General features: G+C 39.1%; 17 protein-coding genes and 3 pseudogenes across 20 annotated transcripts; 10 read left to right on the top strand and 10 right to left on the bottom strand.

Moving 5' to 3' along the window:
• The first annotated feature begins 2,873 nt into the window (after positions 1–2,873).
• On the top strand, positions 2,874–14,662 carry LOC137937113 (isocitrate dehydrogenase [NAD] regulatory subunit 1, mitochondrial). Its single transcript, XM_068782179.1, has 4 exons — positions 2,874–3,586; positions 9,478–9,717; positions 13,204–13,282; positions 14,092–14,662. The coding sequence occupies exons 1-4, from the start codon at positions 3,050–3,052 to the stop codon at positions 14,364–14,366; spliced, it is 1,131 nt and encodes a 376-aa protein (XP_068638280.1). The 5' UTR covers positions 2,874–3,049; the 3' UTR covers positions 14,367–14,662.
• An 81-nt stretch (positions 14,663–14,743) lies between these two features.
• LOC137937122 (peroxisomal nicotinamide adenine dinucleotide carrier-like) lies at positions 14,744–16,193 on the top strand. Its single transcript, XM_068782188.1, has 4 exons — positions 14,744–15,370; positions 15,463–15,558; positions 15,657–15,721; positions 15,872–16,193. Exons 1-4 carry the CDS (start codon positions 15,290–15,292, stop codon positions 15,879–15,881), a joined length of 252 nt encoding a protein of 83 aa, XP_068638289.1. The 5' UTR covers positions 14,744–15,289; the 3' UTR covers positions 15,882–16,193.
• Positions 16,059–19,311, top strand: LOC137943131 (peroxisomal nicotinamide adenine dinucleotide carrier-like; annotated as a pseudogene).
• A 342-nt stretch (positions 19,312–19,653) lies between these two features.
• LOC137942530 (large ribosomal subunit protein uL4c) lies at positions 19,654–21,288 on the top strand. Its single transcript, XM_068788221.1, has 2 exons — positions 19,654–20,576; positions 20,991–21,288. Exons 1-2 carry the CDS (start codon positions 19,748–19,750, stop codon positions 21,032–21,034), a joined length of 873 nt encoding a protein of 290 aa, XP_068644322.1. The 5' UTR covers positions 19,654–19,747; the 3' UTR covers positions 21,035–21,288.
• Positions 21,289–21,374: 86 nt separating this feature from the next.
• LOC137943130 (pentatricopeptide repeat-containing protein At2g41080) lies at positions 21,375–23,446 on the bottom strand. Its single transcript, XM_068788824.1, has one exon. It carries the CDS (start codon positions 23,444–23,446, stop codon positions 21,473–21,475), a length of 1,974 nt encoding a protein of 657 aa, XP_068644925.1. The 3' UTR covers positions 21,375–21,472.
• A 400-nt stretch (positions 23,447–23,846) lies between these two features.
• LOC137943129 (transcription factor DUO1-like) lies at positions 23,847–25,285 on the bottom strand. Its single transcript, XM_068788823.1, has 3 exons — positions 25,089–25,285; positions 24,582–24,672; positions 23,847–24,374 (listed from the first exon to the last, which is right to left on the bottom strand). The coding sequence occupies exons 1-3, from the start codon at positions 25,283–25,285 to the stop codon at positions 23,847–23,849; spliced, it is 816 nt and encodes a 271-aa protein (XP_068644924.1).
• A 620-nt stretch (positions 25,286–25,905) lies between these two features.
• LOC137937097 (serrate RNA effector molecule-like) lies at positions 25,906–33,982 on the bottom strand. 2 transcript variants are annotated; one of them, XM_068782169.1, is made up of 13 exons: positions 33,850–33,982; positions 33,353–33,759; positions 31,782–31,885; positions 30,928–30,988; positions 30,479–30,553; positions 30,292–30,366; positions 30,162–30,209; positions 29,983–30,051; positions 29,099–29,905; positions 28,963–29,011; positions 27,932–28,233; positions 27,640–27,834; positions 25,906–26,301 (listed from the first exon to the last, which is right to left on the bottom strand). In XM_068782169.1, exons 2-13 carry the CDS (start codon positions 33,745–33,747, stop codon positions 26,241–26,243), a joined length of 2,241 nt encoding a protein of 746 aa, XP_068638270.1. In that variant the 5' UTR covers positions 33,748–33,759; positions 33,850–33,982; the 3' UTR covers positions 25,906–26,240. The 2 variants fall into 2 exon arrangements, with proteins under 2 accessions (XP_068638270.1, XP_068638262.1); XM_068782161.1 differs by having other exon boundaries at positions 33,353–33,982.
• Positions 33,983–35,123: 1,141 nt separating this feature from the next.
• On the bottom strand, positions 35,124–38,195 carry LOC137937092 (uncharacterized). The gene is made up of 7 exons (XM_068782149.1): positions 38,091–38,195; positions 37,514–37,883; positions 36,808–37,035; positions 36,368–36,722; positions 36,146–36,273; positions 35,909–36,044; positions 35,124–35,542 (listed from the first exon to the last, which is right to left on the bottom strand). The coding sequence occupies exons 2-7, from the start codon at positions 37,855–37,857 to the stop codon at positions 35,303–35,305; spliced, it is 1,431 nt and encodes a 476-aa protein (XP_068638250.1). The 5' UTR covers positions 37,858–37,883; positions 38,091–38,195; the 3' UTR covers positions 35,124–35,302.
• Positions 38,196–38,664: 469 nt separating this feature from the next.
• Positions 38,665–42,676, top strand: LOC137942529 (signal peptidase complex subunit 2-like). Its single transcript, XM_068788220.1, has 5 exons — positions 38,665–38,873; positions 38,994–39,145; positions 39,266–39,347; positions 42,146–42,288; positions 42,410–42,676. Exons 1-5 carry the CDS (start codon positions 38,772–38,774, stop codon positions 42,504–42,506), a joined length of 576 nt encoding a protein of 191 aa, XP_068644321.1. The 5' UTR covers positions 38,665–38,771; the 3' UTR covers positions 42,507–42,676.
• A 1,151-nt stretch (positions 42,677–43,827) lies between these two features.
• On the bottom strand, positions 43,828–48,284 carry LOC137937076 (phosphomethylpyrimidine synthase, chloroplastic-like; annotated as a pseudogene).
• A 512-nt stretch (positions 48,285–48,796) lies between these two features.
• On the bottom strand, positions 48,797–56,159 carry LOC137937054 (ATP-dependent zinc metalloprotease FTSH 7, chloroplastic-like). The gene is made up of 13 exons (XM_068782092.1): positions 55,283–56,159; positions 54,342–54,407; positions 53,951–54,085; positions 53,785–53,850; positions 53,503–53,688; positions 52,847–52,933; positions 52,643–52,756; positions 52,425–52,549; positions 52,228–52,336; positions 51,989–52,114; positions 51,570–51,893; positions 51,358–51,481; positions 48,797–49,420 (listed from the first exon to the last, which is right to left on the bottom strand). Exons 1-13 carry the CDS (start codon positions 56,144–56,146, stop codon positions 49,296–49,298), a joined length of 2,451 nt encoding a protein of 816 aa, XP_068638193.1. The 5' UTR covers positions 56,147–56,159; the 3' UTR covers positions 48,797–49,295.
• Positions 56,160–57,511: 1,352 nt separating this feature from the next.
• On the top strand, positions 57,512–65,600 carry LOC137937064 (uncharacterized). Of its 2 annotated transcripts, none has more exons than XM_068782114.1 (6): positions 57,512–57,613; positions 57,799–58,186; positions 58,978–59,093; positions 63,177–63,420; positions 63,939–65,069; positions 65,181–65,600. In XM_068782114.1, the coding sequence occupies exons 2-6, from the start codon at positions 57,806–57,808 to the stop codon at positions 65,421–65,423; spliced, it is 2,115 nt and encodes a 704-aa protein (XP_068638215.1). In that variant the 5' UTR covers positions 57,512–57,613; positions 57,799–57,805; the 3' UTR covers positions 65,424–65,600. The 2 variants fall into 2 exon arrangements, with proteins under 2 accessions (XP_068638215.1, XP_068638206.1); XM_068782105.1 differs by having other exon boundaries at positions 57,729–58,186.
• A 2,919-nt stretch (positions 65,601–68,519) lies between these two features.
• On the top strand, positions 68,520–70,668 carry LOC137937083 (sugar transport protein 8-like). Its single transcript, XM_068782136.1, has 4 exons — positions 68,520–68,740; positions 68,930–69,249; positions 69,362–69,985; positions 70,071–70,668. The coding sequence occupies exons 1-4, from the start codon at positions 68,605–68,607 to the stop codon at positions 70,545–70,547; spliced, it is 1,557 nt and encodes a 518-aa protein (XP_068638237.1). The 5' UTR covers positions 68,520–68,604; the 3' UTR covers positions 70,548–70,668.
• An 830-nt stretch (positions 70,669–71,498) lies between these two features.
• Positions 71,499–75,496, top strand: LOC137937033 (pentatricopeptide repeat-containing protein At3g09060). Of its 2 annotated transcripts, none has more exons than XM_068782068.1 (3): positions 71,499–74,008; positions 74,450–74,597; positions 74,810–75,496. In XM_068782068.1, the coding sequence occupies exon 1, from the start codon at positions 71,657–71,659 to the stop codon at positions 73,781–73,783; it is 2,127 nt and encodes a 708-aa protein (XP_068638169.1). In that variant the 5' UTR covers positions 71,499–71,656; the 3' UTR covers positions 73,784–74,008; positions 74,450–74,597; positions 74,810–75,496. The 2 variants fall into 2 exon arrangements, with proteins under 2 accessions (XP_068638169.1, XP_068638161.1); XM_068782060.1 differs by having other exon boundaries at positions 71,499–74,053.
• Positions 74,132–75,318, bottom strand: LOC137937046 (uncharacterized). The gene is made up of 2 exons (XM_068782081.1): positions 74,989–75,318; positions 74,132–74,852 (listed from the first exon to the last, which is right to left on the bottom strand). Exons 1-2 carry the CDS (start codon positions 75,316–75,318, stop codon positions 74,406–74,408), a joined length of 777 nt encoding a protein of 258 aa, XP_068638182.1. The 3' UTR covers positions 74,132–74,405.
• Positions 75,497–78,157: 2,661 nt separating the features above from the next.
• LOC137937017 (protein NRT1/ PTR FAMILY 8.1-like) lies at positions 78,158–82,074 on the bottom strand (annotated as a pseudogene).
• Positions 82,075–84,050: 1,976 nt separating this feature from the next.
• LOC137937027 (laccase-4-like) lies at positions 84,051–86,849 on the top strand. The gene is made up of 6 exons (XM_068782047.1): positions 84,051–84,201; positions 84,335–84,486; positions 84,850–85,103; positions 85,198–85,326; positions 85,417–86,343; positions 86,449–86,849. The coding sequence occupies exons 1-6, from the start codon at positions 84,112–84,114 to the stop codon at positions 86,577–86,579; spliced, it is 1,683 nt and encodes a 560-aa protein (XP_068638148.1). The 5' UTR covers positions 84,051–84,111; the 3' UTR covers positions 86,580–86,849.
• Positions 86,850–93,058: 6,209 nt separating this feature from the next.
• LOC137937008 (transcription factor DIVARICATA-like) lies at positions 93,059–95,859 on the top strand. Its single transcript, XM_068782024.1, has 2 exons — positions 93,059–94,281; positions 94,816–95,859. Exons 1-2 carry the CDS (start codon positions 93,611–93,613, stop codon positions 95,324–95,326), a joined length of 1,182 nt encoding a protein of 393 aa, XP_068638125.1. The 5' UTR covers positions 93,059–93,610; the 3' UTR covers positions 95,327–95,859.
• Positions 95,860–99,478: 3,619 nt separating this feature from the next.
• On the bottom strand, positions 99,479–104,120 carry LOC137937001 (coronatine-insensitive protein 1-like). Its single transcript, XM_068782012.1, has 3 exons — positions 102,699–104,120; positions 100,561–101,041; positions 99,479–100,441 (listed from the first exon to the last, which is right to left on the bottom strand). The coding sequence occupies exons 1-3, from the start codon at positions 103,184–103,186 to the stop codon at positions 99,644–99,646; spliced, it is 1,767 nt and encodes a 588-aa protein (XP_068638113.1). The 5' UTR covers positions 103,187–104,120; the 3' UTR covers positions 99,479–99,643.
• Positions 104,121–118,540: 14,420 nt separating this feature from the next.
• LOC137943128 (sugar transport protein 8-like) lies at positions 118,541–120,381 on the bottom strand. Its single transcript, XM_068788822.1, has 4 exons — positions 120,246–120,381; positions 119,819–120,138; positions 119,088–119,711; positions 118,541–119,008 (listed from the first exon to the last, which is right to left on the bottom strand). The coding sequence occupies exons 1-4, from the start codon at positions 120,379–120,381 to the stop codon at positions 118,541–118,543; spliced, it is 1,548 nt and encodes a 515-aa protein (XP_068644923.1).
• Between the last annotated feature and the right edge of the window lie 305 nt (positions 120,382–120,686).

The following is a 120,686-nucleotide window of genomic DNA, read 5'->3' as shown; positions in this document are numbered from 1 at the left end:
AATAATTTGATAAAATATTTTATTAATTGAAAGTACAAATATACATGATAAAATACCATATTTTATATTAATATTTTAGCATAGAATAATCTATAAAATACTAAAGCATAATATATTAAAATAAAGATAATAAGGAATATTAGTACAAAAACTTAAAGCAAAATCATTAAGATGGTTGGAAAAAATTATTAAAAATAGCACATTAGAGATTCAGGTTGAAAATTTATAAAAAATATAGGGAAAGTGGTTTCGGTGAACTCAATTATCAAAACCCGAAAAGATCTAAATACTTGTATTTTAGGAGTAACTCAATTTTCTAATTCTTAGATCTACATTTTTGCTAGTGGAATTTTAGTGAGATCTTTTAGTATGTTGTACATGTGGACCTCAACTGTTCAAATTTGTAGAGAAAAATCGGTTTTGGAATCTGATTTATGTTTGGTCCAATGATAAACGGAATAGAGAGAGGTGAATAAGTTTGTTAACTTTTATAACTAATTTTTATTCATTTTAAAGATTTTCTCTCAATCTTAGGTGCGTTCACAATATTAATAGCAATTCGATATACAAAATTAGTTTTACAATCAAACGAGTATACACAAGTATTCTGTTGAATTTAAGATCCCATGATTACAACCTCGAGCAAAGTAAGAGAGGGAGAGGAGAAGAAATGAAAAAGAGAAGAGATAAAGGGAGAGAAAACGTCTTTAGGCTAAGAGAAAGTTTGGACGAATTAAGAGAAGGGGAGAGAGCTTCAATGTTCTATCCCAAGCCAAGAGTTTTTATTTATAGTTTTTTAGAAGATGTTACAATATCCATAATGCCCTTAGGCCTATAAGTTTTACATAAGTAGACATGTTCCTCATTGACTAATTACATCTGTGTGTAGTCTTTATGAGAAGTCTTCTTATTTACCATAATGCCACATCTCTCGAACGTGTGAACCTTATTTGGTCTTGTGGGCTTGAGCCCATCTTTATGAAAATGTTATGCCCATGTACAAAGTGTAGAAATAAGTTCTATTGTGTTGTTGAAACCATTGAGTTTCATTATTGTTAGAAAGAGATTTATTCAAAGATAAGCTACCTGGGTATTAGGATGGAGATCCTCGTAAGAGACGGTTAACCGTCGACTATATCAATGTTTTTACTAGTGTACATTGTATTTATTATTTGTTATCAAATAAATTATTAATTCTAATTGTATTTCTATATTTTCATTTAAATATTATAATTTTATTATATTTTAGGGACAATTTGTTGGAATATTTGTTTGCATCGTATAAGATCCGTGCAGTTGCTTTCCTAATAGGTTCGAGCCTTTTTGCGCAATGGTTTTAACACAATTGTCATATATAATTATTTTATAATTTCATATTATATTAATAATTTAATTAAAATTTAAAATAATAATATTAATGAAGTTTAAAATAATTATTAAATGAGTAAAATTACATTATTCCTTAGATAAGAATTTTCATGTTTATTCCATTCTCATCTCTAAAACCAGCTTAAGCACCATAAAATTAGTTTTGAGTTAAAAACTTTTTGACTTGCACTTACTAAGTTCAAGTATAGCCCTATTTTTTTTCAATCAAACATTATACCGTTACAATCCTGATGAAGATCAATACATTGGAAACAGGCCTGCAAGTGCTGCTATGGCTATTGCCATTGCCATGTTTTATGATTCCAAGTTATTCTATCTGGTAGGGATGACACGGTAAATGGTATTTTCGAAAGAAAATTTATACCCACTAGGTTCTAAAAGGAATCCCATAAACCAGACGGAGGCAAGGGCATAGCTCTTGTAGCTCAGCAAAGAAAATTCTGTACAGTGTTCCTGATGGCTTTTCTGTGCTTGGAAGTATCCCTTTCAATTCAATTAGAACTTGAGTAAAAGAAAGAAAACAAGAAATCAAAAGAAAGAAAACAAGAAATCAAAAGAAAGAAAAAAAGAAATCTCTCTCTTGCTTGCGTCTCTGAATGCAGTCTTTACTATTACTGTCGAAAATAAAACAATAAAATAAGAAAAAAAAATCATCATGGCCACAGAACGAATTTCTAGGGTAACAGAACGAAATTTGGCCATGCAAGCCTTCTTTGCAAGTTCAGCGACAAGAAAAGCTCCCCCCCGTGGCCGCCCAAGGTCTTGATAAGAGGCACACCCAGCCCCCGGACAGGCATAAGAGGAACGATGGCCCGTCCCACCACCGTCTGGCCGTTGGAGCTTCCCGGGTCTTGAAACGCACCCACTCTCACCAACTCCAGGTGCAAGAACGACTCCGACGGTGGACCGCCCACCTCCACCGTGAAGGCCTCGTTCCAATAAACGGTCGCCCATCCGCTCCAGTTGCGCTTCATTGTTGTTAGCACGCGATCGTCAACCCGCGCGCAGACGTAGTAGGAAGGAGGTGTCTTCAAGTCTTTGTGAACCGGCAATGGCAGATCGATGTGGACCGCCGCGTGCAGCATTACGTCCAGTTCCCACCACTCCCTTCTGCCCACGCTTTCAGGGAAAATCTCCCATTCCTCTTCCATGGATTTCGTGCTTCTTTCCCACGAATCCCTTCTGCCCACGCTTCCAGCGAAAATCTCCCTTTCGTCTTCCATGGCTTTCCTGCTTCTTTCCTCGATCATCGCCGTCAAGGTTTCTACGCCTGTTTTATAACGGAGCGACGTGCAACTGTGGAGAAGCATTACGATTCTAAAAGCATCCTTACTAATACCAATAACCAAACAAAATATATATAAAAAAATAGAAAATACAGGTGGGACCCGGTTTGACATAACACGTGCGCGAGACATACTCCCGACTCCCGATAGCATCACGACTGCTCTCGGCAGCTTTTTGATGCTCTGACGGAACGGGACGTACTTTCTGGCGCCGAACACTTCTTGGCTGTTCTTGGCCTAGCAAGCGTTTGTTCGTGAAATTCGTGGAGTCGATTTCAATTTCACAGCAGACTTTTTCCTTTCTTCTTCTTGTTGATTTGATTCTGTGGCGTAGGGTATGCGTCAGAGTCAGTAGAGAGAGAGAGAGAAGCTTCATGGCGAGAAGAAGCTTGCCTTTGCTCAGGCACCTTCTACGGAACCCGGTTTGTTACCAGCAGGATGTGCCGCTGGGGCTAGGGTTTCGGACGACCAGATCCGTGACGTATATGCCACGACCGGGCGATGGGACTCCGAGGGCTGTCACCCTGATACCCGGGGATGGGATAGGTCCTCTTGTCACCGGTGCCGTGCAACAGGTCATGGAAGCGATGCACGCGCCGGTCTATTTTGAGACGTATGAGGTTCATGGCTATATGACTAAAGTGCCACAAGAGGTTCTTGTTTCTATTCGGAAAAATAAAGTCTGTTTGAAGGGTGGTCTGGCTACTCCGGTCGGTGGCGGTGTCAGCTCTCTCAACGTGCAATTGAGGAAAGAACTCGATCTCTTTGCCTCTCTCGTTCATTGTTTTAATTTGGAGGGGTTGCCCACGAGGCACGAGAATGTGGATATTGTTGTGATTAGAGAGAACACCGAAGGAGAGTATTCCGGCCTTGAGCACGAGGTTGTCCCCGGCGTCGTTGAGAGTCTGAAGGTATCTTCTGCTTTATCTTTCTTACAAATTTTTTATTTCGATTCATTTTGAAAATAAAATCGCGGGCTTCTGTCAAATTGGATGAACTGACGACGGAAGTATGCCCTATTTCTATTGAGAGCACCAGCTTTTGTGGGAAGGACTATTTTCATTACTTTTGGTAAAGTTGTTTGTGTTGTTTCTCTGTTTTTGGATCGACTGTGTTTAAAGTCTTCTTTATGTTTGGTTCACTGTCTTTCTGAACGGTTACAGATATACTGGCGCGGTTGCCATTGAATTGATGCCCAGGTTCAGGATAAATTCTCTAAATTTTTTAGGTTTTTCTTTGGGATGAATAGCCTGGAAGTTGAACGATTGTGGTATCTTTAGTCGTTTTCCTGGTTTGCGTGGAGAATCTTGAAGAAGTTGATATCTTTTATTTGGGGATTGTGATAATTGTTCGTATGAAGGGGGGGGTTTATTGCATTTTCAAAGTTAAATCGGAAGTGAAAGTGAAAGTTAATTATTTTTTTGTGTAAGTGTGCAAAGTGAATTTTTGTGTTTGTGTGCATAATGGAAAATATAATGGAAAGTGGAGGAGTTTATTAATTAAATAGTATGATAGATTTAACTTTATTAAGATAATTATATTTAATTTTCAATCAATAAAATAAAATAAAATTTTAAAATTTTAAAATTAATTTATTAATTTAATTAAATATAAAAAATAATATCCTAAACAAATATGTGTATTTTTATAATGTCTAGATACTTAATCAAATTCTTATTTTTATAATATCTAAATTATCACTCTTAAATTAGTAATTTAATATAGTATTAAAAGTCATGAATATATATAAATAAATAAATAGGGTATTTTATTATATAAAAATACTTTGATTAAATTTTATAAGATGGTTTTATTTAATTTTTTGTTAATAAAATAAGATAGATTTTAGTTTAGTTTAAATTAATAAAATAATTACAAAGTACTTATTACTCTTAAATTTAATATATTATTAAAATTCATGAATTTATATAAAAAATAAATAAATTATTTTATTATATAAAAATGCTTTGATAGATTAAACTTTTATAAGACGATTTTATTTAGCTTTTTATTAATAAAATAAGATAGATTTTAGTTTAGTCTAAATTAATACACTAAATAATTTTCGGTTCATAACTCAATGAGATGGGGCGAAGGAAGGCAAAGATGCCTCAGCATATTACTCCTCAATACCCCATTCATACTGATCGCTTGCACTAGCTAGCTGTTGGGACTCTGTCTATCGAAGCGTGGGCTGAGATGGTTTCTGAATTTCTGCATTTGGGGTCGCCGTGAGAGGAGAATTGAGAGCATAGAGGGAATAAGAGGAGGCCGAAAATGACGGATCGCCGGGTGTCCCAAGATCTATTGAACTTCTTTTCTCGTTGGTCTCTTTTTTCCACACCACGAGAGTTTTCCAAGGGAAATGGCAATTCATCTAGAGTTAGCTCGTGCAGCTCCTATTCTAGCCTCACTGCCACCCAAGATTGACTTTTCTGGTAAGTCTTCCCTTTGCCCCTTGATTTCCGCTACAATTTCCATGATGGTGAAGTGTCATGACATGGCTCGCCGTTGAGTCGAATTTATGTTCAGCTGGAAACTTCTTAAGCAAAATGATCTTGATGTGGTTGCCTCAAAAAAGAGAGAAAAAAGGTAGTTGAGAAAGAAAGAAAGAAGTTTACACAGAGTTACATTTATGTGTTCTACTTTATTTTCTAATAAATGTATTTTAGGAATGGACCAGTAGGTCAAACTATTTGCTTCTTGTAAAGAGGTTCAAGAAATTTATTTATAGTATTTAGGTGAAAAAAAGTATCAATCGGTAAATATGGCTTTTGGATTATGAAAGTTTTAGATGTAAAATTTTTATTTTGACAAAGTTATATAACGTACTTTTAGTAATCTTGTAAATGGTAGAATCCCACGTTTGACTTACTTTTATTAATGTAGTAAACTGTATATGGGATTCCAATATGGATAAAAGAAAAAACATTTGTACTTTTGAAATTTAAATTTGGTCAATGGTTATTTTTCCTATGAATGGTTTGTTGAAGCTATTTTTGGTATTTTCCCAAATCACTTAACAATAATTACGTTTTGAAACTATGTATAATTTATGTGCTATTTAGCTCTTCACTTTATGTTAACAAATGCAGTAATTTGTGGATTGGGCCTTTGTCTCAATAGCCACATGGGGTGTTTCTAGTGTAAGGTCTCAGGTTCGAGTCTCATTGAGGGACAGGTGTAGCATGCATTCATACTCTACATTCAAAAAATTGCAGTAATTTGTGATTTTAAAGAAAGTTCATTTGTGGGTTTAATTTATGATTGTATTTATCTGGAGCACATCACTTTGCTCATTCCTTGTATGTAATGGTGTTCATCTTCAACACCTTGTTTTTATGACTCTTCTGCTCAACAGATGGAGAGGTTAGACAGTAGTTGCATTTCTTGAGTAATCTAGTTTATTCTTATTAATGCCAATGCTTGCGGGTATTTCAAAGGTTCAAGAGGTTTGAGACAAGGTGACTCACCTCTTCTCTTCAACATAATTGGTGAGGGGTTTCATAAGTCTCTTTAGGTCAGCCAGGGAGATGGGATAAGGCCGATATTTCCAATTGACTGATTGGATAATATGGTGGTGCAATTTGTTGATGATGTTGTCATTGTAGGAGGAGGAAACATTTAGCAAGTGCTTTGTACTGTTCACTGTTTTGAATATATCTGAATTGGCTTTTTGGCAGAAGATACATTGGGCAAAGACAACACTTTATGGCTTCAACATTCAATAACCTGAGTTGGAGGATATTGCTTCTTGACTAGGGTGCAGCTCGGGCACTCTTTGTGGCACTTATCTGGGTCTACTGCTGTTCACCAGAAGACTTGAAAAAAACCCTCTGGAATCCAGTGCTCGAGAAGATCTGAACTCACCTCTCATCACGGAAGGGGCTGAGTGATCTCCAAGGCGAGCAGGTGGACTTTCATTCAATCCTGTGTTGTTGACATTTGGCATTCCAGGGTAGTGTCTCTTGCTTTATCCGTAGTCCAGGGAATTTTCTTTGTAGAGCTTCATCTTAGGACTTTAAGCATACATTATCAAATGGGTTGATGTTTGTAGGCCTAACAAGAGTGGCGGGCTGGTCTGGTCATTCAAATAAATAGGGGGGCAAATATACCCTATTAGCTAAATGGTGTTGGAGGATTATTGTTCATACAGATTTTCTATGGGGTAGGCTAGTAATTAAAAAGCCAAGTACCTTGCATAGAATTTGGTGGTTTGAAGAAGGCTCTATCAGGTTCATATCCACTCTTTTGAAGTACATTCATCATTCACTCCAGCAATTTATCTCCATCATGGAGAGAAGATCAATTTTTGGACTTATCTCAAAGTCCTTAATGAATCTCTGTGGCAACGGTTTCCTTGCCTATTGGGTTTTGCTAGGAATCAAAATGCTTTGCTCTTGGCTATTCATGAAAATGGGAGCATTCAGAACATTAATTGGAATAATCATTTCAGGACAGTGCTAAATGATGGAGGGCCGATTGATATTACTAATTTGATGAAGGACTTGGAGCAGTTGTATATCAAAACCACTCAAACCTAATAAGTCAATCTGGTGCCCTTCACCAGAGGAGAAGTTTACTATAGCCTCATGTTATGAGAAACACAATCTTGCTGGAGATGACTCACATCATGTTGCATTAATTGCTTGGAAACTTATTGGTCCCTGAAATTTCAGACTCTATGGCAGCTGAATTCGGGCTCTAAAGCATGGATTGAGGATTTATCATAAAAAATGTCAAGGAAGCTTTCATGTCGAAAGCGATTCCACCAATGCCATTGGGTGGTGTTTGGGCAAGAAAGATCCTCTCTGGCATCACTTGCATTATTTTTGTGAAATTTAGGATGCAGCTTAGCAGTGTCTTTGGTAATTGGTATGATGTTTCTTGAATAATTAATGGCCTGCCTGATTCCCTTGCTAAAAAGGGGTGCCTCTCCAATTCTTCATTATAAGGGGCCTCTCTTCTTGATTGTTTTTTTGCTTTTTGTCTTCAGGTTTAATAGAAAAAGTGCTTTTGTTTTTTAAAGACTCTTTTGCTCAATCATGCTTAGCATGCCATAATTTTTAATTTTTTGCTGGATTTGAGTTATTTGTTGTTTGTCTTTATGATTCTCTTAGTTCTTTATTATACTTGCCCTTTGACATCTATTGTTTTTCTTTATTCTGTTTTTGATGTATCCTTTCTTGTTGTTATTAGAAGAAAGAATTTTTTTTTTTTTTTTTTTTTTTTTTTATGAAGATGTATTTTTATTAAAAGAAAAAGAAAAAGAAAAAATTACAAAGGCGGAGGGAGCAAATCCCTTACAACGAGAGATTGCAGGAAAGCTCTCTCCTTGGCAAGCACATCTGCTTCCAAATTTGCAGATCTCGGAATGTGAGACCAAAAACATGAAAAAGAAGATACAATATCCAAAATCTCCTGGAATTCGTCCCAGTGCCTCCATGGAGGCAAAGTATTGCGTTGGCACCAATCAATTACCACCTTGGAATCCCCTTCAATGTGAATAGGCCCACTACATTTGTCTTTGAACATCCGCAGCCCATTAAGAAGGTCATGTAACTCAGCCGACGTTGAGTCGGATATGCCTAAAGGACCAGCTTAAGAAAAACATTGATTCCCAAATGAGTCTGAAATGACGCCCCCAAATCCCGCGATCCCGGGGATTGCCAAGAGAAGATCCATCAAAGTTCAGTTTTAGGTAGCCAGTTTGTGGGGGGGTTTTGGCTCCAATGTGCATCCTCGCCAAATTGGTCCAGTTGTCTCGAATGCTTGTGCCATTGAAAGAGAAGAGGGTTTTTTTTGTCAATAGCCAGGTTGATATTTGCCCTGTCACTCTGTCAACAACTCTAGCCTGAGATTCGTTTTTAGCATCAAACCGCCTTCTATTCCGTTCGTTGCAAAGCCCCCATGGGACGAAACTAGCACAAGCTGAGATAATCAATTTGCCGAGGCCAGGAAGGGGATATCCCAAGATCGACTTGCAAAAGCTTATCAGGTCGACAACAATACAAAATTGAATCTCCAGTTTGCTTAAATTAGAGGTCTACACATTCCATGAGAACTGATACTGAATAAGAGTATGACTGGTGGATTCATCTTCATTGTGGCAGAAAGGGCATAGTGGATCTATAGATGGGTGACTTCTTCTTCTGAGCACATCAGCCACACATGACAACCAAATTCTTTCTTCTATTAGAAGAAAGAATTTGGTTGTCACTCAACGCTATTGTTAATTTTCTTCAAAAAAATCATTGAAACTACTCAATTCTGAATACCAAATTTGGATTATCCTGTAAAGTTATGCATGCAGAGTATGTGTGTCATATCAATCAATGATTATGTCTTCATTGACATCTTCGCGTGCAATCAAGGTAAGACTGATCAAAGGTGACCAAAAATGTTGTCGACGTTTTGCTATATAGAGAATGCATGAAGAAACCATTTTGACTGTATGAGCATCAATTCATGCACGCATGCAGGCAATGTGAATAACTTTTTTGTTTTTTGAAGGAAAGTGAAGAATTAATTCAGGCCTGTAAATCCCCCTTTGATGCTTAAATGTGCTTCTAACTGGAAAACATTATTTGGATGTGTGTGAACGCTTTGATACTGGTGGTCTTTGTTTATTGTTAATATTATTTATATATATTGATGAAATTGGTTCTTGAACAATTGTTTTATTTACACTGATTGCAATAGATATCTATCTCCCAATCTATTTTTTTTGTTGATGGTGTCACACACTTAAAATTTTGAAATACTTGGAACTTTATTGGTTCTCATTTGGTGGTTTTGTTAGGTGATAACAAAGTTTTGTTCAGAGAGGATAGCCAAGTATGCATTTGAATATGCTTATCTCAACAACAGGAAAAAAGTGACAGCTGTACACAAAGCCAACATTATGAAGCTAGCTGATGGTCTCTTCTTAGAATCATGTCGAGAGGTTGCTAGAAAGTATCAAGGGATCAAGTATAATGAGATTATTGTTGACAACTGTTGCATGCAACTTGTTTCAAAGCCTGAACAGTTTGATGTCATGGTACGGTGCTGACTCATCCACTTGTTCTTTTGATTTACATTATTTAATTTGTTTTCTGCACATTCTGGTTTCCTCCCCATTGCTTTCAAAAATAAAATAAAAATAAATAAATACCTTAAGGGTCATCTCCCTTTTCAGTCATAGACTTTGTGTTTGTACTTTTGCAAATAGAAATTCAAAATCTTTCATTATGCATTTTACACTTATTAATTATGACTTAATTTAAATAGTTAATTGGTGCCGGTGGCGAAAGCTGCTGCGTAGATTCCATTAAGTTTTGCGGAGATGACGACCGGAAGGAGGAGTGGGGCGACAACGATGGTGGTTGTTGGGGTCAGAGGCGACTGCGGGAACATCAGATGGCATTGAAATGGATGTGGGAAGATGAACCGGCGTCGATTTCGTAATGGGACAATGGTCGGCGGTTGATTACATTGGGTGTTGGCAGCGTTGGTGAAGGCTGAGTCGACGTGGGCATGGAGGCGGACCAGCTGTCGAAGATGGCAAACTCGGCTACTTGCTTCTCATGAACATGCACTGCTTCAGGCTGGAATCCATTCATCACCATCTTAGAGATGCCTTCTTTTGGCTCTCGGCCTATTATACGAACCCCGTTCATGAGTGGCACTTTATTCGTCGATGTTTGTCCTCCTCCCTTAGTCGGGAATTTCTCCCCAAACACCTGCTCGTAGATGGCCTGAAAGGAGTGCCCCGAATTTGGGTTGACGTACTCTGAACTGTATGGCATCTTTATGCGCCTCCAAAGATAAAATTCTTCATGTGGAGTGCTTGCCAAAGTAAGATTCTCACCAGTGATGTGCTCAGTAGAAGAGGTCACCCAGCTATCGACCCCCTCTGTCCTCTCTGCAGCACTGAAGCAGAAACCGCTAGTCATATTCTTTTACATTGCTTCTTTTCATGGTTTGTGTGGACCTTTGTTCTAGGCAAGATGGGGTTGCAATTCTGTATATCAGTTGATCCGATCTCCTTCAGCAAGTTGATCGTTGGCCTCCCTCTTCCTAGTCTCGGAAAAGTGATGATATCTTCCTGTGCCAGTTTCATACCGTAGGGGCTCTGGAATGAATGCAACCGAAGGCGGTTCGATGCTAAAAGTGAATTTGAAGTAAGAGTAACGGACAAGGTATCGGGGCAAATGTCCTCTTGGCTTCTAACTAAGAAGCATTTTTCCTCCTTCAAAGAAACCTCTATCCGTGAAAACTGGAGTATTTTGGCAAGAATGCACTTTTGGATCAAGGCTCTAGCAATGTAGGAGTGGACCCCCCCGGAAGCTGGATACCTCAAGTTGAATTTTGATGGCTCTTATCTAGGCAATCTAGGGATTGCTGGTTTTGGGGAAGTTATTTCGGATCCCGTTAGGCATTTTTGATTCTACGTCGGCTGAGCTCTATGGTCTACTCAATGGGTTTCGCATTTTCAGAGACAACTGCAGTGGTCCCATTCACATTGATGGAGACTCGAAGATGGTCATTGGATGGTGTGAGCGTGCTTCTCCTCCACCGTGGCGCCATTGGGACATCTGTCGGGAGATTTTAGATATTACCTCACTCCACTCTTGTATTTGGTCTCACATTTCGAAATCTGCAAATTCGGCTGCAGATGTGCTAGCCAAACAGAAGCGTCCCTGTAATCTCTTGTTGTGAGGGGTTTGCTCCCTCTTCCTTTGTAATTTTTCTTGTTAATATATATAAATACATCTTTATAAAAAATAAAAATAAAAACTGTTCCTGAAGATCACCCATCCAGAGTTTGAGTCAAAGGTCAAAACCGGGTGCCATTGGGCCACCAGTGGGGATGACATCAATTTTGTGATGGTGAGCTGACGACGGCATGGAGCTCAAACAACAGCGATTCTATCTAGAACATTTGGCAATGCTGCTCCAAAACAGAGCCAAAAGAGGAGGAAGAAGAAGATAGAATGAGGAGCTGGAAAGGACAAGAGTTTTGGCTCTATTGAAGGTTGACAATGACGGAATCGTTCGCTCTAATACCAAATTGATGCGGGATGAATACATGATGTGGCGTGAATTTTAATTATCGTATGGGATATCGGTTAATTGCTGGAATTAGAAAGAGAAATGAATGAAATGAGTAAAAGAATAAGAATTGGGAACTAGAACTAGGAAAATTGAGAAGAATAATTTAGAAGGAGATTATAGAAAAGGAGTAAGGGGAGGGAGAGACCCGAAACAGGGAGATTTCAAAATTTCATTATCAAAGCTGACTTCAACATCCTGTTATAACCTTTAAATAACTAAAACTAAAATTTAAAATTCAAAATCGATAAGATCACTATGTGATGAAATCCAAAAAAATAGACAAGATCTTCTAAAAAAAAAAAAATCAGAAAAGACAAATTAAAATTAGGATTGAAATTTCAAATTCAAAATAGATAATATTACTATTTGATCAAATCCAGTAAAATCAGGAAAGATCAAATAAAAATAATTTAAACCATAATTGGAGGGTCCACTGGGGCCCAATGGGCATACTGGCATCCCCACCAGTTAAGTGTTGTTGAATTTGGGTCTATAGGTCATTGGCATCAACCTCTTCCTCCTGTCATGTAGAGCTGAACTATTCTCCTTATTTTTTTAATTTTTTCATTTGCTGTTGGTTGGTATTTTGGTTAAAAAGGCATTTCACGGGACCCCCATCTTAGGTCGTCTAGCACGTTGCACCTTTGCCACTTAGCTGGCTGGGTTTATCAAACAGAACTGGAGATTGGCTATCCACTTGCCTGGCTTGGTAAGGGCATTCCTCACCTTTGTTAAGTGATTCCTGCCTTAAAGCATTGAGTTTTAGTTTAACTTTGAACGATAGTTGCAGAGGTAATCCGAGCCAAGTGGGAGTGGTATCATCTTGGCCTCTGATAGTTTGGTGGTGCTTTACCCAGCCCCTTGAGGAATGCCCTTATCTACCTCCATAGAAGTAAAATGACCAAGAGGTAACTTTTTAGAATATTTGAGATTGAGGATATTTGCCTCTCTTTGAGCATTGGAGTGGCACCCTGAGAAATGTCACTGGCTTGGCTGATTCTCCTGTGGGAAGTGTGCTTCACATCTTATGGGAAGCACATTACCATTGGAATAATTTCAGCATTTCTAGGCTTGAATGGATTTGGAGGCTGTTATCAGGTAGTGACACCCAACTGAACACGACAACTTTTTTGTCTTGTTCCCTGTAAAATCATAGACCATGTATAGTCTTTATCTTCGTTTATGTTTTGGTATAACCACATTCTGTCTTGTTTCTGTATTCATGCATGTAGTATTCAATTGGGAAGCATACTTGTGCTTTGAATTGTGCCTGCTCGAAACAATTGCTGATGAGTATTTTTTATTGTTTTAAAAAAATATTGGTTCAGGGTACTGCAAAAAGACATTTGGGTACTCTCAGTTTTAAACAACTCAGGTTCTTTGGAGCAATAACAACCGAGAGATAATGTAAACGTTTTAAATTTTGCAGGTGACACCAAATCTCTATGGCAATCTTGTGGCAAACACTGCCGCAGGTATTGCTGGAGGCACCGGCGTCATGCCAGGAGGTACTATCTCTATACTCCAAAACAGTAGTTGCATTTTCTTACTATTTCTCTTACCTTATTATAAGTACCTTGACCCAAAAAACTTAACCCCAGAGTCCCCTAGGTCTTTTACTAACTAAAAATGTTTTTAGATAATAAGTGCCAACTTTTCAGAGAGCTTCCAACTTATACCTTCTGCATAAATGATTGTCAGTTAATCTTTGAAATAGACTGAAATGTGTATTAGCCAGTTGGTTAATGGTTCTCATCAACCTGCCTAAACTCAGGTTTGATGTACTTTACACAAAACTGCGGCAAATTTTGTCTGTCACTGTTCAGAGTAGTATTCCTACGTGTAGAAAATGTTAAATTCTTCTTAAATTTCACGGATTGATTGTGGAAATGTAGTACCGGGAGTAGAAGCCCAATATCAGCTTGGGTAGTTGGGTTTTATCTATTACTTGCCGAAGGTTGAAGTACATGCTACCCAATTGAACTAATGGAGATGAGAATAGACTTTCTTGAATATCATGTCTAGATGTAGTAGAAAATTTTGGTCATTAGTATTGTGCATCTCGTTTCGAACAATCCATTGTTACGTGGTAAAGGTCTGGAGACGTTTTAGAAGTTTGCTTTATTGTGAATTATTTGATTTCTTATTTTTTGAAGGACTTTTTTGGTTTTTTTGGGGAAAGGATTTGTTGTTCATTGAAAATGTATGTATTTTGTCTTTGTGAAGGATGTTATCGTCTTTCCCTTCATACCTTGATTATTGCATCACAACGGTCTCTCTGTGCATCACAACGGTCTCTCTGTGCTTCCTTCTGCAGGCAATGTCGGTGCAGATCATGCCGTCTTTGAGCAAGGAGCTTCAGCAGGTAATGTAGGAAATCAGAAGATAGTGGAGGAGAAGAAAGCAAACCCTGTGGCCTTGCTTCTATCATCAGCGATGATGTTGAGACATTTACAATTTCCTTCGTTTGCTGACCGGTTGGAAACAGCCGTGAAAAGAGTTATAGCAGAAGGTAAATACCGCACCAAGGATCTTGGAGGAAACAGCACAACCCAAGAAGTTGTTGATGCTATTATATCAGTGCTGGAGTGATCTCCGATCTTTTCTGCGCCAAAAACTAAATTTGTTTAGCCCAGATATGATAGTATTAAACAGCTCTTCTCCGAGGCAGCTGGAAGGTATTTCGTCACCATTTGAATCTACTTGGCCATGCCGCATGAAGAGATGATCTTTTTTTTTTTTTTTTTGGGTCTTTCAGAATAATCTCATTGTTTTTTGAAGCAAGAGTTTTTTCGTGTCTAAATAAGCTTAAAAACATACAGTCTATTTTTTTCTTCACACCAAGAGCAAGTTAAGATTAGCAACCTGCATTCAGCTGCTGCTTATCATTTGTGATTGTTTGTTTCTTCTACCTGAACTTTGTTCTGTAAGATTCTGGGTCGGTGGCACGACCTCATTTTTGGGATTGAACAGTTAAGATCGTCGTTGATGATAATCATAATGATAGCTGTTTTACGATTGAAAAAATTATTAGAGTTGATCATTGGCTGAGATAGTGGAAAGTTGAGATTGCCATTGCCATTGCCATTGCCATTGGTGATGATTGGACAGGTGTTTTACGAAATGGTAGAACGACGTACACCGAAATTATTCGGTCGGGTTTTTAACAGATACCTTTTAAGTCTCTGTCGAAGGGGTAGTTTTCCATGGAACGGGTATCGGTCCTCTCGGACATGAAAGCGAGCGCAATTAGTGAGACCGGCGTACCGCCAAAAATTCAGATGTTCGTCCCCTTTTCGTGTTTTCTCTCTCCCTTCCTCGTTTTCTTATTCTGTTACTCTTGAATTTTTTTTTATTACTGAATTCGTAATCTTCTTCTGCTTCTTCTTCTTCTTCTTCGTTTCTTGTTGTATTTGGTTGTACATGGTCCTCTTCCATGAGAGAATAAGAACGACTTATTGCTCGTCCATTTTGTTCGTTTCTTTCCTCTTCTGGGGAAATAAAAGAGGAAGGATATGTCAGACGCTCTGATCAATGGATTGGCTGGGGCAGGAGGAGGGATCATCGCTCAGCTGATCACCTACCCACAACAAACCGTAATTTTATTCGTGGTTTCCCGTTTTTTTTTTTCTTTTCACGCTTTTGTTGAAGTTGGAGACATTAATCATTTTTTATTGGGAGAATTCAGGTGAATACACGGCAACAGACGGAGAGAGACCTAAAGAAGGAAAGGAGTGAGCAGAGCACAGTTGAACAGCTGTGTCGGGTTTTTTGTCATTTTAATGTAACCTTAAGATTTTTTCAAATTCATGTTTGATTTTCTTTATTCTCGAGTTCACTATGAATTTTGGATTCTTAATTTGAATATCTTGTATGGTGCAGGTCGTCAAGCAAGAGGGATGGGGTATAATACTGTACGGCGGCTTGATGCCATCGCTTGTGGGCAGGTCAGTGCATTTAGCTGATAATGTTAGGATGACTTGCATAGAGAGCGGGTAACATCAACTCAAAGTTTGCTAAATAATATTTTGAATAACTTGTTCTTTTATTTCTTTTTCAATTGTGCCTGCACAACATACACACTCATGACACTTCAGACAACCGTGATACTTAAACCGTTGGATCTGTATTTTGATCGTTTAACAGTTTAGCCGCCTAGTCCTTCCTAACTTCACTTCTGGATTCCATCCTGAGCTCTGGGCTTTTATAGCCATGTGGTATAGTTCGAACTCTTATTCAGCTTTCTTTTCAGTTTATTTATTGTGTCTCTTTATCAGGTGTACAATGACGACCTACCTTGAAGTTCCTGGTCTATACGGAAAGAAGATTAGATTGGAAGATCATCTTTTTGATTTTGTAACATGAATTTTCCACTAGGTCAACAGAATTGAGCTGAGGAAGTAACTCAACTTTTGACAAGTTAATGCACAAACAAATAAAAAAAAAGGGGGGGGGGGGGGGGGGGGGGGGGGGGGGGTTATCTAATTTGTGTTTCAAAAGTTTATGTCTTGTTCAAAATGATTGGGTTTATGCATCTAGTATATTATTCCACTAATTCTATTTTTAAGTTTGATGCAGCTTTTTCCTTTTAAAATTATAATTAAATGTGAGGATTAGTAAATTTGCATACAAGATACTTTGGCGGCAAATTGATGCTACAATGGTTTTGTTTCAGGTGTTTACTACTATTTTTATCAAATATTCAGGAACAGAGCAGAAGCTACTGCACTTACTCGATATAGGAATGGTATTGGGGATGGATCAGTTGGGATGTTTTCGTCGCTGATTGTGGCTGCTTTATCAGGGTATTCTGTTCACACTGAACATTCTTCCTATCTTTACTGCTGATCCTTCAGTTGACGATGGTTGGCCTAGTGTGGCAACACGGACTCAAGAGTAATGCAAATTAAAAGCCCTGTGGTTTTGTTGCAGAAGCTGTTGTTTTCTACGTAATATTTCCTAATCATCAGAATAGATATGACTAGCAGGGTCTTTTGGCCCTGTAATCATGAACTTTTTCCCTGGGTCTAGCTAGATCAAATGCTCTTGTTGTATGTACTTGTAGCATCTTTAAAATGGACAATAAACTGAATCAGTGAGATTTGGAGCTCCTGACTTATTTGTCTTGTCTTGCTACCCACTTCTTATGATTGCTCACCTTGCTGCTTAACTTTTCACTCACAAAGTTTACTTTTTTTCCTTTTTGTGTAGGTGTGTGAATGTGCTGCTGACTAACCCTATTTGGGTTGTTGAACTCGAATGCAAGTGAGTTTCTGTTCAGATTGTTCTGTCCTTTCGCCTTTAGTCTACCCTATGCTTCTATTAAGCAAGTTGTCCAAAGCATCCTGTGCAAAAGGCAAGCCTCAAAATTGTACTTCTGCTTACTTGCTCTGCTTGTTTATTTCTACTTGACAGACATACAGAAAGACATTGTGGAAGCCTCAACTTCCACCTGTTCCATCCCTCTCTCCAGAAGAAGGAATTACTATGGCTGCAATAGAGTCTCCTTGCTATGGAACTAGCCATGCTGTTAGTTCCTTTTCCACAACCCATTATCTAAGTCTTACTGTAACTGATTCTATGATATGTTAGCTGATGATAAGACATCCTCGTTAAGAGTAAAAAATGGGATGCTTTAATATAGTTTTGGTCTGTAGTATGACAGAAAAAGAATTATCGACAGGTCCAAGAAGTCTATGATGAAGCTGGGATTATGGGATTTTGGAAGGGTGTGCTTCCAACACTTATCATGGTAGGAAATAAAATCTATTGGTATAAGAATAAGTTGAACTTTCCGTCCCTTGAGAGGGAGGGTGGAGATGGTCGATGGAATTGTAAAATTGTTATGTTTGAGACTGTTATCAACAGGTGAGCAATCCTTCCATACAGTACATGCTTTACGAGACCCTCTTGAAGCAGCTGAAGGGAAGACCTGTCTTGGGTGAAAATGGAAACAAAGGAGTGACTGCATTGGAGGTAGATTCAGGTTTTTCTAGTTTTAGCTTTTTGGAGAGTAGATGTGTGATTAATGTTGGTAATAATGTTGTAGTACAAAATCTTAAGTTCATCTTACCACTGAAAATGAGAAACGAAAATTGTGAATTTTGAATATAATAGATGGCACTCGTCATCACTGAATTCTACTCTTAGTACCCGTGTCTATTTGAAGTTTTGTTTGGATAACAGAACCACATGAAACTGTGGATATACATCAATATTTTGTCTTAATGTTGTGAATTTTTTTCATCAGTCTATGACTGGAAGGTAGAAATTACTAACTGTATTTCTGCTAGAAACTTCGTAATACTGAAAACATTTGACATTTTTGCTTTTCACTATCCACAGGTTTTTCTTCTTGGAGCAGTTGCAAAACTAGGAGCAACTGTGGTGACCTATCCGCTTCTTGTTGTCAAGGTATCTTATCCTATATTTTTTTACTGGAAGTAATTGTCCTGCAAAATTCTATTGCTTGCTGCTGTTCTGTGCTTTTAATCTCTCTTTTCCTCTATTTTTCTATTCAAAAATTTCTAACAAACTGTGTATGTGTTGTACCAAAGCATCCTTGGGAACCATGCATTAAGAAGGTTCCTTGGATAGCCCATGCTAAAGGCTGTTTTCTGATATATCTTTTAGAACTCTATTTACTGTTGCAATTTGGGCAAAGTCGGGCCTATATGTCATTCGTGAAAATGGTTATTATTATTACAGACCTGTCAATGCCCTCGAATTAAACGTAAAATCTGTCAATTGGTTCCGAGTTGAAATTGTTTTCGATTGTAAATCGGAAGAGCAGCAACTAAGGAATGTTAGTTTACATACCTTCAGAATGGATGCTTGAAACTATTGTAAAATCACCAACATCAATCCGTCACAAAGTTAGCTACTTTTGTAAGCAGTGTATGTGTGTGTTTCAAAGGAACCAGTACTAGCATGGTTACTCAAAACCATCCTGTGTTTTGCAGTCTAGGCTTCAAGTAAAGCAAGTTAAGGAAGGTGACAAGTCACATCATTATAAAGGTTTGTTTATACAAAGCTTAAATCTCATTGACATGAGTTCATATTTAATAAAGTCTTTCCATGCGTCTTTGTATATAGATAGCCTGTTCTTATGATCATCTTATGTGTTACTGTGCATGAAGGTACTCTTGATGCAATTGTGAAAATGATCCACTATGAGGGGCTTTCAGGGTTTTACAAAGGGATGAGCACAAAAATTGTGCAGAGCGTTCTAGCTGCTGCAGTGCTGTTTATGGTCAAGGAAGAACTTGAAAAGTCAGCTCGATTGCTGTTGACAACGTTTGCTGGCCCGATCAAGTCAAACCCACCATGATTTTTTCAATTACAATTGCTGTTCAGAATTTCTATCTGAAAGAATGCTATTGCATGGTCAGAACATTGTTCAATCCTCTGGAATTCAGAAATAAAAGAAATGTGGCTAGCCTTTGCACTTAATTTCCAATGGGGTAATGGTAGTTTGGATAAAATTCAGATTTGGGCGGAGGAGAAGGAAAAAATTGAAAGAAAAAAACGGAGAATAGAGAAGCTGCAGGGAATTATGCACAAATTCCCAGACTTATTAAATAGGTGTTTTGAGTTATAAATTATAAAAATATTCGTTTAATAAACTTTAATCACTTTATATTTATTTAATTATATAATTATTTATAAAATTTAACATAAAGAAAATTAATAATTAAAGTGGTAAAATAACATAAATACCCTTGAATGTATTTTTTACTCTGAAATAAAAATCACAACCCTGGTATTAAGACTCGGAATCTCCGATCGAATTCCAAAACCGAGTCTGTAAACATTTGGTCCAACCAAGCGGACGACCAAGATGACATTTACATTCAGCGGATGCGAAAATCTTGACCCTGCTTTTTCTCTCATCTTCTACCTTCGGATAACGTGACACAGTCCCTCGCCTCTTTCGGAAACTCGAAAGAAAGAGAGTAGAGCTGCCAGAGAAGATGGCGACGATGTCTGTGGCCTCTCAGTCGATCTCCTTCTTTTCCTCTTCCATTTTCTTCTCGTCTTCCACAAAAAACCCCAAATTCTGTCTAGCCCTGAAGTGCAGGGGTAACGGGGAAGCCCTATCACTGAACCCAATCCGCTCCCAGCTCTCTCCACCGATCCCCGTCCTCTCTTTTACAGGAGAGAAAGTCGGCGAGACTTTCCTCGACCTCAAGTCCGCCCCGCCGGATACTGCTCGCTCCGTCGTCCACCGCGGTATCGTAACCGACCAGCAGAACAGCAGGAGGGGAACCGCTTCAACGCTCACGCGTGGTGAGGTGCGGGGCGGAGGCAAGAAGCCTTACCAACAGAAGGAAACCGGTCATGCCCGTCGCGGGTCCCAACGGACGCCTCTCAGGCCTGGCGGAGGTGTCATCTTCGGCCCCAAGCCCAAAGATTGGTCCATCAAAATTAACCGCAAGGAGAAGAAGCTGGCGCTCTCCACTGCAATTTTGAGTGCCGCTGTGAATGCGGTAATTGTGGACGAGTTCGTGGGGCAATTTGAGAAGCCGAAGACGAAGGAGTTCATTGCGGCGATGAAGAGGTGGGGCTTGGACCCGAAGGATAAGGCAACGTTCCTCTTTGGTGGAGATGACGAAGTGTCGGAAAATTTGATTCTGTCGAGTAGAAATATCCGGACTCTGAAGATGCTAACACCCAGGACTCTGAATTTGTTTGATGTGCTGAATGCAGACAAGCTGGTATTCACAAGATCGGCTGTAGAGTACTTAAATAGAATGTATGCAGTAAATATTGAAGGAGAAGAAGAGGAAGAGGAATCCGAAGGTTAGTAATCACTTCTATTTGTACGTTTCCTCTATCTACGAGAGGAACTGTAGCTTGCTTCTTGATTCTGGTTTGGACTGGACCACGACCAGCCTCAGAATGGAGTTGTTTTTTGAAGAGGAAAAAATAGATTTTTCGTTTGACCACTTTTTTCCTTCTTCGTTGTTACAACCTACTGATTGATTTTTTTCAGCTGGTAGATCCTTCTTTCTGATCGATTTTTGTTTGTATTTGCTCTCCTGGTTTTATTGACTTGCATAAGCTGTGCTAAAAAGCTGGGAATCTCCCATTGTCTTCTTAGTTTCACTTTCCCTCTCGCAGTCTTGTGTCCTAGCTGGTTGAGTTTCGTTGGAAGCTTTCCTAAATTCTCGTTAGTTGCCTGCATTTGATGGGTTGTGATTCTTTCTTGGACAGGAAATGTAGAAGAATCGGAAAATGGGAGTTCAGATGCAGAATGATGGAGCAAATAGTTTGCTGAAGATCAGTCATTGCATAATGCCCAGGCGAAAGATCACATTCAGTTACTGTATGTTTTCATTGTTGCCGATGTTAACAGCTAGTAGTAACTTTGCCTGCGTTTGTTTTTCTCATCACTACAATTTTGTACTTCCTATTTGCAATTTGCTCTATCATGAAACTCATGACATCCTATAAAATGTAGCAATTCTTTCATGTAAAATCACTTGTTTGTGCTCTTCTCAATTTGATGAAAAAAAAAAAATGCAAATCATTCAGCAAAAGGATTTTGGCAACTGAGTTCAACAATCCCATACTTCTCTTCATAACATCATCTTTTTCTTTTCTTGAAAATGGAGTAATGTTCTTATTACTTGAGAAAGAAAGGGGGAAAAATAGAACAGCTCTTGCAAAAGATTATGTTAAATAACTTACACTAATCACCAATAGTCTCCACAAGAACACTGGCCGTCCTTGAAATGATGAAACCGACTAGCATCTCTGAGAATGATTTCTCTCAAACTGATTTTTGAAATGACCTTGATTGCAACATGACAATCATTGCAGACACGCAAATTTTTCATAACCCTGATGGGAGCTCCTGATGGAGTAGTCATGAGACCAAATGCAATTGCCAACTTCTCACTGTGATGAACCAGGGTCTGCTCTTTCTCTTCTTCTTCCATATCATGCAATACAGAGGTCATATCAGGCACGTACCCATGCCCCTTCATCTCAGCCACAAGTTCTTCTAGGTATCTGTTGATCTCCTCCCATTTTGGATGAGATCGATCACCCATGCAGAACTGGTAGACTTGGTTCTTCACCTCCAACCAGCTAATCCCGGGCTCCTTCTTCACATTTCTATCTCTCATGGCTTCTCTCACGTCAGAAACATCCACCCATCTCTCTGCCAAAGCATTAATATTAGACAACAGCACATACGGAGCCGAGTCTCGAGGATCAAGTTTAAGGACTTCTCCAGTTACTCTTTTTGCTATTTCTGCATTTCTGTGAATCTTACAAGCAGAGAGCAAGGTCTTCCATATAACCCCATCAGGCTTCACCGGCATTGATCTAATCAGCTGTTCTGCTTCATCTAGGCAACCTGATCTCCCGAGAAGATCCACAAGACAAGTATAATGCTCTAGTCTGGGTGTCACGTCGTACTTTTCTGTCATCAACCTAAAAAATCGGGTTCCTTCTTCCTTCAATCCACTGTGACTACAAGCGTAGAGCAAACCTAAGAATGTAACATCATTTGGTTCCATCCCTTCTCTCTCCATCAATCCGAACAACCTAACTGCCTCCTGCCCACGCCCATGAAAGCCATAAGCCCCAATCGTGGCACTCCATAAAACAATATCCAGATCTTGGGACTCCGAGAAGACTTTCATTGAATCCTCCAGACATCCACATTTTGAGTACATATTGACCAGTGAAGTTTGCACAGAAACTACAGAATCAACACCAGCGTGTATAGCTTGAGCGTGAACCTGCTGGCCTTGTCCAAGTGTTGCTAGTTCAGAACAAGAACTAATAACACTTACAAATGTAATCTGATCCGGCCTAAACCCGGCCATCCTCATCAGATTAAACTGATCCAGAGCTCCCTCAGAATAGCCATTCTGGGCTCGCCCTGCAATGATGGTATTGCAGGCCACAACATTATGTAGAGGCATCCCTTCAAATACCTTTTCTCCATCCCGAACAGACCCACATTTCATGTACATGTGAGCTAAAGAGCTCCCAACGCACAAATCCGTATGCAGCCCGGACTTGATCACGTATCCATGAACCTGCGCACCTGATTTAGTAGTTTTTAAGCCTGCGCAGCCCCTCAACACACTACCCAGCGTAAACTCATCGGGCAGCAATGCCAACCTATGCGTCTGAGAGAAAAAATCCAACCCCTCTTCGTTAAAGCCATAATGCACAAAGCCCGTGACCATTGCATTCCATGTCGCGACATTCCTCTCAGGCATATCTTCGAACAGCCTACGGGCTGTTTCCAAGTCGCCATTCTGAATAAACCCGCCGATCAAGATGTTAGAGGACATGACGTTCTTCCTTGGCATGGAGTTGAATAACGTGGTCGCAGTCTTTAACTCCCCACATTTCGCATACAGGTTGAGAAGATGGTTGGACACAAACTTGTCCAGAGAAGCGCCCGAAGTGACAATCAGAGAATGAAGTTGTTTGCCTGTCCAAATGGATTGTTTGGGTACGCATCCTTGCAACAGGTGGGCAAAAAGTGATGGGTCTGACCAGATTGCGGGCGCGTAATTTTCAAAAGCTTCTTTGAGGCTTCCTTTCGAGCAGAGCTTGATGAAAGCTTGTGTAGGCTTGAAATGGTTCCCTGGGGCAGTGCAGTAAGAACCGACGCGGAGCTGTGTTGCGAAAGGCTTGGCCATACAAAGGTCGAGTGCGGAGGGTACTAATCGTCTACCTCGCGTCGGCGTGGCCAATAATATCGTTATAGAATTACCAAAATACCCTAATTGAGCCAGACTAAAATGTCGCCATTGATTGTCCGTCGAGGTCTCTCAAACCAAGCAATGTCGTCCATGCGGGTGACTTTTGGGTCAGCGAGCTTCAATCATGGAGATTTTTGGGTCTGTACTAGGGACACGAAATTTGCCGAACATGGTTGCCCAGTGTTAATTTTTATCGAAAATAGAAGAGTTATATGCTTCTATTTCGATGTCTGAAAATGATAATGTCGCATCGTATTCATCATAATAACCATAATTAGCAGTCTTCGGAGAATGAACCGTAGCTTTAAACATACAGTTTACATTTATTTGACACAATTTACCAATCCGATGAGCTTGGAAGCGATTCGAGGTAGTCGAACATGTCAGTTGGAAAATCGTCAAAGAAGCTATCAGGGGTGGAAGGATTCTTTTCTTCCAATTTAACTCCATTTTGACCTGTATCAAGTTCAAGCGCCGGGAATCCTGACGGAAATCTGAGGTCGTTCTCAGAGCCAGGATTATGGCATCCAAACACGTCCGAGAATATGGGATCCACAAACCCTTGACAGAGGTCTTGGCCTTCTGGCGGAAGTGGGATTCCCAGTGGTGGTGGTTCCGGGAGTTGAGGAAACGGGAACTGTAGTTGTGGAGGTGGTAGCGGTAATGGATGTTCCAGATATGGGTTCTGATCAATGGGAGTTATTTCAAGAGATGGGCAATCGGTGTGCATATGGAGCGGGTTTGGGCTTATTAAATCTGGTAAATCCACCATTTTCATGTCTTCTGAGTTCTCTGTACAGGACGGCTGGCTTGATTGCCCCATCGAGTTTTCTTGGTTAAACGGCACAGTACTGGGTCTTGGAACCTGGATACAGATAGAGATATGAACAACCATTCATGGTAGTTGCCTCCAATGAGTAAAGATGAACTCCATGAGTTAATTTCATACATTAATATACTGATCCGCGTATAAAAATTCATAATATAACTAACAGAAATTCCGTTTCTGGACACGGAGAAGAAAACCATTTGGCTTCTTGAGTAAATTGCTTGGCCAAAGAACCGTCCTTACCTTAAAGTCGTCTGCCTCTCGAAAAACTGGAAGTTTTCCATTAGTTTTCTGTGATTTCGGCATCTGCATTGTCCTAGCCAACCTTTTCTGCCTGGTACTCCAGAAATTCTTCACATCATTGTCCGTTCTTCCTGGCAAGTAGGTCGCTATTCTCGCCCACTTGTTGCCAAATTGCGCTTGCAAATCAATGACGATTCTTTCCTCCTCTACTGAAAATTTGCACCCACTTCTTGTGTACCATTTTTTTTTTTTTTAAGATCGAAACCAACATGAGATTCATCATTACTTGATCAAAAGAATAATGAGCAGAAACTTAATGTAGCAATCCTCTTTTTCTATTAATCAAGTACCAAGTAACAAACAGAAAGAGAGGGAACCACCCAGAATGGTCATTGCCAGTTGAATCATTAAGTTTTATAGCGTAAAGTAAACAGAATCACCAAGTCCGTATTGAAGTAAATCAAGCAGAAGCAATATGGAAGAAGAAGAAGAAGAAGAAATGCTTACGTCTTCAAGTCGGGTTTGAGCTTATTGACCCATCTCAGGCGACAGGATTTGCCTGTTCTGGGCAACAGGCCCTTGGCTCTAATTGAACTCCAGTCTCGGGGTCCATGTTTCTTAACGTAATCTGTAAGTATCTCATCTTCTTCTGCCATCCAAGGCCCTTTCCTCATTGGAACACTCTCGTCCCTGCGTGTATCCATGGCAGTTTTTCAGACTACAACATGCTCGATGGAATTTGTTTTCTCTGTATCTTTCCAATTGGATTGAACGAGACGGTTAAAACGGTTAATTATGGGCTGCCTCCACTAATCCCCCACTCTCCCCCTCTTTCTCTCCCCATTCAAAAACACTGGGAGTTACGGAAGTGTCCCTACCCGTTGGAGGAATTAACATGTTAACACACAAAAATTGGTCTTGTTTGATGGGTAAAAGTAAGCTCTCGCATGTTATCGAGATTTTTATCTTCCTTCTTCAACATCGCTGTAATTTGAAGGCAGCAAATTACGAGCAGGGGGCGTTTGAGTTGATTTTTCCTAAAACCCAACTCCTTAATGCTTCTATTACAATCGATGAATGGATTGGATTTACACCCATTACGGTCTAGTAAAGCTGTAACTCAAGAGCTCGCACAAGTTTCCTGCCCTCTTTAGATAATAGTAAACCACCAATCACCATTGCAAGATTACTCTGAGCTTTGCCTGTCTCAAGTTGTGAGCTCTTCTCAGCCAATCCATGGGATCCACATAGACGTATTTCGTGTCTTTACTTTTTAAGTTTCATAAATAGGTCAAAGCTACATCAATGTACACAACACACGGAAGAAAAGAATTCCAAGCGGCCACTCTTTCTGTGGAAGCAGCCGTTGCAGGGGCATTTTACTCATCTCCAAAATAATGAAGGCACTTAGCAGTTTATTAACACGCCCTCAGGCACAAGAAGAGTAGTTTGAGATCAAGACCTACTGACTAGCAATTTTGGACTGCTAAGACCTACCACCTGAGGGTTCATACTTGACTAATTGCTATGGTACAAAAACAGATTAGAACTCTCCTGCGACAGCACCGACAACCAATCCATGACCTTCCACTCTCCAAATACATAATTGGTTACAGTCCGTTCTTGATATGGGGGAATTAAATCTCAGCCATCGAATGCCTACAAACTTCTGTAATCTATAACCGTGACTTCATCTTCTGGTGCATCAAGGTCTTGATAGCTGCACACAACAAAAAACACATTGATCAAATATGTTTCTAAAATTTGAACAGGTAAAAACAAAACTCAATCGTGTTCTATAAATACAGAAAAAACATGGGGAAAAGCCGAATAGCAGATGACTGTGATCAAAACGAGAGAACCTGCAGTACAAAAAGCTAAGACAGGACGACAGATGATCTTCAGATAAAGAAATTAAACTCTTTCCACAAAAGTGAGAGAAACAAGGAGAACATTTCAAGATCTGAAAAATGCTTTTCAGTGAACCAGGTCCTCTTATTTATGTTCACCAAAACCAATTCCACACCCCCACCAGTGTTCGTCATCCTCACACCATGAGAGAGAATTTTATACTGGTCTTTATAAACAGATTAGAAATGTCCACCTATAATCAATATATCATGAGACCACAAGAAAACGACTAATTATGCACCGACAAGAAAATACTCCCCCCCCCTCACAAATTACAATCATCCAATCAAGAAATATCAACAAGCTAATAGTGAAACATATAATGACTTTAACTATCACCCACATTCGCTACCTATGAGAGTTTAGATCAAGGGCCTCCTACCCTTTTTTGTGAAAATTTCATTGGATTTGTTGCTATAAAAAACAATTACAATGAGACTGAAAGAGGATGCATCCCTCAAAGGGGGAAAGAATTGCCAATCACTAGAAAAAGGTAAAAAAAAAAAAACCCTTCTTAGCCCAAGAGAAGCAGAGAGTGCCAGCAAGAGAAGAAATTAAAGACTAGATCTCTTCAAATACATAGAGAAACCTCCAAAGTGGGCCAGAACACCCTTTTATCCACATATGACAACTCCCAAGTTGCCTTCTGCTTTTTTCACCAAATGATATATATCTATATCATACCTATATGAAAAGATCCACCAGATGATATATTACACATGACTTGCAAAACTGAATAATCAGTTCACCAAAAACATCTTTGTTCGGAGTAGAATCTACTGGAAGATAGAAAATTGAGCAAAAGGCACTCAGTCCTTTTACTAGTCCGGATTAGGCCCTCCATTCAATTTTTCTAGGTCTCAGCTTGCTTGAGTTGGGTTCTAGGAAAGTAGTATATCATGATCACCTATTCAGGCCAGATGTTCAAAAAAATATACCATTTCTTTTAAAATGGAAATATACCATATTTTCATAAGCAGAGTAATACATTTGCAGGTGTCAAGCATATAAGTTCAGTATTTGGAAACAAGAACTAAGATATCTTTTTTGTTTCTATTATAAACTGGAAAAAAATTATGAAAGACGTGGTCATTCACTATACAAAATCCATAGGAAAAAATTCACTATAGAAAATACACAAATGTACCTCCTAATACGTCGAGGATCTTGTCGAAAAGCAGGATTAACAGCAAGAATTGGTGCAGGGCCACCAACTGGGCCAGATCGTCCTCCTTTCCGACCACGAGGTCCACCATTGCTGTCGTAAGGGGACGGACCTCCTTGTTCCCTAAGCATGCGCATAGCAACTTCTGGTGGAGCAGGTACAAAAGGTCCCAAAGGACTGCAAGTTTCAGCAAACAAACAAAATTAGAAAAAAACAACTGGCTCAATGTAAGAAAGGTCCAAACAAATCAAATTAAACAAAAAATAAGACCTACCCAGCACCAGGCACAGGCATCAACACTGGTGGAGGAGGGGGTATATCTGAGGGGAAAGGAGGAGCACCACGCATGCTGCCTTGTCCACCATATGAATCATACATTGGATCATCAGGATTCCCCCCTTCCGGGCCTCCACCAGAGGTGGCGTTGGTCTGAAAGTCACGTGATGGCGAATTATCATTCCGTTCATACCTTTCATCATCATTAATTCTATCAACCCTGTCATGTTGTTCCCTGCGGCCTCTATCATCTCTTAAACGGCCATCACGAACACCTCTGCGGCGCTGCAACTTGTCCTTCTACGGCAAAGATGCAACAATAAATAAATATAGTCAAAGCATACTCCTGACAAGAGTTCGTTAGCAGTCTAAGATCAAAGAAATAAAATTCTATCAGCAGCAAGTAGACTTCTGCCATATGAAAGAAATCTGGAAGAGCAACAAAATAAAATATATATATATATATATATATATATATATATATATATATATATTTCCATTTGAAGATGCATACAAAGAAGAGTTCTTTTGAGATGGTCAAAATAAATAGAAAGTAAAAATTGACTTTGCCATATGAAAGAAACCTGGAAGAAAAACAAAAAAAATTATTTCCATTTGAAGATGCATACAAAGAAGAGTTCTTTTGAGATGATCAAAATAAATAGAAAGCCAAAATCGACTAAGAAACTTTTTTTTTGTTTTTTGTTTTAATTAAATGGCATAGAAGACATAAAACCCAAAACGAAACAGGAAGTGACATCAGACGCTAAGAAATGACACCAAGCTAGCAGTGAGAGGCAAATCTCAAAATATGATTCACAATTCTTTTTTTTTCTTTTTTTTGGAAAACAAATACGATTCATAATTCGAATATAGCCATCTAAACTGTAAATAACACTTGGCTACATATCTATAATATCCCAATAATCCCAAGCCCAGAATTAATTGAGACAAGGTCCTGATGACAACCATTACTTTAATGCAATCATCATATCTTAAAAAGTATATTATGAAATTACTGAATCATACCGAAACAGATTGCTGCATAACAGGAGTCCCACCAGGTGCATCTGCATCACTGCAACGACAACAAGCTTAGCTTATCAAACTTTCAACAAGTCCACAATATTCACAACTGAAAGAGATACAGCAATCTTAAACATACTTCATATAGTTCTTGAAATAGAGGTCCTCTCGCACTTTAGAGGTGAGCTCCAAGACAAGATCTTGATGCTTGAGTCTCAGATGTTTATGCACAAACTCAGCAGCATGGAAGAGTTTTGTGCAGCCCTTGGCTCCACAACCATACTTCCACCCATACTTTTCATCCCTTATTTTCCTAACATGAGGATCCAATGCCTCCACAGCAGCTGCATCAATTTTCTCTTTGGCAGTCATTTTCTCCAAGGGATCCTGACCTTGCAACCTTGCCTGCCAAAATGAATCAAGTTTCTTTTCCCATTCAGCCCCACCAGTGATTGTTTCATCATAGCTTTTACTCTCAGCCCTCACATGCCGAAGGCCCTTAGGTTCACTTGTCTCAGACATGCCATAATAATCCAAACCATGGATGCGCCACAGGTAAGTAATGAGTGTGTCCAACAACTCAACACCCTCGAGGCCTTTGACAGAGGTTAAACCTCTTATTATTATGATGGGTGCCATGGATCCCGTGTGAGATTTCTCCCCTTCTGGTTTATCTTGATCCATGCTAGCAAGAATATTATCCTCGATACCCTTCTCTTTGTCAAGTTTAAGCACAAGTGCTTGAGCTTGCTCGATATCCTCTTGGATGCGTCTAGGTTCAGAGCTGAGTGGATGAGCCTTGGGTGCAGTTGCAAGTAGATCATTTTCTTTTGCAGGTCCTCTGCCATGCCTTCTTCTTTTGCCACCAGTATCAGTTTCATCCTCAGAGTTTGGGTCACTGCCCTGTCCCGATTTAACTGATGACGAAGCAGTGACACCCGGGCCACTGCAATTCAGAATATAAAGGCAGTTAAGCAGATAACAGGACATCTGAATTCAAGACCAGCTAGAAAAAAATCTTACATGTCCAATGTTCCACTTTGTAAATCTAGCAAGAAATCCTTTCCGACGGCATGAGCATGTTCATTCCTCCTGGACAAATAAAAAATGCTCATTTACAAACTACAAGAAAGTCATGGTAGACAAATAAAAGTTTAGCTATTATTTTGGTCAACACTTTAGATAAAACAAGTTCAGCTCACCTTTCTATAACTGTAACTAAATTTGTAGGATGATACTTGTCTTTCAACCTGCAGCAGGGAGAATAATTCAACTACCAAATAAAATAAATAAATAACAAAAATGGTAGATGCACCACAAAATAGTCGGTACCATTCTTCTTCCTTGTGAGCATCAAAATAAGCACGCTTCTGGGTTGAAATATACTCGGACCTGTATTCTTCATACCTATGATAGGATGGCCCGCAAATTAAAGTTCTAAATAAGTAAATGGACAACCAAAAACTCATCAAAGTGCTTAGTACTGTAGCAAATCAACTGTATTTTTTTCATTCTGTACCTCCGTTCAGCTTCAGCTGGTAATATATCGTCTTCAAGCTCTTGAATGAATTGTTTATAAGACATCAAGCCTTCCCTGGGAAAAGTTTGTATTTCTGTCATGTTGCTCTATCAATGTAAGGTGAAACACCCATGGGACTGTTGGAGCTTTTAACAGTAGCAGTGTGCTCAAATCAATCATCTATGCTATAGTTAAATAGCATGATTCAACACAACTACACTAGAACAAATTGTCTGCAATCTTTGAGCTTAAACTTAAGACTGCAACAACTATCTGATTTTTCATTGGTATTCTATAAAAATATCACTTTGAAATGTTAAAAGACACAAAAAGGAGACACGTATATAAGAATAGAACTGCAAAAACACAACATGATGGTAGCGGGACACTTATGCAGTAAAACTGAAAAAAGGGGAAAAGATCCAATTCAAGAAGACAGTAATGCAAACCTCTGTGGTGCACCCATGCTTGGACCATCAGCAAAACCACTACGCATGGAGTCAGACCAATCTGAAAACATGCAACATATTTAGCGTTTATCTAACATAAAAAACTAATGATTGTGCATGTAATAGCCATAGATAACCATAACGTCCATTTGAACCAAGTGAAGTTAAAACTTTCATGAGAAGGGCAGGTCAAGTTAATTAACTTGTCAAAGATTTTACTCTGGCTTATAGTGAAGAAAGTCATTGCATTACATGAAACTTGACATCTTAATATGCAGAAAGAAACCCTATAGAAAATAAGTTGATTAACAACAACACAACCAAAACCGAACTTGATAACCACTTGAATGGCAACCACTTCACCAAGGATGGTTAAAACTGAACTTTGATGGTTCCTCTATCAGGAACACAGGGACTGCAGGTTTATGTGGAGGTATCAAAGATCACGGTCCCTCCTATAGTTCTCAGAGCCTCTTGAAGTTTGTAATTCGATAGAAGCATAACCTCAGGCCTCCTAATCATAGAAGGAATTCAGCAAAGGTAATCAGTCAGATGCCTTGAAAGCAGCTCCTCCCTGGATATGAAGTTTTGAACCTCTCTACCTCATGAAGGGTTGATTGGAGGCATGTATCTCACTCGGGTAATAGCCTGTTGAACCTTCAATAGCTAAAAAGGGGTATCTTGAGAATATTTTGTTATAGGAAGCTCCCTCCCTATGTAATCTAAGGATAAAATTCCCCTGGCATCATGCTTCATTATTTCGATAGTCTTTCACTTGTTTTAAAAGGCTTCATAGTCTCCCATGAATAAAAGCTATTAGCATTTCAAAAAATAAAATAGAATAGAATAACCACCTGATAGACGATTCATATACCGACCATGTGGCCTATCATCAGCATAACCTAGCCGGCCTCCCACAATACCACGATCATATCCACCACCATAGTCATAACCAAACCTATTATATACATTTAAGAAACAAGTTAACCAAACAGATCTTCCAAAAGGGCCAAAAGTTCATCACTTGATACCATAAATACTAAAAGGCAAAAACGAACTAAAGACATTCAAAAAACTTGTAGCTGATAAGGCACAACAGCGTATCACAATGGAAGCAACGAATCATGACACTGAGCCAATAACCTGACAAACCATTGGCACAATCATAACGCAGCGGAAACAGGATGTGAGTGAGTATCATTAGAGACAGCAAACAAGAAGAAAAAGCTGATGCTGACACCTAGATTTACGATGATGTAAAATTTACCCAAGATAAGTCTACATTTTTTAAATTCAAAATAAATGCAGCTTAAGAGGCAATGCGGGTCCAAAAGGTTCTAGGCTTGAGTCCTGCCAACAGACAGACTTGATGTATAGTCTTGGGAAGTAGGATAAAATTTAAAAGTACAAGTTTTGCTGGCAAACTTGAAAGTTATAGAAGGAACAAAGAGAGACCAAACTCAGAAACTCAGAATGCTAATAGGAAGAGGTCGTATGCTGATCAGCATGCACCAGTTTATCAAAGTCTGACAGTCGATTCAATTGAAATTACCAAATACAATAATATCCTTACATCTGTAGAAAGACCTAGTCACTCATGGTTCGATTCCAGAAACAATAGCTGAGCTGCAAGAACTAAATATGGATCCTCAAATTAAAATAAATGTATATAGTTCTTCTATTTTCCAAATATTGATATCACAGAGAGTAGCAACAGAAACTTGTTCCAGCACCAATAATTCATGATCTACTTCCAACACAGTTTTACCTGGAGGCTCCAAGTAAAATTACGAAAATTCTACAAGTAGCCAATCTAAATGTATCAGAGGCTAAACAGCATTTAGGTCAGACATGAAAGCACCTCCAGTGTCTCACAAACAAATTCCCAAGCATCACCAAGATTATATGGCCCTAAACGAGCAGATATAACGCCTCAAATAAATCTCTCATACCAATGTTCCAATCATGAGTTACCGAACTGAAGTCTTAATTGGTCTCCAATCAACATCAATTTGAACTACATCATCATCCAAGATCCCGGACACCCTTGAAACTTGAACCTAAGACCTCGTATTAAAAAAAAAAACGCTCTATGGTGGTCATTGAGCCAAAGGCACAAATACCTGGACCTACGCAGCTCAAACTGACAATAAAAACACTAACAACGCTGTGCCCTTATAATACACGAACCAGGAGACCAATCTCTTTTGACTCGACTGTTCAGAATTATAAGGGCGCAAAAAAAAAAAAAAAAACCGCAATCACCAGTCACCTAGACTTTCCTGGATCACTGGCATCAGGTCATTACAACAAAGTCCACTGCTCTCATAAGGGATGACATTCCCAAATTCGTAGCTACAACTTCGACGACAGTTGCAATTAAGTAAGAAACCTAAAAAAAAGAGTCGTTAAAAGGAGCACCCACCTCCTGTCATCCGACCCAGGACCTCCTCTAGGGCTTCCACGCCTGTTGTCATAACTCCCATCGTCCCTTCGGGGTCGCTTAAACGGAGGAGGAGGCGATGACCGACGTGGAGGAGAGTGTCGACGATCACGGTGAGGGTAGGGAGGAGGGGTAGGGCTAAGACGGCGGTTATAATCCCTATCTCGACCGGACGGAGATCGACGCTCATGATAGTCGCCTCGCCGATTAAGTGGTTTGTCGTCTTTATCGTCTCGCCTCTCTCTGGAATCCCTATCTCTGCGTCGCGCAGCCTGAGGCGGGGGCGGCGGCGGCGGAAGGTCGTCGCTGCCGGAAGACTTGTCTCTTCTGTCGCGACGGCGATCGATAGATTCCAAGGGCTCCATAACTTCAGCCATGGAGGAGACAATCTGGAAAGACGAGAACAAATGGGAAGCCTCAGAAATTAGAAAAGGGAGATGGTGCGAGTAGGAATGAGTTGAGCTGTGGTTCTCTGCTACCTCGCTTTTGTTCGAGACCCAAGTCGAAAACTCTGTACTATCTGTTCAGCGAATAGGGTTTATTAAGAAAGAATCGGTTTTTGTCTTCTTTTCTTCTGATGGGGCGGAAGCTCGACTGGAACGGCGGGCACAATGTGAGTCTGGACCGCAATTACGATATCTCTCACAGTTTCAGAGAGTATTTAAAACAAATTAAATATATTTTTATACTAAAACGAAATTAAGGTAAAAAAATTACGTTTCCAAAACTCCAATTCTCTATTTACAATTCATCATTAACATGTTCGGATCGAATCTACTAATTTGAATGGCCTTCCAATTAAAATTGTTTCATCCATTGGATCAAAAAAGAGAAAGACGCCAAAATGAGTCAAAACCACACAGACTCTAGTTAGTAAAAGGGAGAAAAATTGTCTTTCACTTTCCATTCATACGAAGGGGGAGAATCCATTAAATTTCCTTTATTTATTCTTACTGCACAGTACATTGTTACATGAAACCAAAAAACGAAAACGAAAAACACTTCAGAAAAGAAAGAAAGGAAAAAAAGTAAAACCTCACAGGCTCGAGGGGCTGGTTATCTTCGGCGCTTGCAATGAAGAGTGGGTGGCTGGTGGCAGTGACATCCGTAAGCAGAGTGGGCAAGAGAAATAATGGGAGCCGTCAACAGGTCCACCGAACCATAATGCCCGGCATGAATCAATGCATTCACTTTCTCACGACTCGCTCTTCGATTATTGTCCTGCGGCGCAGCAGTTATTCATTAATCAAGTCCATTCTAGCATTTAGCTTATCTATCTTTATTGCTGCTGTGTATGTAATCGCTGGTTGCTTCTAAGAACCGTAACCAGGATTAGAAAAACAGAGCTTTTTTCTTAAACATGTACTCCAGAGCTTCAGAAACGCGGGTTTGATCCCAACGGCTTGGGTCGTTTTGTATTACACTTAAAAATGAAACCTGTGCCTGAAATCTTCCGTAGTTGTGACTGCTTAGAATCAGAAGCATACAAGTTCTAGTGAGAAAATTTTAAATTTTGAAATTGATTCGTGAATGGACTGAATGTTATCGTGATTGGTTGTGTTTTAAATACAGCTTGCACATATTTATACATTCATTTCTTTTCTCTTCCAGTCCCGACTTCTGCTGCTGCTGCTGCTGCTAGAAGATCTCTTGTGCTGTGCTGTGCTGTGTTAGATGTGCTAAGCTGAAAGAGTTTTGGTGCTGGGCCAGCTACCGTTCTTCTTCAAACTTCTCCTCGGGAAGGGAAGCAGACAAAAAAAGACACTAACTATGAATTTCATCCATGCGACAATATGTTAAGTTAACAATACGGATTGCTTACATACACAATGATCAGCTTGCTCACCAAAACTGCCAGGGAGTTTCATTGGCACCGCCATCCGTATCTCTACATGTCTACATGAACACACCACACAAACAAAACTTGCTCTTTCAGAGGCCAAAGAAGCCAAGTTCAGTGGCCTTTTCCTTCTCAAACGTCTCAAAGTACTGATAAATGATCGTCACTGCAAGCAGGATGCCTGTCCCTGACCCAATTGCTCCCATGAAATCTGCCAAAACAGTTAGTGCACCAATACACATGCCACCAAATGCAGCTGCAGTGGGAATGTAGCGGTTCAATTCCTTCTGCAGATTGGACTCCCTGTGACCAGGCATCACCATTTGTTGTTCCTAGAAAAATTCACAAATATACCATATCAACCAGATAATAAAAATGCCAAGCTCTGCATGCTATCAAATATCAAAAGATAGGGGGCCGCACAAATCAGCAAGACAAAAAGAACAAAGCCTATCTTTAATCTCCTACTTGAATGTTGACCTCAGAATCAGACACCAAAAACTACTAATCATAATAAGTAAAACCAGGATGACATCTCTTCACCAAGAGGGCTGGATGCTGCAAATAGAACTTGCGTAAACCCTAGTAACCTAAAAGCAGTAATGTCAAAATCTAGAAAGGGAAGAAACTGAGAATTAAAATGTATACTAATGGCAAACACTAGAGAGTGAAGAAACTGAACAGAAGTAAATGTACACCTTAAGCTGCTTAGCCACATCTCTAGCTGAGGATCCAGACACTTCAATCCAAGTTTTTGAGAAAAGTGCACAGGCAGAAAGCATAAACACAATGTAAAAGAGTGCATGGAATGGATTGGCTGCCACATCTCCCAAGCTGAAAAAGTAAAATTGTATCTTCAGCATCAGCATCAGCATCAGCATCACCAGAAAGTATTTGCTGTAAACTGAATTAAGTAGACAAATAGCTTTAATCACCTAGTCGGGGCTGTCATGTAGTACACAAGGCCACCAACAGGCATATACTGACCACCTGAATACTCAGATTCTTTCCATTTACCCAGTAAATTCACAAGGAAGTTTCCACTGAACCTCCTATACAACAACTGCAATAGACATAATTAGTATCAACTTTCATATAAAAAAAGAAAAAGAAATGATATCAGGTCTTAATTTCAAAAAGAGAAAGAGCTTAGCTACCTGTGAAATAAAATAAAGATTTGAAACAAGTGCTGACTGTAGAATGATTGGCATGTTGGAGGTGTAGAACAGTTTAATAGGATACGAGCCCTGCTGCCCGCGGGCATTTTTCGACCTCACCGGCAAAACAACACGGAATCCTTGAAAGTAAATTACAACAAGGAATATCAGAACTGTTGCAAGCAAGTTCGTCACATTGGGTAGATTCTGCCGATAGAAAGCCTCCCGTAGAGCACGGACTTTATCTGCTCGACTTATCAGAAGATGGAACAAAGCAATAACAGCTCCTTCAAATTCAGCTCCTCGGCCAGTGTTAATTGTGGTTGGGCTGAATGCTTTCCAGATGATATTTTCACTGAGAAAGATAGCAACATGATGAAAAAAACTAAGATTTATAAAGAACTAGAATAAAAGTATGAAGAAGGAACTATGTAACTCACCAGATATTGGTGGCTATAAACAAAGAAATGCCAGATCCAAGACCATATCCTTTCTGCAGGAGCTCATCTAAGCATATTACAATCAAACCAGCAAAACACAGCTGAACAATTATGAGGATTGCATTCCCAACACCAAGTTGGTTAACACTGCCATACATCCCAGAAACAACATATGCAACAGCCTGACCCACAGCAATGAGAATTCCCAGTAACTTCTGAGCACCATTTCTAGAGAAACAAAATAACAAATATAAGTCAACTACCATTACACAAAAAATCTAAAACATACGTACACCAAATTTTACCCACCAAATTATGCCTAATATATGCACGAATCAAATCAATGCTGTCATACACATAGCAACGGTAGGTTATTCAATGATTCCAGGCAAGTTTAGCAGAAATGCATGCAAGTAGGATATCAGGTTAATTTTACTAAAAGCCAAATTTTCACCTTCTGCAGCAGACTACCAACTGCCATACATAGTGTTATCATAAACAAAAAAAACCATATATCTGTGAAGATGATTTAGCCTCTGATTATACCAATCCAGCAAACCAGTAATAAGTAAACCGTCACCAGGCAAAGGTTACAGAATTATCTATCAATACCAATATAAATCCAGTTGTCCAATAGAAACAGTTACTCCAACAAAATCAACATAAAATAATAATGATATTTTTTACTTTCTAGGGAAAAACTTACAGTAGAGCCCGATCCTCACGAACGCTGTTGTCGACTTCAATTATCTTAGAACCTGCCAACAGTTGAATCACCATCCCAGATGTCACAATAGGGGTGATTCCAAGTTCCATGACAGTCCCACGGCTTGACGCAAGAATAACACGCATCCAGTAGAAGGGATCTGCTCCTGTTGTTGAATGAATGCCATACAGAGGGAGTTGACTGCAGACCAGGAAGATGAAAAGCGAAATCACGGTGTATATAACCTTCTCTCTGAAGGGAACCCTCCTATCGGCGGATTGTACCTCAGGCAAGATCGAAAGAAAAGGCCTGACAAGATGCAGGACTCTAAACCCCCCACCCATATTTTCTAGTCAAATCTATGTCAAAACTGCAAAATAATCAACACAAACAATTAATCATACAAATAAAGGAGAAATGAAAGAGGAAATAAATCATCATAAGAAACCCGAAATCTTTTTTTCTTTTTACGAACACAAAACTGCAATTCTAATGCATGAAATCCTCGTCTTCTGGTCAACCAGGTTACAAATTACACTAAAAAAATTAAAATTTCCTCTTCGAACCAAAGAAATACCTCCAGCGGATCGGAAGGATTTGACAAGAAAAATAAATGGTCTCCTCCGCTAGAAACCTAAAACTACTAGATCATCGGGACGGAGTCGGCGGAAAACACAAGGATCTGCTCGTAGTATTTCATCTATTTATAGAGATAGCCACGCGTTCAAGATGAAAAAATTGGACAAATAACAGATAGACAAGTAAGCACCGATGACATGGAATCGTAAAACAGTCGGACTTTCCTGAGATGAATTTTGGGTTTTTTTTTTTCCGAATCTCATGATTTTCCATTTACAAAAGACATGTTGACCGTTCTAACGAAAAAATAGACAAAGTCGTAGGAAAATTACATCCAGTACGATTGATCGGGAAAATTACAAACCGGCCGAGTTACATCAATTTCTAATGGCCGATACGCCGATACGCCTATACATTTCATTGTAACGGTCAATAATTTTCTGTTACATAATTGTTCTGTGGTAGCGGCCGATACTGCGTTATTAACGGACCGATATTGCGTCGAAGTTTCAAAACTGAGATATAGCCGATATATCAGTTAATTATTTGTATTGTTACGCCTCCGAACCACATCCCTCATCCGACTGTGAGGAGGGCGAGATCGTGCGCGTGGTTCGAAAACCCGTTAAAGACGGAAACAAAATTTTACTCCACCGGAGGCTCAACCACAGCACAGAAAATGGCAGCAAGCAACAGCGGCTCCACCAAAAGCAGCCCCAAGAAGGCCAATCTCTTGGATCCGCATTCCATCAAGCACCTTCTCGATGAATCGGTGACGGAGGTTCATGATTGCCTACTCGGCTCCACTAGCCCTAGCTGTTTTATGTCTCCTTCTTTCATTCTATTGAGTAGAATTTTAGGCCAAACTAAGTTGGGGTTGTAATTCTTTTTACCTTCACAGATCGTTACCAGCAGAGGATACAAGGAAGACGTGAGAATGAGCAACATCCGACTCTTCATGGGAACGATCATTATCATTGTTGCTCTCGTGGCTCAATTCTACCCTAAGAAGTTCCCTGAAAACAGAGAGTTCCTCATTGGTTGCATTGTGTTATATCCTTCAAATCGTACCAGTTGCCTTGTTATCCTTGTTTTCAGAATTTTTACTTTATATTGCGAAACTCCATTGTTGACATGTCTTTGAGAATTTCTTTGGTCCTTGATTCGTCTTAAGTATGTAGCTCTCAACGGATTGTTGCAATTGATTATCCACACGAAGGAGAAGAATGCTATTCTGTTCACTCATCCACTTGAGGTGAGAACTTTGTCTTAGAGATTTTTGGGTATGCTTCTAATCATCCTAGTTAATGAATTTACTTAGAATATTAGACGTTGGCCCATTGTTCTTGTCATTTTGTATTCTTTAATATTATCTAAAATTATTAATTGTTATTGGTGCTACACCCTGTCTGGTATTTCCACATCCCCTATTTTTACTTCACTTCAAGAGTATCAAGGACCTGTTTCTGTAATAATTGTTTTAGTAAAGACAAAGATGGGTATAAGTTTGCAACTGTTCACGGATTATCAGATGGGAATTGACTGGTTGAAAATATGTTTGCCATGTTCATATCTTGCTTGGCCTGAGTTTTATTGCTAGGAGATTTTGCTGGATTCTTCACTTTGGTTTTACTGCGTTTTGTGCTATTGCTTAAGATGAAATTTGTTGTTGGTTGATATATCATGGATTGTTGATGAATGGAATTTGGTGACGGAATCGGCTGGTAATGGCTTTTGTTATTGAAAGCTACAAGTCAAAATTTTGTTACAAGTTTGGCCAAACTTCCATGTTTAAAACAATCAATTTGGATGGTTTTCATTCAAATTTTCAACTTTGTTATGCAAGTTCCAGTTCATAGTTAATAATGTTGAAAGATATATTGTACACAATAGGAACACCTAAGAGTAATAATAAATTGCATGGGAAGCAAAGACAGCATATCTGGCATTCTGAACCATGTCATATACCGGTTTGCTTCTGTCGGTCATCCATTGGTTATCTAATCCTCCAATTTCGTATCAGAAGGTGCTTGATATCGTTTTCCATGACCACATCATTATCCATGTTAACTATAATCTACGTTAACTACCTCTGTTTTGAGATCTTTCTAGTCATTGGTGGGAAAGAAAATGGATGCCAAATATACCTAATATATGAAGAAGGGTCTAGGCATTCTAGAAACATCAAGCACATGGACTTAAGCAGTGCGGCTGTTAAATGATGTTATATTTTTAGAAGTCATGCACATCCAACTTAATAGGTTTAAGGAAATTGCAGGATTTCAGCTAATAGTGAAATTATTGGTATTTTCTTCACTGATGTAATGGTTGAGCTTTAGATACTTAAAAAGTTTTCCTTTGAAGGTATGATGACTTGCATCAGGAATATAAGAGACACAGAATTTAAGAGAAAAAGCTTTAGGCTGGCAGAAGAGCTACTCTGTCTCATGCAGGGGTGGGCATATTGTTTTCCTACTAAATATCAGATACCCTGAAATCTGATACATATTGGCCATAATGGCTGATAAGTTTCCCTGTATTGGCCAATATGCCACATATTGGCCAGGGTGAAGTCCGATACCTATCAGAGAAACACCCATCCCTGGTCTCTAGGGTGAAATTATAGGACCTTTTTACTATGGCTATTTATCTAGAGCAAAAGAAAATTTGCCTGATTAATTTATTCCACTCTGTCTTTTTTGTTTCATTCAGTGGTGAAAAAGGAAGGAATATCCAAGAACTGAGACAATTGAGAGATATAAAAAAGAAAACAATGTGCATTTTCATCCTTGAGATTCCTTTTATTTTTAACAATTCAAATGTTTTGAGAGCTACAATTATGTAAACATTCAGGAAGACCTCATCTTCTAATCTTTTGTTGAATTATTTTTTATTTCCATTTTGTTACCCCTGTTGCATGGTTTCTAATAGGGCACATGAGATCGAAATTACTGGAAGTTCATTGACCTGTTTTGATATTGAAATAGCTGTTTTGATTTTGAAGAACACTTGCTTTCTCAGTTCTATTTCCTAAGCAGTAAATGACATAACTTAGAACATAACAGAGGTTTCCCAAGCTACCCAAAAATTGTACTTCAGCTCTAACCATTCACAATTCATTATGCCATTAGTCTATGTAGCAGCAACACTGCATTTTTTAGCTAAACTTGTGGGGAAAGAAGATATTGTAAGAACTTTAGATAACAAATGTAGACTAAAAGTTTGCTGAATTTCCTCTTGTCTTCTGTTTGATAACTTGTGGCATCAATGACAGCCTGTGTGCAACACCTGTAAGTATTATCTTTTTGGTCATTAGTATGGCTTATTTAAATTTGATAGATCATACCATTCAACTGGATGTGTTTGAAGTATTTCCTTATTTTCTCCAATTATGCTGAGAGGCTTTGAATTTCTTGAGATGCCCTTTTTAGAAAATCCTCTATGACATGCTAAAGGTGTACCACATTGCATTTCATGTGTTTGACACATGCTGTGCAGGTATGAGTGTTTTGACTGCTTACCCAAGTGTTTATTAAGCATTTTGGGTGCTCAGTAATATGTTTATGCTTTATGCTTTGATAAGGACACTTCCCTAACCAAAGTGGTCAGAATGCTTGACAAAGCATTTTGGTGTTACCAAACGTCTTCATGCTTTGTAGGCTATTTAATATTTCGGTAAGCAATACAAATGCTTTGGTACCCATCAAAACGAGCACATTAATGCTTGCATATGCTTTTGCCAGATACTTGAAATATATGGAAGATTTTCTGAGATGACTGTGGCAGAAAATCTGAGCGACTGTAAGACATGTTATGAAATGTATTAGAAACTGAGAATTACAAGTTGCTATGCCAAGTGAAATAGCCAATTTCTTGACAACGTGAAAGAAAGTAACCATTGTTTGTTTTATTGTGTTCTTGTCCAAGGAATTCAATTCAGAGCTCAAGCTCAGAGTCTTGGATAAGTGATGTTTTCTGGACATGAATATCACTTACAGTGACCACAGATTTCTGGATTTCTTGGATTGCTATAAATGGGCTTTGCGTTCGCAGGGATCATTCAACAGTACTGGATTGGTGATCACTTCTAAGCTGCCAAGATTCTCTGATATGTACACTCTTGCCGTGGCTAGTGCTGATCCGAAATCTATTTCTGCAAACAAACCTGCCCACCTCTCAAAAAGTGTCACCAAATGGTTTGCGCTTCTTTACCTCTCTGTCCACTAGAATCTTCTTTCATTTTGTGCTTAGAACAATCTTACTAATTAGCAAGTATTTTTCTTTATGATTCATTACTTATTTATTTTCTTGACGCAGGTTTACTCGTGAAGGGGTCCTTGTGGAGGGCCTGTTCTGGAAAGATGTGGACAAACTAATTGATGAGTACTGTGGAGATACTCGAAAGAACAAATGACTTGGGGTAGACGATTATGTATTAGAAACAGCACTAACCCAATGACTCGGAAAAGTTAAGAGCTGAGATTGAGTTTTCATGTCTTTACTCTGGCCTGGTAGGCAATATGTCTTGAAGACGCCCTTTACCAAACGGAAGCTATAATTTTACTAGATTTATTGTTTTTTTTTTCCTGATTTAGCTATAATCTTGTATTCTAATTAAAAAACAACACATGAAAAAAGAACACAATTCATTTAGGGTTTAGGGTTTATTTCCTTAGAAAATGTCTATTTTGAAAAACATGAAAGGGTGAGAATTTCAGGTAAAGGACTGTAGAAACTACTTTCCCTAAAAGACATCGTAGGAAAGGGAAGATCCCCTACTACTTAGGGTTGAGGGTTAGGGTTTAGGGTTTACGATTTATTTCCTTAGAAAATGTTTATTTGAAAAACATGTTTGTAGAGGGTGAGAATTTCAGGTAGTAGAAGCTACTTTCCCTAGAAAGACGTCGGAGGACAGGGAAGATCCCATACCTCTTGGCCATGCAGCGGAGGAGGCCAGCATGGGGGGGGGGGGGGGGGGGATGTGGTGTACTTTTAGTAATTTTATTAACAATTATAATATATTATGATTTTATTAAATATTCTAAATTTAATATAAATATATTTGAATTATATAAATGATTAATTAAATTAGTTTAAGTACACTAATCGATAATTAAGGTTAAGAGTTATTTTACTTTATTTAAATTAACACACATATAAAATAATAACTATATTATTCAATTTAAAGCTATTTATTTTAAGAGAGAAAGAATCACTAGTTTCTAGTTACTCCGTGCCACACAGTGAACTAGCCAATGGCGGATGCCACAATATCGCAAATGGATTGTCTTGCCCTGTCCAAGTAAAAAAACGAAAGAAATGCACACTCCCTACGCAGGTATTATCCTGATCAGGTTCTAAGGGACTCTCTCAGCCAGTATCAGAGATCCAAGATCAGATGACCTGAATCTCAGCAGATACAGGCACCCCTGGTGCAGTGTCAATAACAGAAGACAAAAAAGATAAAAAGAACAACAAATTTTTTTGAGGAAACAGATTGAAAACCATCTCTGATGATTTTATTCATGAAAAAGATTCTAGAACAAGTCAAACAAAGCAAAGCTAAGTTATTGTAAATAACTACTTAATTCACCTAATCCTCAAGACAAGGTGCAGGTGCCAAGCTTGCATTTTCAATTATGCAAATACTATTCACTGGAAAATAAATTCAGAGTTTAGAAAGCTGTAGAGAAATCAATCCTCCTGAACTTAGCTTCTAACACTATTCACAGCCCTTTCCAAAGACAATATATTTATTGCTGCAGATGCATGAAAGAGTTTAATGGAATTGCAGTAGGCAAAAGTAGATTCAAAAAGCAACCTGAAAAAGAGAAGACCACAGAGAAGAGCCCACTGACCTTCATCTCTCCATTTTGTCAGTATAATAATTTTCAGGCAAGTAAATCTCTCCCCCAACTTCACCATGCTGTTCCCCGCTAACAGTCTTCTTGGCAGCTAAAAATTCAGCACTCATGGCATCCATCCCTTGCTGCATAGCTTCGTCCAAATTCCCATAACCATGCTCCTCAGCATACTTCCGAACATCCTCTGTAATTTTCATGGAACAGAACTTGGGCCCACACATAGAACAGCAGTGTGCCACCGTAGCCCCCTCTGATGGTAGGGTTTCATCATGGAATGACATGGCATTCTTTGGGTCAAGAGACAAAGCAAACCCGACCATTCATCGGAATTCAAACCTTGCCTTGCTTAGAGCATCATCCCAGGCTTGGGCGTGTGGGTGTTTCTTTGCTAAATCTGCTGCATGGGCAGCTATCTTATAAGCTATAACACCTGCCTTCACATCGTCCCTATTGGGCAGCCCTAGGTGCTCTTTAGGTGTTACATAGCATAGAAGTGCAGTACCAAGGGCACCAATATTAGCAGCACCGATTGCTGCAGTAATATGATCATATCCTGGAGCGATATCAGTAGTCAACGGGCCAAGAGTGTAGAAAGGAGCCTCATGACACCACTCCAACTGTTTTGCCATATTTTCAGAAATTTTGTGCATAGGAATATGGCCAGGTCCTTCATTCATAACCTAGGATAAGCATGAGAAGTCATTATCAGAAGGCTAGGATCTTAAACCAGAGGAGGTCTGCAATCTTAATATACATCATGCACTAAAGAAAACCTCCAATCACTTTTCAGAGAAATGCAAAAATATGTTATCAGTTCACTTCTCTGACAGAGGGGGACGAAAAGGTAAAACAGGAAATACATGAGTTTAAGAGGATGCTATTTCTAGTCTTCCAATTGTTGTTAAACATTAAAATCAACAGTACTCAACAAGAGAAGGAAAACTTCAAATTCAAAAGGACATCAACATCTAATTTCTCTTAAAAGACGCTATATAGATACATATCTACTCATATATACTCACAAATAGTTAAGGGATGGATATACATAAAATAAACTATTGCAAAGTGGCGCCATTGAAAACTGTCTTGCCTCTTGATCTTGATCGTTAAGTGACAGAAAATAGCAAAATACTCTAATAGGTGAACTAATTCATTCCACCTCTTTGCACAATCCAACCTTGATTATGTAGTACAAAAAAATGCTTGGTAACTTCAAAGGAAGAAGCCATCAAAGACAGATAGATAGAAAGCCAGAAATATACTACTAGATCACGCATATATATACACACACTCAAGCTTACGGACATATACATATACAAATATATATATATATATATCTATATGTATATATGGATGTGAAAAAATCAATGTCAACAAGAGGAAGTAAATGACTTACTATTTTAGAAAGAAGTTGAACTATAAAAAACATAAAATACTATGAAATTTTTTTTAACCTGCACATCCTTTTCCCATGTCAGCTCTCCTTGCGTCAAAAGCTCTGCAAACTGTGCAGTGTCATTAGCATCATAAATTGAACCCGGCCTAAGGCCATCATCGATTGATAGTGCCCCATCATATTGATTGCAAATGTCAAGTATGTCATCCCAATGCTCATAAGCAAAGTTTTCTTTGTGATAAGCCAAGCACCATTTAGCATGAATTGACCCACCACGAGATACAATTCCAGTCATGCATTTTGCAGTTAAGGGAATATACCGAAGCAAAACCCCAGTATGAATGGTGAAATAGTCCACACCTTCCTCAGCTTGTTCAATCAATGTTTCCCTAAAAACATCCCAGCTGAGATTCTCTGCTATTCCATTCACTTTCTCAAGCGCCTGATAAATAGGTACAGTCCCAACAGGTACAGCAGAATTACGGAGAATCCACTCCTGTGTCTCATGAATATGTCGACCAGTTGAGAGGTCCATTGCTGTGTCAGCCCCCCACATAGAGGCCCACTGCAGTTCGTGTACCTCTTCCTCAATGGAACTTATCACAGCTGAGTTACCAATATTTGCATTCACTTTAACCAAGAAGTTTCTGCCAACTACCATGGGTTCTGACTCCAAATGCTTTTTGTTGGATGGGATAATGGCCCGGCCACGTGGAACTTCTGAGCGTAGAAATTCAGGGTCAAGCTTCTCCCTGGTGGCACAGAACAACATTTCTTCAGTGATTATGCCCTGCTTAGAATAGAACATTTGTGTGTATCGTGGTCCACCCAACTTCTCCCGCCTATCTACCCAGTCTTTTCGTATCTTTGGAAGACCTGTTAATCACAAAATATATTAAATTAATTATGCTAAATGACATGCAATGGAAAAAAGGGCAACACTTTAAAGTAAAATGAACAGAAAGGTGATAAACACAACAGATAAAAGCCATATATGGTCCATATGCCAAAGGACCACTTAACACCAACTCCCAAGCCACATTCTTACCATCCCTGAAGCTGTTGGGGGGAGAGGAAGCTGGAAGATTATCTGTCCGATCAGTATGAAATACCAGATTCCATAATAAGAGGGATGGAGGGGTATTTAGACAGATGAAAAGTATAGAAATTTTGGAATATGAAACTCAGTTAAACTTGATGATCTCAGCACAATAAAAATTTAAAAAGAAATTTTGGTTTAAGGAAATCTTGCCAACACGTGGACTAATGTTTTGTGGGCCACTGGTGTCATAATTGTCAAAGTATTGACCCTCTTCAGTAAGGTGGACACGGCGAAATGGGACCTTAAGGACATGACCAGATTGCTCGTGAACAATTTCCCTACAAAGCGGAACAAGAGCATTATGATAACTGCCCAGTATTATATTGAAAAGTTTAGTAACTTTGCAAGGAAAAGATGACAAGACACAAAGGAAGATAAAATGGAGGGAATAACAAATACCTGTATTCCTTTGTGCTCTTTGGGAAACACTGTTCAAATGATGGGAGGGGAAGAAAATCTGGGGCAAGCAGGATCTACAGTGTGTTTCCTCTGTTTGTTTTTCTCTGGATTTGTCGTAGCAGGATCAAAGGTTAAAGTGGCTGTAGGAATCAGAGAAGTAGGTCCTCCTTCCTTTTCAAACAGATTTGGAACACAACCCACCACTTCAAATCCAGGCAAAAAGGAAGTTTTAAGAAACTTGGTAGAAGGACAGGGGCTGCTTTTCCTATATGCACCACAAGTCAAGGCTGCATGTAAAGATGCCATTTCTGCCAAAAAAAAAAAAAATGATTAGAAATTTAAAATGTGGAATACTGCAACAATAATGTTTTGACAAGTGAAACATGATTCAAAAGAACAAGCTTTGTTTTAAGGAATTCTGATAATAGACTGACTGTGAAAAAGCAGGTTAAAAATTGGACCCAGTTTTGAGAGAATTAATAGGCTCCAACCACATTTGCTTGTCTACCAGAAACTGAAATTGAGACGAACGTCCCCTCTCTTTTTTTCATTACACATAACAATATTTTCTCCCACTCGTTGAGAAGAAGGAACACAACACAGAATAATGAGTAAGATAGTATATTAGGTGCCTGTATCCATTTTTCTTTTTCATCCTTTGGATTGATCAGCAAAAGTTAACTTTGTATACCAAACCAATAATAGGCTAAACAAATCAATTATGCAGCATAGCCCTGCTTCCAATAAACCAATACTTTGATGATTTAATATCCTTCAAAATTAAGTCAATATATACATGTTTTTGGTGACTGTGTGATGGTGCATGCACGATCGTAATCATAAATGATACCAATCAGGTCAATCATCAAGCCTAAACGTCCAAGTCAAAGCAAGTTCCACCACAATCAAAGACCAATCAACATACGTTGTGGGAACACAAAGCCTACTTAAAACTTTTATCAGTAGAGGCACAAAATGTGGTATATTCAAGTTACTTCTTCCTATATATTCCCTCCAATCCCACACTTTACCTAAGACAAAGACATATAAAAGTACGATAATCGCAAATAATACCGAGACAAGATCACAAAGCGGTACAGTTTCCCAAGCACACGTAACAGTTCAATTCCTTCCTCATATACAAAAGCCGTACGCGGTTAAGAATTCAAAAGCTACAGATGAAATGAGATGCCATGCTCCTTGTAATGAATTCAAACTATTCCTCAGAATTCTAATGCAAAGCATAATCAGTAAGAAAGAGAAATGAACCGCAAAAAACAACAAAATAAGGACAAAAACAAAGATTATCCTCTAGCAACGCAGAGGATAAAAACTGCAACCCTCGTAATGGCAAGGTTCGAGCTTACTGCTCTATGTGAATCTGATCTTTTGACTCGCAGAGAAGGTAGCGACTGCTGTAAAGGCATGAGGAGACGCCGAACATTTACAGCACGGGGATGGGAGAGCATAGAGGCAGTGTCACGAATAGCTCTCAAAAGCGTAATTCGACGTGGCGGGCCCACATCTATTGCATAAACTTTTGGACTCGAGGGCCCACATGATGTCGAACCTAGGAAAATTTTCGTCTTTGTTATTACGGCAGGTTTTTGAACTCGTTGACTCCCGAGTCAATCGAGCCAGGTTAGGGGAGTAAAACTCGAACTCTTCTATAAATTGGCGAATTCTCCCCGACTCGGATGGCGTACAAACACCATATAGTAGAGATAGAGAAATGCATGGACAGCGTTATACGGCCCTGAAGCCCTCTGCTCACTTGGAGAGCCGAATCACCAGTCAAATGATGCCAATATGTAGCTAAAACCTGCAATTTTGGGGATTTTAAGTATCAAATCGGAGAACCCTCCATTTGTATCTGCACTCTGTACGTTCAGAAACTGGAATTAGATCAGGATCAAAATATAAAATGCATAGATTTAGAGATTCTAATAGATTTGTTAATGCACATAGATACAGTTTGACAAATGTACCAAGACAGGCATGTTTGGATCTTTAAAATCTAGAACATGAGATTCTAAATACTTGGGACTGTTATATCTGTTAGATTGATCAAAAGTTCACTTATTAATAATAGCAATATACAATGAATACAGAATGGTTGCTATATAAGACCCATGTACAACACATGCAAGACAGAACTGCACTCCTTGTAGAACAACTCAACAGATTTGGGGCTGGGAGGTACCACTCTTCAAGTTATCCTCTCGCCGTGCCTATTCTTCTGTCAGGATCCTGAATTACTGACCATGAGTGCTCAGAGAAACAGAAACCAAAGTATCGACAGATGATGTTCGTCGTACTCCAGAAAGGAAATGTAGTCAGTGCATGAAATTTACAATGGTTATGTTAGCCTTGCAAAAGAACCTTCTGTGATTTGCAAAACGATTATCTTTTTCAAACTAAAATTTGACTTTGTAGTAGGTATCAAGAGGTTGTTTGCAGTGGTAGTAGGTTTTCGTCCTTCCCTTTCACAAAAAGAGTAAGTTCTGCTGGAGCCACAACCAACTTCAACCATTCCTGTAACTCCTCGCCCTCCACCTTCTCCTTACCTGTAAAAGAGGTGCAATCAAAGCAAAAACAATTTGTATTTCATAAACATTAAGGGAGAATGAAGACTTGAGACAGGAAAAATGTACAGTGTGAACTAGGAGAACTTCACTATTTCTACAAAGTTGCAGTTATTAGATTAAAAAGGTTTTTGTTATTTGAGTTGCCCAATCAATTTTTTTATTAAATAAATCACAATATTAAATATATTTGTCAAAATAGCCAATTCAACTCATGGTCAAAGATTAGACACTAGGATCACATGGTCAATGACACATAATTAAGAGTGTGTCAAGTAAGCATCAGAAAACTTGTGAGTACACAGGTGGCAGGACCCACTTAAAAAAAAAAAAAAGAGCTCTACAGGTGGCAAAAACAGCTCGGAGAAGGAGGAAACCCTTTCCTACAGCCACCAGAAGGGAAGGTGTTGAATTTATGGAAAAGATAAATACTTCATTGACTTGATGTAATCAGAGTACATGAACCCCTATTTATAATAAAGGAAAGTAGTAGAGTCCAATTACAATTAAAACTACCCTTGTCCCAATTATACCCAAACTCTAACACTTAAAGATAAGTTCTAACATAATTAAATAACTCAACATAAATAGAAGACTAACATAACTAAAACACCTTTAAACTAAAACTCTTTTGTGAGACCTGCTTTCATAATAATTTTGGCTCGATAAGACTTCTTATTGTGAGAGTCATGTAAGATTTGTCCATATTTGCTCTTCAACAAAAGGGACCGGGGGAGGTACCTCCCTCATTCCGTCGCAAAGACAGAATTAGGGTGGGATGGAGGCCCCTCCTCCCACTCCCTCTCTGATCCAGAGTGAATTGTGGTAATCATCAGTTTTGCCCAGAAGTTCGCTACAGGGATTGATCCAGTGGCTTGATGGTTAAGATCAACGAGTTGTGCATGTAAATGTTGGCTGCAGGGACTGATCCAGTGGCTTGTGAGTTATGATAAAAAAAAGTCAAATATGTGAATTGGATGCTGTGATAGGAACTGTGGCAGTGCACCAAGTTTCTGGTGGAAGATGGGAATGCAATTCCTCATTTTTCTTCACACAACCAATCACTGCAAACTGAAGTGGGGAAGTAGGGGATGGAGACAAAAAGACCAAGATGATTTGGTGAAGAGTTGAAAAACTTCTTGACAAATAACAAAGTAATAAGCAAACATAGAAAGGGAACGGAGAAAGATAAAAACTGTTTGCTTTTGCTTGTTATTTTGAGAAAGAAATTTTACAAAATCCAATGATGGCCACACAGGACTGAAGCTGAACACAGACGAATACTGAAGGGATCAAAGGCAGCGGGCATAAAATCCTACGCTGACCATCTGCTTGCAAGAATCAAGGAAAGTGAACTCGTAGTAGAATCAGGATTGATATTGACAGAACCTTTTGTGCTTCCTTTTCCACCTCTGGCACTGGAAAGGTAGTGGGAAGAGGGGGTGCCTCCCCCCAGCCAATCTCCATCACACAGATGGAAGACCTCCCACTCTGATCCAAGAAAGGAGGAGGAAAAAAGGTGGTAGGGAGGCCTCCTCCAGTAACCTCCTGCCGTTTGCCACAAATAAAACTCTTTTTGTTAAGTGGATCCCATCACTTGTAGATCCACAAATTTGTCATACATATTTGGCATTCTCTTGCTAATCTTTCAATTTGGCTATGCCAACTTAGTGTCAAACTTTTAACCACTTGTTGAACTGGCTAACTTGACAAATATGTTTAACTATCATGTAATAGCTAATAAAGAATTTTTTATTAGGTATTATGACAAAAACCTTTTATATTGAATCTGATCAACTGACAATACGTACCAGCACTGATGTTCAGCATCATAAGTCATTTTATCAGTTTTCATAAATAAGGCAAGAGCAAATGTAGAAAAAAAACACTTTTCTTTTCACTAACTACAGACAGTTTACCTTCCAAATGAGCTCCAAGCCCCTCCAAAACTGTAGGATTAGCACGCACAACAGATAGTGCCACTTCAAGTGCAGACTGTAGAAGTGCTTTTACCTCTCTTTGCACAAGATCCACCAGATGTCCCTGCCACCATGGACCTCACATCAATCTTTATAGCATAAATAGATAGATAACTAGAAGAAGGTGTTTAAGAGGGGAAAAAAGAGAAAACCTGATCCCTTCCCCATGGTAAGCCCCCTCCAGATTCATCAAGCCCACCCCCTGATAATGCTGTCATGGAGATTGGACCAATTGTCTGATTAAGACCATACTCAGCAACAGCTTTATAAGCCATATCTGTTGCACGTCTTATGTCATCAAGTGCACCTGTGGATACACGGCCTGAATAAACAACTTCTTCTGCAGCTCGCCCGCCTAGTAGTGTGACTAAGCGGCCTCTTAATTCATCAATAAAGAGCAGATATCTGTCCTCGGATGTAGGAGGAATGTACGTGAAACCCAAAGCCCCTCCTGATCTAGGCAAAATGCTCAATTTCTGAACAGTTGAGAACATTGAAGCATTTCTTTATCAGATTTAATCAGTGGACTAGTCACCTTTACTGTAAACCGTGACAAAATTCTTCAAATTACCTCAACACGCGGTTGTCCAGGAAGCAGATTTGCAACAGCAGTCCCCACAACTGCATGACCAGCTTCATGTCTTGCAACAACAGCCTTCTCACTCCCTTGCAATTTTGCATGCTTTTTCTCTATACCCTGAAAGATTAAATGGCCTTTCAATCAACTGTAACAAAAACAAGTTGACAATGAATGGATCCAGTTCACTTAAAGCAACATAGTTAATTACGAAACATTGGAACGACACATACAGCTATGGAGCGTTCTACTGCTTGAACGAAATCAATCTTCTCCACAACAGTTTTGTTTACCCTACCAGCCAATAATGCAGCTTCATTTACCAGGTTTGCTAGGTCTGCCCTGCACAAGGTCCAAATTCACAGGTCAATGGAATTAAAAGAAAAACTGAGATATTATGCACCATAAATTAAATTAAGAAGATAGGTACCCTGTGCAACCAGTTGTCATTGATGCAATTTCACAAAGATCAACATCTTCCCCTAGAGGAAGTTCCTTTTTGGAAACATGAACTTTCAGAATAGCTTCTCTTCCAAGTCTATCAGGGGTCTCCACCTGTGAAAACAAACAAACCAACAACCATTTCACAAAAAAAATCACTTAAAAGAAACCAAATCATTTTCATGCCTAGTGTGAAGAAACACAAACCATAACAACACGATCAAATCTTCCAGGACGGCGTAGCGCATGATCCAGGACATCAGAGCGATTAGTTGCTCCAAGGACAATCACAGCAGAATTGCTGTCAAATCCATCCATCTCCTGAAGCAAAACACCCATGAAAGTATAAAACTTCAATAACATGTGTTGCCCTGGAACATAGTGAAAGTTTCAACTTCCATGACATCTTACAGTGAGCAACTGATTTAGCGTCTGCTCCCTCTCATCATTACTGACAACTCGAAACCTACCATCACGGCTCTTGGCTACAGCATCTATCTGAAAGTATAGAATCCAGAAAGGATTTCAGCCCTGACTAATTTGCAGTAGTCTAATATGTTTCCATGTTTCTTTCATCATTAATGAACGACGATGCCTAATTTGGAGGTAATTTCAGCAATTATATAGGACATGCTCAGATGGATATCTCAGAGATTGAGGAACGACGAAATCAGAAATGAAATGATTATGGCAACAGTAAGACATAGCACCAATACATAGGAAAAAAATATTAAAGAGATTCATCAGAGATAGTCTACTGGGGGTATATATAGACTACCCAGTGCAACTTTGAGCAGAGGGCTCTCCATTTTGGCTGATGAACCTGCAGTATGTAGAAAAAGACCAAACACAACACGGATGGAATTTGGAAGTGGAGAAGGACTTGAAGATGCTGACTTAACAATGATGATAATGAGAGATATAACGGAATAGAAGAAAACATTATATACATATATATATATATATATACATATACACATACACATATCCAAATCCTTAAACAAGGCAGAGATGAGGATAAAGTTGAACAAGTACAAAACTAAACAAGAAATTCCTGTAGTTTCCACCTCATCAATGAAAATAATTGAAGGAGCCTCCTTCTTTGCCCTTGCAAAAAGATCCCTCACACGAGAAGCTCCCATGCCGACATATAATTCTACAAATTCACTAGCTGAACAGCTTATAAATGGAACTTCAGCCTCCCCAGCCACAGCTTTTGCCAGAAGTGTCTTACCTGTCCCAGGAAGACCCACCTGTAATGTCAATAAATCATTAAAAAACCACAAGTCTTTTTCTTTGATGTTAAAGCATTATGTGGAAGGTTCCATCTTTTTCAATTAAAGGCTCACCAGGAGTACCCCTCTAGGAGGCCGTGCACCAAGTCGTATATATCTGTCTGGATTTCTTAAAAATTCCTGATAGAAAATTAGTTTAAAGACTCTTTTATTTTTCTTTTATCTTGAGAAAAATAATCAAAGTGTTAAACAAACAGATAATGGTTGACATTTATCATACAACAATTTCTTCCAATTCTTCCTTGGCTTCATCAACACCTGCAACATCAGCAAAAGTGATCACTTCACCATGTTCTGATACTTTTGCTGCCCCAGGACCACCAGTCTTCCTGTTTCTCAACTGCCCAGCCGCATTCTGGAACAAAATATATTCTTATTTAGTTCAAGAACTAACCAAAATATATCAAAGGAAAATGCTACTAAAAGCCTAAATAGAAATTTATGAAATGCTAATTAAAAGCCTACATGGTGGCCTATCAGATGCTAATTTCCAGTAATATGATACTTGGGTAAGCAAAAATGCAATTAAAAGCCTATATAGTAGTTCATGAAAAGCTAATAAATAGCCCACATAGTCGCCTATGAGGTGCTAATTTCCAGAAATATGATACCTGGGAGAAGCTTACAGGGAAACGATGGAGAAGGCCAACAAGTAAAGCAATGTAAAAAAGGGCAATCTGTGATGGAAAAGGAAAGCAAGACAAGTATTAGCCAAGGAAATTTGATCATTAACAGAAATAAACTTCAGTTATTTGAAGTTTGAAAAATCACTCACATCACACCACCATGTAGTTAGGTAAGGTAAAAACAACAATGCTATGGAAAAGTCCAGCTTAAAGTACCACGAGTTTTGGAAAACAATGAGAAATCTGCAAACTTAATGCCAAAAGGGAAGGTAAACAACTACCATCTTCTGCAGCCAGAAAAAAACAAAGTAAAAATAAACAATTGCTAACAACTAACCAGGTAGTACCTTAGAAAGGGATCCAACTATGAGAGGACTACAGCTAAAATTTATAATGTTATTTCAGTCAAATTAAACTAGAATTTAGCAACACATAAAGCATTCCTCATCAGAAAAGTGTCAACCACGTAAAACATACGCCCAACTCATTAATTGGAATGTACACCATGTGAAATTTTTAGGAATGACAGCAAAAACTTCTTCTTCTTTTTTTCTAATATTTCAAATAATTTTTAGAAATGACAGGCAAGATGAGACTCATTGTGCAGTAAGGACAGTCTTGATGAAGAAACGACTTCTTTGGTTTGCTCCGTTAAGAACTGGATACTTAAAAATATTTAAGAACTAGATTTACAGTCTGCTGCCACCATCACCAAAATATGCATGTCCACGTTAGTAACAATCCGCAGTTTCAAGTAGTTAGTCAAAAAGCAAAGCACCCAGGTTAAGAAGTCTCTATTCACAAAAGTCTAGTAGAAGAAATACCATTTTCTAGAAAATTTACCTATGAAATGATGGGTTTGTCCTGTAAGCTCGAAACGGTTAATTTTTGTTGCCACAAAGTAAGAAATAAAGACAAATGCTTACTAACGCAGAGTTCAAAAATCCTCCGGATCGTTTATCTGGTGAACCAAATTCTACTTCATTCTCCAGCATCTTCTCATAGGGTGCCTTTATATCACTGGGCCGAGTAGTTGTATACACAATCCTCTTCGTCGGACTCACGCTCCTAATCAAGCTCTCTGCCTCTTGTAATTTACTCCCACTACCATTTGCTTCAGTCTCAAATGCTCCTGCTGCCTCTGACCTCAGCCTAAACATGACGTGAATCCCATCTACCTCTACTTTCTGAACTTGATTATTATTTATTTTACTCAAAAAATCACTATAAGGGACGCTAACATATACCGTAGGAATCCGCGGCTCAGAGCCCGGGAGAGGAACTCCAGGCCGAAGCAGCCGCATGGCAAACATTACAATACCCAACTGAAGAAGCAAGAGCCCAATTTCTTGCGCTTGAATTATCGGCTGCCACTCAAATTTGCGTCCTTTCCACCAACCGTTGCCTTTGCGACGATTCGGCGAATTGGCTGAAGGCTTATTAACAGTCGTTTTCTTGTCTTTGGTATTTCCATCGCTTTTCTCGTTCGAATTCGTATCGTGCTCGCAGGAGCCGTTGGCATGAATTTTCCATTCTCTCCATTGCTGGTATTTCAGAAACCCCCCTCTTCGCGATATATCAATCGTCAAAATTTGAGAAACCCTAACTTGATTATAGATAGATACAGGAACAAACGTAGCTGAATTCCGACTGATATGAGATAAGTTCAAAAGCACGAGCTTCGATCGAGAGTGACAAAGATTAAATCTCCCGAACTCGTTGGAACTGCGATTTGGATTACAGTAAGTTCGTCTGGAAGCGACGGGTGTCGAGCATTCGATCGTCGACATTTTCCGAATCTGATGTCTGAGTTTCGAGAAGCATAAAATGATCGTTTCCCGATGAAGCGACTGGTTTTCAGACGGAGGCAAAAAACGGATAAGAGAAGGTTGATGAACGAAAATTACGGTTTGGATTCACCGGATAAATGGAATCCAAATGTTGACCGTTAGATTTGGCGGTCGGGGGCACAGAAGCGTTGGAGTTTCGCTTTTACTTAATTATTTGCCCTAGAATAATCATGAAACGAATATTTTATTTGGGAGGACATATGGCTTCGAATGCATCAGCTGAGGAGAGGTTTCTGGATCACCCGGTCCAGCAAATCTAGGCCGGTTGGCAATTGTTGGAGTTGAACTCACTTCTCTTGGTTGAGAATAATTATATATTTAATTTTGAGATAAAAACCATAATTACTAATTTGAGCTTAACTTACTCGTCTTAGGTAAATGGATTATATTTCTTGTTTAATTATTTTTCTAATTTCATGGCTCATTTTTTAAGTGAAGTACAAAGAGGAGTGAGGCCCTTCCAATTGTGATGGTTAGGAGCAAGATGGCCTCATTCTGATAGGAGTCGAGTCCCTTCCAATTGTGATGGCTAGGACCAAGAAGGACTCATTCTGATAGGAGTCGAGGCCCTTCCAATTGTGATGGCTAGGACGAAGAAGGACTCATTCTGATAGGAGTCCAATTGTGATGGCTAGGACCAAGAAGGACTCATTCTGATAGGAGTCGAGGCCCTTCCAATTGTGATGGTTAGGACCAAGATGACCTCATTCTGATAGGAGTCGAGGCCCTTCCAATTGTGATGGATAAGACCAAGATGGACTCATCTTGATAGGAGTCGAGGCCCTTCCAATTGTGATGGTTAGGACCAAGATGGCCTCATTATGTTAGGTACAAACTAGAGGGTTGCCCTTCTTCTTCTCATTATGTTGGAGGGAGTCCCTTGATAATTTTTATTTTAAAAATAGTGTGACATCATGATGCCATTATATTTGATTAATGAACGATTAAACCTAATTTACTTAGATTCAACCAAGCTAAGTCACATGACCATATTAAATGGAACATTTAAAAGGCACGCTTACGTTCATTTTAATTGGACAACGTAAAATTGCATGAACTCGTTACCGGGATTTGTTGAAAACGACGTTGTGTCTTCCAAACTCGAAAGGTTCAAGGTCGGCGAGCTTGTGGGGTCAACGCGCCCTGCTGGAACCAAAATTGCATGGACCACCGTTGGGTCCCACACTCTTTCAAGGACCCGAAACACCATAAAGCGGGATTTCAGAAACTAACTTGGGGTCCGGTCACTTTCTATATATACCTACGGCCGCCTAAGAGAGTGCATCATTTTAAGCGACGTAAGAGGCCCAAAAATCCTTCCTGCGTCGGTGGTGGTGGTCTCTTCCCTTTCGTCCGATAAAGCTTCGTTGTAGCCTCGTTTTCTTCAGATTCTTGCGCATAACTCATGTGCGTATAAGATTCAATTTACACTTGGAGTTTACTGGTTATTTTCTCGAGGTTTTTAAGGCTTCTCGTTGATTTCTGGCTCGATTTCGAGACGTCTTTTTTTTTTTTTATACAGTTTGCGGTTTGGAGTCTAGGATTTGTTAATCGGAAGTGAAATACTCGGTGTGGTGGGGATCGTTTTACAGATCGGAGATGTTTAATAAGAAGAAAGAGGATTCCGTTGCTGACATCGACAGCGAGGGTTCAGACCTCGAAAATCATGATCTGGAAAATAGTATGAATGAAACTAATTTAAACGAAATGGACGTACGATGTTCTGAGGCTGCGGATGTTGGCCAGGGGGGCAGAAGAGACTCTGCTGGTGAGAGGTTGAGAAGTATTTTCACAGGCGATGGAGAGGGAGATCTGGTGCTTCAGGAGAACGATCGGGAGAATAGCATTTTGCAGTGGCTTCAGGCACTGGATTTACAGATTATTGGGGCTTGCCGAGCCGATGAGAGGTTAAAGCCTCTGCTCAAGCTTAACGTTTCAAATGGAGTTGCAGAGGATCGGCTTGTGGCTCACTTAAATCAGGTCTGTGGTTGTACGAACGTTTTTAATTAAGTTATCGACCTTTCCCCCCATACTTACGACCGTCTCCCGATCCAACGTGTGCAAAACACGAATTATTTGAAATTGCTTAACAGTGCGCTAGAGATGGATCACATTTCCTGACGGTCTTATCTGAAACTCTCTTTGCTTTATGCTGTTATAATTCAGTAAAGTTGGATCTGTAACTGAGAGTTATGCTCCTTTTCTAGCCGATAATTACCGGAAAATTGTTTTTCTGGAAAATTCAGAGCATGAAGACCTTCGAAATGTAGGAGTTTTGTAATAAATTTCAGTCAGAGCCTCAGTATTCGAAAAATACCAGTTTTCTTATATATTTTGTAAATAGAATTTAAAAATGGCAAAGTTAGTGTTCAGTGAAAAAAGTTCAGTTCTGGTAGAAAAAAAAATGTTGTTCTTGACTTCTTTTAAAAACTGATTTAACTAGATAAATATGTTATTACTAATTGGTTATTGCAATTTTTTCGAATAATAATTCGCTCTAAGAATTTATTGTCAGCTGTTTCAGTGAATTAGTTGTTATTGAACTTGTATAATTTTGATTCTTTTCCTTTTTTACATTTTTTACGTGGGCCTGTTTTTGCCACTTCATGTATCTAACTCTTCAAATGTTTCCTTGGCATTTCTCAATCTTGTCTCTTATAAGTTTCTTTATTGTGATTTTTTCCGTGTCTTTTTTTCTGTTTTCGTTCCTATTCTGGTAATTATATGGTGAGTTGGGCATTGTCTGATATTGTATTCCAAACTTGTAACAGCACCTTGAAGCAGCAGAAGTGGGTATGTTGGCGAGGTGCTTATGTGTTCCTCTTGTGTCCATTCGTGTTGGGAAGGTTATTAAGCAAGGGAATCTTTTGACACCTGCTGCAATTAGGTAAATGAATTTTTTTGACACAAATTAATGGTTATCCGACATGCTGTTATTTCCATTTTTTGCTACTGTGCAATTGCTACTAACCTATTTTATAGCACTCTCTATTTCAGATTAAAGCCTAATTGATGCATGTTGGGGTTCATATTTGAACAGCTTTCCTTTACAACTTATGAGATATTATAGCTTTCCTTTTTACAATTTTATTAGGTTGGCCTGTTTTATTGAATTTCTTACAAAATGAATGAAGAAGAGCTATGATTTATATTTGTCCCATTATATACAGTCAAGTACTGAATAGAAAGCAATAAACTTACTGGAGCTGGAATCTTTGGATGAGTAGGCATGAATAGAAACCACTGGCTTTTTTCTTTATTTGTCATAAATGATAAAGTAATACACAGTATCCTTTGGTCCATTAGTTTGATTAAGTAAAGATACAATTTAAACATCATGAATTAAGAAAATTTTAGTATGATCTGAGTTCATATTTTAGAGCCACATTTAGTTGGTGTTGGCTGTTAACTTGTCTATCCTCATTTTCTTGCTGTAATGATATTTTCTGTCTCTAAAAATAATGGACCACTCTAAACATAAGAATATTGATTAGAGAGATAGAAATGAACCAAAAGGAAGTCGTTGACAAAAGATGTTATAGATCACTGTCCTTTTCAATTCATTCCTTAATATCATACATAAAATTTGTTCCTATACCCAGCCTGCCATGATCTAGTTGGGTGTATAGTTTTCCCCTACATTATCTTGAGTGTATATATATCTCGTTGTTGAAGAACCTAGCGTCAGAGAGTGAATCTTAGTTCCTGAATATGCTAATTTTCAGAATTTCTAGGTGGGAGTGGTTGGGGGGGGGGGGGGGGGGGGGTTGGTTGGATCTGCTGCTCTGAATAGAGCAACAAACTGTGTTCTGGACCTATGAGAGTCACCTGCCTCATTCACAGGGTGCCAGTGCCAGTGCAACGGGGTTAATCATTGGTAGCACAGATGATTGACAGGCATCTGCCTTAATTCATATGGTCCCATGGGCATCTGTGGTTGGTCCGAAGCAATCATTTTCTGCAGCAAATTGGACCTCTTTGTTGATGGAGCTCATGATCTTAGAGCAATGCTAGAAATTTCTTCAGTTTTCAATGAACTAAATTGCTGTGATAAGGTGGAAGTCCTGAATTTGTCACTTCTGAGTTTCGGGTGCTTGTTTTCTTCTAAAGTGTTAGGTCGGCTAATTTGAAGTTATAGAACATGTGAAGTTGTTTTAAGCAAGCGTTTGAGCCAATGTACCCCTCTTTTTAGTGATACAAATAAAATCATTTTCTTCACCTAGGAGAAGTGTTTGATTGGTCTCTGTGTAATTAATTAACTTGTATTTCTGTAATATCTGTGGCCTTTCTCTCTTCTTACAATGTTCTTGCCATGATATAATGCTGTTATCCATTGTTGTGATGTGTTTGCTATTAGTTCCATGGCCTATTTTTTATTTTCATTATTTTGATTCAGATGAGACTTTATTTGATTACAACTCTGTCACAGATATCGAGCTTATTATTTCATAATAATGCTGGAAAATGTATCGTGTATTTGTAGATATTTGTCAAACATTGGCAGGATTCTATATTTCAGGTTATTAATGGTGAAACTGTTCAGTTCATATCTCCAAATAAAGCTGTCTTTTGATTTGTAGGTAAAGTGGGCGTGTGTCATGTTCTGTTATGATCTCTGAAATATGAGGGAAAGAAGGTAGTTTCATGGCCTTGTAAATATGGAGTTTTTAATTATTTCAATCCCCTTGTTTGTGGAGTGTGTCAACCTTTTCTACTATCCTAATGAAGCCCATAGCCTGTGACAAGGGATCTGGTTTGTGGCAGGTTTTAGAAACCTGAGTTATTCTATCTTATTTAAGTCTGGAAACCTGTTATGTTCATATTCCATTATTTTTTATTTGTTTTCATTGAGATCGTTAATTTATTTTTTCTGCATAGTCTGTTTCTATTGCTCATTGAACTATACACATTTTGTGACTAAATGTGCTTTAGCTGTGCATGTAAGCTGAAACCCTTGCGTTGTTTTATGTAGGTCATAGTTTCTTATTTTGTTGCAGTTTTTCTTACATGAGATAATTATGTAAAAGTAAACTCTTGCATTGTCATGAAGAGTAGGTTGTATTGCATTGTCACTGGATTAACTTGGTTTTGATTGATAACTCTTTGAATTGTTATGTAGTTTGGTATTGTTGTGCCTATCTTTGAGGAAGTTATGTGTTTGTTAGTCACTGTATGAACTTTTTTTTTCTAGCAGCTTTGAGGGGTGATTTGCAGTATCCGTTTACAGATATTTCCTTTTCTTTCTTTTTTCTGTTTTGGGGGGGTGGAGAGGGGGGCTTGTGTAGATTGTTTCTGTCTTAGGTAATGGCTTTAAAAAAGAGAAGATTAATATCTTAGGTGGTGGATTTAAAAAAAATATAGAAGATTAATGTGTTTTATTTGATTCTATAATATGTTTGTCTTTCTTGAGTCCTAACTTTTGAAGTTTTATGATTATTTAAAATAGGACATTGATCTAAACATTTTTGTCTCTGAATACTCCATGAAGCTAATCAGATGCTAGTGAGTGGTAGGTTCAACAACAACTTGTTGGGGATATTCTTCAAATATAGCTGGATTAGTTTGCCTTTTATTTTGAATAAGAGTTATTGTCAAAAAATTTAAAACAGAAGTTGAGGGTCTCTATTTCTTTCTTTTGCACATGTAATTTCTTACTTTCTCTTTCTTAACCCTTAGGGAGCTTCTTGTTCTCTCTTTTCTTAATGATCAAATATCTTCCTTTTTTCCCTAAAAATGAAAGATTTTTTGTATGTATTGCTACCTAGTATTTTATTTTCTGGCTTATTATTTACAAATTCCGAATTTAGGGTTTCAATTAAGTCTTGTTTAGGTCACAGAATATTGTAGTGATTCTTGTTAGAAAAAAACTTTGAACTTGTCATTCAAACTGTCCAAACCATGAATAAGTACATCCTATGACTGGTGATGGATTAGGTTATACAAGAAAGAGTGGTCCCAAAATTTAAGGGAGAATTACCTGGAAGCAACCTACAAAAAACCACGCCCCGGCGCCACCCCCTCTCCCCTATTTCCTTCTTTAATCCATTCCGTCCTCCCTCAAATTATTGTTATTATTATTTTCTTAAACTTAGTCCACAAAATACTATTTAATTGCATAAAGTACATTTTAATGCATATTCTCTCATATTGGTGACAACTTGGTTACTATAGTATGAGATGGTAATATTAGAAAAGAAACAAAAGTTACATATTAGTGAACAGTTGTGTATATTCATTATGAGTTTGTGTAAATTCTTATCGCTAGCACCAATGAACAAAGTGTAAGACTTTGCAAATGTTAATTAATGTCAATGAATGTAGTCCAAGGGGCTCATTTATGTCTATGAAAACACTTTAGCTTTTGATAATTTCGTTTTTCTATATATGATTCCACTACCTTAGTTTTGATTGTCTATTTATTGTTGATTGAAACTTAAGTAAGCTTTCTGGAATTAAAATTTAGAACAGTGAACATTCATAGAGGTTGTGTTGATTTGTATGGAAGAAAGTAAGTTTTTTTTATTCTCTCTTTGTTTCTTACTTGTGTTTTTCTCCTCCTCATTTTTCTTCTTTCTCTTTCTTTCATGTTTTCTTCCTTTGTTTCTCTTTTCTTTTTTGCCACAGTAACATATTCCATATTCGTTTGGCTGAACTACACAATGTGTTGAGAGGCCTCAACAGCTTGCATGTGCTTATCCCTATTAGGTTGTATATACCCCTCCTCTAGTCTTGTCATCCAAAAACACGGCAAACCTATTAGGTTGTATATAGATCTATTATGGCATTTAGAGACTCTCTAAGTGGTTAAAATTCAGTGTACTTGTGGATATATAGTTTCCATCAATGATGATGGAATGCAGTTACTTCTTGCTTTATTTATAGGAACAGAATTGAGCTCTATCCTTTTATGTGCTTCATTTTATTGAGCTATTCAAGTGCTCAAGTGATCATATTTCTCTCTTTTATGCAGGGGACAGCTAAACCTTATACTCTTGCCCTCTTCTGATTTGCTCATCTCATTCGCTGGGGATGATGGCAGCAATGAGAGGTTGGCTGTATTCAACAGTGCTATTGAGAGCTCGGAAGTTTCAATTGAAGGGATATCTGCTGATAGTTCTGGTCGCTCTTTCCTTATAAAGCTCCCAAGTGGCCAAGTTTCTTATTTTTGGTGTGCAGAGAAGTCTAAACCCCTTGGAGATGAGTTGCTGGGAAAGGTAATAATTCACTAACAGTCGGCAAGTGGAGTATCTGCAGGAAATTAGATGTTGATATTTAATACTAGAATTAATTTTAGCAAGGCTAGAAGTTGAGAGTAGATTAAATCATGAGAGGTGCTTTGCCTGATATTCGCTAGTGTTTTGTAGTTTTTGTCTTTCCTTTTCCTTCCTTTTTTTTTTCTTTGTTTTCATCTATACCATCTTTGTATTATGATATAGGATCTTTTGTGTAGTATGCTTGATTAGTGTCAGTATAGGTCTTTTTATGTGATGATTATCATAATACTGCCTGACCAACCTTTTCATGGGGTTTGGCCAGAAGATTTCTTGGTAGCTACCCTTGTGAATTTGCTCATTATACACCTTTTTTTTGGGCCTCGACCTTTGAAAAAGGCTGCCAGCCTAAGCTGTATAAATATTTGAACTTTTTTTGTAAAAGCTACTTCTATGATATTGCTGGAAAACACCTGTATAAATATGTATCAACTAAATTGATGGATTGCCTCATTATGCAGATGAAGGATTTGCTGAGGACAAAGCCAAGTCTGGCTCAGCTTACTGGGATTTCTGAATTACGTCTGAATTGCTTTGCAGCACATCTTTGTGCTTATCTCTTTGGCTCAGGAAGTACTACTCAATCAGATTCTACATCTCTACATGTGACTGTATCTGAACCTCCTGAATCTGATTCAAACATGATTCCATTTTCTTCGTCATCTAAACCAATTGGCTATCAGTCTGCTGCCAGTCATCAGGCAAAGATACATTCCTCTCTTTATCAGGGTAGTCTCAGTCTAAGATCCAACACCTTCAAGGATGGTTTTCCAACAAATTCACATTTGACAAGAGGTGTGATCCGGGATAAGCTCAGAACTCCTGCTGATGGCCCATCTCTTCCATCAATGTCTAATTTGTGTGTCACCCAGCTGTCTTCACCAGGACGAGCTGGAGATGAGCAAAGTCAGGAGCATAGAGATACGCCAATATCCTTGTCATCAACAATTGGTCCATCTTGTGTCCCATCCATTGGTCCGCTACCTCTCTGTCTTCCATCGCAGTTGCCAGCTTCTTGCACTTCTTTGTTTTCTCCTTATTACTGTTGGTGTCCACCCTGCACATCTACTTTGCAGTATACTGTTACGGCACCTCATCTGCCGCCTGTCTCGGCTGATTCTCTTTCTTTGCCACCATTGTCTACTCTACTATCTGTTGCAACTAGGTCCTCAAGCTCTATTATTCCACCAGTGAAATCACCTGCTGATATATCTGAACAAACTCTTCTACCAGATCCATTGTTCCGGTTCCCGCTTCCTGTTCCCCCATACATGACCCTCACAAATTCACAACAGCTTCCGACTTTCACGCCATTCATATCTGACCCCATAGTTCATATACCAGTTGTAGATGTTTGTTCATCTGGCCAAGGGTATCTTGTTAGTGCTGGCCCTGTTATTTCCACGACCATATCCCCACTACTACCTAGCCTTGTGAATCATCCTCTAATCCCTGAAACAGAATCAGTGGTTGAGAAGGGTGCCAGGGACACTCTTCGGCTGCTCATGAGTTCAACTCAAACATACCCTCCATTAATGGAGATGCTTCCAGCTGTATTTAGTGGGATGGATGAAAATATCGAATGTATGCTGGTAAGGACTGAAAAGCTTGTGCGCTTTATGATACTGGTTTATGCTTTGATGTTGAAGTTTGGTCTTTACTGACCGTCGGTTGCCTGTTTGCTCCCGTTTACTGTTGAACAGGGAAATCGACCCATAGATACTTTTTTCAGTGCTGGAAGTCGAGGGCTGTATAGTGGAACGAGGGATGTTGATGCAATTGCGAGCAGTATGTCTGTCATTGGGATTTTCCCACTCCCAGGAGCTGGTAAGAAAGATTGCGAAAAGAGTGATGGAACAAGAAGCTGCAATGCCGAAGATGAGAGTGTTTTGGAGGATATTGGAGGCCGCGATTACTTGGAAGATCGCGAGCAGCTTGCTGACTGATTTGTGAGGAACTGAATAATTTGTATAGAGCTGGAGCCCGTGCGCTTAATTCCATCAAGGGAAATGTACATTGGTCGGCCTAATGTTGGCTTCAATAACCGTAGTTAAAGCAATGGCATGTTTTTTTCTAGTTGCCCTCAATGAATTTTATCTAATTGCCGAGACAAACATTAAAGAAGCTACAACTAAGCAACTATTCTTTATTTCCTTAGAAGTCTCCCCCAACCCCGAAAGGCCTTATAGAGATTGTGTGGTACATTCAAGTCCAAATGTAAGTGAGTGTCACTGAGCCCTCCCTAGCCGTAAACAACTCAACCTCCCTGTAACTCTTAAAAGAAGTCAGGAGTTTCTTCAACTCTTAATTGAACTTACAATAGTTTTTTTCAGACGTACAATCTTGATTGCCATCACAAAGAAAGCAAAATTTCCTAGAAAGACAACGTTGGTCTCCATCACAAAAGAAAACAAAAGAGTTGCCCTAGGGTTACAATCATAAATGGTTGGACTTCACCCATTCACCGTAGCCTTTCTATCTGAACCTAATTCTAGCCCTCCATTTCTTAACACGGCATAAATTGGGCTCACATCCAATTCAATATTTTATTCCGATGTCATATTAAGATTAAATTTCATTATAATTTAAAATACTTGTTCATTTTAGTGTAATTAAGAGACTCATTGCTCAATTTTATAAATTAATATTTTTTCTTCATATTTACCGACTAAATATATATATCCTTGCCCCTACCCAAGCTGCATTAAGACTCGTAACTATTTTCACTAACATCGTTGTCCTTACCCCAAGCATCATTAAGAAGAGAGGGGTACCCGTGGGTGTTAGATTCATCAATCTCAACATGCAAATTTAAGTCAGGAAGATGAAGTTGCCAACCGCCCTATCTGTACAGAAATTACAGAGATCGGAGTCCATTCTCACATGTTTCTTGCTGAATTCGAAGAGTCTGATCTCATAAACGAATACGTGGTTATCGTCCATTGCGTGATTCGGGAGTTCCTCACCTTTAACATCAATATCTGAATCTAAATTATGATAAATGTGGACAGCTGCTAATATGAGCCAAGAAAAACGTCGATAAACAACAAGATATGCTCCAAACAATAAAAAAAAAAAACAAAAAGCCGAACATGAACGACCCCAGACTACGTTAAAATAAATTTTGAATCCTGTCCATGTACCTATCACAATGAACACGATTTCTTCAACTTTTTCTGTATTGGAATCATGCTCACAGCTTCATTACCAGACGACGACGGCCCCATTTTTTTCTAGACGTGGCTCAAGAAACCCAATCAGCTGAAAAATATCTTAGACAATACAAACTTTGTCTGTCAACTAGCTTCTTAGAATCTCAGAAAGGTACGAACTGAATCATCCCTGTTTTCTCTTTTTCAGCTTTCAACTGAACAAGTTAACATAAATTAGTTACCTTTTTGTCGTTCATTCTTGGAATCTTAAGAGTCGACTTCTGTATATTAGAATGAAAACCGATCATACGAACCAGAGAGACGACACCATTGACATAATCTGAAGCTCGGAGCATCGACAGATAATTAGATTTTGCATCCTTTCGAGAAATTTCTTCATTTTTAAAAGTTTTTTTTGTATTTATTTAACAGGATTGGATTAACTCTTCCAACAGAACAGGTTATATCGCACATCTATTTCTAATCTGCTCGTTTACTTATAATATGAAATTTATAAACCACAAGAAAGATCTTTCTGCACCTCACGTCCTTGAATCTCTCCCACATGTTTCCATAAGCGTACGATCAGCGTGAAGATGATGAAATTTCCGTGCTCCGGACGTGTAAACAGAATCTCACGACGTCCCTCCCCGCGGGAAACTCCTGCTGCCTGCTGCTTCTGCTTCTGCGTTTCCTGTGTTCTTAGTCATGTCAAGAGCTTGGCAGTTAAAAGAGTTCTTATTCTTGTCGTCTCCTTCTGAGAGCCCTTTCATGAGTTTGCAGAAAAGTTTCACCAATTCCTCAGTGCAGAGAAAGAGGGTTTTTGCAATTTCCAGGAATCACTCCATTCATCCGATGCTGCTCCATGGCACTTAAAAAATCTCATCCCTGAGGTTCTCCAGAGCCACATATCAGGTACGAGATGGAGTCACTGGGTGGGTATATCAGCTTTTTAGATATCTCACCCATGTCAAAATTCTAGACCCTCTTGAGTCTTGTATTATCGGTGGGAAGGCCACTCCTCTGTCCTTGTAGAGTTCATATTTGCTAGCAAGATCCCATTAATCTTCTGGTATAATTGGATATGACTAGCCCCATCGCTGACCCCCTTACATATTACTATTTCTGTTTTTTAAATTCAAAAGGTCTCTACACAGTTCTTACATCTAATCATGCGACCTTCTACCTAATTGGTTTCGAGCACTTGAAGACAATCGTCGTTCCGATTTCAAATTCCTAATCTTTAACTTTTGACAAACCTTTCCCACTTTCTTGCCTTCTTTTATGAACTTCTTCTCCCAGTTGCGTCGTCCTATCTCCAATCCTAATTGGTTTTAAATATGACTAGTTTTCCAAGTTCGGATTTCTAAAACTGTAAATAAGATTCTGATACCATTCATGCAGCCAAGTGCCTGTAATCTCAGATTCCCAAATGGATTTCGATAACAATTTCTCCGGCCTCTAATGCTGGAAAAGTTCTGAAAGTAGCCCAACCTTCCGTTTGAAAAGCGTTCAAAGTTTAAATACGGTCAATTCAGCCAGTACAATATACGCTGTCCACCTTGATTCACTCTTAAATAGCAGTTAATATATTCCATCTTATTTAGGAAACAAATACTGGTTTGATACTCGTGATTAAGTTGTGCTTATCCTCACTAAATTCAAAATTAAGCTAGGAAGAGAAGATGTTAACTGTACTTTCCTATTATACTCGGTCAAATCCGGTAAAGCCGGCGGCCATGAGAAATATTTCTTTTAAGAGCCGATCCATCCATTCGGCGGCGGCGTCCTCCTCTCCCATGGAGTTGATAAATAGGACGGCGTAGCTTTTCTCTTTCGGCAAAAGTTGTTGAGAGCTCTTGGGTGATAAGCAGTCGCATTGATTCACTCTCCGTGCTCTTTTCTTAATTGTGATTCTGTCTTCTGTCCTTCACTATTGGATCTTCTCCTTTTCCCAGTAAAGAAGAGACTCGACATGGCGCCTGTAATCACTTCTTCCGCTGGCACTGGCGGAAAGGAGTTCGCAGCCAAGCTTACATGGCGGGTCCTTACTTGTGGGCTCATAGCATCGACAGGAGGTTTGATGTTCGGCTATGATATTGGGATTTCAGGTAAGAAATAAGATTCTTTTTCGTGTTACTTGCCAATGTACATTTTTGGGCTTTAATCGAAGAAATTATTCCTACTCTTTTTTTATTGAAACCCATGAAATTTCGATAAGTAGATACCGTTTAGATGTAAAAATTAGGAGAGCTATCTGTTCTTGTTTAACAGTTTTGTTCTTGGTGTACTAATTGCAGGAGGAGTGACGGGCATGGACACTTTCCTGAAAGAGTTTTTTCCTAAGGTTTATGTAAAGAAGCATCTTGCGAAAGAGAACAACTACTGCAAATATGATAATCAGCTTCTTCAACTTTTCACCTCTTCTCTCTACCTTGCTGCCTTGGTCATGAGCTTCTATGCAGCGACGATGTGTAAGAAATTTGGCCGGAAGTTGACCATGCAAGCGGCTTCTATCTTCTTCCTTGTAGGAGCTATTTTTACAGTGGCCTCGCGTAATCTATGGATGTTGATCATTGGGAGAATCCTTCTTGGTTTTGGAGTCGGTTGCGGTAACCAGGCAAGAGTTTTTATTTTCAGATTAAAGTACTGATTTTTAGTATGCCGTGTCTCTTGCAATCTAATTATCACCGATCATAAGCCACATTAAGATAATCTCTTATTTTTTTCAGGCAGTTCCCCTGTTCATCTCTGAGATTGCTCCCGTCAAATACAGAGGCGCCTTAAACATCTGCTTTCAACTTATGATCACCGTTGGTATATTAATCGCCAACATAGTCAACTATTACACTGCTCCAATTTTGTGGGGATGGAGGTTATCGTTGGGGCTCGCTGGTATTCCTGCTCTGATCCTCATCATCGGATCCTTCTCCATCTCTGAGACACCCACGAGTCTCGTTGAGCGAGGCAAGTTAGATCAGGGTAAGAGAGTTTTGAAGGCCATCCGTGGAGTGGATGATGTCGATTTGGAGTTCGAGGAGATCCAAGAGGCTTGCGAGATTGCCAACAGGATCAAAAACCCGTTCAAGAACCTCATGAAGACCAGCAGCAGGCCTCAGCTCGTCATTGGTGTACTCATGCAGGTCTTCCAGCAATTTACTGGGATCAATGCCATCATGTTCTACTCTCCTGTGCTGTTCCAAACAGTTGGATTCAAGAACGATGCAGCCCTTCTGTCCGCGGTGATCACCGGAACGGTTAACGTGGTCAGTACCCTCGTGTCTATTGCGTTGGTGGATAGGACTGGAAGGAGAAGTCTGCTTCTTGAAGCCTGCGGTCAGATGGGAATCAGTCAGGTAATGCATTTAATTTTCCTCTCTTTTTAATAGCATCTTCTTCTTCTTCTTTTTCTATAGCTAACGGCTGGGTGGGCTGTTGCAGGCTGCAATTGGTGCAATCTTAGCATCGAGGTTATCTCTCACAGGCACTCTGGAACACAGCACCGCAATCTGGGTCGTGTTACTCATCTGTGTCTTCGTTTCTGGCTTTGCGTGGTCTTGGGGGCCATTGGGTTGGTTGGTCGCCAGCGAGATCTTCCCTCTCAAGACCCGGGCAGCCGGATTCTCCTTTGCTGTCAGTTCCAACATGCTGTTCACTGCCCTCATCGCTCAATCGTTCTTGTCCATGATGTGCAAGATGCGAGCAGGCATCTTCTTCTTCTTCCTGGCATGGATCGTTGTCATGTGTCTGTTCGTCATCTTCTTTTTACCCGAAACCAAGCAGGTTCCCATCGACGAGATGGTGGAAAGGGTGTGGAAGCAGCACTGGTACTGGAAAAAATACATGATTGATGATGACGATGACAACGATGGAAACGGTCCAGCGGAAAGCAAACTCGAGAAAGGCGTTTCTACATAGTTCAATCTTGTTAAAGTCCTGTAATTTAGCTCTTCTTTTTTGAAGTTTTCTCAAATTGAAGTTTTCATTTAGTAGACAGAATGGGGGCTATTCTTAACAAAAGCATCAATGTCACAGTAGGATTTTGAATTTAGAACTCTAATTGCATAATCAGAAACTCAATTGTTATTCGAAGTAGCAACTTCTTTCTCTTCTTTTCTGCGCCTTTCACAAGAGTATGAGAGCTTCAGGCCACTTGGATAGATTTAGTTCCATATTCTATGGAAGAAACGTGAAGGGAAGCCCCTCCCCTCCTACCGTCACTTGTACACAAAACAGTTTCTAGTGTTAGTGCCCCAAAATAAGAAATATAATAAAAATAAGAAAATAAGTAAATAATATACTTAAATAAAACATATATACCTAATCACCAAATTAACCAAAAAAAATATGATTATAAGTAATTTAATGTAGAATTCAAATATATTAATTAATTAATTAAAATATTATATTAATAAATAATTACAGTTTATTATACATTAATACAATAATTACGTGTGACAATTAACTGTGCACTGATTAATTATTAAAAAAGTAAAATTAACAAAAGTGAATATAATAAATTAATTAATTAATAGCATAAGATATATTTTAACATCAAAATAAATAATTAAACAAAAATAATTGACCACTCTTAAATCACTAATTTAAAACAGTAATACAAAATAAATTAACCTAAGGAATTCTTTTTCAAACTAATAAAACCAAAATCTTTGTACTCACTAATCTATGTGAGACTAGTCATTTATGTAAAGTTGGTTTTAAGGTCGATTAAAAAATGACTAGTCAAGTTAATACCCTATTTCACAACTAATAAATCTAATGAAATGAAGCCGTATTAACATGATAGAGTCAGCAGGGCTAGGGCTGTTTCCATCACGAGAAGCAAATACCTCAGTAAGAGACTTTCGAGTTTGGTCTGCACTCTGCGCGCCGTCTTGGGTCACTATTACATAATGCCTCGCCGGAGAGGATGATGACACTTGAGGTTGCCGGGGGCATCTATGCAAACAGCGGAGGGAATGTCATGAAGATGATAATATCACCCCTCAGAGGAAAGGTAGTTTGTCATGGTGAGGGACCCATTCCCGCGCTTCTTCTCGGCAAAGCACGTTCTCAAGCTCGTCAAATCCCAGAAGGACGCTCTCTCCGCTATCTCCGTTTTCGATGCCGCCTCTCGCCAAAACGCCTATTTTGCTCACACTACTCCCGTCTTCCTCATAGTCCTCCGCAAGCTCGCCGCTTCCAAGGCCTCCAATTCTCCCACTTACTTGACTGATGCCGCCTCTCACGTCTCCTGGATCATTGAGCTCATTCGCAACAGTCGCCGTAAGTACCCCGAAGATATTGCGCTTGCAGCCATTAACGCCTACTCCGCTGTGTCAATGCCTCAGGCCGCTGTTTCAATTTTCCAGGACATGGGTCAGATGTTCCGATGTAGTCCTGGGATACGATCCTACAACGCGCTCTTAAATACATTTGTTGAAGCCAATCGGTGGGACCAAGTGGAGTCTTTCTTTGCCTATTTTCAAACTGTTTCCGTCTTGCCCAATTTAGCCACTTACAACATTTTAATTAAAGGATTGGTTAAGCGGGGGCAAGTCGAGAAGGCAAGATGCCTGCTGGACACGATGCGCACTCGTGGAATTCAACCCGATAATGTTTCTTATAGTACAATTCTTAGAGGTGTTCTTAGAACGGGTGATTTGGATAATGCATTAGACTTGTTCGAGGAAATGCCTCAGGCAGGAGTCGATCCTGATATTGTTTGCTATAATGTGATGATAGACGGGTTCTTTAAGAGAGGTGATTTTAAAAAGGCAATGGTTGTATGGAATCAATTGTTGAAGGGGAGTTATGCTTATCCGAATGTGGTGACCTACAATGTGATGCTCAATGGTTTGTGCAAATTGAGGAAGTTTGATGAGTGTGTGGAGATTTGGCATAGAATGAGGAAGAATGAACAGGCTCCTGATTCTTTTACTTACAGTATAATGATACATGGGCTCTGTGACATGGGTAATGTGGAAGGTGCTGCTGAACTTTGTTACAGGATGGTAGAAAAGGGATCAATGCCAGACGTTGTCACATGTAATGCATTGCTTAACGGCTTCTGTAGAAATGGAAGATTTGAAGAGGGTTTGGTATGGTGGGGGTTGATGGGAAAAAGAGGTCACTGTAATATAGTTAGTTACAATATAGTTATAAAAGGTTTGTTTGAGAAAGGTCAAGTGGAGGATGCAGTGAAAGAATGGGAAGGCTTGCCTGCGACTGGTTTTTTTCCTGATGCAAATACCTATGGGGTTTTAATTCATGGTTTGTGCAAGAGGGGATATGCAACCAAGGCCTTGCTGATGTTGAAAGAAGCAGAAGACAAAAATGCCGAGCTTGATGTCTTTGCATACACGTCAATGATAAATGGGTTATGTAATGAAGGGAGAACAGATGATGCACTATGCATTTTTTACAGGATGGAACTCCATGATTGTATACCGACTTTGCAGACATACAATTCACTGATCAATGGGTTTTCTCAGGCTGGTAAAATTGCAGAGTCCTTTCAACTTTTTGATAAAATGGTTGGAAACGGTTGTACTCCAAATGTTGTCACATACAATACTTTGATAAATGGTCTACTTAAAGTGGAAAGATTTAGTGATGCTTCACGCTTGGCAAAGGAGATGCTGGAAAAGGGATGGAAACCAGACTTGATCACTTGTAGCTTATTATTAGATGGTCTGTGTCGAGATAAGAAGATTGATGGAGCGATCGAGTTGTGGCGACATGTAACTAGGACCGGAATTAAACCAGATGTTGTTCTATATAACGTTGCAATTCATGGTCTTTGCTCGGCAGGTAGAGTAGAAGAGGCTTGGAGGTTGTTCTCAGAGATGATGAGTAAGAATTGTACACCTAGTCTTGTAACATATAACACACTGATGAATGGGTTCTATGCTAGGGGTGATTCTGAAATGGCATCCAAGATTTGGACTGAGATGGTACAAAATGGACTGGTACCGGATATCATCTCTTATAACATTGTTCTTAATGGACTTTGCTCCTTTAGTAAAGTAACTGAAGCTGTGAAGTTACTAGATGATGCCTTGTCTCAGAGTGTTATTCCAACTGCTATTACTTGGAACATACTAGTCCGGGCAATACTCAACAATACAGCACCCCTGGACATCATCACTTGAGGAATGACTACGAGAGTTCGTGATCTGAGTGTGGTTCTTAGAAGTGGTCGATTGTTATAACTCTAATTACTATATTAGTAGGAGTGGCATTTCTGATGCTTCAACCTGGAGGTTTGCTGTGGACATGCTCAGGAGGATCTGAAAAGCAGAGTCATGGAGACTACCTTCTAATTCTGTTCGTTAAGCTGAGACAGCAGAACTACACAAGCATGGGCAGCTGTATTGGTATAGTTTTCTTTTTATTCTTCAGAGAGAGATAAAAGAAAAGAGGTAAAAGATATTAATGGTTTCAAACAATTGAAGACTGTATTTGCAAATATGAAAACAAACATCAGAAAGCTTCTTTTTTCTCTTTAAAAAGTCAATACAGAGCATCGGATGTCTTAAATTACATGGTTTTGGTGATAGAGAAATGTTCCCAAGATCGGATATTGGTGCAAAAGTAAAGACAGCTTGATGTATCAAACCCGAGGAAAGAGAACTCCTTTGGGCTTATTTTATCATGCTATATCCATCCGCCTGTCATCCTGAAAATTTTACTTCTAAATAATTTTAATAGTCTGAGAATCTGAGTTATATATACAGAGAAATCAACCAGAAGATATTCCTTCCGTCTTTGCTTCTATTTCCTCATTTTTTCCTCTTCCTTGTCTTCTGGTTTTTTAGGTGAAGCTGACATCTTCTGCTCGTAAAGAAACTGAGCAACCAAACCCACCAATATGACTCCCAAAGCAGCAACTTTCCGCCAATCTGACTCCTGGGAGAAGATCAAAGCATCGGCAATTGTGAAAATCAGCAAGCATATCAAAGCTAGGTAAATGTTGCTCCGCACTTTTAATCCAAAGTTTTCTTTGGTGACCTCTCTGAGCTTCTCCACTTCCTCCGCTGCATTTACTTCTGCTTGGGGTGGTTTCTGCTTCAAGTTCTTGAAGAACAAGCCTTCATTCCGGTCCTTATCTAGTTGATCTTCAAAATCTGCCAACAACTTATCGTTCTTTTCTATTTCCTCTTTGTTGGACTCTGCAGCTTCCTCAAAAGCCTGCATCCGGCTCTCCAAGTTTTCCATGATCTGTTAAACAAAAACAGGCAAGCGGGCTATGACCAAGAAACAGAAAAATCTGGGAACACCCATAAAACTACCGAAGAAACCGAGTGGTTGCCCGGAACCTTCAACAATTTACACAATAGTGTAGAGATTTACGGACCCGATCGCTGGCTTCCTCAAGTCCTTTCCGTGCATTCTCTGCAACTTGGTCAAACTCGGCATTGGCCTCTTCGGCAAATTGAGTAAGATAAGCAGACCGCTCATCCAAGTAATCTGTGAGGCGAAACTTCTGGGCCTGAAGCTGTGCAATTTTCGCAAGCAGCTCCTGCTTGCGTTTGTCTCCTTCAGACGAGGGGGGTCCACCCGGTTCTGCCGCATTTGAACTGCAGAAAGAGAGGGCAAATTTCCTTCTGCAAATCAGTTTCCGTGGACGAAGGAAGTAACAATTTGTGGGAGAGAAAGAGCTTTGAATGGCCCTCACCGCGTTCATATTTTCTTTATTTTTCTCTCCTGCTATTGGGAAGGAAAGGAACGGAGGTACAAAACCTTGTGATAAAGTTTCATTTTTTCAGCACCTCTCGTTCCCTGGAGTGGAACGATATCCATTATCTGATTTTGGAGTTCTGAAAATTGACCTTACTCGAGGATATTTATACCATTTTGTCCGATACTCCACAAGTTTTCAGTGAATCTGATTCTTCTCTTGACAAAGTTAAAATGGAAGGAGTAGTAAAAGGAAGAATTTCTTCACAGCTCGTATTCCACCTTTCCCCGCAGTGGAGAAGTCTTTTGTGGTTTTCCTGCACAATCAAATACTTCATTAATATGGATTTGTTTAAAGAATCTGAAAGCTAAGAAAGCATAAGAATAAAAGCTTTATTATCTACATACTCTTGGAACAAAAACTGATCTGAGTTTTTGTTAATGTGATGGCTGAGCAAAGTTCCATAGGAAATTATAGACACAAATTCTGATATATCAGACATCCCATGTCGGTCATACCACCCGTATCAGCCGAAACGTATCGCAGACGTCTCGGATTCTCTGGGGGTAGTCAAAATTGATTCGAGTTGGACCTCTGATCTAGTCACCAACTGGAGGACGCACTGGGTTCAAGAATCGATCTAACGACATCTATTCTACGCTTATAATAATGGTGGTTGGTGTCAGCGTGGAGCACCAACTGGAGCGCTCGTGACGTCTGATCCTTATCTTCCGACTTTGGTCGTCTGTCAGAGAGGAGGAGCTGAATGGCCGAACCTCGGAGACAAATCCTCCAGCTAAGGAACAAGACTACAGGTTGAAAAGTCAACGCAGCTCGGTCTCAGTGCAAGTTTCTCATGGTTTACTTGTTCTTCTGAGCTTTCGTCATCTTCTTCATTGCCGCCTCCTCGGGTTCTTAAAAGAGTAAGAAGCCATCGTCCCAATTCTTTGCAGAGATAAGAGGAGGAATTTCTCTGTGCTACTTTTTTCTGTTTCCTTGAAATTCTGTCGCCTCTTGGAATGGCTGAATTTGATTACCAAAGTTCTTCATGGGCAACCAACACACAACCGGCTCTTGATATTTTTGAGTAAGAACAGCTGTGAACAAAGTCTTGAAGGTGAGTAATTTGCTTTTTCTTTTACACCAGTCAGATATTAAGGGATTTGTACAGATCTAATGTAATCAGGATAGAAGTATTTCATAGACGAATAATTAATTGGGTTTACCTTCAGTGCTGAAAGTCCTCCCAGCTCTCCCACTATCTTGATAAGGTAACAAACAAAAGGGCAACAAGATACAAGAGGGGAAGATTACATAAGCAAACAAATGCCAAAAATCTGAACTAAGAGAAAATTCAAAATAGGAGGGAAACATCGAAAGCAAGCTGTTGACGGCTGACCCCCTCACTCGTCAAAGTGTCTGCCCCTCTATTCACACCCATAAGAACAAGTTATGGGTGACTGTAGTTGGATCTACGAATGTCCCAATCTCATCAAAATACTCCAAGAATCCTCCTCCAGGCCAACGAAATGACTTCTGCAAAGTCTCCTCCAACAAAGCTCTGCCACTACTAACTCGCGATGCCAATGGGGCACAAGGAGAACTTTCCTGGTTGGATCCCTAATCACTCCCCAATTGCCAAAGGCCCAAGATCCCCCTTAGAGCTACCATCAAAGTTAAGTTGCAACTAATCTTCTGAAAGAGAAACCCAAGCTTTTCGTATTTCCTTCAATTCAATTCTCCCTTCACCGTTCTTCGTTAGAGGGATAATGCACAAAAAAATAGATCTCCCAAAGAAAGAGAAAGTAAAAATTTAGTCCAAGATGATCCACTCTCCCAAGAGAAGGAGAAATAAAGAAAGAACATAGAAGATAAATATTGTGTTAATACTTAGTAGTTATGTATGATAATGTTGGATACTTGTACGTTAAAAGCTTTATAGCTAATAAAATGTTGAAACCAACACTCTTGCATTTATCATTACTTGGCCAAACCAAGGCTCATATATGGCTCCTAAAACTACATAAACACCACCATGATTCAATGGGATCAACCTTGTAGGCCATGGTGACTTTCACTCCAAAGGTCTAAAAATCTATTACCAAAGGACCCACATAAGGATCGAGGCTTTTTGGCTCCCATTGTCAAAAGGAACTTGATGTTGGTGATCAAGTGGGCTGCTAATAGTTTCCCCCATAGCAACTGTACAGACATCAGAACAAGATTTCGGATATCATTGCTCACCTATGCATCAAATGGACCCATAACTTCCACGAGGCAAACCTTGTAGACTCCCTAGCACAATAACCGACTGTCCTGCAACTCAACGACTTAGGTGAGTGAGGTTGTTGAACCTCGAGTCTTCTATTTTGGGCAATTCTGCCCTAGTGGGCCCAAGTCCTGCCTTGAACTTGGACAATCTGACCCGACTTGGACAAATCAGACTTAGATTTCTGGGAGACCGAGTCCGAGTAGGAACACCATGCCTAAAATTCCTTTAAAAAAAAAAATTTAGTCAATCATCAAGATCTCTTTCTTTTTATCCTAACCATTAGACTAAAGCCCTTTGTTTTTCCTCACAATTTTCCATCGGGTTCGCTTTGATTTCCTAATTGATCTTTGCATTCATCTTTTCCTCATACAGGGATTTGTGCTGTCAATTTGCACTGTTATGTTGAAAAATATAATTATTAACATCAAGAAGAGTACAAGGCAATTGATAGTACAGATGCTGCAACACCAAAATAAAATATAGTCTTTAAAGCTCACCAAATCAAAAGCAACCCTGCTCTGGCAAAGTCCTTGGTATCATTATCAATTCATAAACAAATTATACAACCCCAAAAACACCTCAAACTAGTTTTCCCGATAATCGGTAACAAGACCTGAACACACTTAACCAATCATAAAGCAAACTGAAAGCCTAAGCAGTTTTTGTTAACCTTCCTGCAACTTCCAGTAGAGCCTAACATGTATAATTCTAACTTACAGACACAATTCAATCATGCATAAGTCCTATACATTTACAGCACTTACTACCTTCTTATATTTGTACCACCTTGCTATCATCAGATACACTCCAAAGTTCATAAGGCTAAGTATCGCAAGGAGCCAATAGAAGTAGTCAAGGTGGCCACGATTTAGGTTATCTGGTATCCAACCAAGCTTTCCATGTTTGGTGGAGATCGTTGTAACAATTGTAACAAGGAGGGTACTTAAATAGTTCCCTAGAGCAACAGTAGTAAGTGATAGAGCAGAGCACATGCTGCGCATGGCGTCAGGAGCCTGGTCATAGAAGAACTCCAACTGTCCAATGAATGTAAAGACCTCAGCAGCTCCCACAATGAAGTACTGAGGAACTTGCCAGAAGATTGACATGGGGATATGCTCCATGTCATAGTAGTTGCGTCTCCTCACCATGTCGAGCCTAACAACCTCGAGAATCCCTGCAGCTAACATGGAGAATATGGAGATGACAAGGCCAATTCCCATTCGTTGAAGTTGAGTAAATCCACGGTCATGACCTGTGTATCGTCTAGCCACTGGCACTATGATGTTGTTATAGATAGGGACTCACATAATGACACTAATGGTGTCAAAGATGGAGAGGGATGCTGATGGTATCTCAAAGTGGGGGCCCATATGAGCATTCATAGTCTGACCTTGTAATACAAACATGGTGCTCATTTGACTATATACTGTTGCAAACATAATGCCAGTGGCCCATACAGGAAGCAGTCGTATAATAGACTTGATCTCCTCAACTTGGGTGACAGTGCATAGTCTCCATGGATCCACCATACCACCTTTGATCTGATCACTTTATGAAGCCACAGCTGCCTTGTCAAAGAACCTGCTTTCCCTCGGTTGGATGAACCATGATTGTCACTTTATGTCAGATAAATGAATATTTCTTTCTGTAAACTGTTAGATATGGTTTTTGTAACCTTTTATTCTTTCTTGCCTCATTTTTTCTGATAACATCTTGTTCTTGCCTTTAAATCATTTTTCAGAAGACAAAGGAGAACAATGAAATGAATTACATGAATTTGAATTCATTTCAGTTCTTTCAATATCTGGACTAACTGCAATTGATCATTGTCTGACATGGAAATCTATTACTATCAGATTTAAAAAGAAAAGTTACTTAAACAAATGTCTTCAGTTTTGAAATGTAAAAAAGAAAGAGAAGCGAGCAAGAATCTTTATGTTTTATCACTGGATGAAGCTAGGTAGTGTTTGACTGTCCCAAAGACCTCTAAGATGTTAACAGTTCAGAAGGTTCTATCTGAGTTCTGGGCACAGCATAGCAGTTTGAGTTCTGCCCCTGTATGCAAAACATATGATAATTGGGAGAAGTATTACAGTTTTCTCTTTTACATAGTGTATGAGGTGAACCTATGGACACACCAACAAACACATGTGAAGACATGTATAATCAGCCACACTTAATCCATTCAAGATGATTCAAAGCTTCCAGTTAAAGCATATTCTTAAATATCTAACAAGAAAGGCACTGCTGCAGGTACCTGAACTGATTTGAGTGATCAAGCTTACGGCTTCCTTCTATTGCAGACTCATCATCAACATTCTCATAAAGAACAGAATTATTAGCAGGCACTTTGACATCATATTTTCTTATAGATGCAACAATGACTTGGGCTAGTCGTGTTAAGGGACTCCCTCCAGGTTTCTGACGACGGTACATGGGGGATCCAGACAAGAAGAATATTAAAGCAATTGCCATGGCAACAGCTGGGATTCCGAAACCCCAACCCCAGCCAACATTCATCTGTATCCAGACCAACACTGAGGAAGCTATGAGAGCACCGATATTTATTGAAAAGTAAAACCAATTGAAGTAAGAACTCTTTATTTTCTTTTCTTTCTCATCAGTATCATCAAATTGATCTGCACCAAAGGATGAGACACAAGGCTTGATTCCTCCAGTCCCAAGAGCAATTAAGTAAAGTGCTACAAAGAACACAGCACTTTGGACTCCTTTGGGATGACAATCATCACCATGGCAGGATGGTCTAATCCCAGGAATAGAGGCTGAAAGGGTTAACAATGTCATGCCCTGCATTCAGAAATATTTTGTGTTTGAGTGTCAAACAGAGGAAGAGCTTGTTTCAGTAATGATCTGATAAGAGTCCTGGGTACCATAGCAAGTTCAGGTTCTCAACTATTCATATCACAGTAACAATGGAATAAGTGAACAAATAATCCAACAGAGGGTTGAATTCATCAGGTTTTGAGCTTATGAAGTTTAGGTGATCTTGAAGAATTTCTCTGCAACTTACAATGACATAGATGATTGAGAAAGCGAAAATAGTTCGGTATCTCCCCCAGTATGCATCAGCTAGGAAAGCACCAATCAACGGAGTGATATGGCATGTTCCTGACCAATTTGTGACATTGTTGGCTGCTGTAGCATTAGGTTGGTGGAGACGCAGTTTCATATATAGTACCAAGTTCGTTCCCATTCCATAGTATGCTAATCTTTCACAACATTCATTTCCTAAAGAAAATGTCCACAATTATCATGAGAGCACACACACACACACACACACACATATATATATATATATTGATTGACTGATAGATAGATAGATAGATAGATAGATAAGATAGAGAGAGAGAGAGAGAGAGAGAGACTATGTAACTTAAAACGTACCAAGAATGAAGGGTAGGGTCCTCTTGTTGCCTGTTTTCTTCTTGTTAGTAGGGTTGTTATGCCGGTCCACTGTTCCATCTTTTGTATAAGTATCTTCTACAGCCATTTCCAGGATTACGTTGTCTTTCACCTGCCATGCCATTGGTTTGACGATTAAGAACATAAAAGTAAACATCAACAAAGAAATGAGGTCACATCAGGTGAAATTATGTTTTCTGACCTTTTTTTTTCTTTTAAAAAAAATATGAGATCGCAAGACATAGTTTCACCAGATGTATATAACACATGCAGGAAGATCGAGGGGCTACAATTTACTTAGGAAGCAAAACTGACACGTAGATGTCTAAGGAAGATAATTTTATCTAGAGAAAGATCATGAAAATAAATGGAAAGTTCTACATAGATGCTGATTCTGCCTGTGCGAGGGCTTCTCCTCATAGTGGCCCTAATTTTCAACAAAGTGTGTGACGGGAAGTACATTATGGGAAAAGATTTAAAAAAATAAAAATCTCAAGGTTAATTAAGTGAGATAACATCCTGTAGAGTGCGTAGAAAACTTTCAAAGGCAAAATCCGATGTTCGACAAATTGCCAGCATAAAAGTGATTGAAGTAGAAGAATGAGGAATCTGGAAGGTGCACACCTGTAACTGGAGGAAAGCGATTACTAGATATCTTACCACAGCTACTACAAACAAAATCGAAGCACCATCTAATTCGAAAACCCACCACTTCTGGACAAAGGCACTTCAAAATACTTGGCCGGAGAAAGTTCATCAGACATTTCAATTTTACAAGGCATTGCCAGAATACATTTCTTAGAGCATCGCACGGAAAAAGGGAAGATTATCGCGTCCACAAGTTCATAAAAAAAAAACTATCGAATCCTCTACTTGGCAGCTAACAGTTTTTTTCTGAATGTGCTGTAAAACAACCAATCCACACTGCCAGCGAATTCATTCAGAAATCAATAGAAAAAAAAAAAATACAAGGAGAGAGAGAGATACCCCAAAGCAACAGCGTCCTGTACCAGTCCACTGCAGAATATTGTTCTCATACAAAACCAGACAGTAGGTGACTGAGTGATGAACGAAGAAATTTCAGAGCAGATGAAATTTTAGATAAGATGGTCAGATTCCAAAGCGAATCTTTGATCGCCATGGCGTCGGTCAGTCAACGAAAACTACAAGCAGCGGGACCCTTGCATTGCAACTTTTCCATGTTATTCCTTGACATTTGCCAAGAAATCTAGCGGTTGAACAAAAAAAAATCCACGATGGAACGGCAGTGATTCCAGTTCAATTATTTGACGACGCGAAACGATTGACTTACAATTCGAATCTCCAATCTTGTTGCAGCTGGCGGCTAAAAGCGTTCCCCAGTCTCTCAAGCTGTACTCTCATCCACAACATGAGGTCACGCTTCCAGATTTTAAAGTAAATTTCACTTCCTATTGATCGTCAATCCAAGAAGAGGGGTTAGAGTTCAATTAGACCGATTAGCTCAATCTCTACCACCGTCCACAAGGGAATGAACATCCATGCATGCAACAATGAGGAAGGAGGAGGATCCCTCCCCTATCCCTCTCCTTTTGTCCCCTTTTTCTAGTGTCATCGGGGGACTATCCCCTGCTGGTTATCTGGTTAGATCATTGAGGTTTGACCTATTTTCAAGTCTTGCACAACTCTAACACGGAAGAGGGACCAAATTGGTTGAACTCGGCTCAACTAGACTCGAAAACTCTTCCAAGGAATTAGTAAACTCGCTGAAAGAGATTGAATTATCTTCCACAATATATTATGTTTTGGTGAAAGCATGGAACATTCTTGTATATTCTAAAAATGTGGAAAAAATGTGTCACTTACGTATCGAGAAATATTTGTTAGTGAAGCAGCTCAACCACTTACATGTTTATCACGTGGTGATTCAAAAATAAATACTCACCAAAATCCTTAACCAACTAATTCTATATCGTATTTGTTATGAATTGGGTCAACTAAACAAACAACTATCAAGAGAGTATTGACGCACAAGAAGAAAGGTAAAATAATAAATCCTTCCCTCGTAATGTCAAACGCCTGGCTAATACAATTCAACAGACCGATCTTTTAAGTGCGGAAAATCAAATACCTAACATATGTAGACGAGGGGTGAAGGCCTTGTATTTTGTTTGGTAAATGGTTAGCTCTAGCCCTTCCCCACCTCTTAATCTTAGCTTTTAAACAACAAAACAAAGGTGATTAAATCGCTGAAAGGCATTTGTCACTGGCTTCCATGATCGCTCTGGGAAGGACTACCTTCACCTGCAATTTCTAACTCTGCTCCCAAAACCCAGATCGGGTATCGTGGCAGTAACGTAATTGGTATGCGAACCACCCACCCGATACGCCTTCTCGTATCGGATCTTCGGTAGCTACAACTACAAGTCTATATCAAAACTAACGATCGCAAGCGGGCCCTACGTTTGGTGATCCGGATGGTTCATCTAACGCTCCTTTCCACGACTCAATTCATCTAATTTCGATCCGGGCCATGCCAGATCAACGGCTAGGATCATCAGCTGTTCACTAATAACAATTTAATGTTTAAACAAACCACAGAGATTTTGTGAGCGGCGTATCTGTATGAGAGAGAATCGGAGCTTCCGTGTCAAACCGAGACGCGGGCCAGGCGGCTTAAGAATCCCGGAATTCAGAAGAACTTGGAGTAATCTAGTTTAGGTTGGGTAGATGGGCAGGATTATCGTTGTTAGAAAACTAATTCAGTTTGTTTAATGGGTTTAAAGGAAAGAGTAGTCTTGTATTTTTAATGAGGAAGTGGGAAAACTGAAAATGGAAGTGAAGGGATCTAACTCGTGGATAGGAAGAAGAGCAGGAGGAGAAAGGTCTCGTCTTTATGTAACATGTAAGAAATCTAAAACCAAAGAATTTAAGGGTTTTCTGTGAAAGTCTTGTTATTAAAGAATCCATTCCACCTAACTAATAAAAACGACATTGCAGCAGAGTTTTGAATCGCTTTATAAGGGTGCGTTCGTCTGTCATTCGAACACAGAGACGAAGTCAAGACCTGGGGACGAGTTTAAAAAGAGAAAAACGAGTTCCGAGAGAGCAAAAACGGTAGAAAAATGGAGGCCTGGTTTCGCATCCTCCTTCTCTCTCTTTGCCTCGCCCTTCCTTCTCTCGTCGAATGCCGCGTTCGACATTACAAGTTCAATGTAAGTACAGCGAGTACTAGACAATGAAACCTCTCTTCTGCAATTTTTTTCCTGCGTTCTTTCCCTTCCAACCAGATGAATGCGATAAAATTTAAAACTTCTGTGACGAATAGCCCTGGAATAAATTTTGCAGGTGGTGGTGAAGAATTACACGCGGCTGTGTTCGACGAAGCCCATATTGACTGTCAATGGCCAATTCCCAGGGCCAACAGTGTACGCGAGGGAAGGCGATAACGTGCTTGTCAAAGTCGTTAACCACGTTAATTACAACGTATCTATCCACTGGTGAGATATCTCAGTAATTACAAAGATCTCGAATTTTCGCTAATCATGAGATGGGTCTTGGATCTAACTTCACACTCCTTAGGTGGGTTTGTTGTACCCCATTAGATAAGTCCAGGCCACGGAATGGGACTTCCCACCCAATTACTATTAGAATTGGACTATCAATTCTAATAACAAGATCAAATTACTATTGAAGTGTTTGTGGGCCCATTGATAGATTTGTAACACCTATATCCATCGGTGGACCCAGGGGCTCTTCTAGAAAGATGGATTCTTAAGTAGTCGAAATTAAATAAAAATATTATTATTAGTTTTATTTTTAATAAAAATTGGTGGAGGTGATGAAATGGAAAAATATCACAGGCATGGAATCCGGCAGCTCAGAACGGGTTGGGCTGATGGGCCGGCGTTCATCACTCAGTGCCCGATTCAGCCGAAGCAGAGCTACGTCTATAACTTTACAATCACGGGCCAGAGAGGCACGCTTTTGTGGCACGCTCACATCGCCTGGCTCAGATCTACCGTCCATGGCGCCATTGTCATCCTTCCTAAGCTCAAAATTCCCTATGTTCCTTATCCCTTCCCAACTCCAGATAAAGAACGTGTTATCCTACTGGGTCAGATTGAATCTCTTCTCCTCCTGGGGCTTTTTTTTATTTTGTTACAGTTTCTGATTCAGTTTCTGATAATTGGTTTCTTCGTTGGATTCAGCTGAATGGTGGAAGGCAGATACCGAGAATGTTATCAATCAGGCCGTGCAGCTGGGTATTGCTCCCAACGTCTCAGACGCCCACACCATTAATGGTCACCCCGGTCCCGTTGCCAATTGCTCTAGCCAAAGTACAGTTTCGATTTCTTGGGTTTGATTGTGATTGATCCGATTTCATCTTTCCAGTTTTTTGCTCATCCTGGATTTTGCGATGTTTACAGAGGGGCACATATTGAAGGTCGAAAGTGGGAAGACGTACTTGCTCCGTCTGATCAACGCTGCCCTCAATGAGGAGCTCTTCTTCAAGATCGCCGGCCACGCGTTGACCGTGGTAGAAGTCGATGCCACCTACGTCAAACCCTTCACCACTGACACCGTCCTCATTGCACCCGGCCAAACCACCAACGTCCTCCTCAAGGCCGACAAAATCACCGGCAGCTACGTCGTTGCGGCATCCACTTTCATGGACACACCGATAGTCGCCATCGATAACCAGACTGCCACCGCCTTCCTGCATTACAACGGCACCCTCGCCTCCTCACTCACCACTTTCACGCAGACTCCCCCAAAGAACGCCACCCCCGTGGCCAACAACTTCACGGACGCCCTCCGCAGCCTCAACTCCAAGAAGTACCCAGCGAAGGTCCCCCTGACCGTCGATCACTCGCTTCTCTTCGCCATCGGCCTGGGCGTCAACCCTTGTGCCACTTGTAACAATGGCGGCCGAGTGGTGGCCGACATCAACAACGTCACCTTCATCATGCCCACCACTGCCCTTCTTCAAGCACATTACTTCAACATCAGTGGCGTCTTCACTGACGACTTCCCTGCTAATCCTCCGATTAAGTTCAACTACACAGGCAACTTGACGACCGCGAATCTCGCCACTCAAAACGGGACGAGGCTTTACAGACTCAAGTACAACTCGACTGTGCAACTTGTGTTGCAGGACACCGGGCTGATAGCTCCGGAGAACCACCCCGTCCACCTCCATGGATTCAACTTTTTTTCTGTTGGAAAGGGAATAGGGAATTACAACCCCAAGACTGATCCAGCAAACTTCAATCTAGTCGATCCAGTCGAGAGAAACACAATCGGGGTCCCTTCCGGTGGATGGGTCGCCATTAGGTTCACAGCTGATAACCCAGGTGAGTCCCATTTCATTATAATTAGCTCTAGCTGATGAGTAGTCCATTCATTGTCGCTGAAACATTTCATTACTCTCTGGGAATTCTCCCATGACCTGCTTGCAGGGGTCTGGTTCATGCACTGTCACCTGGAAGTGCACACTACTTGGGGACTGAAAATGGCGTTTGTGGTGGACAACGGTAAAGGGCCAAACGAATCACTGCTGCCGCCACCCAAGGATCTCCCCAAATGCTAGGCTGCTCGAAGAGCGACCGAAGACTCCTTTATTGTCCTGTGAACAAGATGAAGAGACGGAAACCAATTAAATACCAGAGAAGTGGTGCCATTCCTTGGTGTTGAGACTAGATTATGGAGACATTGTTGAGACGACGACAAATAAGAATCAAAGGAGCGTTGTAGATGCGCTGCAGCTTTGTTATTATTTTTTTGTATTGATGTTTATGTTTGCTTGTGTAAATTTATGTTTCCATGAATGAGAGCAAGCTCCAAAGGATCTTTTCAACAACTGAACCATGTTCAAGTACTGCAACTGCTGCATCAAACACTTTTTTTAGGGCCTTGAAGACACCATAACTTACAAACAACTGGGATATCATCGGGGGTTCCGATTTCCAGAGCTGCAGCTCAGTTCACTGAGGAATTAGAGCTTACATGAATGGGCGCAATCTTATTCTTCAAAAATCGAAATCTCAGAGAATCTCGGAGCTTTTTTAACTGCACAAGAAACGGGTCATCCTGTAATTCATGACCAATTCCATCTCATGCTGAAACATGGCCAAAGAGATCTAAGGAAAGTTTCTGCAAGAAATCGCAGTGATTCCAAATCCTTACTTCAAGTGATTCAAACGGCATAGCTACTGGCAAGTTAATGCGGCTTTGATTTTATCACTGGAAATGAAATAATTCCATCTATGCGCACAATCACAAGAGGATCTTCTGTGTAAATTTTTTCCATAACTCTAGAAAGTTTCCAAAAATCAGTAGAGTGGAGTTAATACGAGTAGACAAAGCGGCCCATAATGTTTTCAAAACTTTTTCCCAAATCTCCAAATGCTTTATGCTTTTTCCAGAATCAAACTATTGGCGACCCCAGAAAGGGTAACAAGCCCTAAACGACACCAAGCACATGTGTTAGGTAAAGAAAGCTGGGGCTCAAGTGGATCACAAAGCAGCATATCTGGTGGGCTGTTGATTTCTGATTAGTTACAAACCATGCAACCCAGCCTAAGCAGCTCCCTTAGAAACCAAGCAACCCTCTCTCTTTCTCTTTCTCTCTAAGTGGTTGGCTCAGGCGAGCTGTTTTAATCATTCAACAACCTCAGAAAGCTCTTCCGGATTGCAGCACGTCGAGCATCCATTCGTGGTGAAAGATGAAAAAGAAAAAGAAATTAAAGAGAGGCCTTTGGAAATGATTTGACTCTGATGGCAGTCCAATAATGAAACCTGAAACGTTCTGATATTATAGTGATGCCTCCCCTTTCTTCCCCCATCAAGTCCTCTTTTTGAATATCCATTCATCTAGCTTGCTTGTCTGAGTCTGGGTACAAAACCAAAACCTTCTCATGCTTCTCTTCTTAGTTTCTTAGCTGTAAAACGAGTTCAGTATAAGACCCAACAAGCAGAGTGGCTGCTCCATTTTCTAAAGAAAAATGGAAGAAAAATAGAATAGACAACACAAAAGAACTTCCATAGTTGAGCAGATTTCTCTGTCTTACAGGATGTTTATATTATGGAAAAGCATAGTAGTGAATGGAGAAGATCCCATTCAAAGTCGTCCACTCGTACGCTTCCATGAGTGCACGAGTGCTGAATGAACTGTTCTTCCTACCACAAAACGATTGCTTAAACTTAGTCAACAGAACGTCATTGTTGACAAGCGTGGAGGTATTTGATAATGGGATCGATCTCAGCAGGAAGTCACTCAGATAATTGAGTTGATTTCCATGTTCCCTGCAGAGAGGCAAACGATTCATTATTCATTTGCCACCCTCCAACAAAGTATCCGTCTTTTTCTCCCACCCCAAATATGAGAAACCAAAGCTCAGATTACCAAGTACAAGTCGGTAAGTTTTAAAAGGGTTCCTTCTTCTTCCAATGCAAAGAACCTCCCCAACATGTCTGAGCTCCAAATCCTAATTGCAGACTGCACCTTGTTTTGCAGTGTATCCCTTCCGCAACTTGACTTCTGGAAAGATTCTTTCCCTGCCGCCCTATTTTATATTGCAAGGGACGAGCCTTGCCCTTTCCCTTTCAAGAGAGTCGCAATAAGAAGAGCTTACCAGTGAAAAGTTTGCAACTTAATCCTTGTTAATTGTTAATAGTTGGGTCTTCTAGTTTCAGCTTCAAGAACAAAATGATGATCAAAGTTTTCTGCCAATATGTCTCAGATTTTAAAGTTTCATATCAAAGAAAAAGAGCATTTACTAGGAAAACATCTGTCACTTGCTAGATTTTGTTAAGATCTTGTTAAATAGATTTAAACAAGTGGACACTCAGTCATTCACAAACAGATGTTTCTTACCTAAACTCTCTTATTTCTTGGAATCCTACTCTGACCCATGTAGATTTTGTTAAGATAACTCTACTGCAAATCTTTGTTTGCACTGTAATGATAGAATAATCTTGTGAAGGAATTTGTTCTAAGGAAAAGAGCCAACCACTTGGTGATGTTACAGGGAGGATGCATCTCATTGGTAAGCCCTCATAATGTCTATGATTATTCATTTTAACTACCAAACAAGAAGCTTGAATATTTTAAAGGCTATTCTAACTACTGGAGAGGAACTTTTGGGTTTTCTTTTGTCAAGTATGTAGTGCAATTACAAATAAAATATCAAAAGAGCACCAAACTCCCAGGCCTTTCTTTTAATATTGCTGAAACAGAGCCCCAGTGAGAGTACACGTGCAATTTGTTAATCATAAGCTTAATGTGGCTCAGAGAGCTGTCAATCTCTTCGGTACTAAGAGAACCTTCTTGCCTAAAAGCAATCGTCGTTCTCTTTAGTCCTTGTAATTCTGTTTAAAGGGTTGTTAACGAATCATTTCTGGGCTCTTTTGGTTGAAGCTTTTGGATGTCTTGTAAAAGAAACACATCTGAGACAGATTGTCATGTCTCGGGAGGGAGAGCACCCCCATTAAATTTAATGGTGCTTTTCAATAATTCATTTAAACCAACCTTCTTTCTGAGTTGTAAGTTAGCTCCTTTCTCAGTCCCCAATATGCCCTCTCGCTCATCCATTCATGTCTGTTTTGCTCTTTTGGCGTTTCAGGTCTAGAGGTTTGGAAGGTCAAAGATGCTGGCGAGGTGTTTGACGAATTTTCTCTGTCAGGTCTGAAAATGGAGGATGAGTTCATGTATCCAAGCTGCTGCAACTTGATGGGAATTCAGCACAGGGGGCAACTGGGTAAGGCCGTTCCTTCCTCCCGGTGAGAGTCTATGATAGGAGATGAGACGAGTGTTCGAAAAGCGAGCCCACATTAACGTGTCCTATTAAATGGTGTCGCTTCTGGGAATCTTATTTCAAGCGTTCATGGGTAAACTTGGCGGATTCGTCCATCGATTTCTTCCTCCCATTCACGTGAAGGACTAGAAATTTACTATGAGGGGTTTTGTTTTGCTTGTCATGGCCACTGGTATATTTTCTGTAACGGAAACAGAAAAACAGAGGATAAAAGTAAAAGTAGGAAAAAAAATGAAGTCTTCTCGTGGAGGGTTCTGGAGAATTGTACTTTGTCAGAGCTGGAGAAAGAGAGGGTGGGACAGAAAGATGGCAAAAGAGGAGGCAGCAGTTGGAAGATGATGACTGGAGAGAGAGAAGAGTAACGAAAATGTGAGCCCACGGAGCGTGAGACTGTGAGAGGAAACAATTTTTTTTTCTCCATCACTGATTGAATACTTCAATTTTATAATCAAGTTTGTTGTTGAACGTGGGGAATGAATAATTTCCAGTTCAAGGAGAGGAATTTTTTCCAGCTTCTTTCTTTTTGCTACAATGCTTACGATGCTTTCGTTTCCTTTTTGAGTTTTGACGAAGATGAGCATTGACATCGTCATTCTTGCGAGATCAGATTCAGACTTGACAGTTGAGCAGTGGGCTCTGTCATCGACAAAAGGGCAAAGGAATTTGTTAACGATAATCAGCTCCACTGTTCTCATTAAATGGGCGGCAGACGTCTTTTCGTCTTCTTCGTCTAGCTTATCGTCACTTATCAAAACTAATAATCGCCTCTTTTCTCTTCTGTATTTTCTCTTCCTCTTTCTTTCCAGTAACATCACATTCATCTACACTTTTTCGTCCCCGTCTGCTCAGCTTATACCGAAGAGAAATGATTTTTCAGTTGATATGTAAATGGGATTTTCAGTAACGAGTCTGCTTTATGTACAGAGTAGTGAAGATGAAACCGAGGACAAGAAAGTTTAAAATATGAACTTTTGGTCTTGTACCAGCCCTTTCACTGTCAAAGTTCATTCTTTTCTGCTTTGTGTCTTTTCAATTTGGTTCGAGTGTGTGAAAATGATTTCAGTACATAAAAAAGAGAGCACCCCAAGACAATTAAAATATGCAGAAAGGTTTGTGCAGTAGTGGGCCTCTTTGGTCTCAGAAATTTTAACCAAAACTGGATGAACAGCTCAAGCTTCAGTTCTTTTACTATACTCAGGTTCTGTAATTTCTATTGAGATGAAATTGGGTAATGTTGAACAGTAAGTAATCTCTCAATCCTTCACTTTCAGGTTTCACCTCCCAAGGTAAGTGTAAATCTGACTTCAAATCTCCAATATCAAGGCTTGACAGATAATATTAAATATTTATAACGATTTATTTCTTAATGGGAAGGAACCTCAATAGAACTACAGAAGTCTGATTGTATCAATTATAGAGGTGTTGTTGCATGCCAAGTCTACCTAGATGGAAAAAATGATCGACTATGCATCCCAAGTATACATGTATCACAAATAGATTTATGCACATGAATGTGAGACATGGCCTAATTATATTTTTATGTTCTAATAATGCCAAACTATCAAAATTGACATTTCCAAAGCGATAATACTATACCCACTAGTCATCATGCATTGAATCAGTTAAACATGTATTATATGAAATTGAAAGATGAAATAGGTAGCTAGAATTCATGTGTACCATTGCGAGCAACCCATGCCTAATGTCTCGAATTGTACATTGGATCATTTGACGTGAACATCATAACTCTTTTTCATCGATTGACCAACATTCACAAGTTTGATTGCAATATAGGAACATAGTATACATCAGTGATCTTCTTAATAGAGTTGTCTTTCTCCTTTGTTTTGATTTGGTATTTCCTTGTCACTGGAATTTGATTACTGCTGCCAAATTTATCTTCCCTTATCATAGAATTGTCCAATGTTGTAAACAAATCCTATTGCCCCATCATGTAATTGTTACAAGCTATATCTAAGAACCACACATTGTTCTTCTCTTCCACTAGAGCCTCACACACATTTTTTGAAATCTAAGTCACTACCATCTCATCTAGTATCTTGGTATGATGAGTGTTTTCACCTTTCTTCAAAGTAGGACTATTTGATTTGTAATGCTCAATTCATTGTAATCAAATATTTTATATAGATTTTTTCTTTTTTCGTGCATCGTGATATACAAGACTCTAGTTTTCACTTGTGTTTACCACGGTTATTTCCAAAATTACTAGGTGGCGTACCATTATTGCTCTTCAAAGTCAACTCAACTCTACAAAGCTTGTACGACTTCACTATCATCGTCATCTTTTAACCTAATTTCATAGGCTTGTAGATTCCAAGTAAAGAAAGAAGAGTCATGGTCTTCAAATATTTAAATTCTTATATAGCACTAACCTTAGGTTGAAATTTTTTGCTCAAGATTCTGAGAACTTTCTCCATTAACTAAGTATTACTCAAGGTCTCTCAATTGTCGACCATTTGTTTGCTTAGGGAATATGTAATCCTCTCAAAATATTGACAGACATTCTCGTGGTTTCAAATTGATATCATAAATATTGTAACTTTACCTTTTCACTGTTGTAGATCTCATTGAGCACATGTCAGACCTCTTTAGACATTTTAACCCGATGTACATTTGAGTAAGATGTTATTCTCTATCACCTGCTTTATGCAATACAAGACCTTCATATTTTTTTTTTTCTTATTTTGCTCTTCTACTGTTTGTGGTATCGATTTTTGTCTCCCTTTATAACCGTTCTCTATTAAGTTTAACTAGTCTTGAGACGCAAATAACACAAAATGTATGATTTCCGATGTTTCTAGTTGCCTTTGACATCATTTTGTAGTATGAACATACTATTGGAACCGTTGTTGGTTGCCATAAGTCTTCGTACCACATCTATGGGCATGTCGGGATTCTAGTTGATTGTCTAACTTGGATTGCAAGAAGCTTCTCGATTCATCTTGCCATTATTTTGATACCAGATGTTGGACAACCTTGGCTGTGTGCACACACTAAGTGGATGTGTGGTAAATTAATTGGTGTAAAAAAAAAATGAAAAGGAAATAAAAATGAAGATAGAAGAGAAATTAATTTATTGAACCCTAGAAGGAGCCCACATTAAAAGGTGTAGGCTACCAATTAGTGTGGTTCGAGGACTACTATCTTGGAATTGCGCCACTTTTTTTTGTTGCAGAAGATTTTTATAAGACGAGAAGCAGCTATTTTTTAGTGAGAGAAAAGAGGAGCTTTTTCCCTCTTGTTGCAGTGACTACAAGCTCCACAATCGCCCAATCACAACTCACCACATTTAGCCATTCTCTCTCTAGATCCCAATAAGAGAAAAGAGGGTGAGAATTTAGATTCATTTCTGCTCCACTCTCTCTCATCCCTACTCAAGGAAAAGAAAGAAAGATCGATTCTTCCGCGCTTTTTCTGTCTTTCGTTTCAGAGCTGGGATTCTCTGTTTTTACAGCTTTTTGGTCTTTTGGCTTTCCGGGAGGCTGTTTTGATAGTGGGTATTCGATATTTGGGCGTTTTCACGGTTTGGAGCTGCAGACTGAGGTTTTGAACGCTGTTCGAAGATTTGTCTTCCTTCCTTCTTTCGTTTTTTCTTTTGTTTCTTTTCTATCAGTTGACGACAGTGAATTTGTAGCTTCATACGGCAATGGATGATTTTTAAGTGTTAAGGTGCGTCTGTATTCAGATCTACTATTGTTTCCTGAAGTTTACTGCTGGAAAAACTGTTTTTTCCTTTTGTTTTAATTCCATTCTCTTTTGTGGGTCTGTTTAGAATCTTGAGTGTATGCTTGTGAGATTGAAAAAGTACTTAGATTCGTGGAAAACGTCCCGTGATTTAATTCTCATATTCCCTCTCGAAATCACGAAACTTTGGTATTTCGTTACTGGTTTTGAGCCTCCACGCTACATTTCCTGGTTTTCCAGCCATCGAATCCAAATCTCAGTCTGCTCTTCTGTATTTAACCACATCCTACTTTGTTGTAAACTCTCTTATAACTCGCTATGTTCGTTAGTTCCTACTTTTGAGATGGAAATGATGAAATGGGGAATGGAAATTATTTCGCCTGCTTCTTATCTTCCCAATTCAAATTGGTTTCTCGAAGACCAGAAGAGCTCGAACTGGACACATGAAGAGAATAAACAATTTGAGAATGCTCTTGCTCATTATGATAAGGGTACTGCAGATAGATGGCAGAAGGTGGCAGCCATGATCCCAGGGAAGACTGAATTGGATGTGCTTAAGCACTATCAGGACTTAGAAGACGATGTCAGCAATATTGAAGCTGGATTGATCCCAATCCCGGGCTATAGAAGTTCGTCTTTTACTCTAGAGTGGGTTGATAATCGTGGGTATGATGGACTGAAGGCATCTTGTGGACCTGGTGGGAAGAGGTCGGCAGCAAGGCCCGAGCAGGAGAGGAAAAAGGGGGTTCCGTGGACAGAAGATGAGCATAGGTAATCTTTCTTTCTGCAGAGTATGTATCTTGGAATTTGTTAATTTGTGAACCAGAATATAAAAATGCTGTTTCAGATGTGGTCTTTCACTTTCTGCTGGTGAGGATGTGTGCTTTAAAATTTTAGATTACTTAGCAAAAGTATCAAAGAAGGAAACAATCAGAAATTGTGATTATTCTGTTATCATCTGAATTTACAAGGTTGAGCAGAATGTACGCAAAATTCGTTCTTCTGAACTTGGATGAGTTCATCTATTTCAAAGGTTCCTTTTTGGGATACTCGGTGGAAGGTTTAGATGGCTATTTAATATCATTTTGATTGTAAACAAAATTCAACAGAATGCTGCTTGAGGTTGATGGATTTTCCTTGATCATGACTTTTAGTATACATAAATGACACCATATAAACAGAATGACTTAATAACTTATTCATTCTGCTCAGTTCCAGTTAGGATTGTGAAATTGTTCGAGTCTGTTGTTAGATCTGATGCTATAAACATCGTAAACTTTCTAATCAGGTGGTTGATTGTTGCAGGTTATTTTTGATGGGTCTTAAAAAATATGGTAAAGGGGATTGGAGGAACATTTCTCGCAATTTTGTGGTCACAAGGACTCCAACTCAAGTGGCTAGTCATGCTCAAAAGTACTTTATCCGCCAAGGTTCTGGTGGCAAAGACAAACGAAGATCTAGCATACATGATATAACGACTGTCAATCTCAATGACAATGGAGGACCACCTTCACCTACTCAGTCCTCAACACTTCCAATGCAGTCTAGCATGACTGGTGGCCCAAAAACACAAGATCAGTTCTCAGTACTATTTGAATTAGATCAATCCAATGACGGGGCTAAGCTTTTCAGTGCCACAGCACCTCAAACACGTGGAAATTTATTTATGCCTCCTCCTTATGTGATAACTTCTTATTCTGGGACAAAATTACAATCACAGAATTTCCAAAGAGGAAACCTACATGAAACTCAGATTGGGCCTCAGAGTACAGTATTTCAGATGCAATCTCCACATCACCACAATACTCTTGCATGAGGCAACAGTTGTTCTTAATCAGATAGAACTGTCAAATTGATATTCCACATATCCTTAGATTTCTCCTTAGTTGGTTTTGGTCTTATTGTTTTGTGAATATGTGTTGGTGAAGATAGGAGGTTATTTATATGGTCTGGGAAGTTTAATGGGAGAGAACTGTATTGTGCTTCTTGATTCAATTCTGCTACTGGAGGTGGGAATTCAGACTGGGCTTTCACTAGATCTACTTTTCGTGTATTTGAGGCTCTGCAGTGGAGGCTGTTGAGGGCATAGAAAAGGATCATGTTTTAATGCATTAATAATCTCTATCATTGTATGCTTCTCAAATGTATTAGATATTTTAATAATGTAGAAGCATGGGCCAAAGCAGGTTGTGAAAGTATAGCAGAGTGCTGTGTACTTATTCTCCACACTGTAGTAGATTTAGGCTGCAGGAAGAAATTTACTTTTGTAAACTCCCACAGATAATGATGAATAGAAGTTTGAGGTAGCAAGTACAAAATTAGCATTGCAGATATCATTCTTGAGGCATGCAACAGAGACCTCGTTGCACCCGTTTCTCATAATTTGTGACCTTCCAGTAATTGTGAATGGCTTTTATGCAAGTCTTTGGAACTCTGAGAAACCATCTCAAGTTCAAGTTGCCAACAAGCTTTTCTCCTTACCATCTTCTGTAAGGCTTTTCACTACATTACTTTTGTGCACTGTTCTCTACTGTCTATGGTATGAGCAATTTAAACTTACTGAAATTTGTTCTTATCTTTGTTACTGCTGTTCTTATGGACAACTGAAATTTATTCAGAGTTCCAGTAGATAGTTGGAATCTCTATCCTAGTTTGCCACAGACCAGGAAGCTCCAGAATTCATGATTCCCCAATCAGTTTAGATGGATCAATCGGTCTTCCTCTCTGTGGACTTGATAGTTTGAGAATCCAGCTTGCCATGGTTGAACAATCAGATATGCACTATATGAAGTCACCAGTGAGAGGGCCAAAAATTGACCGGATGCCCTACCAACTTGGCTGAGTCATAGAGCATTCTCTTGGTTTCCTTTTTGTAGCTTTTGAAGTCCTTTCTTTTCTAAATACCTTTCCATCAGTATTTCAAGTTTGTACCAACAAGTTGGCCTAGCTGACTGTTCTTGATGGCCCCCTACTACCGTAGTCGGGGCTGAGTCTGAGTTCCACTTTGCTTAGCATCTTGATACCTTTTTTTCTCTCCTTCGCCTCAGCTTGATGAAAAAAGGAGGCAGGACAATTACCAAATGTATTCATCGACTGTGTAAAATGAGGAAGAAAAGGATCCATTTCAGTTTAGTTTCATTAATCTGTCTCTTTTCCCTTTGTTTGAGGATTGGTTCTGACATACAGATTGTAATGGGGATTATTTAGGAGTCTTCTGCAGTGACTGCTGTCACTGTGTCCTGAGTTTCCTCTTCAGTTTGCTTTGCTTTACCTTCCTTTAGCAGCTAAACAAGTGTTACAGTTGTTTGCTTTCACGCTCACATCCAAACCTTTTTGAGGCCGCAGAGGTTCTACCTTTTGCACTGAGAGAATCGGATCTTGATCCCTTTCTCATTCAAAGCAGACTTTGAGTGCTTTCGGTAGTTTTTTTCTTCTTGTAATCACTGGACGGGCTTCCAGATTCACAATACTAGTGGAGGTGAAACCGATATTCACTGAACTTAAAAGTGTTCTTGGGGTGTTATTAAGCAAGAATCTTCTCGCTTGCCTTCTTTTTATTTTAATTTATTTTTTGTTGTTTAGGAGAATCTTCTGGCCTAATCAAATCTAATATGGGACTCATTTCTCTTAGAAGTCATAACATAATGTCAAACACTCCATTTTTTTCTACGGGATGATTATTAATAATTGGAGTAGAAAAGAGTGCAAGTCTTAGCTTGATTAATGACTCTCTCTGACCAGTTTCAGTGGCTGTCCCACCTGCTTTTGGCTGATGAATCAGCTGGATTGGAATCCAATTTCTACAGGTCCTCCGAGAACATTAACTACTGTCAATTCATCATATGGATACCCGAATCCCTTTTTCTACACTTGAAGAGAGTGAAATTTACCCGTTTCTGGGTAGTAACGGGTAGCTTCTCCAGAGCCGGAAAAGCAGTAAGATTTAATATGAATGAAACGCCGTCAAACCTCTTCTTCCTGTCTCTGGTGACTGGTACCTTCACCATTCCCATGTATTGAATAATCAGAATCCAACTAACGCACTTCAGATTTTATGATTCGTACAGTATCCGAGTGGGAATCATACATTAAATTTCTGGGTTCAATCTGGAAATGACAAGAGAAAAGTAAACGAAAACGGTTTGCAGTTTTTGTTTTCTCGTAATCTTCTCTTGTCCCCTTTTGTTGCAGGTAGTACCACAGGTTGAGGGTTAGAGTTTCTGTTGATGTTACTGCTGCCTCAACAATCATGAAAGCTAGTGCCCCAACCATTTATTCATCCAGAACCCCACTGAATTGAGAATTCAAAGCTGCATGAGCAAAAACACGATCATTCCCGCAAACTTTTCTTGGGTAAATGACAAAGCTAACCCAATTTTCTTTTCCGAAAGAAGCTGCCTTTTCTGCAAGTTGCATCGGCAAAAGCACTGCCCACTTTATTCTAAATTTGATCTGCTCCCAAGTAGATGAAGACCGCATACGCGTTCTCACCACTTCTGGTCTTCTTTCGTTTTCGTTTATATTCTGATTCCTCTCCTCCTCAAGTGGTTTTCAGGGAACCCAAGCATCAGCAACATTTGTAAAGGATCCGGGTTCTGTTCCCCAAGCTGCTCCTCTTTCCCCCCAAGGATATCTTCTGAATACCCTTTTCCACCACTACTCTTATCTCCCATCACATAAAGAGAACATGCACCGGTTAAACAAAAGGCTTCCATGATTAAAAGGAAGACCACCCTTTGTTAAACTATTTTTATCTCTGGACTGGCCTTATTCAAGCCCCCAGATCATCATCTTCACAGTTACCGAGAATAGAATCAGGCTTTCGGCCATTTGGCCTTAACGAACCAGGTATTCCACACTACAACATTTGCTAATACTTTATGCTTGAGAGAGAATAAGAAACAGGAGATATTCCTGTAGTTTGTTCCTGAACAAGCTTAAGATACCACGGCAGTAAGGTCAAATATGCTGCAAGGAGGCCATGGTTCAGCACATTTTTGTCTCTGATCCGTCCATATCTACACATCAAGCTGGGCACTTGTACAGTTAGAACAAATGAATCGATTCAGAGGAAGCGGAGCTTCGACTTCTGCTGCTGCTGCGGTACCTTTCGGCGCTTAATCCTCTGCCTGAGTCGTTATATTCAAAAACCAAGTATTCGTAGTGGCCACTTGGTCCAAATTTGAAATTGTCAACCACGAAAATTCCTCCAGCACCAGTAGTATTTTTATGATCAGGGTCGCACTTGCATAATGTAGGAACACTGCACTGTATACTCCAGTTGACGGCGTGACAAAAACTCCGGCCAAAGAATAAAGGGGGAAGAGGAGGAGGCCCCCTTCCTTTCTCCGGTCAATTAATAAATTGCTACAAACAATGTAAATAAAAAATCCTACTGTTATATAAGATTATTTAGTAAATAATATTTTAAAATATATAATAGACCCCTTAAACCAATTGGGAGTCAGAAAACCAACACCAACACCAACCCACCCACCCTATTTCCTTTTCCCTTGACCTCTTCTTGGCCGAAGCCCAAACCCAAACCCTGAGAAGTGAGAGGCCATCTATATGTCAATCAATTGATGGAGCAAGAACAAAGATATTTGCTGAAAATGCTCCAAACGAAAAACCAGTAGGATTAGGGATGAATGTGGGTTGGATTAAGGTAAGGTTTTTTGAAAATATATCCCAGATTAAACTGGGTTTTCACGAATACGGATTTTAGGTCAAGTGCACAGGATGGGGATGGAGTATAACATGAAAATAGAAGAAATGAGCCGGGTTTAGGGCTAGGATGAGAAAAACCTGTCCCCATCCCATATAGGAACAATTTTATTGAAGCTGGGTTTTTGCAAATTCCAGGAAGAGTATGTAGTAGGAACATCAAAGAGTTTTCTTTTTCTTTTTCATCTTACCCCACTGTTTTATAAGTAAAACACTAAAAAATAAAAAATAAAATCAACCATCAACAATTGCTGCATGAATGCTTTGAAACTACAAAAATCAAACTTCATTACAAGAACTAAGACTCGGTGTAAACATGAGAAAACCATGATCACCATACTTTTTCAAGTTTAATACCCAAATATTAGAAGAAAGTGGGACTATACAGAGAAATAAAAATTTCATTTTAGGATGATGGGTAAAGAGGAATAACAGTTTCAGGGCAGTCCCTTCTTCGGCCAGCCAGAGAATAGTAGGCAAGTAGCTGAGCTGGCTGCTCCACACCAAGACGACCAGGTACATCAGGGAGCGGTCTCGGAGGGATGAACTCTATGTTCCAATAGGGGCGAACCATCTCCAGCAGATCATTCCCCATTGCAGAATTTTTGTACCCCTGAACCCACACGTATCTTAATGATGCCAGTCTTATAACAGCAAGGGCCAATGCACGCTCACTGAAACAACAACCCCTCATCTCAAGTTTTTGCAGGCTTGGGCAGCCAAGACAGAACTCCAAAAGTCCAAAATCGGTCTCTCCAACATAACCTAACAGCATCCACCTGATGTTGGGGCTATACCTCCCAATGTAAGCCAGGCCTACATCCGTGAGTCCCCCAGGTCGTAAGTAGAGGGCAAACCGTCTCAGCTTTTCGCATCCCAACAAAAGAGATCGGACACCATTGTCAAGTGGTAAATCTGTTATAGTATCCTCTTTGTCAAGCAAGACCAAACGGAAATCACAAAGATTTTTGCTGTACGTGCCAATTGCTTCCAGTGCTGCATTTGTGATGTCAGATACGTAGACAGCCAAGTACTCAAGTTCAGGGCAGCCTTGCGCTAGAGCTGACAGTCCTCTCTGTGAAACCACACCTTGTTCATCTTCCATGCCTTGTTCATCTTCCCCTCTTTCTATTCTAAGCCTCCGCAATTTCTTACAAGTTTGAGCAACAACTTCTAACCCACTATCTCCAATCACATTCCTCACCTAAAACAGTCAACATGATAATTAGGGGATAAGATACTACAATTTACTGGATTTACAGAATGATCTGAAACTAAAGTAACAAAAAGTAGATTATAAGACGCAACAGGATTAAGAACCACCTCCAGAACTTCTAAATTTTGGCATCGCTGAATAAGTTGACAGTGATCTTCAGTGTCAAGAAATGTGTATTGCAGATCCAGTTTCTTCAGTACAGCAGCTAAAGGAAATATTATAGGCATCTCGTTCTTGGCCATGAAGCTCAGACCCAGTCGGCATATCTTCGGTGGAAAACTGACATTCAAATATTTGTTGACATCTGTAGCTTGGTCATTGAAAGATCCACCACAGAACTCTTCTAAAGAGGATGCAGCTCGGAAGAAACCAACAAGATTCAGAATCTCATAGTCACTAATTTTTAAAGAAGTTAAAGAGTGACAATTTTTTGCAATCAGTTCAAGATCTTCCACATTTATGCATTTGAGTTCTGTCATGTAGAAATTCAGTGTCTCAAGAGTGGTGTTGTTGATGGCAAGTTCATGGAGCCAGTTGCCATCTTTCTCAATTATTGAGCTTTCTTCTAAAAACAAGGTTCTCAGACATCTGCAAGAGTGTAATAAAGAACACAAAAGTTATCAACATATTTTAATTGGATATCTAATATTTTTTCCAACCTCATTGCAAAATGTGATATCCACTATATTCAGACAAAATAATAGTTCTATAGAAAACAAAGTTTCAGCTGAAACAGAAAAATTGCTTAAATTTTTGCAAATATCAACAAAAAATACCACGAAATACGTGTTAAGAAATTTATAAGGAGTGCAAGGTGTCAGAGTCAATTGGGAATTTGCCCCAACACACCGGAGCATTGCATGGTAGCCAGTTTGACAGGGAAGCCCTGCTGCAGAACAGAAACACTTCTGCAAGAGAATACATATGGCACAATTATCTAGATTATATTGTTTGGCACATAGTGTAGTAGCCTATGATGACTAATTATTTGAAAGTTATCTACTAATTATTATGAATCACAACCTAGATAGTGTTAATATGTGAGTGTGTATAAGTGGAGAGAAAGATACAGACAGCACTTGAAAAAGGGTGAGCTGAGTAGCCAGAGATCAGTGAGACTTAGGGTACGGTTTGTGGGAGTAGAACAGTAACAGCATAAACAAGGAAACCACACCATATTTCAATTTTTTTTTTAAAGAAAGGGGATAGCATCACAGGAAATGGATAATGGTGTAGCAGAGATGCAATGTCAGCAAGAATAGGTTTTACAAAACCCATCTGAATTCATCCTGTTTTCCTTTTTAAGGTTCAGGTGCAGGTGATCACATGCATTGTCAACCTTTTTTTTTTTTTTGAGAGAGAATGCATTGTCAACCTTACAAGCTCATATTCAACAGTGTAAACAAATGATCCTATAAATGAAAAGAAGCAACACATACCCATTGGCAAAACATGTCTACCAAGATGAACAATGTTTCAAAGAAGTTTACAGACTCACTTTGAGATTTTTCTTATACAAGAAGAAACAGCTGGGAACAAACATTTATAAGTATCGAAGTAGTTCCTCAACAAGCTACAGACTATGGCAGGTATCAGCTTTTAAATTGTGAACCCACAAATGACCATCTAAAGCAGCCCAAATTTCTATAGAGAATCAGATTTTCAAACTCTGATAATCTCCAGCCAACCACGTAGTTTTCACAAAAATCCCAGTAACCTCAAAATGTTCGATACAGATTCTTTACTTATGCAATTCAATGAAGTCTTAACCTAGCTTCTCTTCTTTTCAGTAAAACAAGAAGAATGTCAAGTATAAATGGTCGCATTAAAGAACTCAGCACATTGTTCACCCAATTGAACCCTTCAAGTTGACTGGTCCTTGTAGCAAACTACACCTAAATAGCACCGAAAATTCAATAGCAGAAAAGTAATATTTCAACCATAAACAACAATAAAAATCTAAAATAGTTAGGAGAAGGCTCACAATTGATACATGATGATTAGTCATGCTCAAATGCAGACCCCTGAAATCCATGCCATCATCTTCTCGATCATCCTTAGTAAAAGACATATCCCAACCCATAAAGGGGATGTTTGACAGTCCAAAGAGAAAACGAAGAGTAGCATAGGAGTAACTTTTAATTGTAACAATCAACTAGAAATTCCCATATCCCATGTTATTAAAAGAAAAATTGAAATTCTCAAATTCAAGCGGTTCACCATAAGCGTGAGAAAGAAACAGTACTTGCAAGAACGTGCCACAATTTGAAGGGCATCTGTCGAGAAACCAGAACATTTCTCCAACTTAAGTGCCAGGAGCATGTGACCGCGAGCACGTACCAAAGTCTCCAGATCTTCGTCCTTCACAATCATCCGCCGGAAATGGAGATGTTTAAGACAATTAAATGCCTCTGCTATCTCTTTTATCCACGGTCCAACATACCCTCCCCAATTATCTGGTATGAGATTAAACATTGCAGCTCGAGGCATCCCCTTAAGTTTCAGTGACTCCAGACGCGGAAACCTTCTCCGCAGACAGTGAGCTTCCGTTGTGTAACAGAGAGCTATAGTAACATGCTTCCTGGTCAAGGCATCGATGTAGTACCATTTACGGCACACAAGTGACACGGCATCACGGTCGCGAGGGTCGTCAATGTACTCCATAACCCATTGTAGAGCAACATCCGGTATTCCGAAGCTCATAACCCTATTCAACTTTTTATCCATCTCCATCAAATACGGAAGCAGCACCGCTTAAACAACTGAGCTGAAACAATTATTTACTCGTGTTTGAGCAGCAGGATAATCAAGTAACTGTGCACGCCAAGAGGATTAATGTCAAAGTTGCCTCAGGAACCTATTTCTCGACCAGTCGAATGATTCCCCAAAGAATCCTTTGACGAAGCCTCTTAAAGAAATGAAAGACAAACTTCAAAAGGCCGTAAACCCTGTTTAGGGCCAAGAACGATTTGGCAAGAGCATTGTTCAATCAGAACACGACAAAGATTCAATTTCGCCCTCCAGCCTTTCACAAAAAGAACCAGTTAGATCCAAAAGCCGCATAATCTTCACAGACAATCACAAAACCCTAACGATACGCCATCTGATCGAATCACCCGCTGCAGAATCCTCAAAAGTCCTCCAATCTAAGAATCCGAAACCTAGATACTATCCTACCCAGAAAAATAAGCTAGATCTACCTCACCTCTACAGGTCCAGCACAAAAAAAAAAAAAAAAAAAAAAAACGATTCCAAGAACAAAGAAACCGATAAACCAACAAGTGAGGCAATCACACCAGCGCAATACCGACCAAAGCTCAGAAAAAAATAAAGCGCATCAGCTGCCAGAAAGAACTGATAAACAACGACCAGATATTATTCCGACCGCCTATAGAAGCTTCAAACTGATATCGAGCACACCAGCCGGAGCCCTTACTCCGAGACTCTTCGTTCACAGTGAGACCAGCCGCAGATAGACGACAGAATCTCGTCGTGCGCCCCCGGGACCGATCGAATCCACCATTTATGGCGTGCAGATCGTCTGGTCCGCCTTGTTTCTTGATAAGGAATCGACGGACGGAAGAATCGTTCCTGTGAAAGGCAGCAGCAGGGCATAGAGATATCTGCTCCGTAGCTACAAGAGATGGGAAAATCGCAGTAAACGCAAAATAATAAACGTAAGACGACTGCGTCTGGATTCTTTTGTCCACATCAGCCACTACCTGAGCTCTTGTCCTCATTTTTATACTCGCGAGTCACAAAAAAAGTCTTCGCCCAGTCGCTCGCGCGTCTCCCCTCAAATCGTGCCACTCGTGGGAGCGATTCCTCCTCCTGCCCTCCTGTCGCAATTTTACCCCCATTTTTAAACATCTTATTGACAGCTGTATCCCACCACTAATGGATAAATAGGGTCATTTAATTAAAACCCGTCCCGTCCAACCCCGTCCACAGGGGTGGCTTCGAACCGAGCCGGTTCGCCCGTCCACAGGGGTGGCTTCGAACCGAGCCGGTTCGCGCCGGCTCGGTATCGGCTCGATTCGATTCGTTATTTATTTCGTTTACGCCGAGCTCAATCGAAGCTAGGTTCAGTTCGTCGGCTCGCGAGCCGGCCCGAAATGAGTCGGATCGGTATGACTCGGTAACGGGTTGCAAGCGAGCGAGGGAGCGGAAGCGAAAGCGCCGCCGATCCCTCCCATCGGTTGTTGTCGCCGCCTCTACCGCCGTCGTAGCTGTTCGCCGGCATATATACTGCCGTCGCAGCTGCTCGCCGACCGCCTATGTGGCCGTTCGTTCGATTTCTTCCTCTCCTCGTTGTCGCCTCTGTTTTCGTCGCTGCCGCTTCCGTCACTGCCGCTTCCGTCGCCACCGACTCCGTCGTGGCCGTCATCCCCGACGATAGGTCCTCCCCGGCGCCGTAATCGCCTTCCCTCCGCGTCGTCTCGGCGGAAAACCAGAACAAGGGAGAAATAATCTCCCCCTTCCCTCGTGAGAAGATGATCTCGCACATACTATTTCGCACGTGCGAGATCATAAAAAAAAAACTTTTTCCTCTGGAAAAAATTAAAAATAAATTTTATAGAAATAATTTTCTATAAACTATTAGTGTCTCATGTTTGTTTTTTTAATTGAATTTTTTTATTAAAAATCATATAATTTTCTAAGTAAGATTTTTCGTACCAAGATGGGGTAAAAAACTGTATAAAAATTTTTTGAATAAGTATTTAACAGTTGATGTTGTAATACTTTTAGCATGAAACAATTTTCATTGCAATTTTATGTTTGATATTTTATTTAATTAAAAATTTATCGATAAGTATAATAATATATTAGATTGATTATTAATTTTTATTTATTTCCCTAGAAGAGACAATAAAAGGTCCATTTAACTTTCCTAAGAAAATTTTAAAATATTTCTTGTAATTTTCTAATAAATCACTAATAGTAATAAGATTTTATTTAAAGGTTTTTTTTGGGAATATGTATCATAGGAAAAATATTTTTAGTTTTTCCTAGAATATAAATTTTTATCTAGGGGCACTAAGGACGCCATAATAAATTATGGCCAGATTCAAAAATTACAAAACAAGCTAGACAACAATTGGAGTAAAAAATATTAATATTGGTACATTTTAATCCATTATTGAAATTCAATCCTGAACCGCCCCTATCATTATATTTTTTAAAAATATATGCATAATTTTATATATAATTTATTCAAAGCCACCCCTACGTGCGAGATCATAAACAAGGAAAAAAAAACTCTTTGTCCCTTCCTCATGGCTCTTAAATAAATTGAAAAGATATTTTAGTAGAAATACGTTTCTAGAGACTATTAGTGGTTTTTTCAATAAATGTTGAAAAAACATTTTTAATAGAAATATAGGGACCATTAGTGCCTCATATTTTTTCAAAATATTTTTCTAATTATAAATTCATTTTAAAAAATCATATAATTTTCCAAGTAAGATTTTCTTGCCAAGATGGGTTAGAAAACCATATGGAAAATTTTTGAATAAGTATTTGACAGTTGATGATATAATACTTTGAGCATGAGGCAATTTTCATAGCAATTTTGTGTTTTAAATGTATGTTGAGGCTCGAGCTCGGCTCGAACTCGTTGGGCTCGAGTTCGATAACAATTTTAGGCTCGAGACGAGGCTCGACTCGAAGCTCGGCTCGAAATATTTAAATCATGCTCGACTCGAACATAAGCAGGTTCGGGCTCGGCTCGGCTCGATGCCACCCCTACCCGTCCACATATCTTTGGTTCATGACCCAATTTACCATTAATTTAATATTATAAAAACTATATATATATATAATTTTAAACTACTATTATTATTATTATTTAAATTTTTAAAAATTAATTTAATAATATAATAAATAATATTGTTTTCTATATAAAAAAATAGTATGTCTCGTATTAGAAGATTAATCGAGATTATTTATAAGATATTTAGAAAAAAGATTACAAAGGCCCTGTAGACATAATTGTATCTTTATTGGGCTAACATGTTGAACATTCATTAATAAATGATAGACCCATGCTTCGAGTGTTCTCTCTCCCTTGTTATTTTCCCATTTTTCTTTGGATAAGGCCAAAGGAGAATGAATCTAATGAGAACCCTTTGGGGGTCACAACCTTGGGACCCAGGGATACTCGAGCCACCATGATGATTCATTGTATCCTATCAATGGGACGTTCAGGCTCATTTGACATGTATCCTAACCTTTACATTTACATGGGGGGTGGGGTTAGTCCACAATGAACTTGAATTGAAGTAAAAAATTGAATTGAAGTGAAATGAATTGATTTAACTTCAATTCATGTTTAGGTATTAGTGTAGACAAGTTTAAGTGGGTAGAAAATAGATTCAAGTGTTAGTGCCCCTAAATGAAAAATATGACATAAAGAAGAGAACGAGTAACCTTTTATAATATACTTCAATAGAACATATACCTAAACATATAATTAACTAAAATAAACATGGTTACTACAATTATAAGTGATTCAACGTGTAGTATTAGAATATATTAATATCCTAATTAATGAAAAATTAAATTATATTACTTAATGATTATAGTTTATTATAAATTAAAACAATAATTACATGTGACTAGAATAAATTATATAAAATTAATAAAAAATTAAAAAATAACATAAGAGAATATAATAAATAAACCTAATGGTTTAATTAATTATAGAAATTGGATAATTAAACCAATTAATGATTATAGTTTATATAAATTAATATACTAATTACGTGTGACTAGAATAAATTATTTAAAATAATATATTAACACAAAATGTAAATCCAGTGGTTTAAAATTTATTATAATTAAACTAATTCATGATTAAAGTTTATTATAAATTAATATACTAATTACGTGTTATTAGAATTAATTTTTTATAAGTAAAAAAAAATAAAAAATAACAAGTCGTCGTCGTCTAAGAGCCCTGCTGCGAAAGAGACCTTTGATTTCGAATTTCCCAGGTGGCTCCGAGACCTTCGAAATCGCCACAAAATTCTGTTACGGTTTGGAGATCGACCTCACGACAACAAATGTCCCTCCGTTGCTCTGTGCCGACGAGGTTCTTGTCCCAATCTGTTCTCCGAAGCATCATAGACTCGGTAAGAACCCTAAAATCCCGTGAATCGCTGATACCAATGGCAGAAACTCTAGGCATTGCGCAACGAGAAAGACAGGATGAATGAAGATGGGGCGAACAGAGAAAGCAAAGAGCGAAAACGAGAGATGACGAGAGAAAGCAGAGAGAGCGAAGACGAGAGGAAGAAATGGGGCAAAAAAAATCTTCGGGAGACGAAGGCCGAGGGAGAGGGAGAGGAGAATAGCAAATGAGGATAATTTTTTCCTTTCGGGTGGGGGGAAGAAGCAACGTGCGTCGCGTGAGGAAAGTGGATGATTCGCAAAATAGGTAGGAATCAGTTTTCCCCTATTTTTGCCTGAGCGAATGACATGGTGTAATCTCACTTCAATTCAATTCTTTCTACACTAACGCCATAATTTGATGAACTAAGTAATGCGGGGGGAATTCATTCCACTTCATTGTGGACTAACTCCCCCATAATGTTTCCACAAAGAAGTGATGAAGGGTTTGAAGATGATTAACTAAATTAAGCCATTGGGTAAGCCACTTAGAGCAAAGGCACCAAGTAAGACTGAGGTAATTTTTTTTGTGTGTTTATTTATTTTCATGACTACATGGATTATGCCATGGAGAAAAGTAGAGATGACACGTTGGGGAGAAAACAAGAGGAAGGATGAGGTTATGGACTTGTCTCCTTACCCTCCCCCCAAAACTCTATTTATAAATAAATAAATAAATAATATTACAATTATGCCCTTAATCCTAGAAGAGTGAAGAAAAGACAAGAAACTTAAACTAATTACATCAATGCCATCTTTATGAGATGACCTCTTATTTACCATCATGCCACCTCTCTTGGACATATGGGCGTTCTTCGGTCGTGTGGGCTTGAGCCCATCTACTAACACTCCACTTCAAGCTGAGGAGAGAACATCATAAACACCCAACTTGCTGCAAATAGGGACAAAATTTTCCTGTATAAAATGATAGTCCACCTCAATTATACCATATCTTCCAACACTCCTCCTCAAGCTGGTGATCTATTTGTTTTTTTATCAAAAGACGCAGCGTGCACAATATAATAGTGAGATAAGAAAAATCACACTTAGCCATATCACAAAGCTCCATACTCCAGTCAAAATGGTCATAGTCTGAACTCTCCGTTCAATTTCAAAAACGAAAATGTAGCCCAACTGTGGGGCACAATCTACTCACTTTCTAAGGGTAGCTAAAAAAACACCTCTTGGGTGAAAAATAGACTTGACTAAAGCTGGATGTAGGGCACAATCCTATACTTTGTAGGTAGTGGGTCTATAGGGATTGCTTAGAAGTGATTTTAACAAATAATAAGAGGGTAATAGGGAATCACCAAAAGATAATATGTTAGGGCCACCATGTACTTTATTTTCTTCATCAGAATAACCAATGCTGACAATGTCGGCAACCGAGGATTCCTTCTTCAATAATAATGTCTCAGTCAGAGAAACGCAATAGCAACAGTGTAAATGGGCTTGGGGTCAAATAACATGTACAAAATAATGCATTTAATAAGGACACATGAAATAATCTGTTGCGAGTCCATTAGAAAGATAAACACCAAGTAATAAGCTAGAACTGAGTAGGCTGGCAATAATCCAAGATAATAGTCGAGCCAGAGACAAGGCACCGAGTAAGATTGAGGCAAGCGATCGAGTTGAACCGAGTTAGGTATCAAACCAATATAGCCTAGTCGCAGAGGAATTAGTAGAGTACTTGGGACCCTGACCCATATAACAAGGGCATATAGCAAATGGATCGAGTTGACCCACTCTGTCTGAGTTGACCCGACTTGCTGGGTTAACCCAAGCAGAACATAATCAGTCTGGACACCCACTGGCTGGGTTAACCCGACAGATTAAAAATAGTATGATTTTCTACATATTAAACCAAACTCGATAGATTAAACATTACCCGATAAATATGTTATGGTCCCTAGCCATGGATCTAGTAACTCGACGAAGTATAGATGAATCCAGCACGTTAAGAGGGTTTGACTCACTGTAATGATCCAAGAAAAACCTGTTCTCTTTGCTGAATTCGTTTCCCTTGAAAATGAGTTTCCTTTTCTTAACTATGGATGAAACCAGAGAATCAATGGAGCTCCTTGATGCCCCAACGTGGAACCCCCTTTCTTAGGACTCACGTCAAGGTAGGGTTTCCTCTACCATGCAATACTGGTACCTTACGTAAAAGGAAACATAATTCTAATCTTCAATACTTAGAACAAGATTAAGAATTACCTCTTGATGTCAACACCAATCCAGCAACCAGAATTCATCCTCCTTCTTGGTTAGTTCACGCCAACCCTTCTCCCTTTCTGGAATTTCTGTGAAAGAGATGGTCTTCTCTTGCAGCTCGGAAGAGAAAGGTAATTCCTCTTCCTTTTCCTTCCAAGATCTCCTCAAAGACTCCCCAATGGCCCAATGGATGCAGCAAACCACCAAGAGAGTTCATGCCAAGAACCCTAGAATAGGGAGCCTAGCAAAAACCTAAATTACCCTAGTTTATGTTAATTCCGAACTTGCTTTATTTCTCCATCCTTACCCTTTAAATAGGATAATTAACATCAACATAGGTTAGGGTTATTAAAACCCAATTCTACCCTAACCTTTAAGTCTTATTACAAATCAATAAAATTCGAAATTAAAAGCTACATAAATAATAAAAGTAAAGTAGATGACTCGGTGTTATTGAGTCCATAACAAAATAACAATACTTCTTCTCTCCCTGGGAGCAGAAACTGAAACCTTTCTTCCTGGCAGATTAATTGCAAGATGACGATTAGAGGAGTTTTCAGAAAAGTAGCAACAAGATCAAGATCAAATTTTTGGAAACCAATCGGCAATAAATCAGTAGATAATAGCGTTGATTAGTAAATCGCATGTATCACTCGGTAGGCAGAAGATCAATCCCGAGCATGAACAACAATGAACCGACTAGTCTCTGTAAGTGGCAATCAGCGACGATGCCCTACTTTCGACGTCTCGTAAGAGATTCAAAATAATGCAATAAATGTAAAGATCGTGGCTCTAGCAAGATCAATTATACCAAGATGACAACAAGATAATGTTCGAAAAAAAAATCTTTGATGTTGTTAATAGATTCAAAAAATCAGCAGACTATGCTGGAACTGTTGATCAATCACAGAGGAGATTAGCTAGCGAGGGAGGATCAAGTAATGTTCCAGAAGAATAGCTGTTCCAACAGTAACTTTCCAGAAGCAGAGGGATTTTCATGTGATTGATGTTGTTTTCAAATCTGATTATACGAAGACACCTTATGTACAACTATAAGAAGACATGATAATGACTCTCTAAACTATAATTTTTAAATTAATGGTCAAGTAGTCTAATAATATCATGTAATAATTTAACACCTAATCTAATTATCTTAAACACTAAATCAATTGGATGAGCCAGGATCAAACTCTCCATGAGATTTATAGTTGCATTGCATATAACTTCCTTGTTCGTAGACAAAATAGACTCAAAAATATCTTTTATTCTAAGGCATAACTTGTATCCATGCACTTCATATTAGCCTAGAGTTTGCTCCCAGCATTATAGCCATCCTTACCCAACCTTAAAAATTAAATGTCGTCACTGTATGGATAGGTCTCATTGTGAAATGACCTATTAATGAGTATAATTCATAGGTAGAGCCAAAGAGTGTGATCTGTACAAGTTACCAAAACATTGATTAAATGAGTAAGGGGCTACGATATAATGAGAGGACCTCACTATTTAAGATATTGAATATATGGAGTTTCTTTTTGTATCTTGTACGAATGATGTGGTCCTTGTAAATGATCCAATCCACAAGGACCATGATTGGGAACTCTTTGATCGTCTTTCTCTGAAGAAGAAGCGAAACATAATCAACTTGAATACAGGACAACTCTTCGAAATTTTAGTGAAACACTTGATTTGTTATCTCATGTATGTTTTTCATGAAAAAAACCCTCATTAAGTAACAACTTAACAAAGTCAATAAGTTAATTGAAAAAAACTTTTACCATGCATTGAGTTATGCTAATATTACTATTCATAAATTTTGTTTCCAAAGTTACCATTTGTGATCTTCTGACAAAAATACCTTCATTTTAGTCCTCGACCTATTCATGAGTCAAAAACACTAAAAAATTGCAACAAGACGACCTAGGCCTGTGCATAGTCATTTGAACCAAGAAAAAATTTTGGGAGAAAGAAGTCAACTGATCTAGGAGAAAGAAGATTGTTTACCCTAAACTAGTATTAGTGAATTTTGTAACATAGTATCCAACTATGTTTCAATGTATTTCAGATCTAATGCTTATCATAATGTCAATGTTAGATTATATTGTCATTTGTCACTATAAAAGAATTGCATTTTACAATGCAACATATTGTTATGTATGTTTGCACAGTAGCTTGCAACCTATGACCCTAATTGATCAAAATGAAGAAAAATGACTCTAATAGTGTCAAAATAATATAATATTAATATATTTGACAATATAGTATATTTCTAAGTTGATGAAGTCAACTCACTTTGCTTGAGGTCAACTCTTTGTGCCAACTCTACTCTTGCCTCTTCTAGGCTTGTTTTCTTTGTCGTCGTCGTTTTTTGTGAAATCGTGCTGCTAAGCAATTCATATGGTGTGCTCTCTAAAAATAGTCATTTATCCCTCTTCATGTATCAACCATTCAAATGGTCTTTTGCCAACGAATAGATGTGCTACTGGAATTTTTTTTGTGGGTTGTTTAAGTTGTATGACATACTTAATACAGATTATTAGTAACTTAAGATTTATCATCAAATTTATCTAAATGGACTTTTTGAGACCAACAAATTCTTTGACCCTTACATCCCTCTCCTTCTTCACTTAATTCTCACTCCATGATTACCAGATCCAAAAGCCAGCATCCTCCCATTGGCCTATTATATCAAGATATTATTGAACCTATGTGCGATAAAGCATCTTTTAAATCTCGTCCTTGGAAGGTTTCTATGGAAGATGAATTTCATACACTTCAACATAGTTACACACGGGACTTAGTCCCCTCTCAAATTTCGATGAACTTTGTAGGCTCAAGAAGGGTATTTAGGACAAAAATAAATCTAAATGTGACTACTAATCCTTACAAAGCCCGCTTTGTTGCCCAAGGTGACAAACAGTTACCTAGAGTTGACTATGATCACACATGTAGTCCTACGGTTAAGCTCCAAACGGTCAGTGTAGTCCTAATCCTTGCTATATCCCATAGATGGCTTCTTCATAGTTCTACATTAACAATGCAATTCTTAATGGAACCTTTGAAAGAAATTGTCTATATGAAACAACCTCCAGGATTTGAGAATCCCCCTTATCTTACTCATATGTGCAAACTCAAAAAAGCCATATACAGCCATAAGCAAGCTCTGCATTCATGGTATGACAAATTCAACTCTTTTCTTCTTTCTTATGGCTTTACTCCTAATAAATTTGATCATTTACTTTTCATTTCTTCTCTCCGCAAGGTAAACTTTTCTTACTTCTCTATGTAGATGACATTTATAGGTTCTCATTTTAACCTTCTCTCTCATTCCACACAACTTAGAACAACGTTTTCTTTAGAGAACATAGGCCATTTGGATCTTTTTCTAGGGTTTTAAATTCACTATACATATGCTGGACTCTCTTTGTAAGCAACACTACATTTATGACATTTTGGATTGTGTTGGGATGAGTTCATACATACCACTTCCTAGCAAACAGGAAAACTAATACTACTTGCCCTTCGTTTCTTAATCCTTCATTTTGTTGTAGCATTATTGGGGCCTTGCAATAAGTCATGCTCACTCGATCTGATATCTCATACGTGGTTAACTTAGAGTCACCAATTATTCATAGCCCCATTGAATTTCACTTTTCTTTGGGTTAAACGAACTCTTCACTATCAGAAAGGTACTATTGCTAATGCCCTTTGAATAAATGAGTAAGGGGCTCCAATGTATTGAGAGGACCTCACCATTTAAGATATCAAATATCCAGAGTTTCCTTTTGTACAAATAATTCGATTTGCAAGGACCATTATCGGGAACTCTTGGATCGTCTTTCTTTCAGGAAGAAGCGAAACATAATCAACTTGAATATAGGACAACTCTTCGAAATCTTAGTGAAACACTTGATTTGTTATCTCATGTCTATTTTTTCATGGAAAAAACCGCATTAAGTAACAACTTAACGTAGTCAATAAGATAATTGAATTTTTTTTTTTACCATGCATTGACTTACTTATGCCAATATTACCATTCACAGATTTTGTTTCCAAAGTTACCATTTGTGATTTTTTTGATAAGTTCATGATTCCAAAGCAGTAAAAAATCACAAGAAGATGACCTAGGCCCATGCATAGTCATTTGAACTGTTGGAAGATGGGCCCAAGCCCACACAACCAAAGAAGACCCACATATCCAAGTGTGTTGGAAGATGTACACAAACCCATAAGCCCAAGGAAAGCCCACACATCCAATAGATGTGGAAAATGGGCTTAAGGCCCACAGACCAAGAAGAAGGCCCACAAGCCCATACAATGATGGCAGGATGGTAAATAAAGAGTCGTCCAATGGAGATGGTATTGATGTAATTAGGTTAAAGTTCTAGGGATATTATTATAATATTTTAAGATTATTAATCTATAAATTGAGTTTTAGGGGGAAGGTTAGGACATCAAGTCCATAACCTATTATTCCTTTTGTTTTCTCCCAATGGGTGTTTCTCTCCTTTTCTCCATGAGTTAAATCCTTGGAATCCTGAAAATCAACATGAACCAAGAAAAAGTTAATGAGAGAAAGAAGTCAATTGATCTAGGAGAAAGAATAGTCGACTGTTGGCCCTAAACTAGTATCAGTGAAGTTTGTAACATAGTATTCAATTATGTTCCAATGTATTTCATATCTATTGCTTATCATAATGTCAATGTTAGATTATATTGTCATTTGTGACTAACAAAAAAATTGCATTTTACAATGCAACACATTGCGAAGTATGTTCGCACAATTGCTTGGAGCTTATGACACTAATCGATCAAAATGAAAACAACCCCAAGAATAGTTTCCAAATAACATATTATTAAGATATTTGACGACATAGTATATTTCTAACAAATAATAGAGTATATTTCTACAACTTAACACAAAACTAATGTTATGAATTATCCACCAATTTTTTTTTACTTTACAATGTTGTAAAAGGTTACGTGGTTCCATGAGATACTATCTCATAACCAAGAAACATTATAGACCAAAGCAAAATATATTGACAACATGGTATCATGGGCAGTCAATAACTTAGTATTAAGATTACTGACATCATAACATATTACCAATGGGTTATATAGTTCATTGTTTTTACTTAATACAATTGATAGCTTCATTTATAGCCGACTTCAAATAATACCCATACTCTTTGTTTCTGGCACTCGGTTACTTTTGGAAGTGTAGTAAATTGTTTGCTTTAAGATGACTCCAAAGTAGTAAATTACACAAAACAGAGCAGTCAACTGATTTTGATGATAATTTGTCAAGTGTTGAGGTTTGGGACATATGCAATTGAATGCTTCATTCGTGGTCAACTTAAAAAAAATCCCATTCTCTCTGTTTTTGGCAGTTGGCTGTTTCTAGAAGAGTAGTCAATCACTTGCCTTAAGATGTCTGACTTCATCACAGGATAAAAGATAATCAAAAGCAGTTGACTGCTTTAGACCATACAATCAACTATTTCGAAGTAAGGGAAACAATCAACAACTCTTTCAGGAGCAGTCAACTTTAGAAAAGAGAGAGCATGCGTATTTTTTGAAGTCGACTACAAGCAGTCAACTATTTGAAATAAAAAAAAAGTTATATTACCCATTAATAAAGAATGTTATAGGTTATTAGCAACCCAAATACTATATTATTGACTACTACGATATGATGTTGTTTGCATGTTTTATTTTGTTCAATTCTATTTTTAGGTTATGTGATAGTATGTTATGGTTATACAACCTTGTATAACAATGTAAAATACAATGTATTTTTTTTGGTGGACAAATGCCACTATTAATATTGTGTTAAGTAATAAACATCTAATATATTATCTATTAGAAACATACTATATTGTTAAATAGCAAATTACTATGTTGTTGGTTGCCCACAATACTGTTGTTAACACATTTCATTTTGGTCAATTACGGTCTTAAGTTGTAAACTAGTGGGTTGTGGATACAATGATTTTGCGATTTAGTTGGTCAACTTGTGATTCGAGCGAGTCAACCCATATTTTAGGGGAGGCAGGTACATTGAGACCACTAGATATGTTGAACAATGTTTTGTATAATCACTCAAGATCATGCTTGGAAAATCACAATCATCTCATAAAATCACCACTTCAGCCAATGGTTTAGTATAGGGTTAACACGTTTGTTTACGTATTTTTAAACATTACATATATATCTTTAACTAGGAAGAACATAAACTTCAACAAATCGTCATAATTGAAGTTCAACTTTGCATTACCACCGTACGAATTATATCAAAAAGTTCATATGGCAAATCACCGCCATCAAATAAACCAGTGAACCCCTAATGAATATGTTATCCAAATTATCCTCTTATCCCTAATCCGAACCTCTCACTCCTCCAACCATCACAAGATACATTACAACAATAACTCACATAAAAAATCAAAACAAGTTAAAAATAACAAAAAGAAAAACCTAAAACAAAATTCTCAGATCTAAAACACCCTATCCGCACCATACAAGTAAAATGTAAATGTCATAACAATAATTAAAAAAATCTGAAGAGATAAAACAATAGTTCACCCAAAGAATTAAACCTATACTTAGTTTAAGGGGTCTCAAACCCGGAATGATAAACAAGAAAGTTAAAACAAAAAAGAAAGGATTGATAGATTAGAAAGATGAATGGAGATTAGATTTACCTCGATCTTCAAGATCCTCGTCTCCACAAAATGAAATGACAAAGGACTATTCATTCTCTTATGCAAGTGCAATGATAAAGCAAGGAGAATGAGAGTAGAGAGGAACATATGGAAAATAGGGTTTCACTTGACAATTGAAATAGAAAAGGGAGTGAAGAAAGACAACCAAAAGAGGGAAAATGGGGGATCCAAAGAGAACAAGAGTAGAGAAGAATGATTGTTACACAAAACTATATTATAGATACTGAAGAATTAGAAGTTAAAGAGAAAAGGGAGAGAAAAGAGGTGATCCAATGAGTTGGGTTAATAACAGAGGGTTGGGTTTAGAATATTCAAAGTCAATTTTTTAAACTTGAATGGGTTTAGGTAAGAGAAGACCGAACAAAAAAGGCATTTTTCTTATAATATTGATATTCTATAATTTCATAAATGAAAATGGAAGAATCATTTTACTGGTAAAAGAAAGTCGATACATTATAATTTTATTTTTGACCTTTTTTCTTTTAGGTGTCATTGATATAATTTCCTTCTATAATTAGCAAAGTTGCAAGTGACATGCAACTTTCAAGCTCTACATGAATTGTAATAAACAATAGATTGATGTTTTCAGTTCGACATTATAATTTGACGCTAAACAAATAACAATTTCTACTAATAGAACAATGTTGAATTTTTGGAAAAGAGAAATATTTCATTGACTTCATTAACTTATTATAATCAGAGTACATGAACCGTTATTTATAATAGAAGAAACTAGTAGAGTTCAATTACAATAAAACTATATTTGTCCCAATTACACTCAAACTCTAACACTTAAAGATAAGTCCTAACAGAATTAAATAACTCAATATATATAAAAAGACAAACATAACTCAAACTAAAAATCTTTTAAGACGTGACCATTAGATAAAGATGTTTTTGTGAGTCCTTCTTGATCTTCCAACTTATGTGATAAGGATGTTAGCTTGTGGTAATCATGGTGGGTCCTACTTCTTATGTGCTTGGGCCCATCTTGATGTGGGTCTTCCTTGGTTGTGTGGGTTTGGGCCTATCTTCCAACAAACAACAATTATGGTATGGATTGTGAAAGCATATAGATTAAAACAAAATCTTATCATTTTTAGAAGATATGAGTTGACTGAGGAGTGATGTTATAGTTTATGTTAGATACCTAACTAACACGCTAAAAGTTGTAGAGCTTACAAAATGTGGAAATCTAGGCGCTTAGACCTGTGCCATACTAGGCTTGCCCAACATGGTGCCCATATCTTGGTTGGGTCTCCTAAAATCATAATAATCTATCAAGTTTTCGTGTCAACAACTACGATAGCCAACTTTATAACATTCTCATTCATGACCAAATTGCACTTTTTAAATTTGGGACAGACTCCCACTCTGGGCCAATGTTAAGTATCTAACCCATACACCAAAAGCGCAAAAATATAAGGAATGCCGAAAATTAGACCTTTAAACTTATCCCAAATCAGACAGGCCGAACCTGTCACCCAAACCTTAGGATTACTAGTCTTTATGAATCATTGAATGATTCTCTACCCTTTGATTACCCTAATTGGCTTCCTAATGGTTTTGTTTTAGATCTACATCACCCAACCCAGTGTTGGATGCATGCATCATCACCCAATTGCAAATGTCAGCCCTAATTGTTATGCTTTTGCACGATATTGGTTGAAATAGTTGTGAATTGATGGTTATTGGATTGTTAAAGTACCCGTATCCTTGCACCAACCCTAATTTTGTGAGTGGGGGCCCACTTTGGTGAAAAATCTAAAAAAATTCAAAAATATATGGAAGCTGAAAATTAGACATTTAAACTTATCCCATATAAGGGTGGCCGAACCTGGCACCCATACCCTTGATTAAGCCCACGTGTGTACTCAATTCGTTTGTATTGATTGTTAAGAACAAGGGTCAACAAAATGATTCCGATACTAATTTCAGAAATGAAAAGCAACGGACGTGGCCGGAACAATGATCAGGTGGACACTCCTTTCTCCAACTTGTTTGCTTTCTTATTATATACTTCGTCGTCGTCAACCATGAATTTTTTCCAGTACCAGTGCTGCTTCCATACTCGCTCGACCATCTCGTCAACCGGAACCTGCTTGGTTTCCGGCAACAAGAAGATGACGAAGAGACACATCACGACGATCCATGCAAGAAAGAAGAAGAAGATACCGGCTCTCATTTTACACATCATGGACAAGAACGATTGAGCGATGATAGCGGTGAAGAGCATGTTGGAACTGACAGCGCAGGAGAATCCGGCTGCTCTGGTCTTGAGTGGGAAGATCTCGCTGGCGATCAACCAACCCAATGGCCCCCAAGACCACGCAAAGCCAGAGACAAAGAGACAGATCAGTAACACGACCCAGATTGCGGTCCCGTGGTCAAGAGAACCCGTGAGAGATAATTTCGTTGCCAAGATTACACCGATTGCAGCCTGAAGAGACCCAGTTTCACCCAGGCGTCAGCCATAGAAGAAGGTGCTATTAAGAGAAAAATAAAATAAATGTTCTTACCTGGCTGATTCCCATCTGAACGCAGGCTTCGAGAAGTAGACTCCTCCTTCCTGCTCTATCCACCAGCGCAATGGAGACGAGGGTGCTGAGTACGTTTACGGTTCCAGTAATCACCGCAGACAGGAGAGCTGCATCGTTCTTGAATCCAACTGTTTGGAACAGCACAGGAGAGTAGAACATAATGGCATTGATTCCAGTAAATTGCTGGAAGACCTGCATAAGCACACCAATGACGAGCTGAGGCCTGCTACTGGTCTTCATGAGGTTCTTGAACGGGTTTTTTATCCTGTTGGCCATCTCGCAGGCGTCTTGGATCTCCTCGAACTCCCTATCGACATCATCCGTACCACGGATCGCTTTCAGAATAGCTTTACCCTCGGACAGCTTACCTCGCTCAATGAGACTCGTGGGTGTCTCAGAAATGGAGAAGGATCCGATGATGAGGATCAGAGCAGGGATGCCGGCGAGCCCCAGGGAGAGTCTCCATCCCCATGAAACAGAAGCAGTGTAATAGTTGACTATGTTGGCTACTAAGATTCCGATCGTGATCATAAGTTGAAAGCAGATGTTCAAAGCACCTCTGAATTTGACGGGAGCAATCTCAGAGATGAAAAGGGGAACCGCCTGAAAAATACAATAAAAGGAATCGATTTGTCAACGTTGATTGCGATGGGTGATAATCGGATTGAACGAAACCGGTTTAATTTTCATCTTAAAATTCAAACTCGTACCTGATTACCGCAACCAACTCCAAACCCAAGAAGGATTCTGCCGATGATCAACATCCACAACCCATGGGCGGCCACAGTAAAAAGAGCTCCGACAAGGAAGAAGATAGAAGCCGCTTGCATGGTCACCTTCCGGCCGAATTTCTTACACATAGTCGCTGCATAAAAGCTCATTACCAAGGCCGCAAGATACAGAGAAGAAGTGAAAAGCTGGAGAAGTTGATTATCGTATTTGCAGTAGTTGTTCTCTTTAGCCATCTGTTTCCTGAGATAAACTTTAGGGAAGAACTCCTTCAGGAAAGTGTCCATGCCCGATACACCTCCTGCAATCCATAAATCATCAGGACCGTTAAGACGATCCCCAGAGATTGAAACCTCAATGCTACGCATGAGGAAGTCTCTCGTTGATGCCTCGTTACCCATTCCTTACCTGAAATTCCAATGTCGTAACCAAACATCAGGCCTCCCGTAGATGCAATGAGTCCACACATTACAACCCGCCATGTGAGTTTGGCAGAGAACTCCGCTCCGCTAAAGCCAGATGAAGAGGTCATTATGGGTGCCATCTTGGCTCTCTCTTTCTTACAAGAAAAAAGTATTGGGAATAGAACCTCTGGAGAATGAACGAAGAAGAACAAGAAGACAGTCGAAGACCGAAAAAGAAACGAGCAGGGAGATTGAATAAGGGCAACTGTTAAGCACCAAATTAAGTTTTCGCAATTTCTTTTTCCAAGATGAGAAGCTCAGGTCTCCCATTTATGTACGTGAAGAGAGAGAAAGATGCCCTATAAGCAGGGATGAGTTTTAGCACACTCCAGGCAAAGATTTGGCACGACCACTTTTTTACCGGATCTTGACGATTCTGTTAGGA

This window comes from Aristolochia californica, unplaced genomic scaffold (assembly GCF_029961685.1).
Source record: "Aristolochia californica isolate CCGP_79_NKW_82.1479 unplaced genomic scaffold, dmAriCali1.0.hap1 SCAF_10, whole genome shotgun sequence".
NCBI lineage: Eukaryota > Viridiplantae > Streptophyta > Magnoliopsida > Piperales > Aristolochiaceae > Aristolochia > Aristolochia californica.
The sequence above is the reverse complement of the archived record's forward strand: the minus strand, read 5'-3'. Positions and strand labels throughout refer to the sequence as shown.

Excerpts from the sequence above, each read along its gene's own strand:
- LOC137937001 (XM_068782012.1), bottom strand. The coding sequence starts at position 103,186 with ATGGAGATGGATAAAAAGTTGAATAGGGTTATGAGCTTCGGAATACCG. Across the intron at positions 101,042-102,698 it reads ATTGTGGCACGTTCTTGCAA|ATGTCTGAGAACCTTGTTTT; the intron begins GTACTGTTTCTT and ends ACACTCTTGCAG. Across the intron at positions 100,442-100,560 it reads AAAATTTAGAAGTTCTGGAG|GTGAGGAATGTGATTGGAGA; the intron begins GTGGTTCTTAAT and ends TGACTGTTTTAG.
- LOC137937083 (XM_068782136.1), top strand. The coding sequence starts at position 68,605 with ATGGCGCCTGTAATCACTTCTTCCGCTGGCACTGGCGGAAAGGAGTTC. Across the intron at positions 69,250-69,361 it reads GAGTCGGTTGCGGTAACCAG|GCAGTTCCCCTGTTCATCTC; the intron begins GCAAGAGTTTTT and ends TATTTTTTTCAG. Across the intron at positions 69,986-70,070 it reads GTCAGATGGGAATCAGTCAG|GCTGCAATTGGTGCAATCTT; the intron begins GTAATGCATTTA and ends GGGCTGTTGCAG.
- LOC137942530 (XM_068788221.1), top strand. The coding sequence starts at position 19,748 with ATGGCGACGATGTCTGTGGCCTCTCAGTCGATCTCCTTCTTTTCCTCT. Across the intron at positions 20,577-20,990 it reads AGAGGAAGAGGAATCCGAAG|GAAATGTAGAAGAATCGGAA; the intron begins GTTAGTAATCAC and ends TTTCTTGGACAG.
- LOC137943130 (XM_068788824.1), bottom strand. The coding sequence starts at position 23,446 with ATGGCCAAGCCTTTCGCAACACAGCTCCGCGTCGGTTCTTACTGCACT.
- LOC137943129 (XM_068788823.1), bottom strand. The coding sequence starts at position 25,285 with ATGGATACACGCAGGGACGAGAGTGTTCCAATGAGGAAAGGGCCTTGG. Across the intron at positions 24,673-25,088 it reads CTCAAACCCGACTTGAAGAC|GCAGAAAAGGTTGGCTAGGA; the intron begins GTAAGCATTTCT and ends CTGGAGTACCAG. Across the intron at positions 24,375-24,581 it reads GAGAGGCAGACGACTTTAAG|GTTCCAAGACCCAGTACTGT; the intron begins GTAAGGACGGTT and ends ATCTGTATCCAG.
- LOC137937027 (XM_068782047.1), top strand. The coding sequence starts at position 84,112 with ATGGAGGCCTGGTTTCGCATCCTCCTTCTCTCTCTTTGCCTCGCCCTT. Across the intron at positions 85,327-85,416 it reads TGCCAATTGCTCTAGCCAAA|AGGGGCACATATTGAAGGTC; the intron begins GTACAGTTTCGA and ends CGATGTTTACAG. Across the intron at positions 86,344-86,448 it reads GTTCACAGCTGATAACCCAG|GGGTCTGGTTCATGCACTGT; the intron begins GTGAGTCCCATT and ends ACCTGCTTGCAG.
- LOC137937122 (XM_068782188.1), top strand. The coding sequence starts at position 15,290 with ATGTCAGACGCTCTGATCAATGGATTGGCTGGGGCAGGAGGAGGGATC. Across the intron at positions 15,371-15,462 it reads TCACCTACCCACAACAAACC|GTGAATACACGGCAACAGAC; the intron begins GTAATTTTATTC and ends GGGAGAATTCAG. Across the intron at positions 15,559-15,656 it reads GGGTTTTTTGTCATTTTAAT|GTCGTCAAGCAAGAGGGATG; the intron begins GTAACCTTAAGA and ends TGTATGGTGCAG.
- LOC137937054 (XM_068782092.1), bottom strand. The coding sequence starts at position 56,146 with ATGTCGACGATCGAATGCTCGACACCCGTCGCTTCCAGACGAACTTAC. Across the intron at positions 52,757-52,846 it reads CGCTAAATCAGTTGCTCACT|GAGATGGATGGATTTGACAG; the intron begins GTAAGATGTCAT and ends GTTTTGCTTCAG. Across the intron at positions 51,894-51,988 it reads CTGGACAACCGCGTGTTGAG|AAATTGAGCATTTTGCCTAG; the intron begins GTAATTTGAAGA and ends TCAACTGTTCAG.
- LOC137937008 (XM_068782024.1), top strand. The coding sequence starts at position 93,611 with ATGCTTGTGAGATTGAAAAAGTACTTAGATTCGTGGAAAACGTCCCGT. Across the intron at positions 94,282-94,815 it reads TGGACAGAAGATGAGCATAG|GTTATTTTTGATGGGTCTTA; the intron begins GTAATCTTTCTT and ends TGATTGTTGCAG.
- LOC137937064 (XM_068782114.1), top strand. The coding sequence starts at position 57,806 with ATGTTTAATAAGAAGAAAGAGGATTCCGTTGCTGACATCGACAGCGAG. Across the intron at positions 58,187-58,977 it reads TTGTGGCTCACTTAAATCAG|CACCTTGAAGCAGCAGAAGT; the intron begins GTCTGTGGTTGT and ends AACTTGTAACAG. Across the intron at positions 59,094-63,176 it reads TTGACACCTGCTGCAATTAG|GGGACAGCTAAACCTTATAC; the intron begins GTAAATGAATTT and ends TCTTTTATGCAG.
- LOC137937046 (XM_068782081.1), bottom strand. The coding sequence starts at position 75,318 with ATGAACGCGGTGAGGGCCATTCAAAGCTCTTTCTCTCCCACAAATTGT. Across the intron at positions 74,853-74,988 it reads TTGAGGAAGCCAGCGATCGG|ATCATGGAAAACTTGGAGAG; the intron begins GTCCGTAAATCT and ends TTTGTTTAACAG.
- LOC137937033 (XM_068782068.1), top strand. The coding sequence starts at position 71,657 with ATGGTGAGGGACCCATTCCCGCGCTTCTTCTCGGCAAAGCACGTTCTC.
- LOC137942529 (XM_068788220.1), top strand. The coding sequence starts at position 38,772 with ATGGCAGCAAGCAACAGCGGCTCCACCAAAAGCAGCCCCAAGAAGGCC. Across the intron at positions 39,348-42,145 it reads TGTTCACTCATCCACTTGAG|GGATCATTCAACAGTACTGG; the intron begins GTGAGAACTTTG and ends TTGCGTTCGCAG. Across the intron at positions 42,289-42,409 it reads TCAAAAAGTGTCACCAAATG|GTTTACTCGTGAAGGGGTCC; the intron begins GTTTGCGCTTCT and ends TTCTTGACGCAG.
- LOC137943128 (XM_068788822.1), bottom strand. The coding sequence starts at position 120,381 with ATGGCACCCATAATGACCTCTTCATCTGGCTTTAGCGGAGCGGAGTTC. Across the intron at positions 119,712-119,818 it reads GAGTTGGTTGCGGTAATCAG|GCGGTTCCCCTTTTCATCTC; the intron begins GTACGAGTTTGA and ends TGTATTTTTCAG. Across the intron at positions 119,009-119,087 it reads TTCAGATGGGAATCAGCCAG|GCTGCAATCGGTGTAATCTT; the intron begins GTAAGAACATTT and ends GGGTCTCTTCAG.
- LOC137937113 (XM_068782179.1), top strand. The coding sequence starts at position 3,050 with ATGGCGAGAAGAAGCTTGCCTTTGCTCAGGCACCTTCTACGGAACCCG. Across the intron at positions 3,587-9,477 it reads GCGTCGTTGAGAGTCTGAAG|GTGATAACAAAGTTTTGTTC; the intron begins GTATCTTCTGCT and ends TGGTTTTGTTAG. Across the intron at positions 13,283-14,091 it reads CACCGGCGTCATGCCAGGAG|GCAATGTCGGTGCAGATCAT; the intron begins GTACTATCTCTA and ends TTCCTTCTGCAG.
- LOC137937097 (XM_068782161.1), bottom strand. The coding sequence starts at position 33,747 with ATGGCTGAAGTTATGGAGCCCTTGGAATCTATCGATCGCCGTCGCGAC. Across the intron at positions 30,554-30,927 it reads AGCATGGGTGCACCACAGAG|GGAAGGCTTGATGTCTTATA; the intron begins GTTTGCATTACT and ends AACTTTTCCCAG. Across the intron at positions 26,302-27,639 it reads GATCCTCGACGTATTAGGAG|CTATCAAGACCTTGATGCAC; the intron begins GTACATTTGTGT and ends TGTTGTGTGCAG.
- LOC137937092 (XM_068782149.1), bottom strand. The coding sequence starts at position 37,857 with ATGGGTGGGGGGTTTAGAGTCCTGCATCTTGTCAGGCCTTTTCTTTCG. Across the intron at positions 37,036-37,513 it reads CGTGAGGATCGGGCTCTACT|AAATGGTGCTCAGAAGTTAC; the intron begins GTAAGTTTTTCC and ends TTGTTTCTCTAG. Across the intron at positions 35,543-35,908 it reads ATGTGGCTAAGCAGCTTAAG|GAACAACAAATGGTGATGCC; the intron begins GTGTACATTTAC and ends GAATTTTTCTAG.